General features: G+C 41.5%; 7 protein-coding genes across 14 annotated transcripts; 4 read left to right on the forward strand and 3 right to left on the reverse strand.

The window, feature by feature from the left end:
• The first annotated feature begins 2860 nt into the window (after positions 1-2860).
• On the forward strand, positions 2861-18419 carry CCZ1 (CCZ1 homolog, vacuolar protein trafficking and biogenesis associated). Of its 4 annotated transcripts, none has more exons than XM_080619269.1 (15): positions 2861-3065; positions 5921-6018; positions 6140-6233; positions 6331-6405; positions 7417-7464; positions 8068-8151; positions 10377-10552; positions 11162-11243; positions 11760-11821; positions 12726-12837; positions 13390-13423; positions 13779-13896; positions 15560-15718; positions 16832-16959; positions 18071-18419. In XM_080619269.1, the coding sequence occupies exons 1-15, from the start codon at positions 2961-2963 to the stop codon at positions 18124-18126; spliced, it is 1431 nt and encodes a 476-aa protein (XP_080475395.1). In that variant the 5' UTR covers positions 2861-2960; the 3' UTR covers positions 18127-18419. The 4 variants fall into 4 exon arrangements, with proteins under 4 accessions (XP_080475395.1, XP_080475397.1, XP_080475398.1 ...); XM_080619271.1 differs by having other exon boundaries at positions 10476-10552; XM_080619272.1 differs by lacking the exon at positions 16832-16959.
• A 514-nt stretch (positions 18420-18933) lies between these two features.
• RSPH10B (radial spoke head 10 homolog B) lies at positions 18934-35772 on the reverse strand (the record flags this gene model as incomplete). The annotated part of the gene is made up of 19 exons (XM_080620226.1): positions 18934-19135; positions 19554-19746; positions 20784-20903; positions 21419-21464; positions 24196-24372; positions 25414-25521; positions 26747-26898; positions 26999-27078; positions 27166-27277; positions 27962-28151; positions 28603-28724; positions 29215-29356; positions 29863-30039; positions 30894-31014; positions 32258-32343; positions 33529-33702; positions 33890-33958; positions 34231-34306; positions 35504-35772. The coding sequence occupies 19 exons, from the start codon at positions 35770-35772 to the stop codon at positions 18934-18936; spliced, it is 2616 nt and encodes an 871-aa protein (XP_080476352.1).
• A 2031-nt stretch (positions 35773-37803) lies between these two features.
• PMS2 (PMS1 homolog 2, mismatch repair system component) lies at positions 37804-49961 on the reverse strand (the record flags this gene model as incomplete). The annotated part of the gene is made up of 15 exons (XM_080618496.1): positions 49938-49961; positions 49415-49554; positions 48907-48993; positions 48045-48147; positions 47127-47310; positions 46460-46627; positions 45458-45555; positions 44583-44682; positions 44231-44315; positions 43584-43736; positions 41600-42512; positions 40584-40751; positions 39994-40094; positions 38323-38492; positions 37804-37947 (listed from the first exon to the last, which is right to left on the reverse strand). Exons 1-15 carry the CDS (start codon positions 49955-49957, stop codon positions 37804-37806), a joined length of 2634 nt encoding a protein of 877 aa, XP_080474622.1. The 5' UTR covers positions 49958-49961.
• A 293-nt stretch (positions 49962-50254) lies between these two features.
• Positions 50255-57242, forward strand: AIMP2 (aminoacyl tRNA synthetase complex interacting multifunctional protein 2). Of its 5 annotated transcripts, XM_080620045.1 has the most exons (6): positions 50255-50464; positions 51780-51824; positions 52167-52370; positions 52866-53097; positions 53616-53997; positions 57128-57242. In XM_080620045.1, the coding sequence occupies exons 1-6, from the start codon at positions 50333-50335 to the stop codon at positions 57177-57179; spliced, it is 1047 nt and encodes a 348-aa protein (XP_080476171.1). In that variant the 5' UTR covers positions 50255-50332; the 3' UTR covers positions 57180-57242. The 5 variants fall into 5 exon arrangements, with proteins under 5 accessions (XP_080476171.1, XP_080476172.1, XP_080476175.1 ...); XM_080620046.1 differs by lacking the exon at positions 51780-51824; XM_080620049.1 differs by lacking the exons at positions 51780-51824; positions 57128-57242 and adding an exon at positions 51130-51216 and having other exon boundaries at positions 53616-54130.
• EIF2AK1 (eukaryotic translation initiation factor 2 alpha kinase 1) lies at positions 54402-70591 on the reverse strand. The gene is made up of 16 exons (XM_080620044.1): positions 70226-70591; positions 69964-70114; positions 69340-69498; positions 67401-67537; positions 66613-66644; positions 66068-66167; positions 65162-65242; positions 64636-64735; positions 62969-63020; positions 61869-62220; positions 60634-60745; positions 59177-59283; positions 55792-55912; positions 55582-55661; positions 55014-55247; positions 54402-54601 (listed from the first exon to the last, which is right to left on the reverse strand). The coding sequence occupies exons 2-16, from the start codon at positions 70058-70060 to the stop codon at positions 54476-54478; spliced, it is 1890 nt and encodes a 629-aa protein (XP_080476170.1). The 5' UTR covers positions 70061-70114; positions 70226-70591; the 3' UTR covers positions 54402-54475.
• Positions 70592-70594: 3 nt separating this feature from the next.
• LOC308222328 (ubiquitin carboxyl-terminal hydrolase 42-like) lies at positions 70595-83282 on the forward strand (the record flags this gene model as incomplete). The annotated part of the gene is made up of 16 exons (XM_080620227.1): positions 70595-70708; positions 72722-72959; positions 73742-73942; positions 75170-75280; positions 75441-75543; positions 75704-75771; positions 75909-75979; positions 76524-76606; positions 76938-77049; positions 77416-77556; positions 77764-77864; positions 78468-78606; positions 79247-79978; positions 80365-80453; positions 81124-82596; positions 83135-83282. Coding segments are annotated over exons 2-16 (3801 nt in total), but the record flags the coding sequence as incomplete, so codon positions are not given.
• Positions 83283-91111: 7829 nt separating this feature from the next.
• On the forward strand, positions 91112-124993 carry LOC308222329 (uncharacterized protein; the record flags this gene model as incomplete). Its single annotated transcript, XM_080620228.1, is given in 40 exon segments — positions 91112-91313; positions 91676-91876; positions 92878-92988; positions 93137-93239; positions 93400-93467; positions 93605-93675; positions 94220-94302; positions 94950-95061; positions 95672-95812; positions 96014-96114; positions 96575-96713; positions 97416-98042; positions 98044-98145; positions 98521-98609; positions 98880-99503; positions 102254-102887; positions 103780-103990; positions 104710-105016; positions 105393-105723; positions 105934-106009; positions 106335-106556; positions 108314-108995; positions 109666-109817; positions 110179-110379; positions 111602-111712; positions 111873-111975; positions 112136-112203; positions 112341-112411; positions 112956-113038; positions 113686-113797; positions 114417-114557; positions 114759-114859; positions 115320-115458; positions 116159-116890; positions 117276-117364; positions 118033-119396; positions 122059-122131; positions 122257-122857; positions 123750-123960; positions 124680-124993. Coding segments are annotated over 40 exon segments (9903 nt in total).
• Positions 124994-128858: the final 3865 nt, after the last annotated feature.

Consider the following 128858-nt stretch of genomic DNA (forward strand, 5'->3'; position numbering starts at 1 on the left):
GGAAAGTTTGGCACAGAAACACCTTCCTTAGCTATCACCAATTACACTAAATATCCACTGCCCAACCATACACGCCTCCACAATATATCCCTTGCAACAGTATTTGTATTACAGCAGAAAATAGGCATCCCAGTCACAGACCAGGATCTTCATTGTGTTAAATCCTGAATAAACACACATCTAAATGTTTAAGCCAACACAAGCCAAAATCCACAGTCACTGCAGCTTTATAATTTCTTTGGTAAGAAATTAATTATTAATTTTAAAAATTTCCATGTTTTACTTTAAGTAAGTAGTATAAAGAAATTAACTTCCCTTCTCGCATGCAGCCCTCATCACCCCTCCCTGTAGTACAACAGAACCGAGGAGGGGGACTTTGCTTTTCTCATTTGATACATTCACTCCTGACTGGATGTTCCTAGAAATTGTCTCATCTGTGTTGCAGCCTTCAGACTGACAGACCATAACTCTAAATGGCTGATCTGTGCGCATTAATGAATTTTAACTCAGAGCTGTAGGCTAGGAATCAGTAATTACTGCATTTGGATGCCTTACCCTGACACGTTGGCCTGATCCTTACTCAGCCCCTGCTCAGAGAAACCCCATGGAGCTCAGCACAGCAGGATCTTCCCCAATCCTGATTTCTTGTGCTGGCAAAAAGCCCATGTCACCTTCCATCATGGCCTCTCTGAAAACACCTGCATTAAATTATAAATCACATTCTCCCCACAGCTTTGCAAACATTTCCAACAGCTGCTTGAGACCAGGCGGGCACTGACTGGAAATGCTCTGTCTGCTGCTATGGCTCAGCCTGTTGTTTTTCTCCTACATGCCCAGTCCATGTATAAGAAGCTGCTCAGTTCTTGAAAGGTTTGGGTTAAATGCCATGCATGCAGGCAGGAAAGGTGATACAGAAGGTGGTGATGAGCTCCACACCCATACTACATTCAGATGAATTCAGGTATTCAAATTCCATGTTAAACCAGAATCATAGAACGGTTTGGATTGGAAAGGACCTTAAGGTCATCTAGTTCCAACCCCCTGCTATGGACAGGGTCACCACACACTAAACCATGTCACCCAAGGCTTTGTCCAACCTGGCCTTGGACACTGCCAGGGATGGAGCGTTCACAACTTTCTTGGGCAACCCATTCCAGAACCAGCCTGAGAGGGCCTCAGCGTGTCTGTCCACTTGACTCATCAGAACTCACAGCCAGCCAGGCAGCACCTCCATTTTGTGCCTCACAAGAGGAAGCCTACTCCATTTGGTGCTTCCTCCCCCCCCCCCCCCTTACAAAAAACATCCTCTTCCATTTTGTGCCTTCCACCCCTCACAAGCAGCAACACACACCCCCCCCCCCCCATTTTGTACCTCCCTCCCTCACAAGAAGTAGCCCCTTACATCCTTACATTTTGCACCTCACAGGAGGCATCCTCCTCCCTTTTGTGCCTTCCATCTCTCACAAGAAACAGCCCCTTACGTTTTGTGCCTCTTCCCTCTCATAGAAGGCAGTCTCCACCATTTTGTGCCTCCCACCCCTCACATGAAACAGCTCTCTGCATTTTGTGCCTCCTCTCCCTCAGAAGAGGTAGTATCCACCATTTTGTGCCTCTTCTCCCTCACAGAAGGCAGCTTTCTGCTTCAGGCCAGGTACCAGGAGGGTTTGCAGCAATAAGCATGGCAGTAAGATGTGACAGAGCTGAACACTTACTCTGCCAGCCCCGAGGGAAATAATGGTCATCTCTCTCTTGCTTACACCACTCACTTTTTTGAGTACAGACATTAAATATTAAATTACTGCAGTCTTACAGCATCTCTATTCCACACAGTGCTCCTACAGCACTGAATTGGGCTGTCAAGTAAGCCATCACCTGCAGAAGCTGACGAGGACTATCCCGAATGACGCTGTTGGCACTGAAAGTGAATATAAACTAAGGATGATGACAGGAACAGAAATAGTAACTAAAGTGAAAAATTAAAAACACCCAAAATACTGTTTTCTTTCAGATTTAATCTGGCACAACTTCAAGAAAGCTTACCAGTACATTTTTCTAAATGACCTGCAGGAAAGAGGTGTTCAATTGTATCTTTTATTCTAAGTGTTTATTTGAGCAATTACATAACTTCATTCAGATTCCTGAATTTCATACTCCTATAGTGAAACAAAGTGATACATCTCTTAACCATGTAGCTGGTTTTAGTTATCACCTAGGTCACACTTAATTTTGACTAAAATGGGAATTGAAAAGTAACAGAAAAGCTTCATTATTTTGTTAAATACCATTATTTTATATGTTCCAGACAAAAACCCGAAAAATAATCACAATAAACTTATTGTAGCTATTTATGGAGAAACGGTTACCTGCACTAAGTGATGCTGGATGACATTCCTTTCAACATATTCAAACCTGTAGATCTCATCTTTCAGCTCTCAAGATTTTACCTCAAAAATTAAAGCGTTTCTACTTTTTTCAGCTGCCCGGCAGCTCTGAACAAAACGGAGGGGAACTGAACTGCGCTATGTTCGCTCTGCATACAAGGGGCGATAGCCAAATGGTAATTTGGCACTGCGGCACACGCCGGTCCCACCGGCAGCAACTTCCCGCCTCCAGCTGGGCTCACGGACCGCTGACCAGGCACAACCTCTTGCTGAGGGAACTCCGGACCCAAGCGGCTCCTCAACGCCCTGCGGGTCCCCAGATCCCCCGCCAGTGGCCGGAGCTGCTCCGGTCCAGGTATCCCCACGCTCCCACCCGCCGTTCCTCTCCCCGCCGGCGAGGCGCTGCGGAGCGCCGTCTCCCGCCGCGGCCGGTAGCACTTCCTGGCTGGCGCCGTGCTCTTCCGGGACGGGGGGACAAGGCGGAAGTGCTGTGGGGACGGTGCCGGCGGAGGGCTCAGGGCTGCTCCCCGATGGTGTGTGGCGGCTGCCGGCCCCAGGCGCGTTCGCTTCAGGCTCAGTATGGCGACGGCGGCGGCGGGGGGAGCTGGACAGGAGAAACAGCTCGCTCCGACTCTGCTCAGTTTCTTCATCTACAACCCCAAACTGGGGCCCAAGGAGGGAGAGGTACTGGAGGCGGGGGTTGCGCACCGAGACTGTGGGGAGAGGAGGGTTCCTTCCCGACCCGGCTCTGTCCTGGCCTCGGTTGCCGCAGAGGCCCCTACGGCGGCTGTCATGGCTATGCCGTCCCTCTCCGAGGCTTGGGCCGCAGCTTGTACCCGCGGTATTAACGCTTCCCCCCGCGGAACATCCCCGAACAAAGGCGGTCTCTGGGCGCGGAGCGGCGCGGCGCTGGGGAGGCGGGAGCTGCGGCCCGCCGTGCCTTACCCTGCCCGCGGCCGCCTTACCGGCACCTGAGTCTCGGGATCAGCCGCTTTCAGTGGGGCCGGGGACTAGTGCCACATGTGTCTCTGCTTCAGACTAAAGAGGAACAGAGACCGAGTGTGCTTTCAACAGCATGCAAAATACTGCAGCTGGGGAGCTGGTCTGTTAGTAACTGCGTTTTACTGATGCAGTAACTTTTTCTGAGAATAATTTTCTCCAGTTCGATACAACATGGTTTAAAGCTTAGTGTTTAACTCGGTTAAATTCAGGTTATTGCTAGTATTTTTTGCCATTGTGATCTTTAATAAGTAAATCAAGAAGGACTGGAGCACCTCCTGTATGGAGACAGGCTGAGAAAGTTGGGGCTGTTCAGCCTGGAGAAGAGAAGGCTGCGTGGAGACCTCATAGCAGCCTTTCAGTATCTGAAGAGGGCCTACGAGGATGCTGGGGAGGGGCTATTCATCAGGGACTGTAGTGACAGGACAAGGGGTAACGGGTTCAAACTTAAACAGGGGAAGTTTAGATTGGATATAAGGAAGAAATTCTTTACTGTGAGAGTGGTGAGGCACTGGAATGGGTTGCCCAGGGAGGCTGTGAATGCTCCATCCTTGGTGGTGTTCAAGGCCAGGTTGGATGAGGCCTTGAGTGACATGGTTTAGTGTGGGGTGTCCCTGCCCATGGCAGGGGGGTTGGAACTAGATGATCTCAAGGTGCTTTCCAACCCTAACTATTCTATGATTCTATAGTCTCTAGATAACAGCATATTGTATGGTTCACGTGGTACTCTACAGTTTTTGAACAGGGCAGTGCATTTATTAATAAGCAGGGCAGTGAGACTGAGTGCACCCTCTGTAAGTCCCTGGCACACTCCAAGCCAGGGAGATACACTGGGCTGCTCTTCAGAGGCACTGTCAGCAAGCTGGGAAAATGGGCTAGCAGAAACACTGTGGAGCACAGTGAAGGCAAATGCAAAGTTCTGTGTGTTGGATGAAATAATCTTGTTCATTGTGAAAGGCCAGAGGCCAACTGGTTAGAAAGCAGCTTTGCAAGACAGGACCAGGGAGTCCTAATGACCAGGTTGTACATGAAGCAGCAGTGTGCCCCTGTGACAGTGAAAACAGTGTATGGGGTGTGTGCGTGAGAGTGTGTTAGCAGGTCAAGTGAAGTGGTTGCTTTCCCCCTGCTCAGCACCTGTGAGGCTGCTGGTACACACTATGTTCCTCTGGGGCTTCCTGAAGTAGGAAAAATACTGCCCAACTGGAGCAAGCCCAGTGGAGGGCCCCTGAGTCAGTCACGCAGCTGCAGTCTGTGATGTACCACGTAAGCCTTAGATAATTGGATCTGTGCAGCCTGGAGAAGACATGATGTGGAAGGGAGTCTGATGGCTGTCTTCATCTGCCTAAAGGGTGGCTGTAGATGATGGAGTCAGGTTCTTGAGGTAATGGTGATGAGACAGGATGAGAGGTAACAGAAGTCCAGCAAGCAAAATTGTAATGAGATAAGAGAAAATTCTTCATAGTGAAGTTGTCAAAGAGCAGAGCAGGGTCTGGAAAAGTTGTGGAATCTTCATCTTTGGAGATATTTAAAACTTGACTAGACGAGGCCTTGAGCAATCTGAGCTAGCTTTGAAGCTACCCATGGTTTGATGTGGCTTTGAAGTTAGCCTTGCTTTGAACTAGCCGTGAAGTGACTGGGGCCCATGATTTCAAGAGCCTTCAATTTATAAAGCATTTTGAGATTTCTCAGGATGACTGACTGCTTAAAAGTGCTTAAATATGCCTTTTATGTGTGTTACTACAAAAGCCTGTTTAGATACAAGATAAAATTCTGCCTAGGGATTTAAGGGATTAAAGTTAAACCCAAACAAACCATGGACCCATGTCCTGGTTTAGCACGTTGTGATGGTATATTGAAAATGTGTGATCTGAGCATGACGTGAATGGTATGGAATAAGGGGTGGATACTGTCCTGGTTTAGCAGTAGCAGTCACTTTTTCTCCTTCTTAGTAGCTGGTGCAGTGCTGTGTTTTTGACTTTTGGCCTGGGGACAGTACTGATAAAAAACGATGTTTTCAGTTGCTGGTCAGAATGTTTACCCTGACCAAGGACTTTGTGAGTCTCATGCTCTGCCAGGGAGGAGGAGAAGCTGGGAGGAAGCAGAGACAGGACACCTGACCCAAACTAGCCAAAGAGGTATTCCATACCACAGCACGTCATGCCCAGGATGTAGAACTAAGAGTCGCCCGGAAGGGCTGGAACTCTGCTGGATGGGGGGCGAGGTATTGGTATCGGTCGGCAGGTGGTGAGGTGTTGTATTCTCTTCCCTTGTTATTTCCTTTATCATTATTATTATTGGTGGTAGCAGTAGTGATTTGTGTTATACCTTAGTTACTAAACTGTTCTTACCTCAACCTGTGGGAGTTGCATTCTTTCGATTCTCCTCCCTGTCCCTCCAGGAGCGGAGAGAAGAAAGGTGTGGGGGGGAAGTAGACTGCGTGGTTCTAATTTATGGCCTGGGCTTAAACCACGACAACCCAGTATTCTTTAACTCCAATTCTGTTAAAATCCATTTGCCTTGATTCTTTTCTCAAATTTTAGGAAGAAAAGAAGATTCTCTTCTATCACCCAAATGAAGTAGAAAAGAATGAAAAAATTAGAAATGTGGGACTCTGTGAAGCTATAGTACAATTCACAAGGTATGAAGTCTGATGGCGTGGGTCATTGTATTAGCACTAGTAGTTTAAATTTCCCAGTCATACGTTTTCTTTTTGTGAGTGTGTATAAATTTCTGTATCTACATACATGTTTTCTTTCCAGGACCTTCAGTCCAACAAAACCTGCAAAATCCCTGCATACACAGAAGAATAGACAATTTTTCCATGAACCTGAAGAAAACTTCTGGATGGTCATGGTACTTATGCATGTGATATGCATGCTTCTAAAACACTGTATCGCAATGTTCTCAATGCATTCTGCATTGTCTAATAGCAGCCTGTTCCACTTTCTAGGTTGTACGGAATCCCATAATAGAGAAACACAAAGATGGAAAGCCAGTCTATGAATATCAGGAAGAAGAATTATTGGTAATACTGAACTCTTCCCTTTTTTTTTTTTGTTTTCTAATGGGATATATTGTATTTTAAAAGTAACTTCAGAAGTATTAGTTTGATTCTTCTTGCTGCCAAATTGATTTTGTGTGTATATATATATATATATCTCCATAAATGAAAAAACGGTAATAAAGCTTAATGAAGAGAGCAAGATAGAGAATTATCCATATGGCAGTCCCAACAAGCATCAGTGAAATATGCAGCTTTCAGCTTGGAACGGGCACATAATTCTTAGGATCTGTTTGTTTAATAAAGTTCTTCCAACAACCTAGAATCAGTATATTTTTACTAGGTTTAAGTATACATGTTACTACTTAAGGCTGCTAGTAATCTTTGCGAACAATCTGGAAAACCAAACAGCTCAACTATCATGGGAGTTCTTGTCCAAACTACAGTATCATTAGGTCAGCTTAACTGTATAGTGGAAAAGCAGTTGGTCAGGTGGGCTGATAGCTGAAGCTGGTGCTTCTGCTGCCTCCATTCATTACGGTGTGCACTAGTTCTGTTTCTTGTTATGTTCTAAGAAAAAGATTGCTGTCATAGGCACACTATTTTGCCAGACAACCAATAAAATAGTCCTTTTTTCATCTGGGTTAAGATCCTAGCACAATAAAAACCTGCTGTGGTGTCCCACCAACTTTAGCCTTTGGCCTGGATGAAGAGAAAACCTATCAGAAATAAGTTTGTTTTCACTGACCAGTGATGTTAGGGAAGGGCAGTATTTGTAACTGGTATCTTGTACATGAGTTAAAAAGGTGCTTTTGGTATTAAATCAAAGAGGGGGGACTCCCTTTATTGAAATAGGATTTTATAAGTACAAAAAAATTTCTGGACACTGACTGAAAATGCAGTTTAACTTTTCAGAGATTGATTTCTCCAATTCATGTGTTTGCTGGCCCTTTGAAAACAGATTATGTTTAGCTCAGCCAAAACATTTGAAATTCTGCCTCTGCTTATACTAATGTCCTGCTCTCTTTTCTGCAGGACAAGGTTTATAGTTCGGTCCTACAGCAGTGCTACAGCATGTACAAGGTAGAGTTAATTACTACAGGCTCCTCTTCTGGGCAGAGGAATTGATCCTCATGGTACCATTTGGATGTGCAAGCTCATCTCTTCCTGAGAGCAATATCTGTAGTGGTGTTGATGGAAGAGAATAATAAAGCTTGTGCTGTACTTTAATAATAAAGTTACTTCTGCTAGTCCATTAGCTTATTGTAAAAATAAAAGCCTTCTCATTTCTGCGAAGTCCAGATTTCTTCTTTCATGGGCAGTTATACTACTAAGCATTTGATTTTGACGGTATTAGATATTATCTGTTGAAGAAACAATATTGGATAAAGGCCATGAATCTGAGCTTTTACAAAACAAGTGCATAAGATATTTAAGCCACATAAGTAATTTCTCTACCATCAAAAAAATCATTTTCCTTCTCTCATGTTGCCTGTGCTGCCATACATATCTGGACTCTGCAAATCTGAGAGATGTTTTCAATAAAGAAGGAGTACATTTGAATCTATGTGGAGTTCAGATATTGAGAAACAGGAGCTGTATTGTAATCTAGCTATATTCATGGTCAAGTGTTAAATTATTGTAAATGATTCATCAACTGACTGATTTTTCTCTTTTAACAATTAGCTTTTCAATGGCACATTCCTGAAAGCCATGGAAGATGGAGGTGTGAAGGTTCTCAAGGAGAGACTAGAGAAATTCTTCCATCGGGTAAGACCTTATTTTTCAGGCACATACATTCTGTTTCTGCATTGGAAATAAAATGCAAACATCTTCTCCTAGGTGGCTGTAGTGTGAGTATAAAACGTAGGCAGTGGAAAAAGTACAGTGTCAACACAACAAATCTGGTTACTCATTATTCGAAGACTTCTGGTTCCTACTAATGTAGTAGGTTCTTTAAGTGGACCTGAAACACAACTCTAGGGTTATGGCTTGATGGAACGGGTTAGCTGTTACATGTTTTTTCTGATGAATGGTGTTTGTTCTTTGGAAGTGCTGTTTTAACATTTGAATTGGTTATAAATGTGATGATAATCTATGCAGACCTACTTGAGTAACCACTGCAGAATCACTCAGGTTGGAAGGAATATGGAGAAGTTATCCAGTTCAGTCTTCTACTCAAAGTTAGGGTAACACTGAATTCAAACTAGACTGCACAGGGATTTGGCTGGTTGAGTCCTGGAAATATCCAGGAATGGAGATCCCACAACCTGCATGCACAGACTTAAAAGTCCCATACAACTGTGAAGTAATGGATAGCTGTAATTTTTAACTTCCCCCTTATTCTTTCCAGCCCCCATGCAGAATTAGTAGTCATGGCTGATAAGCTTTTAGGAAATCCTGCCTTTGTTGTAACTGGTCTTCAGATTTTAATTTCAGTCTTCAAAAGCTAATGTGTTACTGAAAGGATGGTTAACAAAACCTATTTCTGAGCAAGAAATCAATCAAATATTATTCAGGCATTTTTCACATAAAGTAACTGAATAGTCATGTCTGGCAGAATATGGAGTTCCTATCTGAAGAGTTTCATCAAGCTGTACAGGATGGCATCCAATGTCTGCCTGCCTGCCCCCATTTTCCTTGTTTGTGTGGATGGAAACAGAGGACTGCTGTCAGCAGTTAATTCTCTTGTGGCAGAGATGTGAATATTGATATCTCTGATAATGATGGAGTGTAGACACTATAATACTTGTGTTTAAAATCTTGTTCTTGTAACAGGTTTTTAAAGTAACACAGTGTTGTGACAGTGTAAACAAAAGCACAGGCTTTGCTTGTGGGGTTTTGCCTTTTTTTTATAAGAGTGGTGTAGACTTTAGAATGAACATTTGGCACCAGGAGTACGTGATTAACTGGTGTACGCTTCTGTCTACACTAAATTAAAAAGGATAGGGCAAAAATTTAATAGATTTTTATCTTTAAAACATTAAAGTTCTTGGAAGTTCCTACTGAAGATTAAACAGTAACGGCCATAGATTTGTATAACAGAAAGAAGTCCAAGGAACAGTTGTTTCTTTTTTCACTGGGGAATTAAAAATGCTTAAAAAATTTGGTTGTGCAAGTTGTTCTGCTACAGCTCTATGGAATGAGTTAGCTGTGTGTTCCTGGCAGGCTTGAACTGCACTGAAACTGAAAGGAAATGAGATTTAGATTATAAATTGTGACAAAGATCTGTGATACTGTTTATAAGTAGTTTGCTACTTGGCTTTTTTGGTAATGTGAAATGACTGTAGAGGGAGCCATTGGATAACTCATCTTTTACAGAGCAAAGCACTTGGATAGTGCATTTGAAATCTCTTGGTAAAGGTTACAGTCTGTGAAGGAGAATAATAGAAATTATCTTTTCCTTTGCACATGGAAAGCTAATGGACTTTTTATTTCTACAGAGTTACTTCTGAAATTGAGTATTATTAAGATAAGCTGTGCTTTCTTATATTCTCAAAAGACCTTGAGCTAGATTTAAAAGCTGTCATCACTGTGACTAAACAATAGCAAGCTGACAGCTGGAATCATATTCACACACTCACACTTGGAATTATAGAATGGTTTGCGCATTGCCATGGGCAGGGGCATCTTCAACCAGATCAGAGCCCTGTCCAACCTGGCTTAATGTTTCCAGGGATGGAGCATCTACCACCTCTCTGGGCAACCTGTGCCAGCGTTGCACCACCCTCATCATAAAACGGTTCTTCCTTATATCTGTTCTGAATCTCTCCTCTTTTAGTTTAAAACCATTACTCCTTGTCCTATTGTCCTGTTGCCACCCTACTAAGGTCTGTTGCCACCCTACTAAGGTCTGTCCCCACACAAAGGTTTTATGTCATAGAAGCAGAACTGGAAGGGGTTTCTAGATTACTGGGGATTAGACTCAAATTTGTCATTTAAATCTACATGTTGGAAGTTTTCTGAACTCTAAAAATCTGTCATTGTTATCTTAGTACTTGCAGACACTGCATTTACAGTCTTGCGATCTGCTGGATGTGTTTTGTGGAATCAGCTTCTTTCCACTGGATAAAATGACTTATTTGAAAATTCAGTCCTTTATTAATAGGATGGAAGAAAGCCTGAGCATAGTCAAGTATACTGCATTTCTCTATAATGACCAGCTTATCTGGTAGGTACTTTAGTAATTCTTTTGTGTTTCTTTGATTTCTCATCCTATAAATAAGTGCCATACAGCAAAGCTGATGAATCCTGAATGGTAGGATGAGTGAAAGAGTGTGTAGGAAAGGCATTGGTCTGTAGCTTCGAATTCTCTGACCTGTACCAAATGATTACATGCCAGTTGGCCTGGGGAGCAGCTAGAGAAGTCTCCTTGTCAATTTCATCACAAGAGCCCCTGCGCATATACACAATTTTCTCTGTAGCACCTTTTAGTAGAGAAGGTTAATTAAAGAATTGTTCTTTAAATGGTTCTGAACCAGAAAGTTGCAGTGCTTGTGAAGAGTTCTACTTGAAGATGGACTTAAGATAGGAAACATGATCTTTGCTTTTTTTAAATATTATTCCTATTTCTCTTCTGGTTTACAGTTATTTATGTGTTTTGTATTTAGCTAATAACATTTCATTAAAAATTGATGTTCTGGGATTTAATCTTCTGAGACACTGAAACATTGCTACCTTAATTTGGTATTCTTTGCCTGAGTTTTGGTTAGAGGGAAATGTGTGATCTGAACTGCAGCACAAACATGACCTGTGTTTCTTTCCCTCACTGATGGTCTAGGAGTGGACTGGAACAAGATGACATGAGAATTTTGTACAAGTATCTCACGACATCTCTGTTTCCAAGGCACATGGAGCCTGAGGTGTGGTAGTTGTTTCTTTTTGGGGGCGGGGGGAAGTTGGGGGAGAGTCATGGAGCTTATTGTTCATTTGGGGTTTGTTTCTTTTTTGTTCTTTTCTTTCTGTTTCTCTAGTACCACTAAAAGTACTGAAGTTAAAGTACTAAAGAAGAGCATCTTCCCCACCCTTCCCTCTCCCCCACTTAAACTTAACTTTAGGAATTCTGGGATGTATTGCTTTCAGGCCACTTTACCAAATACAGTAGAATTTGCACTTAATGCTTACAACATGAATTGTGGGGATAATCTGAATAAGGGATGGTGATGGGGAGTTTACTGATGACTGCTCAGGACTGCAAATGAATCACTTTGGCTTAATGGCAAAGTGCAGCATGGAGTGCCATAAGACCACTTGGAGTAATTATCCCTTCCCTCATCAAGAAGCACCATAAGCTAAGTTTTAAAATTTAATAAATGCAAAATGTAACAGAAAATACCTCTAAACTTTTTTTTGTTCTGTGTGTTCTTTTTTTGCTTCAGTTAGCAGGAAGAGATTCTCCAATACGTGCTGAAATGCCAGGAAATCTACAACACTATGGAAGGTAGCTCTTGTTTACTGTCACCATCTACTGCTGCTTCCCTCAAGGATGAGTACATATGTTACGAGTACATATTCCACACAGTTCATTCTAGAGCGTTGCATGGTATTTGGTGCAATGTAAAACTGACCTGTGGAGGGGGAAAAGAGGGAAAAGAGAGAAAAGCCTTCATTAACATTATTGCACAGTTATTTTCTTCCCCGCTGTTCTTGTACTTCATGGAAAGTTTTGGAACTGTTCCAGTCATTTCTTCTCAGTCAGGCACTTCAGACAAAGGCATAGATTTAATCTAGGGATTTATCTATTTACTTTTCCTCTGTACTCCGCGTGTCAGAGCGGGGGTCCTGTACTTAGCAGCTGTGCAACATGATTTTGAGTAATTGTGGGTTTGGACATTTTTCTTTAATTGTGGTATTTCCTCTTGCCTGATTTATAGTATTCTTTTGGGATCAAGGTACTGGCACACACTCCTTGTTCCACCCTGTGTCTCCCAAGTTTAGGTGCTTCTAATACACTGCTGTTCTACATAAAACTGATGTGAACGTACTGTTGGATAGCAAAGGAAAAGTGCTTTACCAGTAGCAGCAGAAAAAGGTGTTTTAAAGATAGTCACTACTGAAATATGGAATGAGTTTTGTTGTTGTTATTTTGATGATCTGAGTGGTTTCTTCCCTTAGCATTATTCTGGCTTTCTGATTCTGTTTCTGTAACTCTTTGGAGCATATATGCAAATACTTCTGCAAAAATATGAGTTAATGTATTAACTGTTCTATGCCTATCTGGATAGCTGAAAACTCTATTAAAATATAGTCATACATGTAAGTATTGCTAGTGTCATTATATATGTTAAATAGGGAAAACTGCAATAAAAAATTGATCACATCTGACCTGTTGAATTATTTTCTAGGTTTCTTACTGGACCTTTAAATCTGAATGATCCAGAAGCAAAATGCCGTTTCCCCAAAATATTTGTTAACACTGATGACACTTATGAAGAGCTTCATTTAATTGTTTATAAGGTATTACATCTTTCTCTACGATTATGCCACAGAACTACGTATCTGTATACAGTGACCTGAAGTACTAATTAATTGTATAGAAAGATGCATTGATATGAGATTAAAGCAGAAAGACAGAAAAGTCTCTGCTGTTTCTCAAGATTTAAAGCCTGAATCCTCCTTTCCCCTCTCCTGCACCCTCCCCAAAACAAATAGGTTTTTCATTAAAACAAAATACCAGCCTTCAGTTACTTAAAGTGGTTTTATACCTCACCTTATGTAGCATTAATCAATAAAAATTATGAATAATCATTAAAAAAAGGCACCACTTAATTTTTTTAAATGAAATGCAAGCTTCTTGCAGACAGTGCATTTCTAGCAACTTAAAAACTGTTAACTGAGCTGAATTTCAAAATCATAACAGATTATCCTATTGAAGTGTTACCTTTAAAATAGGGTGGTTTTTTTAACTGGCTTACCGTATGTGACCTCACTGAAGTATTGTCATTTATTTGAGGTAGCTGAGGTAACCTGTTGTAAATGGCTTTTTTTGCTTTAACTTTTTTGTTCCAGGCCATGAGTGCAGCTGTCTGCTTTATGATTGATGGTAAGTACCTATTAGCATCAGTTCTCTGGCAAAACGTAGTACAAAATCCTATTACATGCAACTTGGTTTACTCTTGAAAAACACTGGCAGTAATTTCTTATTTTAGTCTCTTCACTCAAGGGTTTTTATCAGTCATTTGATTTTTGTGCCAGTGGTATAACTTAATTTACACAATAAAATGACTGAATATTGCTTCAGTTAGCAGTACACTTCCAAAGTCATCCATAAGGTTACAATTAAGATAGAAATTTGTTCTAGGACTCTCATTGATGTGTAAAGAAAACAGCTACAGAAACTGTACCTTCAGCTGTGAGAGAAGAGTCTCACCTCTCCCTTTTCTTTACCCACCACCCAGCTTCGATTCCACCTACGCTGGAGTTCTGTCGTAAACTGGACAGTATTGTTGGGCCTCAACTCACCGTGTTAGCGTCAGACATATGTGAACAATACAACATCAACAAGAGAATATCAGGGTTTGTGTGACACTTCTGTTCCTTTTGCAGTCCCTCAGGATTTGGTTAAAATTTAGGTTTTATGAACTGCTTAAATAATGGCAACATGAGCCCAAATGTTGAAAGCATCAAATTGACTGTGTTCTTTAAACAGTGTTTGTCTACCTTTCTGCATTTTAAGCATTTCTAAAGTGCCTAGTTTTGCATACTTAGGTCTCCCCAAAGTAGCAACATACATTATTAGGAATGGATGTTTACTGCGTGGCTGAAACCTTTTTCCTTGTTGCAGAAAAAATTGTAAATATTAAGCTAAATCTCACTATTACCAATTGTGATTCTGCGTCATCATTCCCCTGCTGTCAGCAAGTTATTCAGATATAAGACGTGGAACTTCTGGGTTTTGCTTCTTTTATATGTGAACCGAAACTAGCTGACCCATGGAGATGATGAGTTTTAGAGATTACTATGCTTGCAGAAATCCATACAAAATGGCAAAAATGCCGACTGAAATGGTGTAATCATCTGTCGGCATCCCCATGTTGAAGTCAAAAAGTAGCAGTTCCTGCAAAATCTTAACTTCAGTGTATGCTTTCTAACTTTTCTTATACTTCAGTTAAAACTATAGTTGACTTTCCATAAAATTGTACTTATTTTAGATTGATTTGTTAGTTAGGGAAGCCAGAGCAGTATCGCATATGACAACACAAGAGGAATTGAAGCAAAGATAGGTGTGTGACTGAGCTCGGTGGTAGCATGCCAAATCAGCAAAATCGCAGGGTATAGAATAGGATGTGCCTGAAACTGTGCCAATCTACTAAATCATTAAAGTTGGGGTTTTTTTCATGTCACCTGCGACTGGCTTTGGCAGCTTTAACTCTTTTAAAATTTAATGCCATGGTGTCCTGAAAACATGATACAGTTTCTTGACACTCATGCATCTGGGTGACAGGAAAGAGCAAGGGTATCTAGTTGTTTGCTAAGGTGAGTGGTGTCATCACAGTTATCTCCTTGATTCTGAATAATACATAGCCTGAAGTACTAACTGCTATAGCCAGTTTCTGCCAGTCTGAATTTGCTGTGACTTTTACCAAAACTACAATTATGAGCAACAGATTTTATATTAATAGAAGAGGAAATGAAGGAGACTGCTGAGGCAGGAGTTTGAAAATAGTCTCTTCCTTAGCCCACAAATATGATGGGGGGAAATCTAATAGCCTGGATCAAGGAGGAGTTCTTTCTTTTGATTGTAACAAATAACAGAGATGTGAGTGGATTACTTATTGATCAAATGGAAGACCCAGCATCCATTGAAACCACGTTGGACTGGCACAGGATAGAACAGCAAAGAAACAACATGGGGACAGGGAAAAAACAGCTCATTAGAGAAATGCAAGCTATTCTTGGGAAGTGGGAGAAGGCCTTTAGACTCCCCCATGTCTATTTAGTAGAAGCCGAAGCAGCAGAAGGGGAAACTGGTTGGTTTTGCAGGCTTGCTTTTTAAAGTGTGTTAAAATTAAAACTTGGGGCATGATCAAACTTTATGTACTTGAGTCTCTTCAATGTGAAGGTAACCTCAGGATGTCCGAGTAAGCTTTGCGCTGTATTGTTACCCATTCTCTGTGAAGCCTGTACTTACAGAACATGTATTCACAAATACAGTTTTGTTTGGGTTTTATTTTCCTAGGGCTGAGAAGGAGCCTCAGTTTAAGTTTATCTATTTCAATCACATGAACCTGGCAGAGAAAAGTACCATTCACATGAGGAAAACACCCAGTGTATCACTTGCATCAGTTCACCCTGACCTCATGAAGATTCTCGGTGACATCAACAGTGACTTCTCCAGGTAATGCTTAACTATTTAATAGTCTGTAACTGCTTCTATCAAGTAGATTTTTTTTTTTTTTTTTTCCCAAATGAATGTACCTTTCATGTCTTTTTGCTCATGGACGGCTATTCAGGGCTCTGTGAGATAAATGGTGTAACATGGGTCGTACTTGGATTTTTGTGTTGGTTTAGAAATAGTTTGTTTCAAATAAAACTTAGTATCCTTTTAAAAAATAATTTCAGGAAGGGCCAGGGCCTCTATCCAGGAAACTGTCTAATCTATTTGAAGCTTCAGAGAAGCCATAACAAACTCAAAAGGAATGTGAAGCCTAGCACTTTTGCACTTAAGCCTGTCTAATCTCAGGATAAGTAGTATGAAGGACAGGGAAACCTGCTTCTGCCTAGATGATACCCTCCTCTGAAACTGCTGCCTGCTTCTAGGGATTAGACAATAGATGAAATGCAAACCCTGCGGTTGGTACAGTACTGCTGACAGAGGAGATAACTGGCTTCCTATCAATGGGCATTCTGCTTCGTGGTGGGAGAGACCCACTGTCACTATAAAAAATAACATGAAAATGCTGAATAATTATGATGTCTCTCACTACTGGCAATTCTCCCACTCTACTTAAGGACAAGGTTTTCATTTGTCTATAAAAGATAGAAGAACTTTCTGTCATACTGTGGAAGAGCAGGGTTAGTGATGGCTTTATGTAGTTGTTGAGCATGGTTTAGTTCTAGGTTTAGCTGTTAGATATGTGAAAAATTAGTATCACTACACCATCCACCAGCTCCAACTTTCATTATTTGGTCATTGTGTAGCAAATGATTATTCTATGAAGTGTGTCCTTATGATGGAGGTATAGGGGTTTTCTCCAGAGTGCCTGAGTGTTGGTGGACCGTGACTGATGGACACACTAATGATTAATCTAGGGATGCATTTGTCCTAAGCAGCCATTTATGAAACCTTTATCCTGGATTGCTGAATTATGTCTAAGTCAGTAGTGGTAGTCTCTCTTCCATTCTGCACAACCACAAAAATTGATGACATTAAGCTGTCTTAATGATTACAAATAAAGTTGTTGAAGATGAACTTCCTGCCACCTTCTTTACTTTGTAAAACTTCTTTCAGAGTTGATGAAGATGAGGAAATTATTGTGAAGGCAATGAGTGATTACTGGGTAGTTGGGAAAAAGTCTGACCAGCGAGAACTGTATGTTATTTTGAATCAAAAAAATGCAAATCTGATTGAAGTTAATGGTAAGGATTGTTTTTATTACCTTTAAGCATGGTTACTACTAAAATGTATGTCCCTGGATAAGTAATAAAATCCATCTCACAAGAAAGCTAGAGAGGGATTGATCTATGATAGACCAGGTAAGTTTGCATAAGGGTTTAGTCTGCCTCCTACAGCTGTCAAAGAACAGCATAAATATTCAGCAGACATTCTTAATTATTAATCAGTCATTCTTCCTCCTTCAAATAATAGCGGATAGAGTGCTCCGTGAGCTTACCTCAGGAGTAATTAATGAAGTGTATTATAGGTGAGAGATGAACATCTGAGTTAAGTTTTACTTGTCTACGACCCATGGGTAGGTTACTCATGCATAATGTCTCTCCTGTCAGTGATCCCCATTCCACTGTTGTCTTGTTTCTAGTGCTGCTTTGAGAATGACTTACTATGACTAAGAGTACAAATTAACATTTAAGATGGAACAAGCTTTTAAATTGCCATTTCTCTTGAAGTCCGAGTCCTACTTGCAGCAGTTTCAGGGCTCTCTGTTTTAGTAGGAAGAAAGAATTAAAGCTTTTCCAGAACTCTAAAGCCTAGCAACCTCATTTTTCAAAAGAGGAACAAATTGCATGACTTCACCATGATTTCTAATTGTCTTTCAGGATCAAACCTGACATACAGTAAATGAGTGTTTCTGTGCCTGATAAACTTAGGAAGTGCTTTCTGCCAAACAGCACAAAGCCAAAGTTTGACTGACTTATTTTAATGGGCTTCCCTAATCCTTCCTTCCCTGACAAGGGGTACAGTCTGCTGCTTTGTGTTGAAGCTAAGTCTTCTGCTGTTGCAGTATAGAAGTTTGACAAGACAATGGGCCAACAGCAAACACAAATGATAATTAATTTACATTTTAGTCATTTAGAATACAACTCATCATTCAGACAGTGTCAAACATCAGATTTGATTCATTTTCTCCTACTGAAGATAGAATAACATTAAGCGTATTTCTACACTGGAAACTCCTAGAGTTTCTTCTGGTTTTAATTTAATTATTTTCTCTCCTTGATGATCCCCAGGGTTTAGCATGCAGAGGCTCCTGTAACATATACTGAAACACCTTTTTTATTTTCTTTTTTACAGAAGAAGTGAAGAAACTTTGTGCAACACAGTTTAATAATATTTTCTTCTTGGATTGATCTGCAAAGGGCTGATTTATTAGAAGATGTCAATGTCAGACACTTGTTCAACATGAGAAGTTATTAGTCATATTATTGACTGGAATAATGACAATAGTAAAGCAATACTTGCTTTGTAAGAATCAAAATTTCTACTAAAATCTGTAAACTCTGATCATAAAATTTTTAGATTTTAAAAATGTTTATGTGCAAACTAAACAAAACCTGGCCTGCATTCATCTGTACCATTCCATTCTGCTATCGTTATGTGAATATTTTACTGGAAAATAAAACTATTAATTGCTACACTTTTAAGGGCATCTTTTTGTTTTCCTGTGTTCATTTGCATCATCGTGCTAACTTTCTTCAATGTGAAACTAGAGTGGTTATCAAAGACCCCTGCTCCAAAAGCTTTCTAGGTTGGCATGTTGTTTGCAGCTCCTGCTTCAGCCTGATTTACATTCTTTGTTACCTTCTTACATACTGGTTCACATGCAGTATTTCAGTCAAACCATATTTTAAGCAGAAACCATTTAATTGGGACGTAAGATCATCACAGATACTTGTTGTATCAACTTACTGGGACTTTTTAGGTGAAGTCAAATACTGACTTCTGAAATACTTTTTTCCAAAGGGTTACACTTATGTCTGTGATTATATTCCCCTTCCCAAGACCCTTGATGTAGAAGTAGTTTCCCTCTGAAACCAGCAATAAACTTGTGCACACAGTTTTATCATATTTGTATTTTATACCTTACTCCAAGTGTGATTCTTTTGCTGTTGTTTTGGTTTTGAGTATTTACTTACTTCAAGCTTCAGTAGTTCTCATCAGATGATTTGTTTCTTCCTTCTCTTTTTGCCAGCAGGCACCTTGGTAACTGGGGGTACTGCTGTGGGTGCCTCTTCCTTCGAAGCAGGTGCTAATGTGCCAGGCTCCTCTGATTCCTTAAAATCTGCACTCTTGGAGTCAGATGTTTTTGCTGCTTCAGCTGCTTCTTGCTTTTTTGCCTCTTCTCTTTCAGCAATAATTCTGAGTGAACAAAGCTTAAGTTTAATGTAGTGTAAGAGGGGGGAGACAGATTTATACCAGCTAAGCAACTACAGCTATATTCACGGTATAAACTGTCATATTGTAGAGAAGCAGAAAATCTATCCAGTTACCACTTCAAGTCTGCCTTACAGTATGTAAAAAAACCAGCCATTGCACAGAGCATGGCTCAAGTGCCAGGAATTACCAGAGAGTGAGTAGTTCTGTAACCTCAAAGCAGCCTCTATTTGTTACTTCTGACAGCAAGGGAAGTCGCAAGTTACATTCTGCATGTTGCTTACTACACCTGGCATTTGTTTTCCAGTTACGCTATGCTATACTGTTTTACTAAAGCACATTTCTCATTTTGAATAATTCTGTTAGTAGAAAACAGTACTTCAAGATAAGCCACACCACTCACTTTGCCAGCTCCTCATCCTTGATCTTTCTCAGCTCAGCTAATTCAGCATCTCGTATTCGATTTTCTTTTATTTTTTCCCACAGCACTTTCTCATGCTGGTAAGCAGGAAAGAGCTTGGTTGTAAAGAAGATCTGCACCTGGCACAGCAACAGACTAAGCTCATCTTGTTTAGTTCTGTCTTCTTTCAATTCACCTGCAACATGTAAATCGAATATGTTTATTTAGCAGGACCCTTCTGTTTCAAGTGTGGCTTGGACTACAGTACTTCAGCTGTGGTACTCTGCAATGGGAAAGTGTGGCTTCTGCATGGTACAGGAGATGATAACTGTGAGAAACTTTAAACTGATGCATGTGAAAGGGGATGGCCCTTTTGCAGGTGTTCTGAGTGACCTGTCACTGGGATGGCATCAAAAGAATATCAACTTTCCCCTTTAATCCTATGATAAGTGTCTTCCACAGTAATCTGACAACAGTTCAGTATCTGTGACTCCTGTGCACAGGGGAATGGAGGAATGAACACAACTACCTGAAAGAAAAGAATTGGATGCAAGCATCCAATTGTCACAACTTATCAAAAAACAGGGTTGGTTGTTGAAGAAACAAACACATCTGTAACTTTTCAGTCACCAGATGTCAGTGAAAGAGATGATGACTACACAAAGATCTTTGTCTATGTTCTTGGATTTACGTTCTGTATCTGTAGGAAAACTTTAGTAAGCACAAAAAACAACCCAAATGAGATCTGCTGATCAGCCAGATGGTATAAAAAGGTTACTAGCCTCAACATACAAAAATGCTCTGATTTCTCTTCTGCATGAATGTTGGCCTCTCATTAACTTAATTCCAGCTAATAGTGGCACATCATTAATAATAATTCTTAAATTAACTAAAACAAGAAGGATAGAGCAGTAATAGCTTTTATTTGTCCAAGACATTAAAAAAAAAAAAAAAGGCTGGCTTGCAGATTGAACTTCTCATAGAGTAAATAAAAATTACAGCTTTAGATGCCCTACAAATAAAATGTGACATAAATCAGGGACACTATTTAAGTCAGTTCTTAAACATCTCAATTACTACATTTAATCTTCTTTAAACATTTTCCTCCAGAATTAATGTTCATTTACTGCCCTCTTGTGACAAGCTGCACTCCGCAGGTACAATTAAAATTGCCCATTCAAAAGCTATGAGGGATTTTTTGTGTTAAGTTTTAAAACAGTAGGACTGCTTTACCTGGCAATTCCTTTCCTGGACAGGTATCTTGTTCTTTTTCTGCATCCCAGCTCAATGATGATGGAACCACTGATGGAACAATGGTATCTCCATGAGTTGTGTGAAATGAGAGGGTAGTATCTGGTACTCCAAAGAAAAAAAATTAAAAGTACTGAGTCTGTAATTCTGTACGTTAAAAATTAGGTTTGATCTTCAGCACAAACAGATGTAAATTGTTATCTGACCTTACAGCTACACCTGTGCTTGAAATACTTCTGTACTGAGGAAAAGTTTTGAATAAAGACACAGTGCAGACTGCAGTCTCTGTTTCCACGCCCAAATGAGTGGGACAGAACAGGAAGAATTTAGTTTAAAAAAAGCCTTTACATTGTTTTTACGGAAAATGTGATAGCTTTTAATTAAAAAGCACAAAAGGTTCAGAGATTCAAACTTGCCAGAAACCTGTGTATAGCAGGTGTAGAAAGCTCAACATAAACCTTTTTGTAATTGCCAAACAGAACGCAGCTACCTTCTGTACTGCAATGCATCCAGCTGTTTCAATGATCAGCTGCTGGTTTAATCATCTTTTAAATTGTAGAAAGAGTGAATCTCCTCTATCACCACTGCTTAGAAATGCTTATAACTCCAGTACTCACCCAGTAGAAATTCCTGAAGAGGATGCTCTGTGTCTTCAGAAGGTCTCTGTGGTCAGCAAGAAGTTTAAAATTCGGTTACTAAATGCCTGGACTTGTGTTCAAATTAAAAAGTGAAATTACATGTCCATTTGAGTCACGCAAATTGCTATTTACAAAGCATTCTGCCAACCAAAGGCATTCTGCAATTATACCTACTTCAGAACATTTCAATTGCAACCATGTTTCACACTTCAAGTATTAGCAAATTGGTCATAACACTTCACCTTCAATACCAGCCAGGGAAGTAGGATTATCCTTTCAGAGCCAGTGAAAGATACTACAGAGAATGAGAGCTCCTATTCTTAGACATGTCCCTCTGTTCTTGCATCTTGCTCTACATACATCTAATCCTGAGGAAACAATAATTAATTTCTATTCCTGATTACAGGATTATACTCCAGGGAGAATACTAAATGAAAAGAACAAGATTTGAGACTATATCTGAGACTGATGCTTTGCAATCTTTCCAGCTGTCACCCCAAGTATCTTCTGCAGCCTGATTATGTCTCACCAAAACTCAGGTCAAACATAATTTTGTGTCAGTAGTATTTTCTAAAAGCCGGGAAGTTTTCAAATTCTCTGTCTGATTTCCATGATTCCAGTACAAAACAGTAATCCCTACTATCTTACTCTGAAATCACAGAGATCAAACAGAATGTATTTGTTCCTGGAATATCAAGAATCTCATTACAGTCATACACTGGGTACAAAATTATAAAGGCAGTGAAAGTGAGAAGTTTGCTGGAAAAAATCTGAAAACTATTTTAGGAATTATATTACCTTCCCCAGTGCTTTTAGATCTCTCTACCCACTTCCCAGCCTCTTAACTCCCCCACCTTGCAAGACAAGATAAAACTGTAGCTTTGTTCACTCCTATTTTAGTTAATGTAGAACTTACCACCCAGTATTCTAAACAAAAATAGCTGAGTGCATGTGTGGGAGCAAATGCTTTTATTAGCAATGGCAGGCAATGCACCACTTCAAGGCTCATACATGCATCCAGGCATGGGAACACATTGTATTTAATTTAAAATGCCTCATGTTTCTTTAATTCATCCTGTTATGAAACTTTTGTTTGAAGACAACAATGAATAAAGCTCAGGTGCCTTGGACATGTCATCATTCATGTCTGCACCAAGTACAGTTCCACTGTACATGCACTAACAAAAAGGAAACACAAGAAGAAGCTACACAAGAAACAAAAGAACAGAGCTACAGGTTGGGCAGAGAAGAGATTCAGAGCAGCCCTGCGGAGAAGGACTTGGGGGTGTTGGTTGATGACAGAATGAACATGAGCCGGCTTCAGTGTGCGCTCGCAGCCCAGAAAGCCAACCGTATCCTGGGCTGCATCAAAAAGAGCGTGACCAGCAGGTCGAAGGAGGTGATCCTGCCCCTCTATTCTGCTCTTGTGAGACCTCACTTGGAGTATCGTGTGCAGTTCTGGTGTCCTCAACATAAAAAGGACATGGAACTGTTGGAACAAGTCCAGAGGAAGGCCACGAGGATGATCAGGGGACTGGAGCACCTCCTGTATGGAGACAGGCTGAGAAAGTTGGGGCTGTTCAGCCTGGAGAAGAGAAGGCTGCGTGGAGACCTCATAGCAGCCTTCCAGTATCTGAAGGGGGCCTACAAGGATGCTGGGGAGGGACTATTCATCAGGGACTGTAGTGACAGGACAAGGGGTAACGGGTTAAAACTTAAACAGGGGAAGTTTAGATTGGATATAAGGAAGAAATTCTTTATTGTTAGGGTGGTGAGGCACTGGAATGGGTTGCCCAGGGAAGTTGTGAATGCTCCATCCCTGACAGTGTTCAAGACCAAGTTGGACAAAGCCTTGGGTGACATGGTTTATCGTGAGGTGTCCCTGCCCATGGCAGGGGGGCTGGAACTAGATAATCTTAAGGTCCTTTCCAACCCTAACTATTCTATGGTTCTATGACTCTAGGAATTTTACCGTCAGTACATTTTAAATTAAGATTTTTTTTTTTTTTTGTCTTGGAAATCTGACTTTTTTAACTGGACCATTTCACTGTGCAGCTGCATTAATTCTTGCAGTGATGCAAGGGAATAGGTTCCATAGAATCAGTACAATTGACCAGGGAATGGGAGTGGTGGTGTTCGGTGGCACTACTGGTTTACAGAGAGTGTGAAATTAGGTGTTTGTGAATGCTCTTTGAATTAATAAAATGTTTCTATCTTGTGCATAATTCCAAGTAATAACAATTCTAACTCATGCTTCCAACTCCCCTGTGCATCTAAATTGCTCCAGTGGCACAGGCAGCATCTTATAACTGACAAAATCCTTATCCAAGTGTCCATCAAAAAGAAAAGAGCATTGCTTAACTGCTGGAAACAGTGAACCTTGACACATGCAACAACTGCAATGACATTTTTACAGTGCAATTTTAGACCCTTGACTTAAAACAGAAGAGGCATGTTTCTTCCACCAGTCAACCAATCTGTCAATTCCCCTTCAAATATCAAAAACTTGCAGACACCATATGTGTATTCAGAGTTAACTAGGAAAATCTGCAAATGCGTTAAAACTGACTATACTGATGTTACAATCTAAGGCAGCAGCAAGCAGGAAAGGCAGTAGGATCCAATCAAATGACTGTTTATGCAAAAAGATGCAAGTGTTTTGTTCAGGAATTCTATGTTCAGGCAACATGGAATATTTGCAGGGCTGGACTTCACTCTCTCAGTGGACATATTCAACAGGTCTCTACCAACTTTACCTGGGACAGAGAATAGTCTGTGAACAGAGATACAGATGTGGTTTTCTTGGAGAGAACCTTCATTCTGAAGCTACTTCTGCTCTCATTCTCACAAGCTTCTTGCTCCTTAATCATATCACTGGTAACATACACCAACGCACAGGCAAGAAGAGCTTCGACAAATTCCAGAAAAACTAACTAGAGTAGAACAAATACAGTGATTAATTCACTCATTTTTGCAAAATCCCTTTGTTAACTGGCAGTTAATATGTACCTGAGCAAGCAAAGAACTCAAGTGATTGTTCGCAAAGCCTCACTGGCCCCATTTATCCAGTCAAACATCCCTCCTGAAGAAAAACTGAAAACAGCCCAAGCTCAAAAAATTCAGAAGTGATATTCTGTGTCATGCCTTATACAACTCATATTGAAATAAAACATTGCATAGATTTTTGCTGTGTCTGGAGCTATGAGAAATTTCTCTAACAAATTATTAACTATCACCTAAAATTTGAATTGCATACAATGCTTCCAGCAGCCTCAGGAATGGGTGTATAATGAATCCCTCAGTAAGACTTACACTTGTGTGTTCAGTTTATCAGACATCGTTTAAAACAATAAATTCAATATAGCCATTTACAACAGACCATCACCAAGCCAGAGCCAATTCTTTAAGCGCGAAGGCCTTCAGTAGCAGGCCAGCTGTCGGGCAGCATAAGTCTTCTACCTCACTGAGGTGGCAGCACTTGACACATCAGGTTTCTTGGATCTCCAGATTTCCAGGATCAGTGTGTTCACATTTTAATTATTAACACATCTTAGCATTTCCTGTGCACACTTTGGCAGCTGGAAGTGCTGACATTCATCCCTGCGTAATCACTGTATACACACATTGTAAAGCAACTGCCTCACAGACTGATCTATTACTAGCAGCAGTCTCCTAGGAACAGAGAATGCCCTCTGGGTTATGGCAGCCTTAAGAGTTATTTGTATGGTCAGGTATGCTGAGACTATACTAAGAAGAGTAAAGTAATAAGAAAAACACAGAAGTACATGAGCTAAACTAGAAGGCATAGGCAAAACAAAGAAAGACAGAAATAGAGGCTGAAGTTTGTACTCTATTTTTTTACTAAATTAATTTCATCCTGCCCTAGCAGACAGAACAGTAATTGCAACAGTTTTTAAAAGTAATTTTAACTGTTCCTGTAGCAATGAAGTATGATACTTTTTTTCCATACACACCTCCAGCTCCAGGTTGGTGTTACTGCTACCAGGTTGAGAGGGACCATCTTTGACAAGTATTTCCACAAGTCTTGAAGGAGTTAATTGTTTGCTGAGAAGTTTAAAATCCTGGGTAAGAGTTAAGCATTACATGTTAGCAGCACTCAAGGCATTCCCACATGGATCTAATCTAACTCCCTTGAAAGCCTGTGTCAAAGTTACTAATTGTTTCACATGATCAGAGAGCTGGAGCATCCCTCCTAAGAGGAAAGGCTTGACAGAGCTGCGATTGTCCAGCCTGGAGAAGAAAAGGCCCCAGGGAGACCTTATTGCGGCCTTTCAGTTCTGAAAAGGGGCCTATATGAAGCTGAGGAGAGACTTTTTAGCAGGGCCTGTTGTGGCAGGAAGAGGGGTGACAGTTCTAAATGAAAAAAAAGGAGACTCAGGCTGGACTGGAGGAAAAGATTTTTACAATGAGAGTGGTAAAACATTGGCACAGGTTGCCAGAGAGGTGCTGGATGCACCATCGCTGGAGACATTCAAGGCCAAGGTGAATGTGGCTCTGAGCAACCTGACCTAGTTGAAGATGTCCCTGCTCATTGCAGGGAGGCTGGACCAGATGGCCTTTGAAGGTCCCTTACAACCCAAACTATTCTATGATTCTGTGATTCTATTCTATAGTTCCACATAGGCAATCAATGACAGAGTAAAATTCTGGCCTTACTGAAGTCAATGGGAATTCTTGCTAGACTGCAAAAACAGTGTTAAGAAATAATTGTAACTTTTTAAAATTTATTTAAGAGCTTTCACAATCTTGCCATCTGCTGGGGTTTTTTTTCCATGAAAAAAGGCTTGTATTTAACCAGTGACAGTGACCAAACCCAAGCCTATAAATGGGAATTGTTCCCTAGCTTCAGGTAAGCTTTATGTGTCTCTGAATTACTGAATATTCGTAAGGAATCTCATCTTCATCTTGAAGTATATTAATACATTACTGTGTTATTTCAGAAGGTTTCCAGTCTGAGTTCTACCAGGAAGACACTTCCATATATTCACTCTACAGGGTGGGGAGGAAGGAAGCAAAAATATTTTTATTTCCTTAGACAAATGTGTTTTAAGATTTGGTTATTTGAAATTGTCAGTACAAAGTCAGAATTCAGTCCTGCACAAGTACATAAATAATTTCTGTAGAATAACTGTCCCTTTAATGTTTGGTGGATAGTTTCTACAAATAACATATCACTCCTACCTTTTCAACTGGACAGAAGTCACAGGGAGTACTTTAAAACACTCATATAAATTGAACAAATAAAGCACTTGTAACCACACAAAATAAAGAAATAGAGGTTATTACGTTCAACATCCAAAGGAAGTGCCTCATTTTCATCGTGAGCTCAAATGGAGGTCTGGTACTTGGTCTACAAAAGGCTCTGTATATTTCCCAGCATTTGTCAATGTAGTTGTTCATGACCAAAACTGTACATCTTTCTTCAGAAAATAAGGTACCTTTAAAAATTAATGGGGAAAAAATAAATGGTTACAGTAAAACTGTGATGTATGTGGTATGAATTGATGAATTCTGCACAGGAGAAATACCGCTACTTACCTTGGACATAACAGGCAGTGGGAATAACGTTCCTGGACATCATTTCTAAGAAACACTTACTCAGATAAGGACTGTTCTCTCTACAGTTGAAACAAAAATACTCTTGTCTGGGAAAGACTCAAACTGATTACAATGAAATAAATTTCATTATAAGATTAAAAACTTACTTGTATTCTTCATGATAGATATGAAATGCTAGGCAAATAAGGTAAGATAAAAATGTTCTGAACAGTAAAGTCTCATGTGGACAATGTATCTCCTCAACTGGTGTTTTACCTCCTAAAAAAATTGAATAAATAAATCTCTATCACTATAATGTACATTAAAATGCTTCTTCATCTCTACCTATCACACAGTAACAACACTGCTGGAAGAATCAGACCAGACACAGCATCACTTCCAAACAATAAGCTCAAGGGAGAATCATCCACCTACAGCTGAATTCTATCAAATTCTCTCTTTCTAGAAACACATCTAGCATACCAGAATGAAAGGGGAAGCAAAGTTGGAGTTAAACCCTTTACATACTAGGGACACCGCAGTGCTTCTGATGCAGGTCTAAAATAGAACTGGTTGTTTAACTGGCTCTACGGAAATAACAAACCCCATACTACATACAAACCAAAGTTAAAAGCACTGGAAGATTTGTTTCTTCTCTTTCTCAGACCTCTTCAAACTACATGTAACAGTAAAGGCAAGACTGGGATGAATACAAGTTTTGAATAGATGGCACTTCAGAACAAATTTTTAAGTGCTATTTTAATTTTAGATTTTCCCACCTAAGCACCTGAAGTGCCTGGAGAAGTGTTAATGCATCCACTGAGAAGTCACAAGTACAGAAGTACTCACTCAGGGCCACCTAACTGCCAGTGTTGAGCTATCAGTAGAACTTGCCACTCCACCTCTCCACAGCTTACTATTACAGTTCCTAGATTCTAGACCCCAAACAACAGAAATACAAACCCCTCAGTATCCGATCCATTTCAGCAAGACTTATGTTGGAGTGATGAAACTGGCAGTCCTTCAGAAATCTCCAGAACTGGAGCTTAGTCATGAGGAAGGTGTTGTCAAAAGAATAATCACAGCCTAAGATACTGTAGAAGGCATAAATTCTTCTCAGTTCTGTAATATGCCTTAACACAGCAAATTCTACCTAAATAAAGCAGGATATGTTTTCAGCATCATCTCATAGAAAGTAGAGATCAGCTCATATTGATCCTATAACTGGGCATATAATGCTTTCCATTTTGTAACTTCAAAGAGGATATCCCTGGTTAAGCATTCATGATGGCATTACTCAAATGCAACTATATATTTTTTATGATCAATAAAAGTAAATTAGTCTGTCAGCAGACAAACCTCACAGTAGCTAAAGGTAGCTGCCAAATGCCTTTCCAGATATAACGTATTTTATTATATTCCAAAGAAGGCTCAGGAAGAGGCAATACTGTCTATAAATTCTTTTTGTTTTTCTGTTTTTATGGCCTTCAGATTTTAAAAAAATTCTTTAATGAAACAAGTTATTTTAATAAAATAAACCAGAAATAAAATAATATGAAATACACTACGGGGAAAACTGAAGATATCAAACAGTAAACTCTTACTTGTTTCAGTTCTTCCCATCTCTCTTCTTCTGGCAACAAGTCAAGCAGTAAAGATATATCCAACTCAGTACTGAATTCCAGAATAGAAGTATCTTCCGAGTCACTGATAATTGTGGTATTTTCTACCATGCAAATAAAATAAATTAGAATAAACTAAAATGAAGAGATATATATATATACACAGAGAGAGGGAAAATGAAACATATATTATTCCTTCTTATCTTAGTGACTTTAAACTCAGAAGAATAAACTTATTTACAGTGAGGTGTAGAGATGTCATAATCAACATCATAACAACTGAAGGGTAATTTTGTCAAATCCAACCCCTAGCCAAAAGGTAAATGCAGATATTACATAAGTTATGAAACCTTCAGACAAGAGTGGTCAAAAAGCATTACAAGATGTAGTGTGGATGTGTCAATCACCTCAAAGTGTCATGTGCAGGAAACAGGAAGCATAGGAGCAAAAGTCATTAATAATTAAGATAACTCCCATGTTTATCAAAAGTTCTTTGAAGAAATATGTCTCGCTCTTGAGTAAGTACAAACAGTTTCACATTATAGTAAAAACAAAAGGTCAACTGAGTAGAATTTGTTTTCTTAAGCTACTTACCAGTGCCAAAATGATTTTCTGTGCAAATGGAATTCAGCCCTTTCATATTCATTGCATGCACTAGAAAAGCAGGATACTCCACCATGTTATCATCTATGAACTCTCCTTCATAAACACGACCATTCTTGAAGACAAACTTGCCCTATAGATAATGATCTTTGATTTATATTGAAATTAACAAAATTAAAAATATGATTTATGCTCTCAATCAAATTTCCTTTTAAGAATCTTGGCTATAACGCAATACATGAAATAAAATAAAGCAAAATAATTTTCCCTCCCCATTTTTTAGAAAGTACTTTGTCATCTATTAATTGAAGTACTCTGCTGGGATGAAGTATTGCCTATATATCTGTTTGGTTTTGAAAAGCCAGCCACTGCAAAAAATCCAAATATACCTACTACATTCAAAACCTTCACAGTAAAATATATTTCTTTATACACACAACATGCATCTAACCATGGAGTCAAATCTGTGGCCCAGCAAGGTCCTCGGAAGGATTACTGCTTTCAGTGGGATGTTATGTTGGGATTCCATCCACAATGAATGTAGTTTTCTGTACAGAGATCTGGAGGTCTGCCATACAGAGCAGAACTGACTCCTTTGGCACTGTCTGTAGTTTTGTCTTCCTACTTGTCAATACTCACCTTGCCATGCTTCTTATTACAAACCCATTCACCATCATACACTGCTCCACTGGCATATATGAACTTCCCATGTCCATGTCGTTTCCCATTTACAAAATCACCTATGTATTCATTCCTTAAAGGATACTGAGATGCAGGCATTCTCTTCAAAAACCAGATGTGGATCCCATACCCGTGCTGAAAAACAGTTTGTGTGTCTAAGAAAAACCAAACATCCGCAGACAAGCTACTACTGCTACAGGTCCAGACTTTGAAAAAGGAGAATCACCTTTAAGTCACAGTTGGCAAAGCTCTCAAATAAAAGCACACAGCTGATAGCTGCAGTACTTCAAACCATCCTCAGAACCATATTCTCCAAAGGTGCATGGGAGAAGTGCTCAGAGGATACACTGAATCAACACATACTTGAGCAAGCTGTACCAACAGAACTCCTAAAGGCACCCTTCCTGCCTGAATCCCTTTGGTTGTAATGCTGAACAGGTAAGTGAGGAACACGGTGCCAGACAGACCCATGATGTTCCAAAAGCTAGACTCTTTCTTAACAATTTTATGCAGAGTGAAAAGACAAGAGAAAGTAGCTCACGCTCTTTTTCCAACAGAATAGTAAATGGAAGGAACAGAAAATTCCAGAAATCATCTCCTTCCATCATGAAACCTTAACAGGATGGTCTACTATTTCACAGGTGACACAGACGTAAATTGCTACATATACTCACTCACTCACTGCTGAAGTTATATCTCAAGCTAAGTATAGTCATATTTAGCTGATTTTTTCTTTAATGAAAAAGGTTCATATTTTCCATTAGAGTATTAAATTATTATTTTGTAAGACTAAGTCAACAGCCTCTTAACAATCTGAATACTGCAGACTTCTTATGAGCATCAACTTACGATAAAAAGCATACTTACACTCTCAACTGGCAAAAAACATATAAAGCTCCTTTGATATTGCACAAAACTCCCTTATCTAGTTTTACTAGAGCAATGGACAGATGCTGAACTAAAGAGGTTGCTGAGGAAGAAATTACTACCTGTATGCCATGCACCCACTGTCCCATATACTCTTGATTAACTGTCAACCATCTCATTCTTCCTTTCCCATGACGTACATTTTTCTCCCACTGACCTTCATAGGTATTTCCAGACTTATAGCTGAAAGAAAATAATAAAAGTTAATGATTCATTCATACTAAATTCTACATGGAACTTATGAAAGCAAGGCTTATGCAAAACTCACTGGTAATGAATTCAGAATTTATTGAAGCTAAATATAAGCATTAATTTCAAAGTTGGCTCACTGTCACACAAATACAAAAGTTTGATTGCACCCACTGTTTACCTACAATTTTTAACTTATAGACCATATATAGTCTATATAAATATATATATTTATATACATATATATTATAAATATAAATTATAATTAATAAGTTAATAATTAATAATTAATATAATTATAAGTAGAAATGTATCAACATAAAAATGTAAGTTATAGAGAAGGTCTATTTTATTATTATAAAGCATCTTGAACAATTATAAAAATAACAATTATAAAATTTATAAATATAAATTATAATTTATAAATATAAATATATATAAAATATATATATATTTATATACATATATATATAGTGTATATAAGTATATAAAGGGGGAGTGTCACGAGGATGGAGCCAGACTCTTCTCAGTGGCAAACAATGATAGGACAAGGGGTAATGGGCACAAACTGGAACACAAGAGGTTCCACTTAAACTTGAGAAGAAACTTCTTCTCAGTGAGGGTGACAGAACACTGGAACAGGCTGCCCAGGGGGGTTGTGGAGTCTCCTTCTCTGGAGACATTCAAAACCTGCCTGGACACATTCCTGTGTAACCTTATCTAGGTGTTCCTGCTCCGGCAGGGGGATTGGACTAGATGATCTTTTGAGGTCCCTTCCAATCTCTAACATACTGTGATACTGTGATACTGTGACACCGTAAAAATATTAACCAGTTCTTTTTTTCCAGAGTCTTCACCATAGATAATCAAAGTATTCTTTTATGTATAATTCCACAAATAATTCATCTATTCATAAAAGTAGCTCCATTTGTTCAAATCATTTATTTGTTTTTAAAATGTTGATTTGTGGTTTACCAAACCTGATTTTGCATTTTGTCTTTAGACATTCATTTGTGGGAATGAGCAGTAGAAATGTATCAACATAAAAATGTAAGTTATAGAGAAGGTCTATTTTATTATTATAAAGCATCTTGAACAATTATTTATTCCACTACAGAAAGTGCACACTACTATGAAATGGTAGCATGTGTATCCATTTTAAACAACAGGAGAAACTGTATGATAATACATGTAAAATAAAAAATATGAAGACAAGAACGAGTGCTGCGACATTTACCATCTCAGCCCCCATCCTTCTTTGACATCATTTACCCAGTCGCCTGCATACCAAGAAGTATGTTCCTGGTCATAATAAATGGTACCCTGAAACAGACAGTATAGTAAATTTAAAACCCTAAATATTCATCTATATTAATAAAACATTGCATACAAGTTACGCCTGCATACCAAGAAGTATGTTCCTGGCTATAATAAATGGTACCCTGAAAGACAGTATAGTAAATTTAAAAACCTAAATATTCATCTATATTAATAAAACATTGCATACAAATTACATCAGACACACGTAATCATGCTGTGACTTACAGTCACCCTGAGACACTGTACTGAAAGCAACTGAAGTGATGAAAATAAATTAAAAAGCAACATCTTTTGATGAATAGTTAAGACCTTAAAAAAGACCAGGTGTTCCCAAAAAAAACCACCCAACCTATTACATCAAATTCTACCATGCTTTCCAAATCACTTGGAAACACTTTCAGAGAGCTAACTTTGGCAACTTAATCACAGCAGCCACTCTGAGGGAGATCAGTTTTCTGACTCATTCAGAATTCAACTTCAAACAGTAAGTCTACAGCGTTAGTTTTTCCGTCTTTTTCTATCTGACAGCTTCCTCTCTGAACAAACTGGACAGACCTCTGCACTGGTGATCATCCACTGCAGTCCGTGTGATTTTTGTGTGTCATTAGTGACACCCTAAAAAACCCCTACATTATTAGAATGGATCTTCCTCACATGCTGAGCATCGGTCTTCAAGATGTCAGGCCCAGAAGTTTCTCAGTTTGGATGCGTAAAACAGAGACAGATAAAAGCACTACTTGCCTTTAACAAGTTGGAAGTAGATGTCACACTAGATCTGGCAGTAATTATCGTACTTGGTCTGCTTAACACATTTGGGAGATGGGATTACTTTGTCATTACTGGGAAGCGAATTGACCTGTCATTGCTATGTGGCTACTAATGCAGACGACACTTTTGACTTTCATCATCTTTGCGGAGCAGCATAAAGGATAAAACATGTAATAAGCCAATTACTCTTTTCAGATACCATTCATTCCTTCTAGCACAAAAAGATCCCACCCCAATTGTTTTAATTGGCACTCACAACTCCAGAGAAGATCCTCAGGAAAAGAAATCTCTACAAAGTGTAAGGCCATGCAACAGCATGAAACATTTTTGCAAAACCTCTGCACAAGAACACTTGCTATTCCAGATGGTATATGGACACCAAATGAGAAGACCATGCTCTCATTTGGTGTTCTTTCTTACCTTTCCATGTCTTTTGCCTTTACACCAATAGCCAATGTAAGAAATAGGATGAATACCGCTCCTGAAAAATCCAAATCCATGCCTAACTCCATCTTTGATTGATCCTTCATAAACGCTGCCATCATTCCATGTATAACGGCCACTAAACATCTGCACATTCTTAACAAATGTTCCCTAAAATGTTAAATTACAACATTTTAAAAAAATAAGACCAACTGTCTGGGAAAAGTCAGGGTTGTGATTGAAAGCACTGCAGTAGCCACCTGCACTGTACCAATTACTGCAACTTATCTACTATCCTTGAATTTACACTTCTAACTGGCTGTAATTGTGTTCAGTTATAAACTGAACTGCATTTTACCTCATACTTCACTCCATCAGCCCACGTGTAAGTCCCTTGTCCATGCATAAGGCCTTCAGAAAACATGCCCTTCAAAATGAAGAGAACAGCGTCATTTGCAAATTTATTCTTACCACAACCAAAGCCTACAGTGACTGTAAGACTTCAAAAGAATTACATATTAATGTCATCCTCCAACTACTCATTTCAAATGAAGAGCTTTCATGCCAGAAACCAACAGAGCTTTCAATGCTTATACATTCTGAGTGCTCAACCTCCATCCACATTAAAAGAAGCAGATTGCCTGTTCTAGAGAAAGAACTTGACCCACTACTATTTTTTTTATTAATTTATACACTCACCTCATATGTATTTCCTCCCTCAAAACATGCAAATCCTTTACCCTCATACAATCCATGGACTTTTTCACCTTCATAGCTGCGAGGAAAACATACTAAAGATGAAGGTTTCCTGTCACTACCAGTAGACATAAATCATAACGTACATACAATAAATCACCTTTGGTTTACCATGGCTACACACAAACCAGTTGCTGCATCCTGTGTAGAAAAACAAACTACAACAAAATTTCAGAATTTTTGTACCTTCCTTGTAGTAGGTCACATAATTGTTGTGTTGCCTCAAACCTGTATTTTGTTCAGTTAAGAAAACAACACATTGGTAGCGTTTAAGAAGGAAGCATATAAGAAGGACATGAACGTGGTGGAGCAAGTCCAGAGGAGGGCCACAAGGATGATCAGGAGGCTGGAACACCTCTCGCATGAAGACAGGCTGAGAACACTGGGGCTGTTCATCCTGGAGAAGAGAAGCTGCATGGAGACCTCATAGCAGCCTTCCAGTATCTGAAGGGGGCCTACACGGATGCTGGAGAGGGATTCTTCATGAGGAACTGTAGTAATAGGACAAGGAACAACGGGTTCAAACTTAAACAGGGGAAGTTCAGGTTAGATATAAGGAAGAAGTTCTTTGCTGTGAGGGTGATGAGGCACCCGAAGAAGTGGTAAATGTTCCATCCCTGGCAGTGTTCAAGGCCAGGTTGAACAAGCCCTTGGGCAACATAGTCTAGAGTGAGGTGTCCCAGCCCATGGCAAAGGGTTTGGAACTAGACAAGCTTTAAGGTCTCTTCCAACCCTAACCATTCTATGATTTACCAGCTTACAACTAGGCAATCCGGCCACATGAAACATTATGTATATTCCCCTTGAACTACCAAAGGATTTGGCTAACACTGCTATTCACCTGCTTCCTCAGTTTAGAATATTAAGAGATATGAGCAGCCCTAAACATTAAAAGGCAGTAACAACTGAACTTTAAATGACATATCTACATTTTCCTCACCAACTGTCTGTATACTTAGACAAAACTTCACCATAGGAGAACAAGCTAAAAAAATTAATCTTTCAGCAGGCAGACAGCACCAGCAACACTCGAGGGTGCAAGAAGGCAGCAGAATTCCACATATATCACTCATAAGGTGTCATGGCTATTAGGTCTGAATAACCTGTTTCACTGCCTCAAATTGAAAATTAAATCTGTGTTTGTATGACACTGGGTACACCAGAGATACTTAAATGAGAATTCCTGGCCAGACTGGTATATTTATAACAAGCATACCTTTTTACTATAAGTTGAATAAGAATAGGGTCCTCATAGTATTGAGGAACATCTTGGACTAGAGGTTCCTCTGCCTCCTCTGGTTCTTTATCCAATATCACTGGACTTGCCCCTGTCTCTTCCTCTTCATTCACCATGGTCGCCAAGTCTGTCAGCTTTGTAGCACTACTCTCAGCTGTAACTTCTTTTGAAGGTATAGGAGGGCATGAAGATTGAAGGTGTGAAGATTTTTCCGTCTTCCTGACATCTTTCTTCTTATCCTTTGCCATAATTACTGAATTGTCTCAGCGTGTACCCTTCTGAACATCTAGTCTCTTACGTAAAGATGTTTTCCCTTATAATCTATTTGAGAAAAAACAAACAAAACAAAACCAAACATCTAACTACATGGAAAATTACACATGCATGTATTTATCTTACTTCTGTAGTAACTATTCCTCCAGGTAGCGATTTCAGCTTGTGGTAGACAGAATGCAGGGTTATGACCTAACTCTCAAGAAGTTCATCAAAACCACCACAACTTGAAAGTTTTGTTAGTAGACTTACTTATGCTACGTGGAAGTCTCCATCTTCATTACACCTTTACAGATTTTTAAGTGTCTAGATTTAATCATGTAGCAAAATTGAAAACCATTTCTCAAATATACGAGTTTGGTGAGTTTCTGGCAAGTTACAGCTGCACCAGCAGCATTGATTTAATTTGCTTTCAAAGTTATGAGTGCAGATTGACCCAAAATGTAGAATAGCCACTCTAACTTACACGGTTATCTTGCTAGTTAAGATCTATGAAGGTTACAGGACTACTTCAAAAACTGTATTCACAATTCCCCCTCATTTCACAGTTTGACCATCACTGGCTTGTAATATAAGAATCAATCCCCGCACTCCAGTGGCGAAACACGGGCCACCTCAGGGAACCGCCATGTTCGCACCACCACTTACTTCCAGACAGCGCCTCGTTACACCCGGGCAACTACAGCATCCGATCACTTGCCCGAATGGCCCAAGTGGAGGAGTGAGGGGCAGCGAGGGCAGCCCGGGGCCAGAAGCTGTTCCGCCCGAGGGGTACTCCCAGCGCGTTCCCCATCCCCTCACCTACCGCCTACCTCCGCGGTTCCCCGCCACGCAGCCGCAGTATGGCGAGCACTACCGTAGCCATGGCGATCGCGCCGCGACCCGGCCGCTGCCTGCCAGGGCCCGCCCCCCGTGGTCAAAGAAGCGCCCTCATCGCTATCCCCCGACAGGCACTGCGGCGGCAGCCAGGCCGGCCCGTCCTTGCAGAGATTAGCGCTGCATTACGCCGGACCGGAGGGAAACGGCCGTGTCTGCGTTCGATTTAATGCAGAGAAACCACGGCTGGGAATACCGGTTACAGGCGCTGCACATGCTCCACACAGAGGGTTTATTCACACAAGTGTAAGAAGTACAGAGAAGGTGTGCACGGCTTCACCTCAGCCCCTCACATAAGAACACTAGGGCCGGGGCAGCAGCACTGCTGCCACCTCTCACCCTGAGCAGTAAATTGAAATGCTGATGTGAAGGCATTGCTCAGGTCACACCTTGGTACTACAGAAATGGAAGAGCTGAGCGATTTGTTTTAATGGATTACTGACTCAAAAAGACAAATTTTCTAACTAATTAGGAATATAGAATTTAGACTGACTGGTGAGACAGTTTTTTTCCCTTCATTCTCAGAAAAGAAATCCCTGTACTTGAACAAGAAGTGTTTGGAATATGGATGGGAACGATACTAACTAAAAGTAAATATGCCAGATGATTTATTCTATTGAAGCCTTAAACACAGATCAAACTAATCATTAAATGCAACAGTAATACTTGAAGTAATTGTCTAATGAAACACAGCTTTAGTGTAAGTAAAAAACCCCCACAAAAGTATTTACATTTTCTTTAAATATCATATACAGGGTGTAAAAACACAGAAAGTTAATGTTTGCTTTATGGCATTACTACAGACCTAAATTCACATTCCACTTTATTTTAACAATGAGTGTATTTGCTATAAATGAGGTTCACCTACTCTTGATCTTTATATATAAAGAGTCCTATTTATTTTCTAAAAGTCCTGATTGCAAAATACAGTAAATCGCAATAAAAGAAATGTTATTTACATGTGAATTCCGGTACGTTGATACCATTGACTTGATAAGAATAACAATGAAATGCTGCTGAATGCCTTTAAAAGTGTTATTGTCTTCAAATGTGAAGACTAAAATTTTTTACGCAAAATAAGAGTTATGGTAAAAGCTCAATATATCACCAAGAATTAAAATCAAACTGACTTATTCTGTTGAAATCAAGTCTAAACTGACTATGTGTCTCATAGTAGGCCTTCCATGGGGGCAGTTCCAGGGATGCTCAATCTCACCCATATGGGTGATCAGTTTTCTCATTTCCTGCACATTCAATGCAGTTCCAATCATCACCTGCAAGTAAAGGCAAAAAAAAACCCTATTATTTTCTTCCTCTATATTGAAAACTGACACAGGTAAAAGCAGTTCTTCAGCTACTACAGTATATAAGTACTGTGCAAGGCATTAAAAGAACTATAACATGATCAGGTACAAATACAGCTAAGTACGTTTCTAAGTTCACTAATTTGAAACATACGAAAAACTACCAGAAGTTTTTCCCAAGTTACACTAGACAAAAACACATAGAACAAATGGAAGGTGTTAGCTGTTGACATTCAACAGCAAATAAACTTCACCTGCAACACATACATATACAGATACAGCCAGCTATAATACAACAGAAAAGACAGTATTTACTTGAAAACAGCCATCAGGTGCAGTACTTACAGACTTTCTGCAAGCTCGAGAAGCAAACATCTGCCTGACCCTGGAGGGCCTACACATGACTCCAGGGCAGTCACTTAACATGAAGATCAACTCATCTATGTCTTGTGGACCAAAAGTCCAGTTTTTGCTTGTTGGCAAGGATATTAATTTAACTCTTCGAGTTACAGGAGCTGAAAGATTTGCAGTAATTAATAAAGAAACAAACAGAGCACTACAGGAAATTTTCTTGAGTGAAAAACTACTTAGATACATAAATATGATGTGATCTGCATATATGATAAGGTTTAAGTTTAGTCTTTTGATGGATACTGCAAACTAACCAAAATGGTAACTATGGCAGATATCCTTTTAACATTTAAGAAATAAATTGCTTGCAGACTTAAAAGCAGATAGATCCAATCTCTAACAAACCCTTTGATTTCAAAGGACAGAACATTCATGAAACTAGTTTGAGGTTATGTTACTACAAAATAATTAAGGATTTTTGTTGATAAGAGATTGATAATGAATAGCATTTTAGACAAAAACATTGAGATTCTGCAATTAAGAATATGGAAGAAATCTGTAGTGACTTCCCAAATACCAAAGTGGCAATGAAGAAATTAAGATTATGTAAAGGACTGTATGTACAAAAACTTGAAAATCTTGAGTGCAGAACTGCATGAAGCAAAGAAAAACAGTGTTTCATTACAAGCTCATGGACCTTCAGGAGAAGTAGGTGACTGATAAATGAACCATCTGGATCAGAAGAGTAACAACTAACTTCAGAAAGATGAGGAATGTAGAAATAATTTCGAAGAGCTCAACAAAACAGAAGGTAACTGTGTTCCTAAGGGGACTTTGTTCACTTTAACACTAAAAAATCACAAGCCCTGAGATAAGAGACACTTGTGCACAGAGACCCTTACTCAAAGAACATGCATAGTGAAATTAATATATACTGCATAAAACATAGAGCTATACCATATAAACAGAGACAAGAGAATGTAAGAGACAGTGATTGTAGATACAGACTGTTACGTATAGGGAAAACGCTTATTTTCACTGGTTTAAATGTGTAAAAGTGGATAGCTGGCAGACTGTGTTACCACCTAGCACCCATCTCTGCACAGATATGGAATAAACAAGTATCTCTACTCTGTCTCTGCATGCTGGGTGAAGGGGACAACAGTAACACAACACTTTGGTGATCCTTGCTGTAAAAAGAAAATAAGGAGCTTGCAAGTTATGCAATTTGCTCAGAATTACATAGCAAGTCAATGCCAAATCCATAAGGAAAACCCAAGAGCATCACTTACCAATGGTATCTATTAATTTAAAATTAAATTAATATGTTTATTATAATAAATTTGTTAATATATAAATAGATGGAACCCTGCTGGAACCAGCAAGTGTACTAGTAAAACAAAAGGATTTTAACGTAACACATCCTGTTAAATCCAAAGGGCCTTCAGAAACTTCTGTAAAAAGCTGGAGAGATAAATAGTCCACAATGTTCTGTTAAATAGTGCAAAGAGACCACAGAATCATAAATCTTAAAAACCAAACAAACCATAGAGTGCAATACATATTATTTCAAAGTTTCTGACAATGACCTAAAGGACTTTTGCATAATAAATGACATGAAACTGTTCAACTTTTTTACTTTCAGAAATTCTGGCCCAAACTCACCATTTTCATTTATAATAAAATCAAATCCATTTTTTCTGAATATTTCCAGGTTTTCAATCAGTATATTTTCATTTACAGCCGTCAGATTGAGATTTTGAGGCCTGAAAGAGAGAAATACATGGTATTGCATCACTACATAGTGCAGACCACTTAAGACAGGTTTCAGAAGCAATCTAGAGCTATCAGTACAGAGCTCTCTACCAAAACATTTCACTTTGCTTTGTCAAAAAGATCTCACTACTGAACAGATCACTTCTAAGTGTTACTCAGCAGAGTTAGGCTGGTTGGGCAGCACTCCCTGTTGCAACAGCAGCTCCAACATCCGCACTATATCATCATCCTTACCAAACTGTGGGTTTCTGTGTAAGCCCATCATGAAATCTGTCTTACCATTGATTTGCTGCACAGCGACAACTGGATTAGTGGAATTTATTTCTCATGTGAAGATTGACTCTTTGAAATAGAGGCTAGAAAAACCACTTTCACCCTCAGTGTTTTGCATGTGCTACATAAATATAACCATATATATCCTTCTGAAATCTTGAATTAAACTTTACAATTATTATTTTTAAAACACTGAAAATACTCACACTATCAGCTTCTGACCTTGAAGAACAGTGTGTTGTTGTAACATCTCAAAGTTGTACTTCTCATCAGTAGCATGTTGGTCAATTATGAAAAGATCAGAATTCAACTTTGCTATAATAAACCCTAAATTGAACTGGCCAATGATTTCCATTTTCGCAAACATTTCTTTACTGTATATAGAAAATACAAATAGGTAAATTACATGTCATCAGCTATCATGTTAGACTGTAAAACTTAAAAACATCTTTTTCTCCCTGCAGAACACACTTTACATAAAAGAAAGAAAATCTCATTTAAGCATCTCATTTAATTATCTCATTTAAGGCTATGAATGTGAAGTACTAAAGTTATCTGGAATATGCCACTGACTGATGAGGCCATTTCTGGCAGAACACAATCTTATTAAGACAGGACTTGCTCAGGATACTCTCACTTTAAGTTCAGCCACTGATGGTAATAAAATTAGAAATGGGTAGTACGGCAGTAGTCACCAAAGGCAGCATCACAGTTTTGAAGTAAGCTGACATTGGTCTTCTTTTTGCAATTACAAGGCTTTCCTAACACTTTTTTTTTCTAATTCAAAATTAACAAATCGTAGACTTTTATTGCCCAGTGACCACCTGAATGTAACTTAGATTCACAGCCATGTCTCACTCAATTTCAAATTCACAAGGGGAAGATATATGAGTTATCCAGTCTTTTCAGAGTTACCTGTCAAGAAATACGATATTTCTCTGACTACACAACAAATTACAAGTCTGAACTAAGCCAAATTTAGGACATTTGTGGCCTTTTTAGTGTCTTTTTCCACATTCTGCTTGCATTTAGTTTGAACAGCTGCTTTGTCAGGTAAAATAACTTGTCAAATTGACATTTTAAGGGCATAAGTTATATAAAGGACATATCCAAAACTAACAGGTAGATGTAAGCCTCCTCCCAATCCCACAAGAGGTCTTATATTTTCCCTAAACTATTTTTATTAATTGATGAGTACAGTATGTTAAGAAGGTGAAAATACCTGATCTCTTTTCTCAATTCATCTTCTGCTACTTTATTTTCTCCAGGACTAATTTTTGCTTTAAATCTTCTGTAATTTTGTGTCTCTGTACTTTTCTGTTGTTGCTCTATTACCTTTTTTACCTTTTCCACTAAAACCTTCATAGAGAATTCAAGTGGCACAGTTTTCTTTTTAACTTCCACCAGAATATCAACAGTTGGCTTATAGTTCGCAGTATTCTTCAGTTCAGGACATTTACCTGACTTAAAGTTGTCCACTTCACTGCTAAAGCTTCTGCTTTTAAAACGTTTTATTCTTGGAGAAGAACTATCAGCTTCTTGAGATAACTTATTTTGATCAGTCCAGTCAATCCCTTGATTTAACTTATGTTCAGCACCCAAGACCTGAACATCACATTCCAACAATTTCTCACTACATCCAACAGTTCTAAAACATTCATTTTGAAGTTGTTCTTCTGAGCTACAGAATTCTTTGTCACAAAGGTTAATTATACTTTCATTACTGGCACAGCTTCCAGTTTCTGGTGCGCTACATCCAGCATCTGACTCAGAAGTACTACAGAATCCAGAATCTGCATTATCTTCCAATTTCCTCAAATAATTGCTTGGAGTTGACATCTTTGAGTCCATCTTATGGCAACTCTTAGACTCCCTAGTCAAGACCGCCTTCTGAGTCTTCATGGTACTCCAATTGGTATCAAGTGACATTTGTCTAGGGGAGCTGTGCTGCTGTTTTACCTTTTTAGGGCTTTGAAAATTATTCTCTGTCATTTGACTGAGAGAGAATGACTCCCTTAATCTGGAAAGAGTCATTATTCTTCTTCCTTCACCACTTGGATTTTCAGTTTCAAAGTCAGGCAACATTTCTACCTGAGGCTTTTTTGTCTCTTCAGGAAGTGTTTTCTTCACGTTGCCTAATAAAATCAGAATAAAGAATATTTCAAGATTCTAAGTTAGCTGGAAACATTAATTAAATTATGTGCTTTAGTAAAGGGAGTGAAAAGAGAGGTAGAAAAATAGCAAACTCCTTAAAGGAAACCTTATGGTTCAGCCAATGACTGAATATGGGGCTGAAATGCAACACACACAAAAAAAACGCAGTTACATCTTTAAGAAACTTAACAGTACTTATGTGGATGAATTTGTGACCTCTTTAAAATGGAATAGCAATCAGTGCAATCAGCATGTTTGTCTCTGTTATCAAAAGAGTTTAATGACTGAGTGACAATGAAAAGTGAACTGCACTTATACTTTAATGGTCACTGCAAAAATGTGTTGGCAAGGTGTTAAAGTGCTGGCACAAGACATACTTGCAGTATATGTGATTTTGACTAGATAATTAGAGAATCTTCAACCTCAGAAATTGTCAGTCCAACATGTATTTTACTAAAGATTAAGTTAAAATAACAGAATCAGGCTACAGCTGATCCTGTATGTCAGTAAAAAAAATAAATTAGAAGGGGTTCTGTTGAACAAAATTAGGAGGATGAGGTGGTGTTAACCCTGAAAAGCAACTTTGAAAGACTATACAGTCACAAGAGAATCAGCAATTCCTGCAGTTATCATGAGAGAACCAAAGTTCAAAATCCAACAAACTCTTATTCAATTTTCAGATTTTACTTATAAGGCCATAACCATTCTTTCTTGAGGACATTTAAATAAAGGAATCAGATCTCTTCCATCATCTTGGGAGAAGCCTTTTTCAGTTTGTGTTAGCTTTTTTCCCCATAAAGCTGAATGTAAATCATGTCATGCTGGCATGTGTAATTTCCATAGCAATCACCTAATAACTTTGGGTCCTTACTTATTAGATGCCAGTAACAATCTTCCAGTGTAATAAGACATGAAAAATCTGCCCTGAAAGATACATGAATTAAGAGCCAGACACTTTTTTCCTTTCTTCTTTGGGTTTTTAAAAGCACATTTTTCCATTTTCAAATCTCTACCATATATCACACACAAAATTTTCACATTTTGTGTCCTACCTGCAACATCCAGAAGTTTCTGATTGACATTCAGTTTGTTAACGTCACTCCCAAACATCTTCATCAGAGAGGTTTTTAAAATTGCTAACAAAAGCTTCTCCTCCTGAAGTAAAATTTGCCTTTTGTCTGGAGTTACATTGATGTCAATGCACTCTTAAATAAAAAGGAAAACAATCATATTTTAAATGAAAAATAAAAAAAGAAATCCACCCTTGGTGCGAAGTCAGTTTTCTGCCATTTCACCCCCCTCATTTTTATTTCACAGGATTAAAACCAAAGCCACAGTTAACATTCACAGTAAGTCTGCAAATTAATCTTTTAACTTTCCTCAACATTCCAGCAAACAAAACAGAAGCTAATTCCATGCAGTAACACAATACAAGTTTTCCTCTAGTTAAGCTAACCACAAGATTGCCTTTTTCTCATTACTTGAGATAAGTTACTTTTGAGTACAGAAAAAGTAGAGGCAGAGAAAAGTGGAACCACAGCTAGACTCCGTTTCTCACTCATCAACAGAAGATCACAGAATCACCCCAGTGCAGGAAGTCATGCAGATAAAAAGTTACAATATTCTCTAAATAAATACAATTTATTCTTCAATTAAATTACAGATTTACTGATGCTACTGAAAATTATGCATAACTTACCAGAATCTACACAAATGTTAAGGGCAACAAATGGATACTGGTGTTTATTGTATACATGATAAACTTCATTCACAAGTTTGACAACCTGCAGAGGTGAAAAAACAGTAAGTGCCAAAACTATTATCTTCTATTTCCCATCAGTATGTGTTATTTAACCTCCTTCGAAACAACTAATGAACTAAATCATGAGTGAGTTTTTGTTCATACAAATAGACACAATGAAGACAAAATCTTAAGACACACAAATTTGCAGCATCAAGCCACAAATACACGTATCAGCTACTCATCTAGTGGCTTTCTTAGAGTATCAAACAAGGTAGCACTAGTGATCTTAGAAAAATAAAACCCTCACCTTTGCTGGATCACATGGACGTTGGTTGATAAAGAAAAACTGCCTGTCTGTTGCACTCCTTCCAACACCATGATCACAGCGAGAGATGAAGCCTGTAATACTGTTGAATAACAACAACAGTAAGGTAAAATGGAGCAGCAAAAGAAATTTTTCAGACTTTGAGCATATTTAATGAATGAATATTTTATAAAGGGCTAAAAGCAGCACTATTATACAGCATCAGTAAATATGTACATTTATTTCTTCTCCTAATTCCTTATCTGACAAAGACTAGATGTTCAGCTCCAAAAAGGCATCAGACAATTGAAAGAGTAGCTCACTGATTTCAAGAGAAGTGGCTTTTGTTTTTCTGCTCTGAAACCAGAAGATGACAGGTCAGTTGTGAACTTCCATTGGTCAGATACTGATGCATCTATTTGCCAATAAATCTCACATATAATGAGAGATTAGAAAAGTACACTTAAAGACAGTAAATGGTAATTACACGAACTGATTCACATTCATCTAGTATCATTTCTAAGTAACAAAACCAAAGAAATACAGGTATAAACAACAGATACAAATTCATCCACCCAGTTACTCAGGGCACTGATAAAGGTGACATTCAGCTGAAGATTACAGTAGTATGTAATTGACTAGGATACAAGGAATAGTAGTTTTGCTCTTCCCACTCATCGGATTAGCAGCATCTTAGGTCTGAATTAACTTTTTTAATCATGTGATGGTCTTTCCCCAAATTACATACTAATATCTACTCTGATGTTCTTAGTCATTTTTAATACTATTAACTACCACCTTTTTTTTTTTTTTTTGAAATGAGTTTTGGGGTATGGTAAAATGCCATTGGCAACAGTGGTTTATACTTTTCTAATTACCTATAAAGATTCTGTGGCATGTCAGTAGTGTTGACTCCGTATTCTTCACAAACAGCTTCATTAGGAGGTAGCTGAACAAAAGGAATGAGGCTCTGCAACTAAAACAACGGAAAAAAAGGAAATGAAACATTTTTTCCTTCTATTTTATTATCTATTATCCTTAAAATCCTTTTGATAAAATGGTGGGGTTTTTTGTTCTCATCATTTGGTATCACTACTCTAGCCTCAGTTGATTCACAGACCCTTACTTGAAAATGTACATAGGCAGAACAACAAAATGATTTGGACTCTCCAGCTACATTTATATACATGACCTAATCAAGCTTTATACAAAACCAAAAGGCAAAGAATAATAGCATTATTGTTATCTCAAACTTCTATTAGAAGTTATGTTATTTGAATCACAACCTGCCTAAGTACAGGTATGTTTACTATAAACGTTTTCCCAATCATGCCTCTATTATTTTTCTGTCATTAGAAAATCTTCCATTGATTATACATTTAAGTATTTGACATTATATAAGCAGGCTATAAGCAAAGTATTCTGCTCGGGTAAAACTGAGTTTTCAGCTATGTTTGTTGCTATGTGGAAAGATAAAGTTACATCTTTCATCTAGTCTTTCAGCCACAGCATGATCAAGGCTTTGAAATCTCTACGTGGGCACCGTGAAGGGAGAAAGCGCTTATCAACAACCAGCAGCTGTCTAGCACTCAATATTCCCTATGGTTGTAATAATATAGTTGTAATAATACCGTTGTAACCCTGTTTCCTGAATAATTTCTCTTCCATCAAAACGTCTGTAAGCAGATTTAGAAACTTTAAGGCAATCTGTGGAGGCTGAACTGTTTCTCCTTTTTCAACCTGTAGGGTGTGCTAGAAGTCAACACATGCTCCATTCTCTTAAGGTCTTTACAGGTTTCCTACACCTTCTCTGTTTATTAGATATTAGAAATGTTTCTATACAGCCATATGATCCCTCCTTTCAATAAGAAAAGTAATACCTGTTTTTGCCCAAATACTGCTCCAATGTTTTCTTTTAAACTAGGACTCCCCGTAGTGGACACCACAGTGCTTTTTTTCCCTTGACCAACTTGATTAGTGCAGTTAATCCTCACTCCTTTTGAAACAATACAGTATGCCTGCAACAGCTGGACCATTTTTGCATATTCCTATTAAAGATAAAAAAAGAAAGTTCACATTTATATGAAATGTCTCTTTTTAAAACAAAATATTCAATATTTGCAGGTAACACAAAAAGAGGGTGGGGGAAGGAGTTTAATAATTCTTTTATACCTTACAAACTAAATATGCTAAAAGATTAGATGTGAAAAATAGTGATTCAAAGACAAGCGATCTTTACAAGATTGGTATTTAGCCATAACACAGCAGTCCCTGATTTTAAAACACACAAAAGTGATCATGATATAAATTCTTTTCAAAATCTGAACATTTGAGAATGCACCTCTAAAACCAATCACTGCAAAATATAAGATGACAGAATACAGGATTACTGTTTTCTTATTATTTTCTTATACAAGACAAGCACAAATAGTCTGACAAAAATCAATGTATTCTCAGAGAACTGAGTACAGTTCTCAATGCAGTATCAGCAGCAAATAAGTGCTGCGGTGACAATCCTTTGAAATAATAATTTCTGATCTAACATACCTTTTTAATGTTTCTTTGAAATTCCTTATGCCGCACGGGCAGAGTATAAAACAACTGCTGTATGTTCACAGTCGTTCCTTGTGGTCGTGGAAAATGTGTTTTCTCAGTAATTTTACCATTGTGATCAAAGACCAACCGAGTCCCAACCTTTGCAGACTTATGACAGGTAAAAATGGTAACATCACTAATGGAAAGGAAAAGGCAACAGAATTATATGATGAGCACTGTATTTTCTTGCCCATTCCTTATCCCCTCATCACCTTATCAAGCATAAAAACTATGCCAATACTATTCATTTAATTAAAACTCTTTACCACATACAACTAAAGCATATCTAGAGAATAGTGTAACATTTTCCTAGCTACAATGCACGCATTTTTACTTGCATCCCTTTTGTTCTCCTCCTATAAAATACAATGTTAAAAGTCTGGATTTGTTGGACGCGACATTTCTCATACTAACACATAACAGCAGAATATTCTTGATCACAGAACTGTGCACAAAAGCTCTGCTTTTTCAAATGTGCACTTTGGGAGTTTAAGTACAGTTTTAATGAGTAACTGCCTGGCAAACAGCTCTTAGATATTACAGTGCTTTGCATCAGAGGATCAAACACTTATGCAAATGCACAGTTCCACCCTGTACAGATCTGCATACTTAGTAATGCTGAAAGTTATACATACAAGGACCAATAAGGTATTTAGAATCACAGAATCATTTCAGATGCTTAGAATCATACAATAATTTTAGTTGGGAAGGACTCAGGATGTCATGCAACCTATTGCTCAGAATCAACCAAACGTTAAGAAACAAGAAGTTTTCAAAGCCTCGTTTTATCAATAACGGTAAACTGAAAAGTTGGCTTCAGTTATTTTTGTGCATATAGTAACTTTCTACTAATAAGTTTAATAGCAATACCTTAATGCACACAGTGAACTCAGAGCTTCACCTCGAAACCCAAATGTTTCAACATTTATTAGATCAGAAAAATCTTGTATCTTTGATGTATGATGTTTCAGAGCTGGAAAAAGATGTTTAAAATATGTATTTTACTTCTAAGTGACACTGGCCTATGCAAGTAGATTCTACATGCATATCAAGAAGCAAAAAGCCTTCTGCATATTTCCTTTCCCCTTGTCCTATAAGCCAGATCTCTTTAAAATCCTCAGATACACCCTTTATTCCATACTTACACCTAAAATTCATACAGCATTATTAGTACATGCATTACAAGATGCCTTTGGGCAGTACACAGTTCTGCCTTTGCTGCTGATGTACCTGTCACAGATTTCTGCTCCCATTTCATACAATTTAAAACTAGCCAATGGAAAACGTGACAGTCACGTATGCAGTGTTGGTTCACTTGCAGCAACTGTTCAGGTTTACAAGTCACCTCTCAAAAGCAGTCACTTCCACAAAACTCAACACCTTCAACAGTGACTCAATGACTCAACATGACTGAACCTAAATAAACATTTATATGACTTTCTATGCTATAATTCTTTCTATTATTATTTGTTCCATTTAAATCAGCAATCAAATCAAAGGCTACTTTGGAGCTTGTTCTTGTAGAACTATAACCACAACAGCACTACAGCAGCCCAGTCCAATTTTGCTCAAATCTTGCACATCATGCACACATTATATAAAGCTGAGTATCTGTTAAAAATTATTAAACTTAGGAATTTAGGTGTTTTGTTTCTTGTTTTTAAGTAGCTTTCTCATTGAAAACAATCTTTCAGAATGTCCAAATACAAATTATGAAAAAGGTTCAACTTACTCAGGCCTTCAAAGTTTTCCTCTTCCACTCCACATCCATTATCTGAAACCTCTATCAGTTCAGCTCCATAATCTTTAAGTTTTACATCTACAAAAATGAGTGAAGTCCTTTATTTCTGTAGGTTCATATACAATATTCAGGATTAATTTTGTACTTCAAGTAACTTTACCAGATAATGGTTTTCTATGTCAAGTTTGAAGAACAACAAAAATATCTTTGATTATCAGTGGCTGGAGCACCTCCCATATGAAGACAGGCTGAGAAAGCTAGGACTGTTCAGCCTGGAGAAGGCTGTGTGGAGGTCTCATAGCAGCCTTCCAGTATCTGAAGAGGGCCTATGAGGATGCTGGGGAGGGCCTCTTCATTAGGGACTGTAGTGGTACAACAAGAGGTAATGGGTTCAAACTTAAATAGGGGAAGATCTGCCACTATGCACTCTGCTTTGAGGAAAAAGAAGCACCTTATAAGTCTATGAAATTTAATGAAATTACGATGAAAAGAAGGTTACCAATGTTGGTAGCTCCAGCATCCAGGCTGTTTTCCACCAACTCCTTCACGGCAGTGCCAAGATTCAGCACAACCTGTCCCGAACAGATCCGATGAACGGACTTACGGTCGATGGGCTTGATGGCTTTGGCAGGTTCAAGGCTTGAAAAGAGACAGAAAGAAAACAGGTAGCGTAAAGAAGGCGGGAAATGCTCGCCTCACGGCGACACTCCGCTCTTCTCAAGCGAGGGCAATCAGCACCCAGGGGCGGGGCGGAGGACAGAACACCGATGCTCCGGATGGTCGCACGCAAACACGGAGCGCCCGAGGAGTCCCACAGGCCTCCCCACGCGAGACGGGACAGGAGACGGGAACCGAGAAGCCAGAGGCGGGCGAGGAAGCCGCAAAAGCGCCAGCGGCCAGGCCCCGGGCAGCGGAGTGCGAGCGAGGGCGGCCCCAGCACCGCGGATAAGACAATAGCCAGCCGCGGCCAGACGCAGGTACGGCTATAGCCCGCTCCGGCCCGCCCCAGGGCGGACACTCACCAAGGCGCTGCCGCCTCCATTAGGACCCTGGCGGGAAGCGCGCTTTCCCCCACTCAGGCCCCCATCCCCACAGGCCCCGCCTCCGCTCAGTCATTGGCTACTGAGTAAAAGAGCCCGCCAGTCCTAATCAAGTTTTCAACTGTGCTGACTCCAATTAGTCCATAGAGCTATCCAATCGGAGCTGGTTTTTTGCCCTATGGAGAGTCTCTTGGCGAATCACTGGCTCACGCTGGCCAATAGGAAGACGACAAGGAGGCGGAGCGGCATCCGCCAGCGTGCATTGGGTGGCGGGTGAGTCAGTAAGGCGCCGACCGCCATCTTGGGCCAATGGGCACAGCGGATGGGCGGGCTCGCCGGCTGCTGGGAGCTGGGTGCGTGTCGCGGCGGGTGCCGCCATGCCCATGTACAAGGTGAGGACGTTCCACGGCGCCGGCGGGGCGGTGCTGGCGGAGCAGCTACCCACCTGCATGTACCATCTGCCCAGCCTGCACAGCCAGCACCCGCCCGCCGCCTCGGCGCCGCCGCAGGTAGGAGCGAGGGGGCAGCGGCTGGACCCGCCTGGCCAGCCTGGGGGAAGGCCCACCGCTCTCGGCAGTGGGCAACGGGCCGGTGCAGCACTGCTGCGGAGCCCGGCGGGCCCGCCTCCGGCCGCGCTGGGCTGGAGTTTGTTCCCGGGGAGGGCTGGAAGAAGCTTCCGGGGCCGGGCACCCACGATCGCCTGCCTCAGCCCGCAGGAGCGGCGCGGTAGCACAGGCCGCTCTGGTTTCTCCGCGTTTATTAGCAGCGCTTGCGAGGGTTTAGTAAAAACGGCTTTGTCAGGGAGTTCTCTGTGGTGCTTGCTAAGCTTTGGGTAACTCGCAGCCTGGCTTCTCGGGGCTCTCGCTTGTGGCTCTTGCTGTTTTACATTGAAACAGGCGTGTTTGGGCCCTGGGCCAACCCTTTGCAAGACCGGAGCTGGCCCAGCATGTCCTGTCCCGTCCTGCTGCATCGTCACCCTCCCGGCTCTCGTCTCTGCTGTTGAGATGGGAACGAGGCAGCTACACACCCTCCATCCTGGTCTCGGTTACTGTATTCGAGAAAAATGCAAAGCAATTACATTAATTTGATTTGAGCCTCTTCCAGTGTCAGGAATGCTTTGAATTCTTCAGGGCTGCTTGTGGCCATTTTTAGCTTGATGCATCAGTCTTTTCAGGGAGTACGTGCTGTGCCCTCGCCCAGGTTGCTGGTGATACTGAGCAGGAGTAGACTTGGGGCAGAACTGCGTGGGAATGCTAACAAAGCTGCCCTCCCACTGCAACAACAGCGTTAACTTCTCATCTCCTCCAAGAGTGGTTTTTATTTCATGGAATTGCGTAATAGGACAACCTGTAGGCAAATAATGGTCACTTAGGAGGTGTTTCCATGTCTTACCTTTGAGAATGTTGTGTAAGTGGGTATCAGGATTTCACTTGGATACCTTGCTTGTTATCTCTTTATCCATTAGACTGAAAGGAAGTTTGGTTGATAGGTTGGATTTCATTAATCCTTATTCAGAAAATGGATTATCTATACAAAGATACTTCTTTAACATTACTGCAACTTTGTAGACTTAATACTTCCCACAGGAATGTATTTTTCATCTTCTAAAAAAGGTAGACTTGTAAGATAATTGAGATAACATGCTTTGAGATTAACATGTAACAAAGCCTGTCACCTTTTTTTCTGTATAGTTTATATTCTCTGAACCAGAGAATGGCTACAAAGTGTTATTTCATGTGATACACCATCCAGCCAAACCTGCAGGTTTTTTTACTCCACTAACTTCCTGAATTGTCAAAACATTTCCTTGTTTGGCATCCTCAGCACAAACTCAGTCTGATTTTCTGGGCCGGAGAGAATCCTGATGAGGTAACTTTGTTTTTTCAAGTTTCAATTCAGCACTTCATTGCCAGCCTTACGTCTCTGTGGTTGTGGTCTGCTATGTATTATGTTAGACAGTTTGCTGTGGCTACTGGTTCAAAAAAAATGAATTTTAAGCAGGAAGATTTCAGAGATTTGATTAAATAACCCATTGCTTACCATTTTCATACATACTAAAGACCAGACAACTAGTTGACATAAGACCGTGACATTCCATGATGCTCCAGTTATTTGAAGGTGTTTAAAGTCTTTCTAAACTTGTTGTCAAGTAAGCTGTGGACTATTTTGACACTGAGCTGAGTATGCAACTTTGGTTTTTCTCTCCTGTAGGAAGAGGTTGATCCTTCACTTCAAGCACTTGAAGCCCGCCAGGAGTTGATTCTGAAACGCTTGTATGAACTGAAGAGCGCCGTCGATGGTCTCTCAAAGATGACACAAACCCCAGATGCTGACATTGATGTAACTAACATAATTAAAACAAATGACTGTTCTCTGACAGCCAGTGGAGCAGATTTGGATGTGATGCTTGGAAAGGTAAATTCATTTGAGCCATATACATTGATGGGTACTTTCTCTGCTCTCAAATTTTCAGGGATGGAAGGGTGGCATTAAAACCTGGGACATTCCAAACTCATTAGAGAAGTCTTATATCCTTACAAATAATTTTGAACATCCAGATTATAGATAGAAAAGTTTATAAATAATAAATCCCATATATTCTTACTTGGATATAATTCTAAGCTAGAATAGTTGATTTTGAAATTAATGACACTTGGGTTTTTTTGTTTGTTACTTGCTTGAAATTTTAACTTTACCTTCAGATTGGTCTCAAATTTACCTCAGTCATGTTCTTGAATGATATGTTGAGGAAGGTTTTTAAATGTTTAAACAAGTTTTAAATGTCCAAACTTGAATAGATTTGAGTAGCATTAGAATTTTAGATACACACATACATGGTTATGTACTCTTTGGGGTCAAACAAAATCTCTTTCAGTGTCTTCTTTGCTGAATGTTTTACTTTCCATTCAGGATTATGGTGCCCTGAAAGATGTTGTAATCAATGCAAATCCATCTCTACCTCCATTGTCATTATTAGTACTGCACAATCTGCTTTGTGAACGCTATAAAATATTATCAGCTGTTCATACACATTCATCTGTGAAAAGTGTGCCAGAAAACCTCCTGAAATGCTTTGGAGAGCAGACTAAGAAGCAACCTCGTCACAAGTATCAATTGGGCTTTACTCTTATATGGAAGGATGGTAAGAACAAAGTTATCTTGTAGATCAGTATTTTACAATAGGTGACAAAATGAAACTTGGGCATTAAAACCTTGACAACAGATGCTTTGGCATCCTTGTGCTGACATATGATGGATACATACTGCAGATAACATTTTTGCTCTCTTTTTATAGTTGTTAATGATGGGGACAGAGGAGGACAACTTGTGTTTGTAGTTACCACTACTAAAATACACATGGCATTTACATGCTTGGTTGTACCCACAGGATTTCTTTTATAGACATGTTTTTCAGTGTCTAGAAATAAGTTGGCTAGAATAGAAATGAGGTGGGAGATTTGGCTGAAAAGTGCAAAAAGTGATCTCTCTGTCCCAGGTTCCTGCATTAGTCTATTCAGACTCAGAAAATGGAAAATTGTTCCTTCGGTTAATTATGTTAACAGTGATGCTGGCATCAAAGATAAAACACATTATGGCATTGCCATTACATTTAACTTCTTTACCATATGGTATTCACTTTTTTCCTTTTCTTAATTTCAGTTCCAAAACCCCAGATGAAGTTTAGCGTTCAAACAATGTGCCCTATTGAAGGAGAAGGGAACATCGCCAGATTTCTCTTTTCCCTGTTGGGCCAGAAGTACAATGCAGTTACTTCAACTGTGATTGACAGCTGGGTTGATACAGCTATTTTCCAGCTCAGAGATGGTAGCAGTAAGGAAAAAGGAGCAGTCTTGCGCTCTATGAATGCTGCCCTGGGCAAGGCAGCGTGGCTGGTGGGAAGTGAACTCACCGTAGCAGACATTGTTGCGTGGTCTGTGCTTCAGCAAATGGGTAGTGCCAATGCTGCCCCAGCCAATGTGCAAAAATGGATGAAGTCGTGTGAGAACTTGGCACCTTTCAGCTCTATTCTGAAGCTACTCAAGTAAGCCTGTACTTTTGATAATGGTGTAATTTTAATCTTATTCCTCTCATGCCTGCTGTAGTGGTTTGAATCCTTTCTGAGATGTATTGGAGTACTACAGTTGGACAGAATTCTAAAATCAATAAAAACATTACAGCTAGCTTTTGGGTGTGACCTTCCTTTTTACTAACTGCTGCATGACACGCGTATTTGTCAATGATTGTAAGTTATGTGCAGTAGTCTTACATAAATACATGCTACACTTTTAATTTTTCCTTATCCTTTCCCCTGTAACCCAAATGCTTATTTACACAAGTTAAGTTGTCCTGAGGCTCAGTGCTACATTAGTACTTTCTGCTGACTGGAGACTTCTGAACTAAGACAAAAAGATGAATACCTTTAAAGAACAGACAGGAGAATCAAAATGCACTGAAATGTATTTATGTAAAAAAAGGAACATTTTATATAACTTAGCATGCAATAGAGGTTCTTCCCATACTTAAACAGGGGAACCTAGTTCCATATGTTGTTTACCTTGTTCTTCTGAAAGCAGTCTTATTCTTTCTCTCAGTTTCTCTATTTCTTCCTCTTGCTGTCTCACCTTCTGTTGTAGGTTAGAAATAACCTGATAATGAGAGCCAGTTTATAGATGCTATTCTGCATATTTGATAGATATATATCTCATAGATTTGATAGATATATTTGATAGATTAATATAGATTTTATTAATCCACAAACAAAAAAGTGTGACAAGGGAAAATGACAAAAAGATTCTGCAGAGCTGCTAAAAAGCTTCAAAACCTTTTCTGACCTATAAAAATACTTCAAAATCAACAGCCCAGTCTTCATTTATTTCATTGCAAAGACACCAGAAACATTAATACAGTGGCATAAATACCATAATTGGAAAAGTCTTGATCACACAATGCTCTTAAGGTACAAACAAACCAAAAACCTCGATAATACAGGAAAACAAAAGCCATTTTCTTTTTATATTTCTTTATCCCGTAAAGGTTGAGGTTATTGCCATAACTTACATGTTCCGTAGTATGAAATAGTTCACTTTCACGGAGCTGAGCAGCCGTTGGTCTTTCTGTAGCACTCTGACTGGTGAGGAGTTTAACGTATTTGGCTTGAATAGGCCATTTCTTATAGAAAGTATGAGGAATCTGGCCATTCCGTAAACATGTAAGAACTTCTGTTCTTTCCATTTCTGTTCCAAATGGTTGGAAGAGTTCTAGCAGGATAACACCCATGCTGTACATGTCTGACTGGTAATGGAGTGAAGAAAAAGTCTGATATAACTGCTATTTTTAATTACTTAGTAGATTTCTTTTCCTCATTAAGAAAATCACAATATGAAAACATTTCATGACAATGAAGTTTCCTGATAATAGGAAAAGTATCAGGACACTACTGACAGAACACGAATTCAAATCTGTACATTCCTCAAGAAAATATTAGAAACAAATTATTTTTGCCATGTTTCAGCAAAAACATTAGGAGAAACAGTAGGAGGGATATTTATATATTTACCTACTGAAAGACTTGTCTTATTCCAATCACTTCATGTGTTAATAAAAAACCCCTACTACTACTTCCTACCTTGAAATCATAGTGAGATCCCTGCAGTTGTTCTGGTGAAGCATAGAGGCAGGTCCCCACTCCTGAAGTATGCATCAGTCCTTTAAAAAGGCAATTTACACTTCTCAGTTAGTGTTACCTTGTTACCATTTCACTTCAGAATTTGATATTTGATGGTTTTAATATCATAGAAACTTAATCACTGAAACCCATTAAGCTTTTTTCTCTTACCATTTTTCCTTTCTGTCTTAAACCACTGGTCTGCATGATCCCAAAGAAGGTCTTTGCAAGCTAATCCAAAGTCTCCTATTTTTACATGATGATCTGATCCATGTAGAAAGATATTTCTGGGCTATAAAACAAGACAGTATAAAATCTATAAATATATCTGTATAAGTAAGTATGAAATTTCAGCTGTTTCAAGACTATAAAATCCAGTGTTTCACAGGTATAATTAACACTCTCATTAGTGAGAGAGGGGAAAAAATGTCATAGCTGATACCAAGTTATGTGCTGGCAACACCATTTGGGCAGAAAAAACACATATGAAGTATGTAGAAAAAAGGAAGAAAAGCGAAACAGGAAATAACTTTAGTGGAAATGTAAGGTTTTGTTTGTTTTTTTTTCTCTCAGCAGAAAATGGGAAATTTGCTTCCCCAAACGATAGCATACCTGACTTAATGCAACATATGGCAGAATCACATCTCTTCTTAATTCTGAATGTGAATTTTTTCTTGCTCAATATAAACCAAAAGTAGCATATCTCAACTCAGACAAAAAATCACCAGTGACTGTTGAATATACTTCTTATACTGCAAACAGCCCAAAAGGACTTGGCAGTACTGAGAGGTGAAAAATTGGCTATAACCTGGCAGTATGCACTTGTAGCCCAGAAACCAACCATGTCCTGGGCTGCATCACCAGCAGTGTTACCAGCAGGTCAAGGGAGAGGATTCTCCCCCTCTACTGCTCTTGTGAGACCTCACCTAGAGAAGTGCATCCAACTCTGGGGACCCCAACATAAGGAGGATGTGGAGCTGTTGGAGCAAGTCCAGAGGAGGCCATGGAGATGCTCAGAGGGCTGGAGCACCTCTGCTGTGGAAACAGGCTGAGAGAGCTGGGCTTGTTGAGCCTGGAGAGGAGAAGGTTCCAGGGAGGCCTTACTGTGGCCTTTCAATATATAATGGGGGCTTACAAAAAAGCAGGGAGACATTTTACCAGGGTCAGTAGTGACAGGACAAGGGGCAACAGTTTTAAACTGAAGAGGGTAGATTTAGATTGGATATAGAGAAGACATTTTTTACTGACACTGGCATAGGTTGCCCAAGGGAAGCTGTGGCTGCCCCATCCCTGGCAGTGTTCAAGGCCAGGTTGGATGGGGCTTGGAGCAACCTCATCTAGTGGGAAGGTATCTATGTGTGGTAGGGGTGTGTGTGAAACTAGATGGTTTATGTGGTCCCTTCCAACCCAAACCATTCTACAGTTTTATAATCTAGAGGCTCAAGCACTCCCAGATTATGTCTGTATGTACAAATGAGGTGAAACTTCTGCTTGCTTGCACTTCCAGGAACTTCACTGACCTGAAGCTCAACTATGATGACTCATTTCTCATGCTATAAAATTAGGAAATAAAAGAACTGAAGGCATTAACACCATCTTACGCATTCCTGCTGGGCACAAGCTGTGGTTAACAAATGTAAGTTAATGACCAAGCTTCCGTTAGGTCTTGGCAACTCCTAATACTTGTTCACAGCCAACCTCAGAGCACAGTACAGAAATGTGTCTCTGTTTCTTGCAAAATGTAAAAACATCAGATAAATCCTGAAAAACAGTAATTATCTGTCTTCTATGTTTAGGCCAACAGTCTGATGATGCTTTTCCACCTACATCCACTCATTATTGTTAACTTAAACGACAGTGACAAGTCTGGCTGGACACCTCTTCACATAGCCGCAGGATCACTAAACACAGAGATGACAGCAACTTTAATCACCTCTGGAACAAACACTAACTTCGCCAGTCCAACTTGTGGAAGAATCATAGAATCATAGAATAGTTAGGGTTGGAAAGGACCTTAAGATCATCTAGTTCCAACCCCCCTGCCATGGGCAGGGACACCCCACACTAAACCATGTCACCCAAGGCCTCATCCAACCTGGCCTTGAACTGCCCTTCATGTTGCAGCATGCACAGCATAAGCAGAATTTTAGATGTCAATGCAGACCACATCTCTTTACCATTAAGTAATGGAACTAATGTAAACACTCAAGACCATAAAGGACAAAAAGCTCTTCATGAAGCCTGCTCAGGTGGCAAGAAGGGAAATAGTTCTGTTACAAGCACACATGAACATTGTATCAGAGATGGGCAATCTCCACTCTTCATTTCTTCAATGCAGATCAAATTTAAAAGATACAGCAGTGCTGAACAAGTTGCTAGGCTTCTCAGTTCCACTGAAGTAAAAGAGATAATCAAGGCCACCCACTCACTGGACTTCCATTCTCAAAATTTCAAATACTGAAAGATTTCCTTGTAACATCACAGAAATTACTGTTTCTGCAAGATGTCTGCAAAATCACCTTTAGAAGAATGTGTGGTGAAAACAATAAGCATGGCGTCAAAAACAAGCTCCCACTATGGAATTCTTTATACAACTACCAGGACTTGGACAATAAGGCCATGATGATGCTTAACAAGAAAACCAAAAACCAGTTGATCCTGAAACAGCTGGCAGAAACAATAAAATTAATCCAGAGTGAACACTGTGTGTTTTCAAGTAGTTCCAAGTTTCCACACATGGAGTTTTAATAATCAAGATGATCTTTACACTCATATCAGATGCAGAGAACCTCTGGGAAGCAGAGTAGGAAAATACACATTCATGTCCTTGCTATTCGAGTCAGATTAAGCAAAATCCATCTACCTATGCTTCACATTTAAGTCAAAACTATTCTTATGACTGGAGTTCCAACACTTCACAGGAACATATAAACGGCATGCTATTCTAATCATTCAAAGTGCTACTATTTTAAGTCTGCTCTTCATTATTTTTAATTGGAATGAAACCAAAACTTTTCATTCAGTCACTAACATCACCTACAATTTCAGTCCCTTAAGGAAAATAACAACCATTTTGAAAGACAGCAATTATTTGCAACTATAACTTGAACATATTTTCCAAAGCTGATACACAGTTAGCCAACTGAGGTGTAGTCACTGGGCTTTGCTTATTTTTTATAATTACCTAAAATAATTTAATTTCTTTTAGATACTTAAGAAATTTAGGTCCTACACTGGTTAAGGAAAGACCAAGACAAAAACCAAACCAATCTGACCATCCCTGTTTAGAACAAGAAAATGGCTCCACAAAGGAGAAAACATTTCCAGAGCTTAATCATAATTCACTTTAAGTCCATGTAATTGAGCACAATGCTTAATGGAAGTATGATACTGGTGTAGAGGAGATAATGTATTTTTTCCATACATAAGACAGCTAAACTCTTAAAAGCCCAGGTCATCTCAAATTTAGCTATAAATTTGCTTTCATTCTCCCATAATGTAAGTTATCTTTGTTTTCTTCAACCTCAAGTGTAATTAGTTCATTCAATGAACTTACTTTAATGTCTCGATGCATCACTCCCATGCTGTGGATATAGCATACTCCTTCTAGTAACTCTTGAAAAATTTTCATTGTCCAGCGGACATCCACGAGATGGTATGGACCTTAAAACAATTTAAAATCTAAATTATTTTAGCTAATTTTAACAAGCTATTGAAGTTTACGATGGTTTGTCTTGTTGAATTCTATTTATGACATGGAAGAAATTTTTAACAGAATGAGCACAATTTATAAATGGAATTTCCCATATTTCTCCTAAGATACTGTTTTTGAAACAGCAAAAAGTCACTAACTGCCAAATTCCAAAAAGGAAAATTCAGGGGTCATGAACATGTGTCTGCCTGAAAAGATTCTTCCAAACTCCATCAGACAGTTACTTGATAATGAATTTAAAAACTCTTTACTTAGATGGAAGTACTGAATTAGAATGAAAAATACAACTCCAGATGAAATCATATTAATTTACGTAACAACATGTTTTTTGTATCGGTATTAATTTGGACCCTTCCTTTTTGGATCCTTATTCTGCTGTTGTGCTACCCCTACTAGGTCAAATGCCCTAGTAATTCTGTCATTCCCTGACCAGGAACATCATCTTTTAGCTTATTTATGCTAAAAGACTATGATTACAGGAGAGATTAGCAGAAGTCAGCTGATAGCTGGCATCCATGACTGAAGAGAACAACAGATTTATCTTAATAGTGATTAAAACTAAGATTAAACATTAATCATACAGTTTATGCCTTACAATCTGTTAAGCATATGCACTTTTTTTATACAACCAGAGAAAGGAACATGTCTCTAATGCTTTAAGAGCATTAGACTTGTTCTTCCAAATGTCAACAGTTATTGAAGACATCTTGGTATCAGTACATGAGAACTCCTTTGGCCATTCCAGCAAGGTAAATATTACATGCTTTAGACCAATGACAAATTAGCCTATGTAGGAGTTCTGATTCTTGAGAATAAACTTTTTTTTCTTGTAATCTGTCTGGAACAGAAGATGTATTCCTATTTTGCACAGCAGATAAATTAGCCTGCAAAGAGTTCTGTTTTGTACCAGCAAGACTACTACCAAAGCAAAATTTCAATTATTTAAACAGCTTTCTGAGAAAAAGCAGATCCTGTCAAAAAAAAAACTATTCCAAATAAGTAGCATTGCCCAGGCAGAGATCTCTCAAGGTAACAACTATGCCTCAGGCATACATTCATTCTTTTTTGAAGAGTTGTCTAAAACCCATGAACTTAAATCTCTTTACCAACATCATAAAAAGATTCAATACTAGCTGCTAGCTGATGAAATTAATAAAGAATCTAATGATGATTCTATTTATCTAATGAAGATCCGTATTATAAGCTGATGAAGTAAAACAAAATCAGGCAAGTGAACTTCCAATTAGGAAAGGCGAAATACTTGCTTCATAATGAATCAGAAAATTTTTAAGACTTCTTACTGGATGTTTCCTCTGTTCTCTCATTGCATCCTTTATTACGGTCAAAAATCCAATCCCACAAAGATATTTCACACAGCTGCATTTGTATATGAAGCATCAAACGATACTCCACCTAACAGAAAAATAATAGTCTATGATGTTGCCACTTTAACATAAACAATATTTCCTTAGTTATATTTCTTTAAAGCTAATAAAACCAAAATTTGTTCATTAAGCTAAAAAAACCCAGTCAGATACCAAAATAACATCAAATACAGTATTACTAATCTACTGCATTCAAGAAGCATATGCAACAACACTATCTAGTTTTGGAGTGTTTGGTTTTTTTTTTTTGCTTATCCTCAAATGTTAACAATTGTTATGATAAAAACAGAACAGCCAGCTACGTATCTTAATATTCAAATTAGAGTTTAAAGCTTCTAGACACACTGAACAGAGTTTCATTCTGGCTTAAGAAAACAGTGTAAATTAATATAAATTAGAAAAAAAAAATCCATCTCAATGTGGAATTTCATAGAATCATAGAATCATTTAGGTTGGAAAAGACCTTTAAGGTCATCTAGTCCAAAGGTCTGATTTATTAATATGAGTATGTAATTTCATACTCAGTTTCTGATAATGTACTAGATCATTTGATAGCCTGGACAACTCAAGCAAACACCTTTAAAATCTTGGATTTGTTGCAAGAGGGAACTCCAAATGATACCAAAAGCTTGGAGCATTCCAGAGCTGGTTGTGTTATACAACACATTTCAGTGGTATGAATGCCAACCAAGTTTTAGAAGCATAGGCAGAGTGGTGATTCCATGCCCCCATCTGCTTTTCTCTTTTCCATGTGGAATCCTACACTATACAGGCACCACATGACATACCTAGACACTTTCATGAATAATATCTGAATTAGCCATGGTTACTGAAGGCTGAGGATTTTCAAGCGCAATTATGGACTGGGTTTTTTTATGCAGTACTACTTTTTATTCACGTAGGTACTTTGAAAGGACCCAAGATGATGGTAACTTTCTTGTATGCTGAGTTCTGCCCCCCCTTCTCATCAGCTTCCTTGTAATAGTGTTAATCATTTAAATAAAAGTTGTCTGTATTTCTGACTCTAATCACAGTAATTATTTTTTTTTTAATTTATCATTATAAATCATTCCTCTGTCTACCAAACTCTACTTTACAAACATGGTTAAAGTAGATAGCAGATAACTATATTTAATGAAAACTGCATTTACCTCAAACTCTCCACAGACAGCTACGTGATTCTTCGAGCATTCTTCAGTGCAGGACTTACTTCCAGTGCTAGCATCTTGTTCCAAACTAGTATTAGGTACCCGTGATGGATGATTTTTCACATCAGTTGATCTACTGCTAACACTACTTACAAAGTCTTCTTGTAATTCTATGGATAATTCGCATTTATTTGGTTTCATACACTCTTTACTATTGTTCGTAAAATCATTCACACACAATTCACTACCCACATTTCTAAGACTGGTACTGTCACAGGACTTCTTCTCTTGAGAAGTAAGGTCGGCAAAGATAATTGAACTACCACTTTCCACACTCTGAATGTGACAGCGATCACTGAAAATAATAAAGTAACGGAGAGAAATCAAAACATGTACCTAGTTTTATACCATCTATTTGTGACACACCATTCTGAAAAGTGTTGGGTTTTGTTTGTTTGGGTTTTTTTTCTTTGGGTTTGTGTTTTTTCCAGTTGCAAACTGCATTCCAGAGTAAGAGTTCAGCTGCTTCCCCATATAAAACTTTAGGATTACATAATTGACAGTGCAGGCTCCAGCCTTTTTAATACCTTCCCCCAGCAGGGATTTCTGAGAGCTGACCCAGACAGCTCATAGATACATACAGTCCTAGGTCACAGCATTCGCTGGACAGGAGTATGATGCAACTCCATTCCTTCTAACTTAGGAAGTTATGCTAACTGGATAGTCATAGGACTCCATCTCTTTATTGAAAGGGCTAATCAACACTTCTGAGAAGCAGAAGGTCCCATCACTCTAGTGAGATTCCACAGAACTAATCAGTGTTTCTGACTGGCACAGAACTTCAGAAGTAAGCTTAAAGCCACATTCAGATACTCAGAAACTGAGATCCAAAGAAGGTAGAAGTATTCAGTAATATTCTTCAGCTTATGCAACAAGAAGAGAAGCAATGACAAGGATAATTAAGACTTTTTTTTTGGCAATACTTCAGAAGCAAAAAGCACTTGTGAAATCTATGCTGAATTCTGTACTCTCTTAATATAACTTTAAAAGAAGTCTTATGTTCAAGACAAATAAATGCTATCATTGAGATTTATAATACTTACTTCCTACGCTCTTGCTCCAAACATAATGGCTGCAACTCCATTATTGTTTTATCTACAGGATGAAAAGATAAATATGGTATTTTAAAAAACAAAATAATACTATAAATTAATATTTAATCTACAGCATCTTACTGAATTTAACTTCATTACCTACAGGTATGTTTTTTCTCTATTTCTGCTGCTGCAAAAGGTGCTTGTCAATCTAATAAGAAACAACCATACGTTTTTCTGTTTTTCTTTCAATGAAAATACGTGTTGTATGAGGTCACTTGAAGGGTTGTACTGGGCTTTCTTAGATATTCACCTAGATTTAACCTTTAAGAAGTTAGCCTGTTCAAAATTATGTTATTATAGCTTCTCATGTATATCATAGCTAAAAAAGCAACTCCACAAGACACCATCCTTTGCATCACTATGCTGCTGGTTTGATCCTTAATATTTTGGAAATGGTTTTCATTAAAATTGTATATTTATGTGAAAAAGCAGTTTGTTTTAGCACAGAGAAGATATGAAATACCAATCTTCTAAGCCAAGGAAAACACATTAAGTACCACAGGACCTACTTATAGATCTAGTTACATACTTATCACCATTGCATACTTGTGAAGTACTCCTAGCAACTAAAAAGTTGCATCCTTCAAGATTCTCAGTATCATTAGTTAGAAAGTCTTGTCTGTATTACCATACTGACAACTTCCTATGCATTTTCTTTTGTGTTTATAGCTGACCATGAAGTCATTGATTTGGAAAACAATAAAGGCATACAGAGCATAAGAGGATGAAAAGATTTAACTGCTAAAGGTATTCCAGAAAAGAACAGGAAAGGAAAGGAACAACAGATTAAGATTACAAAGGGACCAAAGGACATGTGGAAAGAGCCGAGAACAGAGAAAATGAATAGAAAAAAAGCGGCAGGGAAGAAGGTATAAAATGAACATGAATGTAGATAAATTCTCATCAGTTACAGATAGTAGCATATATATATATATATATATAAAAATAGATATATACACACACAAAAAAACCCAACAGATTTCTCTGTCACTGTAGGACTATAATATGCAATTCAACAAATTGAAAAACTCTCCTGTGAAAAGCAAAATAAAAGGGATTTTCCCCCCCCCCCATTATTTATTTCCAGGTTCTTTCAGTTTTTTCTAAACTCCTTTACAAATAGGAAGAGAGGCACAGTGGGAGACTTGCTCGAGTTTTGCTACAACTCCAAGATTTCAAAACATGGTGGCAAATTTGTGGGTGTTTTTTTTTTTTTAACTCTATTCATCACTTTTCCCCCAATATCTGAAGTGGCTTATCCTTCAATATTCATTCTTCTCCTTGTCAACTCATTACTTTTTGTGTTAAAAGGTTCTCACTGCATTCCACTGAACTTCACACAACCTTAAAATCCTTCTCACGTATTACCAGAAGTGAAGCTAATACTTCCACAGTTCCGAATTCACCACTGACTAACAGGTAAGTTACTATGCAAGAGACTGAAGTGCACAGAAGGATATGAAGATCTGATGGTCACCTGTAGTTTGGGGATTTTTTTGTTTTAAAGACAAAAAAATAGTTATTTTATCAGAGAAGTGATACTCTCCTGGAAATAATAGTACAGAGATTATAAGCAGGATGCAAGCAAGATTGACACAATATGCTGCACTTTCCTTTTGGATGTACTGTTTGAACTTGTTCCATCCAAGCAGTGTGATAACCTACAATATTAGGATGCTGCAGCCCAGCGAGCACTTTAACTTCTCGTAGTACCTAAAAAGACCAAAAAGAAACAGTATGACCACTCTTTATTCTGAGTACTTAATAAACCAAAAAGATAACCAAAAAGTAACAGTTTCTGACAGAGAAAGAACAGATAAAATTGTTACAGTAATAGAGAAAATTTGGAAGCTTTAGAACTAATTAGGATTTTCATAGTTGCAGAGATGAGCAAATTCAGGTGATCTTAAGGTCCTTTCCAACTCTATGATACTATGATTTAATGGACTTAAATACCTCTAATTTACTTTTTTCTACTAGGTGTTGATAGTGTCAAATCTATAGAAACTCAGAATGCATAAACCCATTATTAACATTTTTTATGTTTTGGGAAATATTAACTGCATTACTAAATTCGATTAGAATCAGCTAGAGCAGATAGGGAATTAAACCAGAGATGAAACACAGGAAAAAGTATACCTTCATGCAATCTCTTCTTGTAGCCTTCTTAATGCTAATTTTTTTGATAGCATAGAACTGACCATCTAACTTGTTTCTAACCTGAAAACAATTGCAAAAGGAAAAAATAGATGTTAATGTGTTTAGATTAATGAATTATTAAATCCTTTAGAACCAATGATTTTCTAAAACGTAATTTCTGCACTCCATTCATATAACATCTCACCCATATCAGAGAGTGAAACTGGGATTAGGCTCAGCTGTCTAATATAAGGATACTCTACTTTTGCCTTCTTACAGGACTGCAAACATCTAATCCAATCTTTGTGAAATACATGGTTTTACAGGTATCTTTCCATCAATAATAAAATGCTGATAGATCCTGATAACTGCTTAAACAGGTTCTCAGTAAATCATGAGACCACAAGTGACATTTACACATGGCACATACCATGTGGGGAACTGTAGGCTAGGCATATGCTAAAGTATTTAATATAAACCAACATTGGATTGGACAGTTTACGTTCATATTAAAGCTGCTTTTTTATAAGCAGCCACAACTGGAACACTGGTGTGTGCAGAAAAATCAGTTCCTGTGGCTGGTTTTTTAAGTTAATGTATCACAGTACTTCATACAAGAATTTTTCATTCACTTAAAAAGGGTCAAAACACATGAAGTAAAACATCTGATACATCCTGCTTCCTACAAACAGAAAATAGAAACCGCAACTGAGCATCTTTTGAAATTAAATGCCAATATCCTTCACATGTGCAGGTTTGCACTTGTTCTGTTGGAAAATAAGTATTTTTCATTTTCCATTAGAAATAAAACCCAAGCAAAACAAAAACCAGCCAAAACAGTAACTCTAAATTTCAAAGAAAAACTAGAAATAAACTGATCAGTTATAAACAGAAGGTAAAGAATACCTTGTATACTTTACCATATCCTCCTCTTCCTAGCCTCGCAATCTCATCAAATTCATTCAAGTATCGTGAAGACTGTGCTTCAAAGAGAACTTCTTTTTCCCTAGTCAAAAAAAGGCTGCATTAAACTAAGTTACAACTTACAGGTAAAGTACTACAGGCATACACAACCTAGAAATACTATTTATGTTATGAAAAGAAGCAGCAAATACTTCGACATTACTACACTGTACGATTTGCTGTTTCAGTGAATACTGAAAACCAGCAGACTGCACAGCATACGCATGTACTAAAAATCACACTCTATGTTAACAGAAGTATTAAGATGCTTTATGTTTATGCCTGAGAAATCTTGTTTTCCTGAAGGGTGGCACTAACCGTGAGAGTTGTGCTGAAGAAGGAATTTTCCCCAGATCATTTTGTGAGTTTGGAGCAATTCTCAAATTGTTTCACAGCCAAAATATGAAATGCAGTATTAATTAAATTCAGAATGGAGCTCTTTAAGAGGGGAATTAAGTTTAATATTTCTAAATGTTTTGAATACGTACCCAATTGCATGAGAATCTCCATTATCAAGTTCCTGTAAAACAACAAAATCCAACATGAAAACATGCCATACAGAATAAAGTCTACCATGCCATCGGCACGGAAAGCTTAATCAAAATAGAAACTACAACCATATTCTTAAAACAATACGTGTTACTGATAGCCATTCACATTCTACAGACAGCTTCACCAACTTAAAAGTATTATTATCCCACCAGTAATCTACTAACATCTCTCTGCTGGAGAGATTACTGCCCTCTTAAGAGTTCTGCTGGCAAACAGGATAAAATGAGGGCTCTAAAAGGTGCTTAAGACAAAATTAACCAGCTTAGTTCAAGCAGCGAGATAAGCAAACTGGTCTGATTTAGCCTGAAGCACATAACACTATACAAATTATGCTCTCCACAATATAAATAGAAGCATATTGACATAATCAGCTGGAACAGTTAAAAGTGAAAATGGATGTCTGTCCATTGTAAAAAAAAAAAAAAAAAAAAAAAAGTAGCAATACTTAAAACACCTGTGCTTACAAGGATTTTTTAACTTCTTTTAAAAATCTTATTATTTAATACAGACAAAATATTGCTGGCTTCCAAAGCTTTGGTTTGCACCTATAGAATCAAACCTTGCTATCTCAAACACTGAAGGTAAAATGGGAACACCATTTTGTATAATTATCAAAAAGACCCAATCCAACAGTAAAAGAACCTCTAAACAAAAGCCTCCTTGGATGCAGTGATGTGTTAATTCCTTAATGCAGAGGTTGCTAAAGAAATTTAGCAAAGCTTACCCCATTAAGTATTTGTCGATTAGCTGCTTTCATTAGTTCAGTAATGGCTCTATTATGCTGCAGTCTTACAGTACTAAATTCATCACAGAAAGCAAAAGGGGAGAGCAACCCTGTTCTTGTGAAAGCCTGACGAAGTACTGTACAAAGGAACAGAGAAAGGTCACATTAAATACAGCCTGCCAGTAAGACCATGTAAACGGTTTGCAAATAAGAAACTTTATTTGAAAGATAGTGCATCTGAAAATCTGAACAATCACTCCTACCCTGATACAGTTTCCCATACCCTTAGCAAGAAAAACTAATTAAATCCAAACTACAGCTGCTCTGTGGGAATCCCTTTGCATAATACAGTTATTTGCCATGCCGTTTGTAGTCACAACTGCATCTCCTCTACCTTATCTCAGCAGATAAATCATGCAAGCATCCACTTGTTACCTCTGGACAAATTTTGACCAGTGAAAAGAAAAATTCAAAATGTGTTTACAATAACAAGGACATGTTTGTAATAAAAAGTGACAATGTCAAGATTTTCTAATTCACAAACTCACACATTTGTGCACACACTCCCTCCCACCCTCACCTCCCTCTCAAGCACCACATCTTTCTCGCTTGAAGAGAACCAGTGCCAAGGCAGACAAAAACCTAACAAACACTGGAGCTTGGTGCAACCGCAAAGATGCTACAAAAATGCCCTTGAAAGTTTTAGGAGTTCCAAGGTCTTAAACTCGCCTCTAAAAGGTTTTTTTAAGATGCTTCTTTAGTACCAGTATATAAAAAACCCAGCATATTACTTTACCTTTTAAAGGAGGTAAAGTTTATTGAAAGTGACCCTATAACAAATCAGGAATGTTGCTACACAAGCCTTATGAACACAGTTACGCACAGCAGAAAAAAATCGGAAAACCCCATCGTTGCCAACACAAATATACCAGTCAAAATCACAAAACAGACAGGATTACTGCAGCATGTTTTTCTTTTATTCATCAGGTTTATTCCACTTGGGAAACTGGTTTAAACTGTGCCAATGGAGAAACGTAATCTTCCATAGAAGTACACCAGGAAGCCAAGAAGTTACATACTTTGGAAGATGCCCAGGCTGCATTTTTTTGTTCCTCTCCCAAAAGGAGGAAATTTAGTTGGGTTGGTTTTTGGGGTTTTTTCCTTGGCATTTTTTGTTTTGATAGCGACAATATTAAGACTGAGGGCCAGTCTTACTTCAGGAACAAAAACCTGACAGCTGCCTGCACTGTTCTTACTGGATGCTATAAATGGCTTCCATTTTAAGTACAAGCGAAGTACCATATTTTATTTTCTACAGTCACATACAATAGGAGAAAAACCTCAGAGATTGTTTCTCAAATGCATTAAATATGTGCTTAAGTGAACAAAATACCTAAGATAACTCTCATACCAAAAAGACACATTTCAAAAGAAATGCTTTACACCTCAAAATCCAAGCTCCCTGAATTATATCATAATTCCTTATGGGAAAATAAAGGACTTTTAAAAGTATTTAATTTTCACAGACAGCAATTTTGAAAGATTTAGTGAAGACTATGCTACAGCTTAGTAACTGTATTGTTCTATATTATTGTTAAACATTTTTATTAAATTCCTCTTCTGTGTTTTTAGATCAGATTTAAGAAATAATTTACATGCTACCCTTCTCATGACACAACTCACATGATTTAGCTGCTATAGAACTGTCTGATCCTTGCATCTACAGCAACATTCTGTTATTATTTTCAAAACCAAGAGACATCCTCAATCCCATCTGAGTTGATTCAGGGTATTTATCCTCTTCTCCAAATTACTCTTGGCCCAATAGGATGAGACCTACAGCTTTCTATTGATATTACACTGTAATTCTACACAGAAGCATCTGGCATATATTGCAGTAAGACAGTTTAAGAGACAGGAAAGAACTACTCTTACTAACTTCGGAACAAACACCTCGAATGAACAGGGTTGTGCGTGTACATGTGGCAGAGATGCTCCAGCAGTGACACAAGCAGCAGCTGGTTTTGGATCGTAGAAGTAAAATTCACAAACTTCTGTGACCCGTTTGCAACTCGAAGCTCCGCGGGCACATCCGATTCTGGAAAAGGCCAGTCAGAAGAATGAGTTTAGGTCTCAGTATGTGCCTATTCACATCAAAACCACACATCAGCCCACACAGCTTCAACACAGCCCCGGCTCACGAAAAAGCACTGCACAAGTAGCCACTTAGAGAGAAGCTTAAGACACTAATTAGGAACCTAATTTATTTTTATAAGCGCACACAGGAGATAACGGAGAGGACGAGTCTCTCTCTCCCCGAAGGGGGGAGCCCTGGCTGCGGGGCAGGGCGCTCGCTACCAGGGGCCTGCCCGCTCTTGCATCATCCCCGCGGCTGCCGGTTCCTCAAGACGATGAGTAAAGAGGAAGGCGCTGGTTCTCCCCTGCATTCCTAACCGGGGTGAGCTGGGCACCCAGCCGTCACCCGCAGAAAGGGGAGGACTTCCCTGCTCCCCACGTTCCCCGCGGAAAACAAGGCTGCTCTGCTGCACCCAACCCCGCTTACCGTCAAACCGCGGCTCCGGGCTCTCCTCAGGGAACTCGATGGCGGGCGGCGGCACGCGGGGAGCCGCGGCCCCTGGCGGGAACCCGCCCCGCCACATGCCGGGCGCTGCGGTCGCGGCCTTGGCTCCGGCTGGCGGGGCCTACCCGCCTCTCTGAGCGCAGAGCAATAAAACGTTAGCTGGAGAAGTAAATCGGTGATGGGCAAACAGAGCCTAGAAGGCAGAAAGGGGCGGAAAGGCTACAGCCGAGGAAGGGGCCCGTACCGAAGCTTCGCTGTGGGAAAACAAGACGCTCCCTTACGAAGCGGGGCTGGCGGAGACCCTTCACTTCCGCGGAGGACTGCGGCTCCACGCATCGACCACCAAGCGTCCGGCTGAGCACCTAGGCCTGCACCACCACCTCCTCCTCCTCTTCCCCGCGGGAGCACCTCGCCGCAGTGCCATCGACTCTCTAGCCCTGACCGGGGGTCGCCGAGCCCCCTCTAGCGGCTCCCGGCAGCGGCACAGGGGCGGTGCTGGTCCCCGTGTGACCCGGAGGAGCTCGCTTCTCCCCCCCGCCGCCGCCACCGCCTCCTTTCCTCCCCCCGCTCGCTTGCCCGGCCGGCGCCGGGCCCCGGATGCAAGAGGCCGGCGGAGGGACGTCATTGTTCCCCGACGGGCTGTAACTGTAGGCGGAGCAGACCGGGCTGAGGCGGGGGCTGCGGCGAGGGGGACCCGGCAGCGCCGAGTCAAGAGGGGCCGAACCAGGTAATGGGGTTGGGGGGCGGGGGGGGGACGGACTCGGGCCTGGCGGCGGCCTGGCAAAAGCCGGCATCGCCGCGTGCGTCTCCCTCTCTGGAAATCAATGGCCCGGGGGGAGGGGCTGGCCCGGGAAAAGGAAGGAAAAGCGACCGGCGGGAGCAGCCGGCTGGGCTCAGACCAGATCAGCCCAGCCCAGCCCGGTGGGGCGCTGCCCGGGCACCCGGCCGCTGCCCTCCTGGATGGCGGGTAGCCGGTGGAGGTGGGACCCCCGGGCGGGGCGTGGCGCTGTCCCCAGCATGCGGCGAATGGACCCAGCCGCGCCACCACACCCTGGGCCGGCGGGACCGGCCTCCTCCTGGCGCGGCAAGAGGTGGTGATGCCCGGCGCACTGCCGCTACTCTGCGCCCGCTTTCACGAGCGGCCGAGGTCCCGCCGGTGCCCGCCGCCACCTGCCTCTCCCTTCTCATTCTACTCCTGCTGCCGGCGCGGGGACTCGGCGTTGGTTCCCCGCCTACCGGAGGCGGCGGGAGGGCGGCCGGGATCCCCAGGTCCCGCGGTATGAGCGGCGTTGTTCCCTGCCTGCCGAGGAGGCGGTGGCTCTTCGCGGGGCCTGCCGCCTCCCGCCAGGAATTGAACGCTTCGAAGGGTTCCATTTCCCGCCGTCCCCACCCCTCGTCCGTTAGTTGCCATGAGCACAGAGTCACCCTTGATCGCTCGCTGCTGCGGTCCTGCTTCCGGACGGTCCTCGAGGTGCGAGACCGGGAAGCGACACCTGGGGAGGGGTGTGAGGGCACTGAGGCCGGCGGCGCTGGGCCTGACTCCGCAGCACCGGTTGTAGCGCGCAGGAGGTGCTCGGCGGGGCTGGGTCTTAGCGTGAGGTGGAGGGAGAAGGGCGAGGCGAGGGGGAGCGAGGGGTCCCTCGGAGCCGTGCTCTGCCCTCGCCTGCCGCGTCAGGGTCGGGTTGGTTTGGCTGTGTTTGGGCTCTTGCCGCTCCCGACAGCGGGCGTGCTGCGTGCCGCGCCGGTCCGTGAGAGCAGCGGTGCCAAAATGCTTTTAGGGACCAAAACGCCTCGGAAAGGCAGAGCGGAGGGTGAGCGGGTAGGTGCTTCAGGCTCAGCGATGGTGATGGAAGGCCGGGCAGTTCCATTTCGAGCCTAGAGTATTACGACTTCAGCCGACTTTGAGAGCTTATCTTGCGACCCGGGAGAAGCAGACCCTCAGACCGCGGTGAAACACTGGGCAGACGCGCCTTGGGAGGACAAGGAGATCCCTGAGTGGACACAGACCCGATCCCTGTGGGAAGAGACGCAGACCCCAGGCCACTCTCCCTGCTCCGTGCTAATCGCGGTCCTCGGTCTCAGGGTCGCCAGTAGTAGCAGGAAGCGTTGCTGGGCTCCGACAGGGGGGAATGAGAGCTTCGACTGCCTCTCTATTTCGTGTACCTAACTGGCTTCCAGTTAAGGTTAAAGCGATAAATAACTGAGTTTCCTGGCTTGGCAGCTGGATTACATTTTAGGAAAATAAACTAGTATGGTGTGCGTGTGATCGGGATGTTCCTTTTTTCTTTTTGCTTTGGGTTTTTTTGCGGGGTGGGTTGGTTATATGTTTTTTGTAGGTCATTCGGGTTGGTTTTTTTTTGTCTTCCTGTAGTGTTGCTTTGTGGAAGTATAGTTTGCAATTTAGAGACATAGAAGAGCCTTCATGTCTTCATGTCTACCTGTAGTAGTTTCCTGTTGCTCCTTATTTCTACTTAGGCATTTTTGTGTATGTTGTTGTTTTACAGTCACTGCTGCAAATGTTTGTTTTGTCATGAGACAAATGCGTAATCGCTACTCCCCACTTAAACACAGTTTTGTGAGTGGGGTTTTTAGTTTGGTTGTTGTCGTTTGGGGTTTTTTTAATATTTGTTACCAGCTATTTAGTCCTTCAAGTTATTTCTTTGCGACTGAGTGACAGGATCTCCTTCTGGAATGCTTCTTGATCTTCTTAAGTCAACCAGAACTTTTGTCTCTGTTACAGATATGAACAATGACCATAGTTAACAAGCCAAAATCTTCAACATCTAAAACCTCATCATCAGGGCGGCCTGACAAATCGAACAAACCCCGTACAAAGAAAATGACATCACGCACTGTAAACTTGGGCCGTGTACCACCCGCAGAAGATCCAAACAAAGTCTCTATGGACAAAGGGCCAGGAGGTTCTGTTTATTGTAGGACGTCTCAAAAACCTAAGCCTTTTGGCCAGAGAGAGCTAAGTAAGTGTGTCTTCTGTCCTTCCCCCCTTTTCTTCAGAACAAAACCCCAAACTGGAAAACGCAGTTCCCATTTGTTGCACTGATATAAAACAGGGTTATGATGAATAAAGCCTTCAGCGCTAGGCTGCAATTTTTGTGAGTCCCCTAAGGCAACTGAAGGGACTGGTGTTGGAAAACCTACAGTTTTATGTATTTAAAATCTATTTGCGATAGTCAGTTTTGAGGAAATATTTATAATACACAGACCTACCCAGGTCTTCTGTGTTGTGCCAAGAAAAGTACATTTCACCTTTGTGTTTATGGCTTCTTTATTCACAAGTCTTTGAATGCTGAATCTGCTCAGGAGGAGGTCTGGTATCTGTAGGGTTGCTTGTGCTGCTCATTACTCACTTACTTTTTCATTATAGTTCTTACCTTTATTACCCTAGTATTACAAGTAAGTTTGTGGTTTGAGATAGAATAAGAAAAAACCCCAAGTAACACAATGATTGAATCAATACTCAGATTAAAGGATGTAGATGGAGGGAAGCCTGGCAGAAGTTATTACAATCAGACTTGTGGTTTGTCTTGCTTTGAATGAATTGAAACAGATGAACAAATTATGGTTCAAAGCAGTGTGTTGACCTGCAAATTCAAGCGGCAGTGTTTCAGCTGTTCATCACATGGTTTTCCTTTGTGGAGTAGACCTGGTTCTTCTGGGTGCTCCTGCAGAATGCTACCTTTTAAACAGCCTTTTTCAAACAGAAACCGTAAATATTTTTTGGAATCTGATTTTCTTGCAGTTGTTAACGATGGAATTGCCCCACCACAAAGAATTCTTTTTCCACCTGAGAAAATCTGCATGGATTGGCAACAGACGCTAAGTGTTGGAGTTGGACTGCAGAATCTGGGCAATACGTGTTTCCTTAATTCTACTCTGCAGTGTTTAACCTATACACCTCCTCTGGCCAATTACATGCTTTCACTTGAACACACCAAGTCATGTGAGTACTTTCTAACATTATTATAAATATGTTGGGCTGCTCCAAGGGTGAAAGAACAACAGGGATTCTGTGGAGAAAACTCGCGGCTTTCCCGTTTTACCTGTAGAAGCTGGCTTTGAACGCGATCTTCGCGGTCTTTTCCAGCCTAGATGATTCTGTGATTCCATGGTTATTTAGCAGGGAGCTCGGAATGGCATATAAAGTGCATTTGTTCATTTAATGCACAATGGTAAAGTTGCAAGTAAGGACCATTTCTTGCTTTGTGTGAATAAAGAAGTATGTTGCAAAGGAAGGCATTTGATGAACATTTGGGATTTGGGTTTCCTGCTGGTAGAAAGGAGGTAAAATTTAGGATGTTGGCATCATAGCTTCTTTGTGTCTGCAGCCTAGATACTGTAATGTCTTAATACTGCAATAAATGACACGTTCACTCTTGACCCATTAAAAAGGCCCACACCCTAGAAAGCACTACGAGCCAATTTCTGCTGTCCTGAAATGGAAATCTGTGTGGAGCAGTATTAAAATGTAGACTGGTTTTATTCTAGTTAAAAGTTCATATTTTTTGAACCTTGGAATTTGTGTTCTTCGCATTTCCATTTTACGGTTCAACTGATTTAGGCATAGGAGCCTCTTTTCATATCCTTCTAGGTGTATTTTGACAAAGGTACATGCATGCTTTTTGGTTTGGCATCTTAGTGTTTATTCCTAGAAATGTAAGTGTGTTTTTTTAACATAGATAAAAATGTTTCCAGTTAAGAACCCTGTTGCAAAAGGGAGGGCAGAAATAATTTAATCTTTCCTTTCTCCCGGAGGTTTCTTAGCTCTGTGTCACGTAGCTCACCTCACAGCAGTATGCTGAAAATAACAGGCATTCTCTCTTAGTGCTGTGTCATCAATGTCAGTAGTGTTTTGTCATATATTCGGCAGCCTGTGGAGTTCACATTCGTGTCAGCCTGCAAAAAAAAAAAAAGTCATTGCAATAGTGACTTAGATTGCTCATCAGAAAATGCATTTTAATACAAACTCAGTCATCATTTAAATTCTGTACAGGATTGTGTCTTAAAATGCCACAAAACTGTCGGGATATTGATGCCTTAGGAGAAGAGAATGCACATGAAGAATGAACATTGTACCTTTAGCTTAAAGACTATTAATTCATAAGGCTGGTTTTTGGTTTTTTTGTAGCAATGCATGTTTGGCTAGACTGTTGCTTCTTTCACTCTTCAGGTCATGAAAAAGGCTTCTGTATGATGTGTACATTGGAAGCTCACATTAACCAGGTCCTGTGTTGCTCTAATAATGCTATCAAGCCTACATCTGTTATCAATGGCCTTAAAAGTAAGTAATTTCAGATGGTTTTATTTTGATATATTTGGTAACTTTTCAAAGAACTATTTGATGCATAGAAATGATTTTGATACTTGGAAGGAAGATATTAGAAATACAAGTTTTCTTTCAATTTCTACGAGATAAATATGACCACCTTCTTATTTATTAGGAATAGGAAAGCATTTCCATTATGGCAGTCAAGAGGATGCACATGAATTCTTGTCCTTCACTGTTGATGCTTTGCAGAAAGCTTGCTTGAATGGAAGCACCAAGTAAGCATAAACAAATTATTTAACTTTTGATTGTTCTCTAGCCCCTTTTACTCCTTTCTTTACTATACTGCATTAAAATCCGTGTCCTTGGTAAAAACTGTTCGAAGAGTTAACTCTGAGCCTCACATTATCTGAGGTCTGATTTATCATTTCTTTCCAGGTTGGACATATCTTCTCAAGCCACCACACTTATTTATCAAATATTTGGAGGATACCTAAGATCCCGAGGTACTTGTTAAAAATCTTCCTCTCCTTTGAACTGGTCTGTGTCTGTTTGTCTGTAGTAAAGGACTTTGACTAAAGTAATGCGTGTGAAGACTTTAAATTTGTCCAGTCAGTGTTAAGCATTTGTATTTTGATTCCAGTAAAATGCTTGAACTGCAAAGCCGTTTCTGATACGTATGAACCATTCCTCGATATTACTTTGGATATAAAGGTAAGGTGTTTTGTGAATATGGGTTGAGCTGTATGGGGACCTGTAGAGCTTTCCAAAGAAAGGCATTTTACTGAAAAAGATACACTGCTAAAAGGAAAGAGCTTGATGCTGGATGGGAGCGGCAATCCTTTGGTCTTGTGTGGAAGGCATCTAGATGCTCTCCATGTTTGCAGTGGGTTTAAGCTGTAAAAGCAGTAATTATATCTACACAAACACCTATACTCTCACACTTCTCCATTATTCTGCTTCAGCATACGTCTGTCGTTAGGCTGATGGGTTTGACTGTTCTCATTCTTGATGCCATAGCGTAGCACAGGTGCTGTCTGTGGCACTGCAAACTTTATTGTTTTGTTTCAGAGTAGAATCGTTTCCACAGGAGGTAAATGCTCAGCGTACTCTGAGGTTTCTGCCTCCTTCACAGTGGTTGCCGGTTGGCAGTAGGTTGCTTGAGGATGAACTAGCAAGGTTCTCTCGCAAACTACCAGGAAGCGTTTGAAGTTTTGCATTTCCAGTGACTTAGTGCTCTACTTTCTTATTCATCCAGGCCGTTACATCTATCACTAAGGCTCTAGAACAATTTGTGAAACCTGAACAACTGGACGGAGAAAACAGCTACAAGTGTAGCAAGTAAGATTCTTACTAATTCCATCTGAATACAAGAGAACGCGTTTCATGTATCACGTGAATATCTGGAAATAGAAGAATTCTGGCCATTAGCTCATATTAGACTTTTATTCCTTACTGCTGCCTCTACTGGTGTTTATTAGCCTTCGTAAGAGTGAGGTTGCACGCAGAAGTATTTGTCTGGCCAGAAGTTAAAGGGGATGTCTGCTAAGTAGTGGTGAGCTGAAGCATGGAGATAAGGGCAACAATTTCGGGTAGGAGGCAGCATCAGTTTGCTGAAGGTCCTAGTGTCCTAGAATTTGCTGTTAAACATTTGTCTGTGCTTGTTTTTAAGGTGTAAAAACATGGTTCCTGCCTCCAAGAGGTACACAATACATCGTTCCTCCAAAGTTCTCACAATATCACTGAAAAGATTTGCAAATTTTACTGGTGGCAAGATCAACAAGGTATATTTGCAGCTGTAAAGCAGCTTTTTATTCTTGGAATGGGAGATTTCCCCAAGAAAATATCATTTAAAATCTGTTAATGTTTCCAGGGTGTAACTACAGACTAATAACAATAGTCTAAGAAAAGTTCATCTAACAACTATTGCTTATGGTAACCATAAGAGTATACCTCACTCTTAGAGCTAATTCTGCAGAAAAGAGTTCTCTGCAGCTTAAATGACTAAATGTTGTTTCTGAGAATAGGTATTTTTATAAGAATCAAGAATATATTTGTGTGATCCTAGCCTGTGTTTTCAGAAGGGTTTTTCTCAGGCTGTTCCACCAAGTGATTCCGGGTAATTTTTGAATCTTCCTGTTTTTGTTTAGGATGTAAAATACCCTGAATATTTGGATCTTCGAGCCTATATGTCCCAGTCAATGGGAGAACCACTCATCTATGCTTTATATGCAGTTCTTGTTCATTCTGGTTTCAACTGCAATGCAGGACACTATATCTGCTTCATAAAGGTGGGTACCAGCTTGATTTCTAACAGGGTAAAATCCGTGCTGATAAAGAAAATCAATGTTACTGGCAACCACCATTTTGATGGAGAAAGGTTGAATGATGTGTTCTGTTCGATTTTTGTGGTACGTTTTGTGCTGTAGTGTTCCGCCTGTGATGTCATTTGAACAGCATGCATTTTGTCTAAAGATGTCACTGTCTTTTGTTTGCAGGCCGGCAATGGATTTTGGTATCGAATGAATGATGCCATAGTGGAACGTTCTGATATCAAAACGGTTCTCAATCAGCAAGCTTATTTACTTTTTTATATCAGGTAATACCAACTACTGGATCTGTTCAGAATATATTTACTTTCCTGTTACTCATACTTCTCTTTTTTCCAAGTGTTTTTCTTTCTGTCCTAGGAAAAGTTTACTCTTTCTGTAATTCAGTTCTCTCTAACCTGAACTTACCGGTGTCATTTACTGTCTTTCATTGCTTCGCCTTAAAGTGGTCCATCCTTGGCGATCTTCAAGGCCAGGTTGGATGAGGCCTTGGGTGGCATGGTTTAGTGAGAGGTGTCCCTGCCCATGGCCAGGGAATTGGAACTAGGTAATCTTAAGGTCCTTACCAACCCTAACTATTTTATGATTCTATGGTGTGCTTGTGTACATTGCTGTCTATCTGGTCATTGTAGTGGGCTAATGTAGAAGAGGAGAAATTACGCCATAGATGATGTAAGGGTGAGCTGTCGCTCTGGCAAGGATAGTCATTGTAGGGAGACCATTGTCTGTTTTTCAGTTTGTAGTCTTGGTTGAGTCTTTTGTATATGTCTTCTCTGTTACATCGTCCCCTCTTATAAAATTGTAGATGGGGGTTTAATCCAAGAATAGACTGAAAAAAACCTCTAAACTGAGATCACTGCTTTTTTCCCAAGGCGCTATGATTTGACGCTTGGAGAACGTGGTTTTTACTTACCAGCAACTTCTTATCCCCGTTCATTCCTTGGTCAGCGGGGGCCTAATAATAAGCAGACGGGATTTATGGGACCACGACTTCCTCCTCATATGATTAAGGTAATTTGCAGGGAGCAGATAATGGCACCAAATTGATAATGTTGTTTTCTTTTGATTGGGAGGGGAGGGTGGTTGTTTTGTGGCATCGGAGTTTTATTCAAACAGTGGCTAATCCCCTAAATTGTGCAGCCATGCTACTTCATTATACTTCCAACTCAAAGTGCTTTCTAAAGCACTGGGAGCTACGCTTTTGTAACACTTGAAGGAGTCTATTAATTCTTGATGATGATGATCATAATAATAATAATAACAACAGGCAAAGATCACTCTTCATCAGTGTTACTTTAGCTGAGACAGCAAAAACCATTTATCTCGGTCCTGAGTACCAGAGCAATTATTGCAGTGTTTTCGGGGAATGTTTAAAGGGGAAAATAAATATATTTGGGATGAGCTTTAGTCAATGTTAAGTTGTTTGTGTGGGTTTCAAAAATGAGGCTCATTTGATACCAATATGCAGTAAACCAAAAGCAGCAGGAATTAAACACACTTGTTGGACTTAGGTTGATATTGGAAGTGGGGTGTTTTTTCTTCTTCGGTGGTGAGGCAATTTGTAGAAATATTTAGTAGGAGAATTTAATGTTTTCATAAGTGCTGTGTGATTGCACATATTCATCTTGCAATCTTTTCTTTTTAAATACAGAATTCAAGTCGTTTAAATGGAAATGGACCCCTAAAAGAAGATACAAATCCTGTTGGTATCTCCATAAAAAGGCCATCTTCAGCTCCACCAACAGCTTGCATTCAAAACTGGGCAATTACCAGGCCTTCAGCTACGGATCCATCGAAAGCCCAGAAGATCACTATCAGTATTCATAACAAATTGCCTGAGCGTCAGACTGTGTCACAAGCTGACTGTCTTACCAGTGCTTTGGAGAATGAGGATCTCAGCAAGGCCGTTCCTTCCTCCACAATTACAAATTCTTTCAGAGCAGAGTCTACCTCAAATGCCTCTACAGTGGCAGTTGCTGCTGACATTTCCAGACAGGAAGTTCCTGATGAAATGTTTGTAGAGCCAGCAGTGAATGGAAGTCCTACACTCGGCTCCGATGCTACGGTTCCTTCCAGTGCAGAGTCTTCAGGAAAATCTGAGGCGTCGAATGGCGTGTTTAAAATGAATTGCAACATATCTTCCAATGGAATTGTGATTGGGAAGGTGGTTGGCACATTGCAGAATTCCCATTCTTTCTGTGAGAGGGCTGAAGAAGAGAGTTCCCATCATGAGCTGCCACAAAATGATTCACTAAATGGTGCTATTAGTTTAGATACTGGATCTAAACAAAATGGACTGAAACTTGACGATTTTGCTTGCCAGGTCCAGCCTGCTAAACCTTCTGAGATTTTCTTTGCTAAAACAAATGGATTGCTTGAACCAGTGAGTTATGTTTGTTCCATCTAGAACTTCTCACCTATGGTGTCCTTAGTATTCAGGAGCGTTAAAATGTTCCTAATTCATGTGAAATACTGTTAACACACACAGCACAAATTTCATCGTTAACACTTTGTGCTGTTGTCCCCTTAGAATTTGCAGAGCTGAACTGGCATGTGAGAACATGTCAGCTTCAGAGAAGGTCAGCTGAGATAGTACTTGATAAGTTTCATAAATATATTTGGGGGGGGGGGAAGGGGTGATGTGTGAATTGGCAATAGTGCACGTAAGGCAAAGTGATCTTGCTTAATAACTAATGAGGAAATTTTGCAAACAGTTTTCAGCTAAAGGTAGTATATTTTTGTCTGTTAACGTCTGCATTTTAATTGTAGGTACCTGTAGCTGAGTCACCGATTCCTCAAGAAATAATCTTAGAATCCCTGGCCTACAGCCACCTGAACAGGCTGTCAGCGCAAACAAGGTAAACCGGGTATACTCTGATGAAAACAAGATTTCATCCAAGTTTATCATTGTTTTACCCCTTTGCTAATTCTATTTAGTAGAAAGCTTTGAACCAGTACAGCAAATTCCACACTGTACATGTAGGGTTGCAGACATCAGCACTGAAGATGTATTATTCTGATATTAAATACGAGCAGATGCCTCTCAGAATAGTTCTGTTTCTTCATGGAATTATTTTCCTTTTTTTAACGATTGGATTTCTTTTTCCAATGTAAATTCCCCACCTCCTGCCCTCCCATTTTGGGGGGAGGGACTGACATTAATGAGTTGACTTTTTTCTAGTTAGGGGAGAGCGAACCTAGTGGTGCTGGCTACTGATGTGATGTAGAGCAGTGAGCAGAGGGAGACAAATGTGCTGGGTGTGGGTTTTTAATGTTCTCCTTGCAGACTCAAGAGAAGAAAAACACCTTCTCTGGGCGCTGCTGAATGTATAAGAATCGGTTTCTAAAGGGGACTGCCTTACAGAGTCTCTTTAGAAAGCTACAGTTTCCAAACCGTGTAAGGGAGTTTAGAAACAGACAGAGTTTACCAGTAGCCAGCAAATCCTTTACTTAAGGGGATTTTTGCTCCTAACCTTTATCTTCTAGGTGAACTTTTCCAAGTGAAAAATGTGTTTTTATTTTGTGCAGTGTCCCTGCACCTCAGAAGTCTGAGGGCGATCATCTTATGGAAACCGTAGTGACGGAAACAGTGTCTGTCTATGAACAATCCGGGACGCCTCTTTCCGACCTTGGCTGTGAGATTGAGAGTCCTTTTACTGTATCAGACTCTGAAACCATTGCTACCAAAGAAGTTGCTGAAAGTATTATAACAAAAGCTGATAACGTACAACCCAGTATCAACGGTCAGCACAAGGTCAGGAAAAAATCCTTGGATACTGAAGAGGAATACATTGGGCAGTGTGAGTCCGAAGACAGCAGAGACAAAGACAAACCAAGAAGACCAAAAGAACCTGCACTCATTGCAAAAGGAGATCCTTCGTATATCAAAGGGTCTCCTGAGAGTGAAGAGAAATTAGGGCAAACTTCCTCTGTGAAATCTGACATTGAATGTAGTCCTAAAAAACCTGCATCTCTAGGTATTACAGATAAATGCCAAGATACAAAGGACATTTCTAATAACTATGTAGAGGTACCACCTGTTAATGACTCTTCTATTACAAAGCTGGATAAAGTTCTGGAGAGTCAGTTCTCCAGACAAAATGAGGGGCTGAATAATAAAAAATGCGAAGAGGATAATAGGCAAAAATACGAGGAGAAGATACACGACTCCAAAAAACCTGACAAAGAACACTACCGAAAGAAGAGACAATACTCTGAGATTAAAGAGCAGAAGCAAAGCAGGAGCAAAGCGGATGATCGTTCCTACAAAAGGAGGCGCTCTCGCAGCATGGAAACAAATAAGCAATATCATCATAAGCAGGACTATTACAATGAAAGGAAGTACAGACCTTCCCATAATGAAAGAAGCAGTCCAAATAACGGCAAAAGCTCAGGAAAATACTCTCGTTATAGATCACGAAGCAGAGAAAGAACAGAACAAGACAGGAATAGGTATTACCATTCCAAAGGAGAGAGAACTTGGAGCAGGGAAAGATACTATCAAGATGAAGCACGGAGATGGGAAAAATGCAGGTATTACAAGGATTATTACTCTGTTCATGGAACAGGAGATGGTAGAGAGAGGAAGTCCTCTCATTTTGATAAGGACTTTGACAAATTGAGTCAATTCTACAAATCACGTAGGGATTATCACTGCCAGAGCAGATGGGCTCACACCAGTCACTCCAGGGAGGAAGGAGCCCATCACTTCAGTAGCCACAGAGAGAACTTCCGTCATGGTTCAGTACCTCAGCGGCAGTCTGAAAAACACTCTCGGGAAAGGCACGCACCTCCACCTGCCTCAGCTCGTGCACATTTTGACAACGCTTTCTGGGAAAATGAAAAACTTAGACTTGGCAAGAGGAAATACAGTGACAGAGAAGGAAGGGAAAGTGAAATGGGAAAGAAATGCCGCAAGACAGATGACCAAAGAATGAAAAAAGATAAGAAGGTCAAGAAGAAAAAGAAGTCCAAAGATAAATATCGAGAGAAGGATTACAAGTAAGCAGGGATTCCAGCATAATCCGCAGTTTTTTTCCTAACACTTTTCTGTGTGTTTCTCATGCCTGCCTTTTCCCCATTGTTTCTAAGTGATTTATGTAGCATAATCTGACTAGGTGTTGGTCATTAGGCTGGTCATTAGGTTGGTCAAGCCAACATAGGAAAGATATTGCTGAATAGTGTTAGAACGCTAGACCTGGAGCACAAAGTTAAGAACCTGTTGTGGTTTAAGCCCAGCCTGCTGAACCCAGGGCAGAGCCAGATCTGCGCACTGTTCTTGATTAGGTTACAACAATTATATATTTTTAAGTCCACGTATTCCACAATTAGCCCCTGTCAGGATTTGTGTACAAACCAAGACTTACTGGTCCTTAATCTGAGGGCTTATGTTTGCTGCATCCAAAGTCAGATGTGCAGAAATTACTACAAAATAGGTGACACACAGCAAGTCATCACCTGTGGTAAAATAAATAACATTCCATACACGCATCAAACGCTGCATCCGTTTTCCTATTTTTAACCTGCATGTTTCCCTCAGACTTCAGGATTTGGATGGCCTTGTGTTCCGCATTGACAATGACAATCGCAAACGGAAGAAAAAGAAGAAAAAGAAGAAACACATCAGGAAACTGAAAGACTTCTCGGAATATTTAGATTCTCGCCTCGAGAAGACGACACAGGAGAAGAAGAGAATACCCATTTTTTCAGTCAACTATTTTCGTGAGCAATACAGAAACCAGGCCAGTGAAGAACCCTACAAGGACAGGAAGCCTTCTGGGACAAGTGACAACAAGAAATATGGCTTCATCCCATCCAGTGAGTATGTGAAAGGTAAGAAGCCACAGGATGTTTGCAGGACTCCTTTTTACTCACAAAGACACTTGTTACACTTGAAACAACCTTTAAATGCTTTTGTACAGTAGTCCAAGTGGAAGATGATGACATGAGGCTTCCAGGCTAGTAATATTGTAGTAAAGCACCATGTTCCCCAAAATGACTGCCAGGGTAATTGATTTAAATACAATACTACGTTCAGCTGTTTCACCACATAGAAATGGAGCTGACTGCTTCTTCGGACAAATTGTCAGTTGGTAACAATACTGAGCTATGGTTCCAGATACAGCTCAGTCTTCTCCTAAATGCAGTTGTTAACCCTCCAGAGGACGCTTTGCAACTTAAGACCTGGAGAGTATGTTAAATTCCTGCCACTGGTTTATTTCCTTCTGATTGTTTTCTGTTAGCATAGTCTTAAAAATACAGAGAAGCGGGCTGAGGGAAAGCTCTTTTGCAACCGGAAGAAATTCGTGTACTCTAGGACTATTTTAGCTTTAGTGAATGGTTTTGCCAGCAGGTGGCCAACTCTGGTTATTTCTAAACCAGCCAAAAGTATAGGAAGAAAGTAAACGTCTTGCACCCCACTACCCAGGTCAGGGGCATTAAGATTACTGCACTATCTCTGTAGGTGAAATGTTAACCGATAAACACAGAGATAGAACCTTACTTTGATCCACTGTTTGCAACACAGGTGGGATATGAGGAGGGCTGTGAAAAGCAATCTTTAAAGTCTGCAGAATTTGAGTATTTCCTCAAGTCCATAGATGTTAATGAACTTCCTCTTGTGGAAGGTCCGTCTTTAAAAACGAATAAATGGGGCTCAGGTAGGAATTTCTGAATAATGGAATCTCTCTCAATAAAGAACACCGCAGCAGTGTGTTTTTAAAGAGCCCGGAACCTCTCAAACAAGCTAGGGACAGACAATGGCTGAGAAGGAATTGTTAAGTTGTGCCTTTTCACCAGGACTCCCTGGTAAATTAATAAGGTTGGAAAGGGCTTGTGATCATGTGTGATTTAAGGAAAATGGAGGTGGGATGGGAGAAGGAGCCGCTTTAAAGCAGTTGCTTTCCTACGTTCCTACAAATTCTCTCCAGCAAGTTTCTAAAGGCTTCTGAAGGCTTAGTGGGTAAGATTTGGTGAGCTTGAACACAAGACTGTTGGTAAAACAAGGATGGTGCTTAGGCAAAACCTCAGCTAAATTTACCTAAGTCTACCACTTGCTATGAAAGGAGGTAGCTTTGTCCTAATACTGTGTACAGTTCGCCCACCTTAGCATAGATCCAAAATGCAGTCAGTTTGGATGTGAGGAAGCCACCTTCTCGAGTCTGTCAGATCCTGTAGTCACAGAGCAGATGGAGCTGTGTGCAGGCTTGAGACTTCTCTTTCAGAAACCAAACCACTTAGGCATGGTTTGATGTTGAACGTCATGAGAGGGAGTGACATTGGCTTCTTTTGTCTTTCAGATGCAAAGCTCACTGATGGAAGCATTCAATACCCAGCCTAAACCTACCAACAAAATCAACTACTTCTCACCCTCAATCCCAACTTTATACCTTCAAAACCGTCGACTCTTTACCTTCAAAAGCCACGACTCTTTACATGGAACTCGACATTACCAATATTGACCATCAAAACTTAGAATTTGTTATTGAAACATTTACCATCAAGACAAAATCCAATCATAAGTGGTGCTTAACATTTCTGTACAGAATTTTACCATGAAAGACTTTTTTTTAGTTTTTAACTTGAGACTTTGTTTTTTAAGATATACTTCTAATCCAAAAGGGTGGAAACTTTTTACAACTGCTGAACATTGTAAATTACCACATTATGTTCTCACACGTGTGAGATAAGGCCCTGGAATAGACCATCTCAAATGCTGCTTATTACAGGCTCAGGTTGACTTTATGTTATTCATGTAATGTTACTCCAAGTTAAGACACCTGGTGCAAGAGCAACCAGGCATTACAAAAGTTGCAACTGACAGTCTGTATATTTAATTTAAAGACTTATTTAAAATTTCACAAGTAGAATTTTTTGCAAGAGCTTCATTTTCTTTCCTGTTCTGTCAAACACTAGGAACCAATGCTCTTCACATACGAGTTATATTCAAGATCTGGAAGAAAATCATCTGGTTCTCAGCATTGTGAAACAACAGATATGCAGTTTTGAATGTATTTCTCAAGATGATTTGTAATACTCTTCCGTATGTTTTTATTACATTTTCTTAATATACTGTCACATGTCCGAAGTCTCAGTTGTCTGGTTTTGTCTCTCTAAAGTGGCTAGCTGAAGACAAATTCATACTGTGATTTTAATTTTTATTATTAAATGCTATCAAACTGTGATGCACTTATTATTCACTGGTCCTGCATCAGGAGATGAGTGGGGAACCTGTATTAAATACAGTTCATCTGAATAATCTGTCTGGTTTATACAAGCTGTGTTGTTCAGAGATGTCTAAAGTTTGATCTTTGTTTTTTTAAAGATAAAAAGCACTTGCCCCACTGTAAATATATAGCATGTAAAATTTATATAGTATATAAATACAGCAAAGTTAAAATGGATTTTTACTTGAGTTTTACTGGAGTTATTTAACATGCAATATGTCATGTGAATTGACAGCTTTCAGAGTGTATTTGATGCTCAAGAAATTAGATCTTCCTTTCAGTGGTAGTGGAGATGATCCTGTCGGTGTGACCCAGAGAAGATCAGTAACTTGGGATTTCAGCTGCCTAAACAATGCAGAAGGCTTTCTCCTTTGGTGTTAAAAGCTTCCACCACCAGGCAGCAAGCTGGGAGCTCATCAGTAGCTTTTTACTGTGTGTGACACTAAACCAAAATCCAAAGGAGCAAGGTTAATGTTATAGTAAATACTTAAAGAAATATTTTGGTACATGGAAAACCCCATAAAGCCAATCTATAAGTGTACCCTGCGTTATGTTCCTATGGCAACAGTTCTGTGAAGTTACATAAAGTAACATGACAAAGAAACCACACACTGTTCCTGTATCTGGCTTTTTCTTACTCTTTTGTCCTCTGGCTCCATGATTTGGTGTCTTGTCTTTGATGAATAACCCCATCCTAGGTGTACAAAAGGAGTTTCAGCATTCACTGCTTGTCATGGTTTAAGCCCAGCCAGTAATGCAGAAGTACACAGCCACTCGCTCACTCTCCCCTTTCTTCCACTCTGCTCCAGGAGGGATAGCAAGGAGTATCGAAAGAATGTAGATCACACAGGTTGAGATAAGAACAGTCCAGTAACTAAGGCACAATACAAAACTGCTACTGCTACCACCAATAGTAATAATGATGAGAGAAGTAACAAGGGAAGGGAATATGAAACTAAAAGGGGAGAATTAAACAAATAAACATAAAGTCATGCTCAATACAATTGCTCAGCACCCACCAACCGATACCCAGCCCGACCTCAGCAGCCATCTGGGCCTTCCAGGTGTCTCCCACCAGTTCATTTCCTGGGCATAACATGCTGTGGGATGGAATACCCCTTTGGCTAGTTTGGGTCACGTGTCCTTTCCCTGCTTCCTCCTGGTTTCCCATTTTTCTCCTCACTGGCAGAGCATGAAACTGAAAAGTCTTTGATTGGAGTAAGCATTACTTAGGAACAACTAAAACATCAGCGTGTTATAGCCCTGTTCTCAGACTAAAGTGGAAAACACAGCACTGCACCAGCAACAAAGAAGGAGAAAAATAACTCTTAAGCTGAACCCAGGACATGGCTGCACCCCGACAAATACTGCTGGAAGCACCAAGTCCCTGAACAAACCCATGGGCAGAAAACAGAGGGAGGGACATTAGTGACAGCTCCAGATCAGAGCAAGCAACTGCAGTGGCCTGAGGTATTTCTAATTTGGGAGGTCTAATTAATCTACTCAAGGAACAGAGATCTCACTTCCACAAACTTCCCTTATATTTGACTGAAGCTCATGGAAGGGAACGGACAAAATCCCTCTTTAATTCAGGGTGGGAAACCAGCTCTTAATGGAGTAACATTCACAGCAACACAGCTATGAGTGTTCAGCTTTACAAGAACAATCTATTTTGCAGGTGAGGAATTTTCTCTCTGAAAAAGTAAACCTGTCAATTTAAATCAGTGTGCCTAAAGGTAGGCAAAGAGGCCTTTGACTTACAAGAGCAGTTGCAAAATCAGATCTTAACCTCTGAAACCAGTAAATCAGCACGCACCTCCCATGTATTCTTGGTAAATGAGGAGCTATGCAACAGTAGAGTTTCACACTTTATTTTAGAGACAGTCTCCAGGCTGAAGCAACAGGTCCTCCTGATAAATGAAAACGTTACGATTGCAGTGGATTTACATAGAACGTCACATTTTAAACAATGATTGATACAGAGTATGTCATGCAAATCACTTGTGTACGCCAAGTTACTACTTAGATCAGTCCCTATCTGTGCAGCGTTTACATTTTATATTCAAACTGTAGCTAGAAACATTTTCTAAGAAAATCTAGAAATGGAACTTGACATTACCAATATTGACCATCAAAACTTAGAATTTATTATTGAAACATTTACCATCAAGACAAAATCCAATCCTAAGTGGTGCTTAACATTTCTGTACAGAATTTTACCATGAAAGACTTTTTTTTAGTTTTTAACTTGAGACTTTGTTTTTTAAGATATACTTCTAATCCAAAAGGGTGGAAACTTCTTGAAGCTGCTGAACATTGTAAATTACCACATTAATATCTCACAAGTGTGAGATAAGGGCCAGGAATAGACCATCTCAAATGCTGCTTATTCCACACTCAGGTTGACCTTATGTTATTCATATAATGTTACTCCGAGTTAGACACCTTCTGCAAGAGCAACCAGGGATTACAAAAATTGCGACTGACAGTCTGTATAATTCATTTAAAGACTTGCATAAAAATTCACAAGTAGAATTTTTTGCAAGAGCTTTATTTTCTTTCCTGTTCTGTCGGACATTAGGAACTAATGCACTTCACATACGAGTTATAGTCAAGATATATTTCTTAATATACTGTCACTTGTCCGTAAGTCTCAGTTGCCTGGTTTTGTCTCTCTAAAGTGGCCAGCTGAAGACAAATTCATAGGGTGATTTTAATTTTTATTATTAAATGCTATCAGACTGTGACACACTTCTTCTTCACTGGTCCTGCATCAGGAGACCAGTGAGTGGAGAACCTGTAGGAAACACAGGGCATCTGAATAATCTTTCTGATTTATCTAAGCTGTGTTGTTCGGAGATTTTAATGCTAAGAAATACTACATTTCCTGCTACAATCGCCTTAGTTACACATTACTCTCAAATAGTTATTCCTGCTGGGTAGAAGAACTTCAACTAAATACAGCAAATTAACTCCCAAGGCATTTCCTTCCTGCTTCTAGGCAGGCATCCTCACCTGGTTGAATAAATAGATTTTCAGAAGGGAAGAACTGATACAAAAGTGCTTCACGGCTTATTAGTGCTTTTGTAATCTCACATTTCTCCAGAAATACTTTATTGGCTGCTTTTCACAGCCTTGCACTCATTGGTACCACTGATCTGGCTTATTTGCATTACAACTGTACTTGTACAGAGCTCAAACTGATGCATGCATTGCTGAAGAACAAAACCTGAAGTTGCGGACCAGAAGACTCGAAACAGGTGATGTGAGCAGCTCTGAGATCACGCTGCTCTGCAAACGCAGGGCGTACGACTCAAAATCCTTTCTAGAAAGAGTTTAAATGTGTTCCATTAAGCAAAGGTATCTCCCCACGGACACTTGTTCGAGGATTGTACCTCCTTTGGTTGAGTTTCAGTCCCTTGAAAGTACTTGTATCTGAACAGGCATCCAAGCAGACCACAATTGCACACACTCTGGGGAAAATCTAAGGTGTAGAAAAGTTTACTTTGTTCTTTTCCTCTCAGCCTTTATCGCAAACATGCAATAAAGCAGAACACTGGCAGGATGACACCTCATGCAAAACAAGGCACATCAGCAAGGCTGGAACAAGCAAACGGCCTCTCCTTGACAGTCAAAAGGGGATTTGAAACACATCACCTTGGTCAGTCTGTGGCTTTGCCAGGACGGCACGTTTCCCTGTGCTGTATCCCGAGCTGCTCTGCAACTCCAACAAGCAAAATTGCTTTGATAAAGCACTGGGTCTCCCAAGCGGTCACTGGCACAGTAGGCACGGCTCAGGTTGAACAAGTTTGTGAAACCCTGCCTGCTACCAGCAGCAGTCCAAAAAAGCCACCCTGTGCCTCCATCATGGAATTAGGGGCTTTCCCTTAAGAACAGAAGGCGCACTCGGAGTAGAAAAGCATCGTGGTAAAAACCCCAGATCCCGAGGCGTGAGCGGCGTTGTTCCTTGCTTGGCGAGGAGGCGGCGGCTCCTCGCGGGGCCTGCCGCCCCCCCCCGGGGAATCGAGCGCTTCGAAGGGTTCCACTTCTCGCCGCCCTCGCGTCCCGTCCGTTAGTTGCCATGAGCACGGAGCCGCCCTAGGCTGCTCGCTGCTGCGGTCCTGCTTCCGGACGGTCCTCGAGCTGCGAGCGCGGAAAGGGACACCCGGGGCGGGGAGGGGCGGGGCGGGGCTGGGACTTAGCCTGAGGTGGAGGGAGAAGGGCGAGGCGAGGGGAAGCGAGGGATCCCTCGGAGCCGTGCTCTGCCCTCGCCTGCCGCGTCAGGGTCGGGTTGGTTTGGCTGTGTTTGGGCTCTTGCCGCTCCCGACAGCGGACGTGCTGCGTGCCGCGCCGGTCCGTGAGAGCAGCGGTGCCAAAATGCTTTTAGGGACCAAAACGCCTCGGAAAGGCAGAGCGGAGGGTGAGCGGGTAGGTGCCTCAGGCTCAGCGCTGGTGACGGAAGGCCGGGCAGTTCCATTTGGAACTGGTACTATGACGTTAACCGACTTTGGGAGCTTATCTTGCGACCCGGGAGAAGCAGACCCTCAGACCCCGGTGAAACACTGGGCAGACGCGCCTTGGGAGAGCAGAGAAACCCCTGGGCGGACGGAGACCACGGTCACGACCCCGGAGCTGACAAACTCGGAGCCCTTCGCTTCCAGGTAAGGTTAAAGTGATAATTGACTGCGGGTTTCCTGGGTTGGCAGATGGATTATTTTTTATGAAAGCAAACAAGTGTGGCCTCTGGGGGTGTGGGGGTGTGGGGGTGTGTGGGGGTGTGTGTGTGTGTCCGTTCGGGATGTTCCTTATTTCGAATTTGTGTGTGTGTGTGTGTTTGGTTTTTGGTTTTTTTCGGGGGTTTGGTTTTACTTTTCTGTTGTTGGTTTGGTTTGGGCTTTTTTGTCTTCCTGTAGTGTTGCTTTGTGGAAGTATAGTTTGCAATTTAGAGACATAGAAGTGCCTTCATGTCTTCATGTCCACCTGTAGTAGTTTCCTGTTGCTCCTTATTTCTACTTAGGCATTTTTGTGTATGTTGTTGTTTTACAGTCACTGCTGCAAATGTTTGTTTTGTCATGAGACAAATGCGTAATCGCTGCTCCCCACTTAAACACAGTTTTGTGAGTGGGGTTTTTAGTTTGGTTGTTGTCGTTTGGGGTTTTTTTAATATTTGTTACCAGCTATTTAGTCCTTCAAGTTATTTCTTTGCGACTGAGTGACAGGATCTCCTTCTGGAATGCTTTGTGATATTTTTAAGTCAACCAGAACTTTTATCTTTGATACAGATATGAACGATGACTAAAAAGAGGAGAATACCTTCAATATTTAAAAAGCTGTCATTCAGGTGGGCCAACAAATGGCCTGCCAAGAAAGTGACAGCATGCACCGCAAACTTTGGCTGGGTACAACCTGCAGAAGAGCCAAAGAAGGGACCAGGAGGTTCTATTTATTGTAGAAGCACGGAAAAACCCAAGCCTTTTGGCCAGGGAGAGCTAAGTAAGTGTGCCTTCTGTCCTTCCCCCCTTTTCTTCAGAACAAAAACCCCAAAAGTTAGAAAACGCAGTTCTCATTTGTTGCACTGATATAAAACAGGGTTGTGATGAATAAAGCCTTCAGCGCTAGGCTGCAATTTTGTGAGTCCCCTAAGGCAACTGAAGGGACTGGTGCTGGAAAATGATGGTTCAAAGCAGTCTGTTGACCTGCAAATTCAAGTGGCAGTGTTTCAGCTGTTCCATCATGTGTTTTTGGGTTGTGGAGTAGACCTGGTTCTTCTGGGTGCTCCTGCAGAATGCTACCTTTTAAACAGCCTTTTTCAAACAGAAACCGTAAATATTTTTGGAAATCTAATTTTCTTGCAGTTGTTAACGATGGAATTGCCGCACCACAAAGAATTCTTTTTCCACCTGAGAAAATCTGCATGGATTGGCAACAGCCACTGAATGTTGGAGTTGGACTGCAGAATCTGGGCAATACATGTTACCTTAATGCTACTCTGCAGTGTTTGACGTACACACCTCCTCTGGCCAATTACATGCTGTCTCTTGAACACAGCAAGTCATGTGAGTACTTTCTAGCATTATTATAAATATGTTGGGCAGCTGCAAAGGTGGAAGAAGAACAGGGATTCTGTGGAGAAAACTCGCGGCTTTCCCGTTTTGCCTGTAGAAGCCGGCTTTGAATGCGATCTTCGCGGTGTTTTCCAGCCTAAATGATTCTGTGATTCCATGGTTATTTAGCAGGGAGCTCAGAATGGCATATAAAGTACATTTGTTCATTTAATGCACAATGGTAAAGTTGCAAGTAAGGACCATTTCTTGCTTTGTGTGAATAAAGAAGTATGTTGCAAAGGAAGGCATTTGATGAACATTTGGGTTTCCTGCTGGGAGAAAGGAGGTAAAATTTAGGATGTTGGCATCATAGCTTCTTTGTGTCTGCAGCCTAGATACCGTAGTGTGTTAATACTGCAATAAATGACACGTTCACTCTTGACCCATTAAAAAGGCCCACACCCTAGAAAGCACTACGAGCCAATTTCTGCTGTCCTGAAATGGAAATCTGTGTGGGGCAGTATTAAAATGTAGACTGGTTTTATTCTAGTTAAAAGTTCGTATTTTTTGAACCTTGGAATTTGTGTTCTTCGTATTTCCATTCTACGGTTGAACTGATTTAGGTGTAAGAGCCTCTTTTCGTATCCTTCTAGGTCTATTTTGACAAAGGTACATGGATGCTTTTTGGTTTGGCATCTTAATGTTTATTCCTAGAAATTTAACTGTGTTTTTTTAACATAGGTAAAAAAGTTTCCAGTTAAGAACCCTGTTACAAAAGGGAGGGCAGAAATACTCGTACATACTTCCTTTAATCTTTCCTTTCTCCCAGAGGATTCTTATCTCTGTGTCACGTAGCTCACCTAACAGCAGTATGCTGAAAATAACAGGCATTCCCTCTCAGCGCTGTGTCATCAATATCTATAGCGTTTTTCATGGATATTGTTTTTTGGTTTTGTTCTCTTTTGGTGGCAATGCTTATTTGACTCGACTGTGTTGCTTCTTTCACTCTTCAGGTCATGAAAAAGGCTTCTGTATGATGTGTACATTGGAAGCTCACATTAACCAGGCCCTGTGTTTCTCTAATAATGCTATCCCGCCTATGTCTGTTATCAATGGCCTTATAAGTAAGTAATTTCAGATGGTTTTATTTTGATATATTTGGTAACTTTTCAAAGCACTATTTGATGCGTAGAAATGATTTTGATACTTTTAGAAACGTGAGTTTTCTTTCCTTTTCTAGGAAATAAATATAACCTCCTTCTTATTTATTAGGAATAGGAAAACATTTCTGTTACGGCAGTCAAGAGGATGCACATGAATTCTTGTCCTTCACTGTTGATGCTTTGCAGAAAGCTTGCTTGAATGGAAGCACCACGTACGCATAAACCACTTATTTAAACTTTAAATGTTCTCTAGCCCCTTTTACTCCTTTCTTTACTATGCTATATTAAAATGAATGTCCTTGGTAAAAACTGTTTGAAGAGTTAACTCTGAGCCTCGCATTATCTGAGGTCTGATTTATCATTTCTTTCCAGGTTGGACATATCTTCTCAAGCCACCACACTTATTTATCAAATATTTGGAGGATACCTAAGATCCCAAGGTACTTGTTAAAAATCTGCCTCTCCTTTGAACTGGTCTGTGTCTGTTTGTCTGTAGTAAAGGACTTTGACTAAAGTAATACGTGTGAAGACTTTAAATTTGTCCAGTTAGTGTTAAGCATTTGTATTTTGATTCCAGTGAAATGCTTGAACTGCCAAGCCGTTTCTGATACGTACGAACCATTCCTCGATATTACTTTGGATATAGAGGTAAGGTGTTTTGTGAATATGGGTTGAGCTGTATGGGGACCTGTAGAGCCTTCCAAAGAAAGGCATTTTACTGAAAAAGATACACTGCTAAAAGGAAAGAGCTTGATGCTGGATGGGAGCGGCAATCCTTTGGTCTTGTGTGGAAGGCATCTAGATGCTCTCCATGTTTGCAGTGGGTTTAAGCTGTAAAAGCAGTAATTATGTCTACACAAACACCTATACTCTCACACTTCTCCATTATTCTGCTTCAGCATACGTCTGTCCTTAGGCTGATGGGTTTGACTGTTCTCATTCTTGATGCCATAGCATAGCACAGGTGCTGTCTGTGGCACTGCAAACTTTATTGTTTTGTTTCAGAGTAGAATCGTTTCCACAGGAGGTAAATGCTCAGCGTACTCTGAGGTTTCTGCCTCCTTCACAGTGGTTGCCGGTTGGCAGTAGGTCGCTTGAGGATGAACTAGCAAGGTTCTCTCGCAAACTACCAGGAAGCGTTTGAAGTTTTGCATTTCCAGTGACTTAGTGCTCTACTTTCTTATTCATCCAGGCCGTTACGTCTGTCACCGAGGCTCTAGAACAATTTGTGAAACCTGAACAACTGGGCGGAGAAAACAGCTATAAGTGCAGCAAGTAAGATTCTTACTAATTCCATCTGAATACAAGAGAACGCGTTTCATGTATCACATGAATATCTGGAAATAGAAGAATTCTGGCCATTAGCTCATATTAGACTTCTATTCCTTACTGCTGCCTCTACTGGTGTTTATTAGCCTTCGTAAGAGTGAGGTTGCACACAGAAATATTTGTCTGGCCAGAAGTTACAGGGGATGTCTGCTAAGTAGTGGTGAGCTGAAGCATGGAGCTAAGGACAAGGATTTGGGGTGGGAGGCAACAATCAGCTTGCTGAAGGTCCTAGTGTTCCCTGTGGAACAAAGTGGGATTGGGTCTCAGTGCGTGTGAACGGTGGTCGTTAACGTCAGCAGCCTCTAATGGCTCACTAAAAAATGTCTTGCAGGGTTCTCATGCTGAATTGTTGGGAAGCCTTTCCTTTTTGTCATTAGGATAGATGCTCAGATGTTTGCTTGGCTATCGAAAGATAATGTTCTAAATCCTTTGTTTTGTAGAGCTGTCCGCTTACATCCTGTTACCTTCTGTCTGTTAACAAGCCTGAAGTGCAGCGTATGGGTTCATAAGCCTGTGCGAGAGATGAACACTTGTTTGAGTTTTGGGAGGGGGAAGAATTTGCCGTTAACCGTTTGTCTGTGCTGGTTTTTAAGGTGCGAAAACATGGTTTCTGCCTCCAAGAGGTACACAATACATCGCTCCTCCAATGTTCTCGTCATATCGCTGAAAAGATTTGCAGATTTTACTGGTGGCAAGATCAACAAGGTATATTTGCAGCCGTAAAGCAGCTTTATCTTCTTGGAATGGGAGATTTCCCCAAGAAAATATCATTTTAAACAGGGGAAGTTTAGATTTGGTATAAGGAAGAAATTCTTTACTGTTAGGGTGGTGAGGCACTGGAATGGGTTGCCCGGGGAAGCTGTGACTGCTCCATCCCTGGCGGTGTTCAAAGTCGGGTTGGACAGAGCCTTGGTTTAGTGGAAGGTGTCCCTGCCCATGGCAGGGGGGCTGGATCTAGATGATCTTAAGGTCCTTTCCAAGCCTAACTATTCTATGATTCTGTGATTCTATGATTTAAAAGTTGTTAATGCTTGCAGGCTGTAACTAGAGACTAATAACAATAGTCTAAGAAAAGTCCATCTAACAACTGTGGCTTACGGTAACCATAGGGGTATACCTCACTCTTAGAGCTAATTCTGCAGAAAAGAGTTCTCTGCAGCTTAAATGACTAAATGTTGTTTCTGAGAAGAGGTATTTTTATAAGAATCAAGAATATATTTGTGTGATCCTAGCCTGTGTTTTCAGAAGGGTTTTTCTCAGGCTGTTCCACCAAGTGATTCCGGGTAATTTTTGAATCTTCCTGTTTTGTGTTTAGGATGTAAAATACCCTGAATATTTGGATCTTCAAGCCTATATGTCCCAATCGATGGGAGAGCCACTCATCTATTCTTTATATGCAGTTCTTGTTCATTTGGGGTTTGGCTGCAGTGCAGGACACTATATCTGCTTCATAAAGGTGGGTACCAGCTTGATTTCTCCCAGGGTAAAATAAACAAAGAAAATCAATGTTACTGGTAACCACCGTTTTGATGGGGAAAAGTTGGATGGTGTGTTCTATTTGATTTGGTTTGGATGGTTTGTGCTGTAGTGTTCTACCTGTGACGGCATTTGAGCAACATGCATTTTGTCTAAAGATGTCACTGTCTTTTATTTGCAGGCCGGCAATGGATTTTGGTATCGAATGAATGATGCCGTAGTGGAGCCTTCTGATATCCAAACAGTTCTCAATCAGCAAGCTTATTTACTTTTTTATGTCAGGTAATACCAACTCCTGAACCTGTTCAGAATATATTTACTTTCCTGTTACTGATACTTGTCTTTTTTTCGGGTGTTGTTATTTCTGTGCTAGGAAAAGATTACAATTTCTGGAATTTGGTTCTGTCTAACCTGAACTTGCCCACAGCGTTTACTGCCTTTCATTGCTTGGCGTTAAACTGGTGCGCTTGTGTACATTGCTGTCTATCTGGTCTTTGTAGCTGGCTAATGTAGAAGAGGAGAAATTACGCCATAGATGATGTAAGGGTGAGCTGTCGCTCTGGCAAGGATAGTCATTGTAGGGAGACCATTGTCTGTTTTTTAGTTTGTAGTCTTGGTTGAGCCTTTTGTACATGTCTTGTGTGTCACATCATCTGTTCTTATCAAATTTTAGAAGGGGGTTTAATCCAAGACCAGGCTGAAAGAAAAACTCTAAACTGAGATCACTGCTTTTTTTCCCAAGGCGCTATGATTTGACGCTTGGAGAACGTGGTTTTTACTTACCAGCACCGTCTGACCCCTGTTCATTCCTTGGTCAGTGGGGGCCTAATAGTAAGCAGGACGGATTTATGGGACCGCAGCTTCCTCCTCATATGATTAAGGTAATTTGCAGGGAGCAGATAATGGCACCAAATTGATAATGTTGTTTTCTTTTGATTGGGGGTGGGGGGTGTTGTTGTTTTGTTTTGTAGCGTCTGAGCTTTATTTTCCCTCCCACACTGCAGCTTTCTTCACAACCGTCAGCAACAGCCAGAATTATTCCAACAGTGGCTAATCCTAAATTGTGCAGCCATGCTACTTCATTATACTTCCAACTCAAAGTGCTTTCTAAAGCACTGGGAGCTACGCTTTTGAGACGCTTGAAGGAGCCTATTAATTCTTGATGATGATGATGATGATAAGAACAATAGTAGTAGTAATAATTCAATATCACTCCGCCAGTGTTCATTTAGCTGAGTCAGTGAAAACGATTTTTCTTGGTCCTGCGTACCAGAGCAATTATTGCAGTGTTTTCGGGGAATGTTTAAAGGGGAAAATAAATACATTTGGGAAGAGCTTTAGTCAATGTTAAGTTGTTTGTGTGGGTTTCAAAAATGAGGCTCATTTGATACCAATATGCAGTAAACCAAAAGCAGCAGGAATTAAACACACTTGTTGGACTTAGGTCGATATTGGAAGTGGGGTGTTTTTCTTCTTATGTAGTGAGGCAATTTGTAGAAATATTTAGTAGGAGAATTTAATGTTTTCATAAGTGCTGTGTGATTGCACATATTCATCTTGCAATCTTTTCTTTTTAAATACAGAATTCAAGTCATTTAAATGGAAATGGACCCCTAGAAGAGGATACAAATCCTGTTGGTATCTCCATAAAAAGGCTATCTTCAGCTCTACCAACAGCTTGCATTCAAAACTGGGCAATTACCAGGCCTTCAGCTACGGATCCATCGAAAGCCCAGAAGATCACTAACAGTATTCATAACATATTGCCTGAGCGGCAGACCGTGTCACAGTCTGGCCATCTTACCAGTGCTTTGGAGAATGAGGATCTCAGCAAGGCCATTCCTTCCTCCACAATTACAAACTCTTTCAGAGCAGAGTCTACCTCAGATGCCTCTACAGTGGCAGTTGCTGCTGACATTTCCAGACAGGAAGTTCCTGATGAAATGATTGTAGAGCCAGCAGTGAATGTAAGTCCTACACTTGGCTCCGATGCTACGGTTCCTTCCAGTGCAGAGTCTTCAGGAAAATCTGAGGCATTTAAAATGAATTTCAGCATATCTTCCAATGGAATTGTGATTGGGAAGGTGGTCAGCACATTGCAGAATTCCCATTCTTACTGTGAGAGGGCTGAAAAAGAGAGATCCCATCATGAGCTGCCAAAAAATGATTCACTAAATGGTGCTGTTAGTTTAGATATTGGATCTAAACAAAAAGGGACTGAAACTTGACGATTTTGCTTGCCGGGTCCAGCCTGCTAAACCTTCTGAGATTTTCTTTGCTAAAACAAATGGATTGCTTGAACCAGCGAGTTATGTTTGTTCCATCTAGAACTTCTCACCTATGGTGTCCTTAGTATTCAGGAGCGTTAAAATGTTCCTAATTCATGTGAAATACTGTTAACACACACAGCACAAATTTCATCGTTAACACTTTGTGCTGTTGTCCCCTTAGAATTTGCAGAGCTGAACTGGCATGTGAGAACATGTCAGCTTCAGAAAAGTTCAGCTGAGATAGTACTTGATAAGTTTCATAAATATATTGGGGGTGGGGAAGGGGTGATGTGTGAATTGGCAATAGTGCACGTAAGGCAAAGTGATCTTGCTTAATAACTAATGAGGAAATTTTGCAAACAGTTTTCAGCTAAAGGTAGTATATTTTTGTCTCTTAACGTCTGCATTTTAATTGTAGGTACCTGAAGCTGAGTCACCGATTCCTCAAGAAATAATCTTAGAATCCCTGGCCTACAGCCACCTGAACAGGCTGTCAGCGCAAACAAGGTAAACCGGGTATACTCTGATGAAAACAAGATTTCATACAAGTTTATCGTTGTTTTACCCCTTTACTAATTCTATTTAGTAGAAAGCTTTGAACCAGTACAGCAAATTCCACACTGTACATGTAGGGTTGCAGATGTCAGCACCGAGCATGTATTATTCTGGTACTAAACACAGGCAGATGCCTCCTGGAATGCTTCTGTTTCTTCATAGGATGATTTCCCACTTTTTACCATTGGAATTCTTTCTCTGTTCTCTTTTTTTGCATCCTAGGATATGTGCAAGCCAATACAGACCTTCCCATAAGGAAAGAAACAGTCCAAATAATGGCAGAAGCTCAGGAAAATACTCTCGTTATAGATCCCGAAGCAGAGAAAGAACAGAACAAGACAGGAATAGGTATTACCATTCCAAAGGAGAGAGAACCTGGAGCAGGGAAAGATACTATCAAGATGAAGCATGGAGATGGGAAAAACGCAGATATCACGAGGTTTATGACTCTGTTCATGGAACACGAGTTGGTAGAGAGAGGAAGTCCTCTCATTTTGTTGAAGACTTTGACAAATTGAGTCAGTTCTACAAATCACGTAGGGATCATCACTGCCAGAGCAGATGGGCTCACACCGCTCACGGCAGAGAGGAAGGAGCCCATCACTTGAGCAGCCACAGAGAGAACTTCCGTCATGGTTCAGTACCTCAGCAGCAGTCGGAAAAACACTCTCGGGAAGGGTACGCACCTCCACCTGCCTCAGCTTGTGCACAATTTGAGAACTCTATCTGGGCAAATGAAAAACCGAGGCTTGGCAAGAGGAAATACCGCGACACAGAAGGAAGCGAAAGCGAAGTGGAAAAGAAACGCCTCAAGATAGATGATAGATATCGAGAGAAGGATTACAAGTAAGCAGGGATTCCAGCATAATCTGCCATTTTTTTCCTAACTCTTTTCTGTGTGTTTCTCATGCCTGCCTTTTCCCCATTGTTTCTAAGTGATTTATATAGCATAATCTGACTACCAGTTGGTCATTAGGCTGGTCATTAGGTTGGTCAAGCCAACGTAGGAAAGATGTTGCTGAATAGCGTTAGAACGCTAGACCTGGAGCACAAAGTTAAGAACCTGTCGTGGTTTAAGCCCAGCCTGCTGAACCCAGGGCAGAGCCAGATCTGCGCACTGTTCTTGATTAGGTTACAACAATTATGTATTTTTAATTCCACATATTCCACAAATAGCCCCTGTCAGGATTTGTGTACAAACCAAGACTTACTGGTCCTTAATCTGAGGGCTTATGTTTGCTGCATCCAAAGTCAGATGTGCAGAAATTGCTACAAAATAGGTGACACACAGCAAGTCATCACCTGTGGTAAAAGAAGTAACATTCCATACACGCATCAAACGCTGCATCCGTTTTCCTATTTTTAAGCTGCGTGTTTCCCTCAGCCTTCCGCATTTGCAATGACTGGGACTGGTTTGGCTTTAGTGAATGCTTTTGCCAGCAGGTGGCCAAATCTGGTTCTTTCTAAACCAGTCAAAAGTATAGGAAGAAATTCAATGTCTTGCACCCCACTACACAGGTCAGGGGCATTAAGATTAGTGCACTATCTGTGTAGGCGTAAGAGATGTTAGCCGATAAACACAGTGCTAGAAGCCCACTTTGATCCACTGCTTGCAACACAAGTGGGATATGAGGGCTGTGAAAAGCAATTTGTTAAGTCTGCAGAATTTGAGTATTTCCTCAGGTCCATAGATGTTAACGAACTTCCTGTTGTGGAAGGTCTGTCTTTAAAAATATTAAATGAATGGGTCTCAAGTAGGAATTTTCACCTTAGCATAGATCCAAACTGCAGTCAGTTTGGAAGTGGGGAAGCTACCTTCTCAAGTCCGTCGGATAATATAGTCACAGAGCAGGTGGAGCTGTGTGCAGGCTTGAGACTTCTCTTTCAGAAACCAAACCACTGAGACAGGGTTTGACATTGAATGTCATGACATGGAGTGACTTTGGCTTCTTTTGTCTTTCAGATGCAAAGCTCACTGATGGAATCCTTCGCTACCTAAACTAAACCTACTGACAAAACCAGCTACGTCTCATCGTCAAACCTGACTCTTTACCATCAAAACTGTGTACAATCAAGGCTGATGGTTTACCCTGAAACCTGGCTGTTTACCATCAAGAATGACTCTACCATCAAAACTGACTGTTTACCATCAAGCCTGGCTTTGCCATCAAACCTGACGCTTTAGCACCAAACCTGTTTTCCATTGAACCTGCCTTTACCATCAGAACTGACTCTCTACCATCAAATGTGACTTTTTACCACCAAACCTGACTGTTTGCACCAAACCTGACTGTTTATCATCGAACCTGGATTTGCCATCAAAAAAGATGAATCTTTGCCTTCAAAAACAACAACTCTTTATCTTCAAACTGGACTTTATCGATGTGGACCATCAAAACTTAGAATTTCTGATTGAAACATTTACCATCAAGACAAAATCCATACGTTTTAATTCCGTTCTCTTAATATACTGTCACTTGCCTGAAGTCTCAGTTGTCTTTGTCTCTCTAAAGTGGCTAGCTCAAGACAAATTCATAGGGTGATTTTAATTTTTATTATTAAATGCTATCAAACTGTGATGCACTTCATATTCACTGGTCCTGCATCAGGAGAGCAGTGATTGGGAACCTCAATGAAATACAGTTCCTCTGACTTATCTGTCTGGTCTGATTAATCAACTTGAGGACAAGAGATCTGAGTTGTTCTTGCCTTATATTTGACTGAAGCTCATGGAAGGGAACGGACAAAATCCCTCTTTAATTCAGGGTGGGAAACCAGCTCTTAATGGAGTAACATTCACAGCAACACAGCTATGAGTGTTCAGCTTTACAAGAACAATCTATTTTGCAGGTGAGGAATTTTCTCTCTGAAAAAGTAAACCTGTCAATTTAAATCAGTGTGCCTAAAGGTAGGCAAAGAGGCCTTTGACTTACAAGAGCAGTTGCAAAATCAGATCTTAACCTCTGAAACCAGTAAATCAGCACGCACCTCCCATGTATTCTTGGTAAATGAGGAGCTATGCAACAGTAGAGTTTCACACTTTATTTTAGAGACAGGCTCCAGGCTGAAGCAACAGGTCCTCCTGATAAATGAAAACGTTACGATTGCAGTGGATTTACATAGAACGTCACATTTTAAACAATGATTGATACAGAGTATGTCATGCAAATCACTTGTGTACGCCAAGTTACTACTTAGATCAGTCCCTATCTGTGCAGCGTTTACATTTTATATTCAAACTGTAGCTAGAAACATTTTCTAAGAAAATCTAGAAATGGAACTGGTAAGCCACAAGTCTTAGCTTGTAGGATTTGGTCTACAAGAGACCTAGCTTTTCCAGCCAGCATATCTACATAGGGATGTACTAAATCTGAAAAATATGCATTGTTTTCACTTAGAAAGCATTCTAGTTGCTGCTCAGTTGGCAGAGGTTCAGTTTTGTACCAGTTTAAAGCGGTTCAAAATGTTGCAGTAACGTAGAGCTTATTTTGTCAGAATAGCGTCAATTTTAAGCCAGTCCGGCTGAGCCGAAGTTTCCTGTACATTTCTCTGCCTGCACTGCACTGGCACCGCGGCTGATGGAAGTGGCCACACAGCTCAGCTGCTGAGCGGAGCCGGCACGGCAAAAAGAAGGGAAAGAGAGCGGCGGGAGCAGCCGGCTCGGCCCGGCTCGGCTCGGCTCGGCTCGGCTGGGCTCTTCTCAGCTCTGGCGGCCGCTGTGGCGCCGGTCGGGCACCCGGCCGCTGTCCTCCTGCCTGCCGGGCAGCGGAGGGGTGGGACTCCCCGTCGGGGAGGGGCTGGGCGACGTCCCCAGTATGGGGCGGACGGACCCAGCCCCGCCGACGCCGACGCCGCCACCGGCGCCACGGCCACCACCGCCTGGCCCGGCAGGACCGGGGCGGGGCGGGACGGGGCGGGAGAGCGCTGAGGCGGGGCGGCGCTGCGCCTGCCCCCGCAGCACCGGTTGCCGCGGGCCGGAGGTGCCCGGTGGGGCTGGGTCGGAGCGTGAGGTGGAGGGAGAAGGGCGAGGCGAGGGGAAGCGAGGGATCCCTCGGAGCCGTGCTCTGCCCTCGCCTGCCGCGTCAGGGTCGGGTTGGTTTGGCTGTGTTTGGGCTCTTGCCGCTCCCGACAGCGGACGTGCTGCGTGCCGCGCCGGTCCGTGAGAGCAGCGGTGCCAAAATGCTTTTAGGGACCAAAACGCCTCGGAAAGGCAGAGCGGAGGGTGAGCGGGTAGGTGCCTCAGGCTCAGCGCTGGTGATGGAAGGCCGGGCAGTTCCATTTCGGACTGGACGTTAACCGACTTTGAGAGCTTATCTTGCGACCCGGGAGAAGCAGACCCTCAGACCCCGGTGAAACACTGGGCACGCACCCCTGGGAGGACAGCGAGACCCCTGGGGGGTCACAAACTGCGGCCCCTGTGCGGACACAGAGGGCACCCCTGTGCGGAGAGACGCAGACCCTCAGGCCGCTCTCTGCTCCGTACAACTCGCGGTCCCCGATCTCGGAGGCGCCAGTAGTGGCAGGAAGCCTTGCTGGGCTCCGACAGCGAGGAATGAGAGCTTCGAATGCTTCTCTACTTCGTGTACCTAACTGGCTTCCAGTTAATATCTTCCTTAACTGGAATAACTGCGAGTTTCCCAGCTTGGCAGCTGCATTCTTTTTTATGACAGTAAACGAGTGCGGCGTGTTTGTGTTCGGGATGTTCCTCTTTTTTTTTTTTTTTCACTCGCTTTGGACTTTTTTCTGCCGGTAGCGTTGCTTTGTGGAAATGGAGTTTGCCATTAAGAGACATAAAAGTGCCTTCATGTCTTCATGTCTACCTGTAGTAGTTTTGTATTGCTCCTTATTTCTACTTAGGCATTTTTGTGTATGTTACTGGTTTTTTTACAGTCACTGCTGCAAATGTTTGTTTTGTCATGAGACAAATGCGTAATCGCTACTGCCCACTTAAACGCAGTTTTGTGAGTGGGGTTTTTAGTTTGGTTGTTGTTTGGGGTTTTATAATAATTTTTACCAGTTACTTAGTTCTTCAAGTTATTTCTTTGAGACTGAGTGACAGGATCTCCTTCTGGAATGCTCCGTGATATTCTTAAGTCAACCAGGACTTTTACCTCTGTTCCAGATACGAACAATGACTATAATGAGGAGAATATCTGCAATATTTAAAAACCTGTCATTCAGGCGGGCCAACAAATGTCACGCGAGGAAAACAACACCATCCACCACAAACTTGGGCCAAGTACCTCCTGCAGAAGAGCCAAAGAAGGGACCGGGAGGTTCTGTTTATTGCAGAACCTCTGAAAAACCCAAGCCTTTTGGCCAGGGAGAGCTAAGTAAGTGTGCCTTCTGTCCTTCCCCCCTTCAAAAAAAAACCAAAAAAAACCAAAACGAAAAGTAGAAAACGCAGTTCTCATTTGTTGCGCTGATATAAAACAGGGTTGTGATGAATAAAGCCTTCAGCGCTAGGCTGTAAATTTGTGAGTCGCCTAAGGCAACTGAAGGGACTGGTGCTGGAAAACCTACGGTTTTATCGATTTAAAAATCCACTTGTAACAATCGGTTTTGAGGAGCTTTTTAGAATACACAGACTTACCCAGGTCTTCTGTGTTGTGCAGAGAAAAATACATTTTACCTTTGTGTTTATGGCTTCCATTATTCACAAGTCTCTGAATGCTAACCCTGCTCCCGAGGAGGTCTGGCATCTGTAGGGCTACCTGCTCTGCTAGTTACTCGCATGTTTTTCCATCTTAGTTCTTGTATTTATTAGCATAGAATTACAAATGTAAATTTGTGGTTTAAGTTACAATAAGGAAAAAGGCCAGAGTGGTAGTTTGTCTTGTACTGGAAGAATTGAAACGGATAAATAAACCATAGTTCAAAAGAGTCTGTTGACCTGCAAATTCAAGTGGCAGTGTTTAAGCTGTTCCATCACGGTTTTTTGCGTTGTGGAGTAGACCTGGTGGGTTTGGGTGCTGCTGCAGAGTGCTACCTTTTAAACATCCTTTGTCAAACAGAAACCGTAAATAGTTTTGGAAATCTAATTTTCTTGCAGTTGTTAACGATGGAATTGCCCCACCACGTGAAATTCTTTTTCCACCTGAGAAAATCTGCATGGATTGGCAACAGCCACTGAATGTTGGAGTTGGACTGCAGAATCTGGGCAATACGTGTTACCTTAATGCTACTCTGCAGTGTTTAACTTATGCACCTCCTCCCGCCAATTACGTGCTTTCTCTGGCACACAACAAGTCCCTGACACAGAGCCCGACCCCGGGGCGGACAGAGCAGCAGACCCCGCAGCTGACAAACCCGAACCCCCGTTCGGACAGACGCAACCCCGGGGCCGCTCTGGCTGCTCCGTACTAATCGCGGTCCCGGGGCTCGGGGTCGCCAGCAGTAGCAGGAAGCGGAACTGGGCTCCGACAGCGGGGCAGCGGGAGCTTCGAGTGCCTCTCTACTTCGTGTACCTACCTGGCTTCCAGTTACGGTTAAAGTGATCAAAGAACTGCGAGTTTCCTAGCTTGGCAGCTGGATTCTTTTTTATGAAAGTAAAAAGGTATTACGTGTGTGCCTCTCGGGGACGTAAGGGGTGGATTCTGTTGAAACAGACCTGCTGCCCCCCTGAGGTGACAACCCCAACCTATTGCTGTATTTAACTTGGTTTGCGTGAGGTGCGGGCCTCTCAGGGACTTCAGAGGTGGGTTTCGTTGAAGCAAAACGTGCTGCCTCCCTGAGGCGATCGTCCCGTTCAGAAATGGATAGCAGTGAAGCTGCCCCTGAGGGCAGAGATGTGTTGTGTGGTCTTTTAGAGAAACAGAAGGCTCGCCTCTCTCTGCCAGGGGCAGAATGGGCCGAGAAAAATCGGCGTAATTTGCAAAGTGTAACAGACCGAATAAGCGCCCTGCAAAAGGACGCAAAACTGCGGCCCGGAGAGGGTAACTCCGTTGTCTGCGCCGTACTGGGCGCCATCTTGACTGCTGCACCGGAGGCTGGCGCAGAACAACAAACAGCTGAATCTCAGTTCATACAAACTTCACCAGACCTGGTCCGAGCCCTGCAGGACCAGGTAGTTAACTTAAAAGAACCGTTAGACAATGAGAAAAATCAGGCTAACTGCTTGCAATGTGCCCTGAAAGAGCAACTCCTTGCAGAAAAAAGCGCCCCTGCACAGGGCGGAGAAAACAACTGAATATCCCCACAGGGCCCTGGGAGAGGCGGGACTAAGCGTAGAAAAGTGAAACGTTCCTGCCGCTTCTCTCCGCCCCTTGATAAATAGGGAATCTGCTTAGGAAGGCGGAGAGAACCAATTCCCACCGCTTGCCACCAGAGAGGTTCCGTTATCCTGCTCCGGAGTGAGCTAAACTTCAAAAGCAATCGGGTCGTACTCCAAAGGAATCAGAAACAGAATCTGTTTGGAGAGTATCGCTGTCTGGGGGAGGTGGATTTTTACGGAGTGAGAAGGAAGCTGAGGGATATTTGGGGCCAGCAGTATTTTTAACCACCGGCGACCACTGCGCACCCTGGTCCTTAACTCCAAGAGCAGCTTAGTGGGCTGGAGGACTTGACCCTTTGGAGAGGGGAGATCCCCTCGCCATCACAGGGGGAGTCGACCAGTGGGTAGCAAATGTGCAGAAAGCAGCATGTCTGCAAAGGATGTACGATCGGGAACTTAAACAGGAGGCCCCGATGATGATAGCGGTCGATCCCGAAAACACAGGACTTCCCTCATTCGGGCTCTTCCCGACTCCTTGGAAGCCATGGGGATCCAGTTACAGGGAAAGATAAGAGCAACATCCCAAAGTGAAAGGGCCGTTGCTGCCCTGGAAGGACTGCGTTCACCTGATCGAAAGACAGAGAAGAAAGTATTTGCCCAGGAGCTAGAAATAGTCCTGAGAAGAGGCAAGGGTTGTGGACATTGGGGTGATGACAGGCTATTCCTAAAGATTGAATGGATGGATTACCCAGTGATAAATTGGAAAAGCTGGTGCTAGAGTGGCCTGAAAGAAACCCCATGGGCCCTAAAGAAAAGGAAAAATGTGGAAGGCCCCAGTGTCCCCAGCACAAACCAGCTCCACCCCATGAGTGTGAGCAGAAGGGTGGAGGGTGAAAATATATTCGACAGCTCACTGAAGACAGTTAAGGCAAATAACTTGTTTTGTGGGACCTGATCTGGTGCCACATTTTTCACTTGCTTCGTATGTTTTGTACAACCTCATAGAGAACACAACTCATAATGCTATTGCCCATTGTCCTGCAGGATTTCAGAGGATTGCACAATTTTGTTAGATGGTTTCTCCCTTGGTTGGGAGTGAGTGAGTTAGGAAAAACTCTCAGTTGCCTGGTTTTGTCTCTCTAAAGTGGCCAGCTGAAGACAAATTCATAGGGTGATTTTAATTTTTATTATTAAATGCTATCAGACTGTGACACACTTCTTCTTCACTGGTCCTGCATCAGGAGACCAGTGAGTGGAGAACCTGTAGGAAACACAGGGCATCTGAATAATCTTTCTGATTTATCTAAGCTGTGTTGTTCGGAGATTTTAATGCTAAGAAATACTACATTTCCTGCTACAATCGCCTTAGTTACACATTACTCTCAAATAGTTATTCCTGCTGGGTAGAAGAACTTCAACTAAATACAGCAAATTAACTCCCAAGGCATTTCCTTCCTGCTTCTAGGCAGGCATCCTCACCTGGTTGAATAAATAGATTTTCAGAAGGGAAGAACTGATACAAAAGTGCTTCACGGCTTATTAGTGCTTTTGTAATCTCACATTTCTCCAGAAATACTTTATTGGCTGCTTTTCACAGCCTTGCACTCATTGGTACCACTGATCTGGCTTATTTGCATTACAACTGTACTTGTACAGAGCTCAAACTGATGCATGCATTGCTGAAGAACAAAACCTGAAGTTGCGGACCAGAAGACTCGAAACAGGTGATGTGAGCAGCTCTGAGATCACGCTGCTCTGCAAACGCAGGGCGTACGACTCAAAATCCTTTCTAGAAAGAGTTTAAATGTGTTCCATTAAGCAAAGGTATCTCCCCACGGACACTTGTTCGAGGATTGTACCTCCTTTGGTTGAGTTTCAGTCCCTTGAAAGTACTTGTATCTGAACAGGCATCCAAGCAGACCACAATTGCACACACTCTGGGGAAAATCTAAGGTGTAGAAAAGTTTACTTTGTTCTTTTCCTCTCAGCCTTTATCGCAAACATGCAATAAAGCAGAACACTGGCAGGATGACACCTCATGCAAAACAAGGCACATCAGCAAGGCTGGAACAAGCAAACGGCCTCTCCTTGACAGTCAAAAGGGGATTTGAAACACATCACCTTGGTCAGTCTGTGGCTTTGCCAGGACGGCACGTTTCCCTGTGCTGTATCCCGAGCTGCTCTGCAACTCCAACAAGCAAAATTGCTTTGATAAAGCACTGGGTCTCCCAAGCGGTCACTGGCACAGTAGGCACGGCTCAGGTTGAACAAGTTTGTGAAACCCTGCCTGCTACCAGCAGCAGTCCAAAAAAGCCACCCTGTGCCTCCATCATGGAATTAGGGGCTTTCCCTTAAGAACAGAAGGCGCACTCGGAGTAGAAAAGCATCGTGGTAAAAACCCCAGATCCCGAGGCGTGAGCGGCGTTGTTCCTTGCTTGGCGAGGAGGCGGCGGCTCCTCGCGGGGCCTGCCGCCCCCCCCCGGGGAATCGAGCGCTTCGAAGGGTTCCACTTCTCGCCGCCCTCGCGTCCCGTCCGTTAGTTGCCATGAGCACGGAGCCGCCCTAGGCTGCTCGCTGCTGCGGTCCTGCTTCCGGACGGTCCTCGAGCTGCGAGCGCGGAAAGGGACACCCGGGGCGGGGAGGGGCGGGGCGGGGCTGGGACTGAGCCTGAGGTGGAGGGAGAAGGGCGAGGCGAGGGGAAGCGAGGGATCCCTCGGAGCCGTGCTCTGCGCTCGCCTGCCGCGTCAGGGTCGGGTTGGTTTGGCTGTGTTTGGGCTCTTGCCGCTCCCGACAGCGGACGTGCTGCGTGCCGCGCCGGTCCGTGAGAGCAGCGGTGCCAAAATGCTTTTAGGGACCAAAACGCCTCGGAAAGGCAGAGCGGAGGGTGAGCGGGTAGGTGCCTCAGGCTCAGCGCTGGTGACGGAAGGCCGGGCAGTTCCATTTGGAACTGGTACTATGACGTTAACCGACTTTGGGAGCTTATCTTGCGAACCGGGAGAAGCAGACCCTCAGACCCCGGTGAAACACTGGGCAGACGCGCCTTGGGAGAGCAGAGAAACCCCTGGGCGGACGGAGACCACGGTCACGACCCCGGAGCTGACAAACTCGGAGCCCTTCGCTTCCAGGTAAGGTTAAAGTGATAATTGACTGCGGGTTTCCTGGGTTGGCAGATGGATTATTTTTTATGAAAGCAAACAAGTGTGGCCTCTGGGGGTGTGTGTGTGTGTGTGTGTGTGTGTGTGTCCGTTCGGGATGTTCCTTATTTCGAATTTGTGTGTGTGTGTGTGTTTGGTTTTTGGTTTTTTTCGGGGGTTTGGTTTTACTTTTCTGTTGTTGGTTTGGTTTGGGCTTTTTTGTCTTCCTGTAGTGTTGCTTTGTGGAAGTATAGTTTGCAATTTAGAGACATAGAAGTGCCTTCATGTCTTCATGTCCACCTGTAGTAGTTTCCTGTTGCTCCTTATTTCTACTTAGGCATTTTTGTGTATGTTGTTGTTTTACAGTCACTGCTGCAAATGTTTGTTTTGTCATGAGACAAATGCGTAATCGCTGCTCCCCACTTAAACACAGTGTTGTGAGTGGGGTTTTTAGTTTGGTTGTTGTCGTTTGGGGTTTTTTTAATATTTGTTACCAGCTATTTAGTCCTTCAAGTTATTTCTTTGCGACTGCGTGACAGGATCTCCTTCTGGAATGCTTTGTGATATTTTTAAGTCAACCAGAACTTTTATCTTTGATACAGATATGAACGATGACTATAAAGAGGAGAATACCTTCAATATTTAAAAAGCTGTCATTCAGGTGGGCCAACAAATGGCGTGCCAAGAAAGTAACAGCATGCACCGCAAACTTTGGCTGGGTACAACCTGCAGAAGAGCCAAAGAAGGGACCAGGAGGTTCTATTTATTGTAGAAGCACGGAAAAACCCAAGCCTTTTGGCCAGGGAGAACTAAGTAAGTGTGCCTTCTGTCCTTCCCCCCTTTTCTTCAGAACAAAAACCCCAAAAGTTAGAAAACGCAGTTCTCATTTGTTGCACTGATATAAAACAGGGTTGTGATGAATAAAGCCTTCAGCGCTAGGCTGCAATTTTGTGAGTCCCCTAAGGCAACTGAAGGGACTGGTGCTGGAAAATGATGGTTCAAAGCAGTGTGTTGACCTGCGAATTCAAGTGGCAGTGTTTCAGCTGTTCCATCATGTGTTTTGGGTTGTGGAGTAGACCTGGTTGTTCTGGGTGCTCCTGCAGAGTGCTACCTTTTAAACAGCCTTTTTCAAACAGAAACCGTAAATATTTTTGGAAATCTAATTTTCTTGCAGTTGTTAATGATGGAATTGCCCCACCACGTGAAATTCTTTTTCCACCTGAGAAAATCTGCATGGATTGGCAACAGCCACTGAATGTTGGAGTTGGACTGCAGAATCTGGGCAATACGTGTTTCCTTAATGCTACTCTGCAGTGTTTGACGTACACACCTCCTCTGGCCAATTACATGCTGTCTCTTGAACACAGCAAGTCATGTGAGTACTTTCTAGTATTATTATAAATATGTTGGGCAGCTGCAAAGGTAGAAGAAGAACAGGGATTCTGTGGAGAAAACTCGCGGCTTTCCCGTTTTACCTGTAGAAGCCGGCTTTGAATGCGATCTTCGCGGTCTTTTCCAGCCTAAGTGATTCTGTGATTCCATGGTTATTTAGCAGGGAGCTCGGAATGGCATATAAAGTTCATTTGTTCATTTAATGCACAATGGTAAACTTGCAAGTAAAGACCATTTCTTGCTTTGTGTGAATAAAGAAGTATGTTGCAAAGGAAGGCATTTGATGAACATTTGGGATTTGGGTTTCCTGCTGGTAGAAAGGAGGTAAAATTTAGGATGTTGGCATCATAGCTTCTTTGTGTCTGCAGCCTAGATACCGTAGTGTGTTAATATTGCAATAAATGACACGTTCACTCTTGACCCATTAAAAAGGCCCACACCCTAGAAAGCACTACGAGCCAATTTCTGCTGTCCTGAAATGGAAATCTGTGTGGGGCAGTATTAAAATGTAGACTGGTTTTATTCTAGTTAAAAGTTCGTATTTTTTGAACCTTGGAATTTGTGTTCTTTGCACTTCTATGCTTGAATTGATTTAGGCATAGGAGCCTCTTTTCATCTCCATCTAGGTCTATTTTGACAAAGGTACATGCATGCTTTTTGGTTTGGCATCTTAGTGATTATTCCTAGAAATGTAAGTGTGTTTTTTTAACATAGATAAAAATGTTTCCAGTTAAGAACCCTGTTGCAAAAGGGAGGGCAGAAATAATTTAATCTTTCCTTTCTCCCGGAGGTTTCTTAGCTCTGTGTCACGTAGCTCACCTCACAGCAGTATGCTGAAAATAACAGGCATTCTCTCTTAGTGCTGTGTCATCAATGTCAGTAGTGTTTTGTCATATATTCGGCAGCCTGTGGAGTTCACATTCGTGTCAGCCTGCAAAAAAAAAAAAAGTCATTGCAATAGTGACTTAGATTGCTCATCAGAAAATGCATTTTAATGCAAACTCAGTCATCATTTAAATTCTGTACAGGATTGTGTCTTAAAATGCCACAAAACTGTCGGGATATTGACGCCTTAGGAGAAGAGGATGCACATGAAGAATGCACATTGTACCTTTAGCTTAAAGAGTATTAATTCATAAGGCTGGGTTTTGGTTTTTTTGTAGCAATGCATATTTGGCTCGACTGTTGCTTCTTTCACTCTTCAGGTCATGAAAAAGGCTTCTGTATGATGTGTACATTGGAAGCTCACATTAACCAAGTCCTGTGTTGCTCTAATAATGCTATCAAACCTACATCTGTTATCCATGGCCTTAAAAGTAAGTAATTTCAGATGGTTTTATTTTGATATATTTGGTAACTTTTCAAAGAACTATTTGATGCATAGAAATGATTTTGATACTTGGAAGGAAGATATTAGAAATACAAGTTTTCTTTCAATTTCTACGAGATAAATATGACCACCTTCTTATTTATTAGGAATAGGAAAGCATTTCCGTTACGGCAGTCAAGAGGATGCACATGAATTCTTGTCCTTCACTGTTGATGCTTTGCAGAAAACTTGCTTGAATGGAAGCACCAAGTAAGCATAAACAAATTATTTAACTTTTGATTGTTCTCTAGCCCCTTTTACTCCTTTCTTTACTATACTGCATTAAAATCCGTGTCCTTGGTAAAAACTGTTTGAAGAGTTAAATCTGAGCCTCGCATTATCTGAGGTCTGATTTATCATTTCTTTCCAGGTTGGACATATCTTCTCAAGCCACCACACTTATTTATCAAATATTTGGAGGATACCTAAGATCCCAAGGTACTTGTTAAAAATCTTCCTCTCCTTTGAACTGGTCTGTGTCTGTTTGTCTGTAGTAAAGGACTTTGACTAAAGTAATACGTGTGAAGACTTTAAATTTGTCCAGTCAGTGTTAAGCATTTGTATTTTGATTCCAGTGAAATGCTTGAACTGCCAAGCCGTTTCTGATACGTACGAACCATTCCTCGATATTACTTTGGATATAGAGGTAAGGTGTTTTGTGAATATGGGTTGAGCTGTATGGGGACCTGTAGAGCCTTCCAAAGAAAGGCATTTTACTGAAAAAGATACACTGCTAAAAGGAAAGAGCTTGATGCTGGATGGGAGCGGCAATCCTTTGGTCTTGTGTGGAAGGCATCTAGATGCTCTCCATGTTTGCAGTGGGTTTAAGCTGTAAAAGCAGTAATTATGTCTACACAAACACCTATACTCTCACACTTCTCCATTATTCTGCTTCAGCATACGTCTGTCCTTAGGCTGATGGGTTTGACTGTTCTCATTCTTGATGCCATAGCATAGCACAGGAGCTGTCTGTGGCACTGCAAACTTTATTGTTTTGTTTCAGAGTAGAATCGTTTCCACGGGAGGTAAATGCTCAGCGTACTCTGAGGTTTCTGCCTCCTTCACAGTGGTTGCCGGTTGGCAGTAGGTCGCTTGAGGATGAACTAGCAAGGTTCTCTCGCAAACTACCAGGAAGCGTTTGAAGTTTTGCATTTCCAGTGACTTAGTGCTCTACTTTCTTATTCATCCAGGCCGTTACGTCTGTCACCGAGGCTCTAGAACAATTTGTGAAACCTGAACAACTGGGCGGAGAAAACAGCTATAAGTGTAGCAAGTAAGATTCTTACTAATTCCATGTGAACACAAGAGAACGCGTTTCATGTATCACATGAATATCTGGAAATAGAAGAATTCTGGCCATTAGCTCATATTAGACTTTTATTCCTTACTGCTGCCTCTACTGGTGTTTATTAGCCTTCGTAAGAGTGAGGTTGCACACAGAAATATTTGTCTGGCCAGAAGTTACAGGGGATGTCTGCTAAGTAGTGGTGAGCTGAAGCATGGAGCTAAGGACAAGGATTTGGGGTGGGAGGCAACAATCAGCTTGCTGAAGGTCCTAGTGTTCCCTGTGGAACAAAGTGGGATTGGGTCTCAGTGCGTGTGAACGGTGGTCGTTAACATGAGCAGCCTCTAATGGCTCACTAAAAAATGTCTTGCAGGGTTCTCATGCTGAATTGTTGGGAAGCCTTTCCTTTTTGTCATTAGGATAGATGCTCAGATGTTTGCTTGGCTATCGAAAGATAATGTTCTAAATCCTTTGTTTTGTAGAGCTGTCCGCTTACATCCTGTTACCTTCTGTCTGTTAACAAGCCTGAAGTGCAGCGTATGGGTTCATAAGCCTGTGCGAGAGATGAACACTTGTTTGAGTTTTGGGAGGGGGAAGAATTTGCCGTTAACCGTTTGTCTGTGCTGGTTTTTAAGGTGCGAAAACATGGTTTCTGCCTCCAAGAGGTACACAATACATCGCTCCTCCAATGTTCTCGTCATATCGCTGAAAAGATTTGCAGATTTTACTGGTGGCAAGATCAACAAGGTATATTTGCAGCTGTAAAGCAGCTTTATCTTCTTGGAATGGGAGATTTCCCCGAGAAAATATCATTTTAAACAGGGGAAGTTTAGATCGGGTATAAGGAAGAAATTCTTTACTGTTAGGGTGGTGAGGCACTGGAATGGGTTGCCCGGGGAAGCTGTGACTGCTCCATCCCTGGCGGTGTTCAAAGTCAGGTTGGACAGAGCCTTGGGTGGCATGGTTTAGTGGGAGGTGTCCCTGCCCATGGCAGGGGGGCTGGATCTAGATGATCTTAAGGTCCTTTCCAAGCCTAACTATTCTATGATTCTGTGATTCTATGATTTAAAAGTTGTTAATGCTTGCAGGCTGTAACTAGAGACTAATAACAATAGTCTAAGAAAAGTCCATCTAACAACTGTGGCTTACGGTAACCATAGGGGTATACCTCACTCTTAGAGCTAATTCTGCAGAAAAGAGTTCTCTGCAGCTTAAATGACTAAATGTTGTTTCTGAGAAGAGGTATTTTTATAAGAATCAAGAATATATTTGTGTGATCCTAGCCTGTGTTTTCAGAAGGGTTTTTCTCAGGCTGTTCCACCAAGTGATTCCGGGTAATTTTTGAATCTTCCTGTTTTGTGTTTAGGATGTAAAATACCCTGAATATTTGGATCTTCGAGCCTATATGTCCCAATCGATGGGAGAGCCACTCATCTATTCTTTATATGCAGTTCTTGTTCATTTGGGGTTTGGCTGCAGTGCAGGACACTATATCTGCTTCATAAAGGTGGGTACCAGCTTGATTTCTCCCAGGGTAAAATAAACAAAGAAAATCAATGTTACTGGTAACCACCGTTTTGATGGGGAAAAGTTGGATGGTGTGTTCTATTTGATTTGGTTTGGATGGTTTGTGCTGTAGTGTTCTACCTGTGACGGCATTTGAGCAACATGCATTTTGTCTAAAGATGTCACTGTCTTTTATTTGCAGGCCGGCAATGGATTTTGGTATCGAATGAATGATGCCGTAGTGGAGCCTTCTGATATCCAAACAGTTCTCAATCAGCAAGCTTATTTACTTTTTTATGTCAGGTAATACCAACTCCTGAACCTGTTCAGAATATATTTACTTTCCTGTTACTGATACTTGTCTTTTTTTCGGGTGTTGTTATTTCTGTGCTAGGAAAAGATTACAATTTCTGGAATTTGGTTCTGTCTAACCTGAACTTGCCCACAGCATTTACTGCCTTTCATTGCTTGGCGTTAAACTGGTGCGCTTGTGTACATTGCTGTCTATCTGGTCTTTGTAGCTGGCTAATGTAGAAGAGGAGAAATTACGCCATAGATGATGTAAGGGTGAGCTGTCGCTCTGGCAAGGATAGTCATTGTAGGGAGACCATTGTCTGTTTTTTAGTTTGTAGTCTTGGTTGAGCCTTTTGTACATGTCTTGTGTGTCACATCATCTGTTCTTTTCAAATTTTAGAAGGGGGTTTAATCCAAGACCAGGCTGAAAGAAAAACTCTAAACTGAGATCACTGCTTTTTTTCCCAAGGCGCTATGATTTGACACTTGGAGAACGTGGTTTTTACTTACCAGCACCGTCTGACCCCTGCTCATTCCTTGGTCAGTGGGGGCCTAATAGTAAGCAGGACGGATTTATGGGACCGCAGCTTCCTCCTCATATGATTAAGGTAATTTGCAGGGAGCAGATAATGGCACCAAATTGATAATGTTGTTTTCTTTTGACTGGGGGTGGGGGGTGTGTTGTTGTTTTGTAGCGTCTGAGTTTTATTTTCCCTCCCACACTGCAGCTTTCTTCACAACCGTCAGCAACAGCCAGAATTATTCCAACAGTGGCTAATCCTAAATTGTGCAGCCATGCTACTTCATTATACTTCCAACTCAAAGTGCTTTCTAAAGCACTGGGAGCTACGCTTTTCAGATGCTTGAAGGAGCCTATTAATTCCTGATGATGATGATGATGATAAGAACAATAGTAGTAGTAATAATTCAATATCACTCCGCCAGTGTTCATTTAGCTGAGTCAGTGAAAACGATTTTTCTTGGTCCTGCGTACCAGAGCAATTATTGCAGTGTTTTCGAGGAATGTTTAAAGGGGAAAGTAAATACATTTGGGAAGAGCTTTAGTCAATGTTTAGTTGTTTGTGTGGGTTTCAAAAATGAGGCTCATTTGATACCAATATGCAGTAAATCAAAAGCAGCAGGAATTAAACACACTTGTTGGACTTAGGTTGATATTGGAAGTGGGGTGTTTTTTCTTCTTCGGTGGTGAGGCAATTTGTAGAAATATTTAGTAGGAGAATTTAATGTTTTCATAAGTGCTGTGTGATTGCACATATTCATCTTGCAATCTTTTCTTTTTAAATACAGAATTCAAGTCATTTAAATGGAAATGGACCCCTAGAAGAGGATACAAATCCTGTTGGTATCTCCATAAAAAGTCTATCTTCAGCTCTACCAACAGCTTGCATTCAAAACTGGGCAATTACCAGGCCTTCAGCTACGGATCCATCAAAAGCCCAGAAGATCACTGGAAGTATTAATAACAAATTGCCTGAGCGGCAGACCGTGTCACAGGCTGGCCATCTTACCAGTGCTTTGGAGAATGAGGATCTCAGCAAGGCCGTTCCTTCCTCCACAATTACAAACTCTTTCAGAGCAGAGTCTACCTCAGATGCCTCTACAGTGGCAGTTGCTGCTGACATTTCCAGACAGGAAGTTCCTGATGAAATGTTTGTAGAGCCAGCAGTGAATGGAAGTCCTACACTCGGCTCCGATGCTACGGTTCCTTCCAGTGCAGAGTCTTCAGGAAAATCTGAGGCGTCGAATGGCGTGTTTAAAATGAATTTCAGCGTATCTTCCAACGGAATTGTGATTTGGGAGGCGGTCGGCACATTGCAGAATTCCCATTCTTTCTGTGAGAGGGCTGAAAAAGAGAGTTCCCATCATGAGCTGCCAAAAAATGATTCACTAAATGGTGCTGTTAGTTTAGATACTGGATCTAAACAAAATGGACTGAAACTTGATGATTTTACTTGCGAAGTCCAACCTGCTAAACCTTCTGAGATTTTCTTTGCTAAAACAAATGGATTGCTTGAACCAGTGAGTTATGTTTGTTCCATCTAGAACTTCTCACCTATGGTGTCCTTAGTATTCAGGAGCTTTAAAATGTTCCTAATTCATGTGAAATACTGTTAACACACACAGCACAAATTTCATGGTTAACACTTTGTGCTGTTGTCCCCTTAGAATTTGCAGAGCTGAACTGGCATGTGAGAACATGTCAGCTTCAGAAAAGTTCAGCTGAGATAGTACTTGATAAGTTTCATAAACATATTTGGGGGTGGGGAAGGGGTGATGTTTGAAATGGCAATAGTGCACGTAAGGCAAAGTGATCTTGCTTAATAACTAATGAGGAAATTTTGCAAACATTTTTCAGCTAAAGGTAGTATATTTTTGTCTGTTAACGTCTGCATTTTAATTGTAGGTACCTGAAGCTGAGTCACCAATTCCTCAAGAAATAATCTTAGAATCCCTGGCCTACAGCCACCTGAACAGGCTGTCAGCGCAAACAAGGTAAACCGGGTATACTCTGATGAAAACAAGATTTCATACAAGTTTATCATTGTTTTACCCCTTTGCTAATTCTATTTAGTAGAAAGCTTTGAACCAGTACAGCAAATTCCACACTGTACATGTAGGGTTGCAGACATCAGCACTGAAGATGTATTATTCCGATATTAAATACGAGCAGATGCCTCTCAGAATAGTTCTGTTTCTTCACGGAATTATTTTCCTTTTTTTAACGATTGGATTTCTTTTTCCAATGTAAATTCCCCACCTCCTGCCCTCCCATTTTGGGGGGAGGGACGGACATTAATGAGTTGACTTTTTTCTAGTTAGGGGAGAGCGAACCTAGTGGTGCTGGCTACTGATGTGATGTAGAGCAGTGAGCAGAGGGAGACAAATGTGCTGGGTGTGGGTTTTTAATGTACTCCTTGCAGACTCGAGAAGAAAAACACCTTCTCTGGGCGCTGCTGAATGAATAAGAATCGGTTTCTAAAGGGGACTGCCTTACAGAGTCTCTTTAGAAAGCTACAGTTTCCAAACCGTGTAAGGGAGTTTAGAAACAGACAGAGTTTACCAGTAGCCAGCAAATCTTTTACTTAAGGGGATTTGTGCTCCCAACATTTATCTTTTAGGTGAACTTTTCCAAGTGAAAAATGTGGTTTTATTTTGTGCAGTGTCCCTGCACCTCAGAAGTCTGAGGGCGATCGTCTTATGGAAACCATAGTGACGGAAACAGTGTCTGTCTATGAACAATCCGGGACGCCTCTTTCCAACCTTGGCTGTGAGATTGAGAGTCCTTTTACTGTATCAGACTGTGAAACCATTGCTACCAAAGAAGTTGCTGAAAGTATTATAACAAAAGCTGATAACGTACAACCCAGTATCAACGGTCAGCACAAGGTCAGGAAAAAATCCTTGGGTACTGAATGGGAATACGTTGGGCAGTGTGAGTCCGAAGACAGCAGAGACAAAGACAAACCAAGAAGACCAAAAGAACCTGCACTCATTGCAAAAGGAGATCCTTCGTATATCAAAGGGTCTCCTGAGAGTGAAGAGAAATTAGGGCAAACTTCCTTTGTGAAGTCTGACATTGAATGTAGTCCTAAAAAACTTGCATCTCTAGGTATTACAGATAAATGCCAAGATACGGAGGACATTTCTAATAACTATGTAGAGGTACCACCTGTTAATGACTCTTCTATTGCAAAGCTGGATAAAGTTCTGGAGAGTCAGTTCTCCAGGCAAAATGAGGGGCTGAATAATAAAAAATGCGAAGAGGATAATAGGCAAAAATACGAGGAGAAGATACACGACTCCAAAAAACCTGACAAAGAACACTACCGAAAGAAGAGACAATACTCTGAGATTAAAGAGCAGAAGCAAAGCAGGAGCAAAGCGGATGATCGTTCCTACAAAAGGAGGCGCTCTCGCAGCATGGAAACAAATAAGCAATATCATCATAAGCAGGACTATTACAATGAAAGGAAGTACAGACCTTCCCATAATGAAAGAAGCAGTCCAAATAACAGCAGAAGCTCAGGAAAATACTCTCGTTATAGATCGCGAAGCAGAGAAAGAACAGAACAAGACAGAAATAGGTATTCCCATTCCAAAGGAGAGAGAACTTGGAGCAGGGAAAGATACTATCAAGATGAAGCACGGAGATGGGAAAAACGCAGGTGTTACAAGGGTTATTACTCTGTTCATGGAACAGGAGATGGTAGAGAGAGGAAATCCTCTCATTTTGATAAGGACTTTGACAAATTGAGTCAGTTCTACAAATCACGTAGGGATCATCACTGCCAGAGCAGATGGGCTCACACCAGTCACTCCAGGGAGGAAGGAGCCCATCACTTCAGTAGGCACAGAGGGAACTTCCGTCATGGTTCAGTACCTCAGCGGCAGTCTGAAAAACACTCTCGGGAAAGGCACGCACCTCCACCTGCCTCAGCTCGTGCACATTTTGACAACGCTTTCTGGGAAAATGAAAAACTTAGACTTGGCAAGAGGAAATACAGTGACAGAGAAGGAAGGGAAAGTGAAATGGGAAAGAAATGCTGCAAGACAGATGACCAAAGAATGAAAAAAGATGAGAAGGTCAAGAAGAAAAAGAAGTCCAAAGATAAATATCGAGAGAAGGATTACAAGTAAGCAGGGATTCCAGCATAATCTGCCATTTTTTTTCCTAACACTTTTCTCTGTGTTTCTCATGCCTGCCTTTTCCCCATTGTTTCTAAGTGATTTATGTAGGATAATCTGACTAGGTGTTGGTCATTAGGCTAGTCATTAGGTTGGTCAAGCCAACATAGGAAAGATGTTGCTGAATAGCGTTAGAACGCTAGACCTGGAGCACAAAGTTAAGAACCTGTCGTGGTTTAAGCCCAGCCTGCTGAACCCAGGGCAGAGCCAGATCTGCGCACTGTTCTTGATTAGGTTACAACAATTATGTATTTTTAATTCCACATATTCCACAAATAGCCCCTGTCAGGATTTGTGTACAAACCAAGACTTACTGGTCCTTAATCTGAGGGCTTATGTTTGCTGCATCCAAAGTCAGATGTGCAGAAATTACTACAAAATAGGTGACACACAGCAAGTCATCACCTGTGGTAAAAGAAATAACATTCCATACACGCATCAAACGCTGCATCCGTTTTCCTATTTTTAAGCTGCGAGTTTCCTTCAGCCTTCCGCATTTGCAATGACTGGGACTGGTTTGGCTTTAGTGAATGGTTTTGCCAGCAGGTGGCCAAATCTGGTTCTTTCTAAACCAGTCAAAAGTATAGGAAGAAATTCAATGTCTTGCACCCCACTACACAGGTCAGGGGCATTAAGATTAGTGCACTATCTGTGTAGGCGTAAGAGATGTTAACCGATAAACACAGTGCTAGAACCCCACTTTGATCCACTGCTTGCAACACAAGTGGGATATGAGGGCTGTGAAAAGCAATTTGTTAAGTCTGCAGAATTTGAGTATTTCCTCAGGTCCATAGATGTTAACGAACTTCCTGTTGTGGAAGGTCTGTCTTTAAAAATATTAAATGAATGGGTCTCAAGTAGGAATTTTCACCTTAGCATAGATCCAAACTGCAGTCAGTTTGGAAGTGGGGAAGCTACCTTCTCAAGTCCGTCGGATAATATAGTCACAGAGCAGGTGGAGCTGTGTGCAGGCTTGAGACTTCTCTTTCAGAAACCAAACCACTGAGACAGGGTTTGACATTGAATGTCATGAGAGGGAGTGACATTGGCTTCTTTTGTCTTTCAGATGCAAAGCTCACTGATGGAATCCTTCGCTACCTAAACTAAACCTACTGACAAAACCAGCTAGGTCTCATCGTCAAACCTGACTCTTTACCATCAAAACTGTGTACAATCAAGGCTGATGGTTTACCCTGAAACCTGGCTGTTTACCATCAAGAATGACTCTACCATCAAAACTGACTGTTTACCATCAAGCCTGGCTTTGCCATCAAACCTGACGCTTTAGCACCAAACCTGTTTTCCATTGAACCTGCCTTTACCATCAGAACTGACTCTCTACCATCAAATGTGACTTTTTACCACCAAACCTGACTGTTTGCACCAAACCTGACTGTTTATCATCGAACCTGGATTTGCCATCAAAAAAGATGAATCTTTGCCTTCAAAAACAACAACTCTTTATCTTCAAACTGGACTTTATCGATGTGGACCATCAAAACTTAGAATTTCTGATTGAAACATTTACCATCAAGACAAAATCCATACGTTTTAATTCCGTTCTCTGAATATACTGTCACTTGCCTGAAGTCTCAGTTGTCTTTGTCTCTCTAAAGTGGCTAGCTCCAGACAAATTCATAGGGTGATTTTAATTTTTATTATTAAATGCTATCAAACTGTGATGCACTTCATATTCACTGGTCCTGCATCAGGAGCGCAGTGATTGGGAACCTCAGTGAAATACAGTTCCTCTGACTTATCTGTCTGGTCTGATTAATCGACTTGAGGACAAGAGATCTGAGTTGTTCTTGCCTTATATTTGACTGAAGCTCATGGAAGGGAACGGACAAAATCCCTCTTTAATTCAGGGTGGGAAACCAGCTCTTAATGGAGTAACATTCACAGCAACACAGCTATGAGTGTTCAGCTTTACAAGAACAATCTATTTTGCAGGTGAGGAATTTTCTCTCTGAAAAAGTAAACCTGTCAATTTAAATCAGTGTGCCTAAAGGTAGGCAAAGAGGCCTTTGACTTACAAGAGCAGTTGCAAAATCAGATCTTAACCTCTGAAACCAGTAAATCAGCACGCACCTCCCATGTATTCTTGGTAAATGAGGAGCTATGCAACAGTAGGGTTTCACACTTTATTTTAGAGAAAGGCTCCAGGCTGAAGCAACAGGTCCTCCTGATAAATGAAAACGTTACGATTGCAGTGGATTTGCATAGAACGTCACATTTTAAACAATGATTGATACAGAGTATGTCATGCAAATCACTTGTGTACGCCAAGTTATGACTTAGATCAGTCCCTATCTGTGCGGCGTTTACATTTTATATTCAAACTGTAGCTAGAAACATTTTCTAAGAAAATCTAGAAATGGAACTGGTAAGCCACAAGTCTTAGCTTGTAGGATTTGGTCTACAAGAGACCTAGCTTTTCCAGCCAGCATATCTACATAGGGATGTACTAAATCTGAAAAATATGCATTGTTTTCACCTAGAAAGCATTCTAGTTGCTGCTCAGTTGGCAGAGGTTCAGTTTTGTACCAGTTTAAAGCGGTTCAAAATGTTTCAGTAACGTAGCGCTTATTTTGTCAGAATAGCGTCAATTTTAAGCCAGTCCGGCTGAGCCGAAGTTTCCTGTACATTTCTCTGCCTGCACTGCACTGGCACCGCGGCTGATGGAAGTGGCCACACAGCTCAGCTGCTGAGCGGAGCCGGCACGGCAAAAAGAAGGGAAAGAGAGCGGCGGGAGCAGCCGGCTCGGCCCGGCTCGGCTCGGCTCGGCTCGGCTGGGCTCTTCTCAGCTCTGGCGGCCGCTGTCCTCCTGCCTGCCGGGCAGCGGAGGGGTGGGACTCCCCGTCGGGGCGGGGCTGGGCGACGTCCCCAGTATGGGGCGGACGGACCCAGCCCCGCCGACGCCGCCACCGGCGCCACGGCCACCACCGCCTGGCCCGGCAGGACCGGGGCGGGGCGGGGCGGGGCGGGAGAGCGCTGAGGCGGGGCGGCGCTGCGCCTGCCCCCGCAGCACCGGTTGCCGCGGGCCGGAGGTGCCCGGTGGGGCTGGGTCGGAGCGTGAGGCGGAGGGAGAAGGGCGAGGCGAGGGGAAGCGAGGGATCCCTCGGAGCCGTGCTCTGCCCTCGCCTGCCGCGTCAGGGTCGGGTTGGTTTGGCTGTGTTTGGGCTCTTGCCGCTCCCGACAGCGGACGTGCTGCGTGCCGCGCCGGTCCGTGAGAGCAGCGGTGCCAAAATGCTTTTAGGGACCAAAACGCCTCGGAAAGGCAGAGCGGAGGGTGAGCGGGTAGGTGCCTCAGGCTCAGCGCTGGTGATGGAAGGCCGGGCAGTTCCATTTCGGACTGGACGTTAACCGACTTTGAGAGCTTATCTTGCGACCCGGGAGAAGCAGACCCTCAGACCGCGGTGAAACACTGGGCACGCACCCCTGGGAGGACAGCGAGACCCCTGGGGGGTCACAAACTGCGGCCCCTGTGCGGACACAGAGGGCACCCCTGTGCGGAGAGACGCAGACCCTCAGGCCGCTCTCTGCTCCGTACAACTCGCGGTCCCCGATCTCGGAGGCGCCAGTAGTGGCAGGAAGCCTTGCTGGGCTCCGACAGCGAGGAATGAGAGCTTCGAATGCCTCTCTACTTCGTGTACCTAACTGGCTTCCAGTTAATATCTTCCTTAACTGGAATAACTGCGAGTTTCCCAGCTTGGCAGCTGCATTCTTTTTTATGACAGTAAACGAGTGCGGCGTGTTTGTGTTCGGGATGTTCCTCTTTTTTTTTTTTTTTCACTCGCTTTGGACTTTTTTCTGCCGGTAGCGTTGCTTTGTGGAAATGGAGTTTGCCATTAAGAGACATAAAAGTGCCTTCATGTCTTCATGTCTACCTGTAGTAGTTTTGTATTGCTCCTTATTTCTACTTAGGCATTTTTGTGTATGTTACTGGTTTTTTTACAGTCACTGCTGCAAATGTTTGTTTTGTCATGAGACAAATGCGTAATCGCTACTGCCCACTTAAACGCAGTTTTGTGAGTGGGGTTTTTAGTTTGGTTGTTGTTTGGGGTTTTATAATAATTTTTACCAGTTACTTAGTTCTTCAAGTTATTTCTTTGAGACTGCGTGACAGGATCTCCTTCTGGAATGCTCCGTGATATTCTTAAGTCAACCAGGACTTTTACCTCTGTTCCAGATACGAACAATGACTATAATGAGGAGAATATCTGCAATATTTAAAAACCTGTCATTCAGGCGGGCCAACAAATGTCACGCGAGGAAAACAACACCATCCACCACAAACTTGGGCCAAGTACCTCCTGCAGAAGAGCCAAAGAAGGGACCGGGAGGTTCTGTTTATTGCAGAACCTCTGAAAAACCCAAGCCTTTTGGCCAGGGAGAGCTAAGTAAGTGTGCCTTCTGTCCTTCCCCCCTTCAAAAAAAAACCAAAAAAAACCAAAACGAAAAGTAGAAAACGCAGTTCTCATTTGTTGCGCTGATATAAAACAGGGTTGTGATGAATAAAGCCTTCAGCGCTAGGCTGTAAATTTGTGAGTCGCCTAAGGCAACTGAAGGGACTGGTGCTGGAAAACCTACGGTTTTATCGATTTAAAAATCCACTTGTAACAATCGGTTTTGAGGAGCTTTTTAGAATACACAGACTTACCCAGGTCTTCTGTGTTGTGCAGAGAAAAATACATTTTACCTTTGTGTTTATGGCTTCCATTATTCACAAGTCTCTGAATGCTAACCCTGCTCCCGAGGAGGTCTGGCATCTGTAGGGCTACCTGCTCTGCTAGTTACTCGCATGTTTTTCCATCTTAGTTCTTGTATTTATTAGCATAGAATTACAAATGTAAATTTGTGGTTTAAGTTACAATAAGGAAAAAGGCCAGAGTGGTAGTTTGTCTTGTACTGGAAGAATTGAAACGGATAAATAAACCATAGTTCAAAAGAGTCTGTTGACCTGCAAATTCAAGTGGCAGTGTTTAAGCTGTTCCATCACGGTTTTTTGCGTTGTGGAGTAGACCTGGTGGGTTTGGGTGCTGCTGCAGAGTGCTACCTTTTAAACATCCTTTGTCAAACAGAAACCGTAAATAGTTTTGGAAATCTAATTTTCTTGCAGTTGTTAACGATGGAATTGCCCCACCACGTGAAATTCTTTTTCCACCTGAGAAAATCTGCATGGATTGGCAACAGCCACTGAATGTTGGAGTTGGACTGCAGAATCTGGGCAATACGTGTTACCTTAATGCTACTCTGCAGTGTTTAACTTATGCACCTCCTCCCGCCAATTACGTGCTTTCTCTGGCACACAACAAGTCCCTGACACAGAGCCCGACCCCGGGGCGGACAGAGCAGCAGACCCCGCAGCTGACAAACCCGAACCCCCGTTCGGACAGACGCAACCCCGGGGCCGCTCTGGCTGCTCCGTACTAATCGCGGTCCCGGGGCTCGGGGTCGCCAGCAGTAGCAGGAAGCGGAACTGGGCTCCGACAGCGGGGCAGCGGGAGCTTCGAGTGCCTCTCTACTTCGTGTACCTACCTGGCTTCCAGTTACGGTTAAAGTGATCAAAGAACTGCGAGTTTCCTAGCTTGGCAGCTGGATTCTTTTTTATGAAAGTAAAAAGGTATTACGTGTGTGCCTCTCGGGGACGTAAGGGGTGGATTCTGTTGAAACAGACCTGCTGCCCCCCTGAGGTGACAACCCCAACCTATTGCTGTATTTAACTTGGTTTGCGTGAGGTGCGGGCCTCTCAGGGACTTCAGAGGTGGGTTTCGTTGAAGCAAAACGTGCTGCCTCCCTGAGGCGGTCGTCCCGTTCAGAAATGGATAGCAGTGAAGCTGCCCCTGAAGGCAGAGATGTGTTGTGTGGTCTTTTAGAGAAACAGAAGGCTCGCCTCTCTCTGCCAGGGGCAGAATGGGCCGAGAAAAATCGGCATAATTTGCAAAGTGTAACAGACCGAATAAGCGCCCTGCAAAAGGACGCAAAACTGCGGCCCGGAGAGGGTAACTCCGTTGTCTGCGCCGTACTGGGCGCCATCTTGACTGCTGCACCGGAGGCTGGCGCAGAACAACAAACAGCTGAATCTCAGTTCATACAAACTTCACCAGACCTGGTCCGAGCCCTGCAGGACCAGGTAGTTAACTTAAAAGAACCGTTAGACAATGAGAAAAATCAGGCTAACTGCTTGCAATGTGCCCTGAAAGAGCAACTCCTTGCAGAGAAAAGCGCCCCTGCACAGGGCGGAGAAAACAACTGAATATCCCCACAGGGCCCTGGGAGAGGCGGGACTAAGCGTAGAAAAGTGAAACGTTCCTGCCGCTTCTCTCCGCCCCTTGATAAATAGGGAATCTGCTTAGGAAGGCGGAGAGAACCAATTCCCACCGCTTGCCACCAGAGAGGTTCCGTTATCCTGCTCCGGAGTGAGCTAAACTTCAAAAGCAATCGGGTCGTACTCCAAAGGAATCAGAAACAGAATCTGTTTGGAGAGTATCGCTGTCTGGGGGAGGTGGATTTTTACGGAGTGAGAAGGAAGCTGAGGGATATTTGGGGCCAGCAGTATTTTTAACCACCGGCGACCACTGCGCACCCTGGTCCTTAACTCCAAGAGCAGCTTAGTGGGCTGGAGGACTTGACCCTTTGGAGAGGGGAGATCCCCTCGCCATCACAGGGGCAGTCGACCAGTGGGTAGCAAATGTGCAGAAAGCAGCATGTCTGCAAAGGATGTACGATCGGGAACTTAAACAGGAGGCCCCGATGATGATAGCGGTCGATCCCGAAAACACAGGACTTCCCTCATTCGGGCTCTTCCCGACTCCTTGGAAGCCATGGGGATCCAGTTACAGGGAAAGATAAGAGCAACATCCCAAAGTGAAAGGGCCGTTGCTGCCCTGGAAGGACTGCGTTCACCTGATCGAAAGACAGAGAAGAAAGTATTTGCCCAGGAGCTAGAAATAGTCCTGAGAAGAGGCAAGGGTTGTGGACATTGGGGTGATGACAGGCTATTCCTAAAGATTGAATGGATGGATTACCCAGTGATAAATTGGAAAAGCTGGTGCTAGAGTGGCCTGAAAGAAACCCCATGGGCCCTAAAGAAAAGGAAAAATGTGGAAGGCCCCAGTGTCCCCAGCACAAACCAGCTCCACCCCATGAGTGTGAGCAGAAGGGTGGAGGGTGAAAATATATTCGACAGCTCACTGAAGACAGTTAAGGCAAATAACTTGTTTTGTGGGACCTGATCTGGTGCCACATTTTTCACTTGCTTCGTATGTTTTGTACAACCTCATAGAGAACACAACTCATAATGCTATTGCCCATTGTCCTGCAGGATTTCAGAGGATTGCACAATTTTGTTAGATGGTTTCTCCCTTGGTTGGGAGTGAGTGAGTTAGGAAAAACTCTCAGTTGCCTGGTTTTGTCTCTCTAAAGTGGCCAGCTGAAGACAAATTCATAGGGTGATTTTAATTTTTATTATTAAATGCTATCAGACTGTGACACACTTCTTCTTCACTGGTCCTGCATCAGGAGACCAGTGAGTGGAGAACCTGTAGGAAACACAGGGCATCTGAATAATCTTTCTGATTTATCTAAGCTGTGTTGTTCGGAGATTTTAATGCTAAGAAATACTACATTTCCTGCTACAATCGCCTTAGTTACACATTACTCTCAAATAGTTATTCCTGCTGGGTAGAAGAACTTCAACTAAATACAGCAAATTAACTCCCAAGGCATTTCCTTCCTGCTTCTAGGCAGGCATCCTCACCTGGTTGAATAAATAGATTTTCAGAAGGGAAGAACTGATACAAAAGTGCTTCACGGCTTATTAGTGCTTTTGTAATCTCACATTTCTCCAGAAATACTTTATTGGCTGCTTTTCACAGCCTTGCACTCATTGGTACCACTGATCTGGCTTATTTGCATTACAACTGTACTTGTACAGAGCTCAAACTGATGCATGCATTGCTGAAGAACAAAACCTGAAGTTGCGGACCAGAAGACTCGAAACAGGTGATGTGAGCAGCTCTGAGATCACGCTGCTCTGCAAACGCAGGGCGTACGACTCAAAATCCTTTCTAGAAAGAGTTTAAATGTGTTCCATTAAGCAAAGGTATCTCCCCACGGACACTTGTTCGAGGATTGTACCTCCTTTGGTTGAGTTTCAGTCCCTTGAAAGTACTTGTATCTGAACAGGCATCCAAGCAGACCACAATTGCACACACTCTGGGGAAAATCTAAGGTGTAGAAAAGTTTACTTTGTTCTTTTCCTCTCAGCCTTTATCGCAAACATGCAATAAAGCAGAACACTGGCAGGATGACACCTCATGCAAAACAAGGCACATCAGCAAGGCTGGAACAAGCAAACGGCCTCTCCTTGACAGTCAAAAGGGGATTTGAAACACATCACCTTGGTCAGTCTGTGGCTTTGCCAGGACGGCACGTTTCCCTGTGCTGTATCCCGAGCTGCTCTGCAACTCCAACAAGCAAAATTGCTTTGATAAAGCACTGGGTCTCCCAAGCGGTCACTGGCACAGTAGGCACGGCTCAGGTTGAACAAGTTTGTGAAACCCTGCCTGCTACCAGCAGCAGTCCAAAAAAGCCACCCTGTGCCTCCATCATGGAATTAGGGGCTTTCCCTTAAGAACAGAAGGCGCACTCGGAGTAGAAAAGCATCGTGGTAAAAACCCCAGATCCCGAGGCGTGAGCGGCGTTGTTCCTTGCTTGGCGAGGAGGCGGCGGCTCCTCGCGGGGCCTGCCGCCCCCCCCCGGGGAATCGAGCGCTTCGAAGGGTTCCACTTCTCGCCGCCCTCGCGTCCCGTCCGTTAGTTGCCATGAGCACGGAGCCGCCCTAGGCTGCTCGCTGCTGCGGTCCTGCTTCCGGACGGTCCTCGAGCTGCGAGCGCGGAAAGGGACACCCGGGGCGGGGAGGGGCGGGGCGGGGCTGGGACTGAGCCTGAGGTGGAGGGAGAAGGGCGAGGCGAGGGGAAGCGAGGGATCCCTCGGAGCCGTGCTCTGCCCTCGCCTGCCGCGTCAGGGTCGGGTTGGTTTGGCTGTGTTTGGGCTCTTGCCGCTCCCGACAGCGGACGTGCTGCGTGCCGCGCCGGTCCGTGAGAGCAGCGGTGCCAAAATGCTTTTAGGGACCAAAACGCCTCGGAAAGGCAGAGCGGAGGGTGAGCGGGTAGGTGCCTCAGGCTCAGCGCTGGTGACGGAAGGCCGGGCAGTTCCATTTGGAACTGGTACTATGACGTTAACCGACTTTGGGAGCTTATCTTGCGACCCGGGAGAAGCAGACCCTCAGACCCCG

The sequence above is a fragment of the Psittacula echo genome (assembly GCF_963264785.1).
Source record: "Psittacula echo genome assembly, chromosome: 5".
NCBI lineage: Eukaryota > Metazoa > Chordata > Aves > Psittaciformes > Psittacidae > Psittacula > Psittacula echo.

What these genes read in the sequence shown, in the direction of transcription:
- CCZ1 (XM_080619269.1), top strand. Translation starts at nt 2,961, where the DNA reads ATGGCGACGGCGGCGGCGGGGGGAGCTGGACAGGAGAAACAGCTCGCT. An exon ending in AATCTACAACACTATGGAAG is followed by an intron (nt 11,822 to 12,725) that starts GTAGCTCTTGTT and finishes ATTATTTTCTAG; the next exon opens with GTTTCTTACTGGACCTTTAA. An exon ending in TTCATTTAATTGTTTATAAG is followed by an intron (nt 12,838 to 13,389) that starts GTATTACATCTT and finishes TTTTTGTTCCAG; the next exon opens with GCCATGAGTGCAGCTGTCTG.
- AIMP2 (XM_080620045.1), top strand. Translation starts at nt 50,333, where the DNA reads ATGCCCATGTACAAGGTGAGGACGTTCCACGGCGCCGGCGGGGCGGTG. An exon ending in TGGATGTGATGCTTGGAAAG is followed by an intron (nt 52,371 to 52,865) that starts GTAAATTCATTT and finishes CTTTCCATTCAG; the next exon opens with GATTATGGTGCCCTGAAAGA. An exon ending in TACTCTTATATGGAAGGATG is followed by an intron (nt 53,098 to 53,615) that starts GTAAGAACAAAG and finishes TCTTAATTTCAG; the next exon opens with TTCCAAAACCCCAGATGAAG.
- EIF2AK1 (XM_080620044.1), bottom strand. Translation starts at nt 70,060, where the DNA reads ATGTGGCGGGGCGGGTTCCCGCCAGGGGCCGCGGCTCCCCGCGTGCCG. An exon ending in CCCGGAGCCGCGGTTTGACG is followed by an intron (nt 69,499 to 69,963) that starts GTAAGCGGGGTT and finishes GGCCTTTTCCAG; the next exon opens with AATCGGATGTGCCCGCGGAG. An exon ending in TATTTCATACTACGGAACAT is followed by an intron (nt 54,602 to 55,013) that starts GTAAGTTATGGC and finishes TCTCATTATCAG; the next exon opens with GTTATTTCTAACCTACAACA.